Here is a 144,179-nt window from a genome sequence, read left to right as displayed (position 1 = left end):
TAACGAGTAGGCATGTTTACGACCTCAATGCACTCACCACGTGGCATTGCATGATAAACTAAACATACACCCAGCAAGTAGACATGGAATAGAAGCTAGACATGGCAAGAACAACATCATAGCGTGCACGGATCAACAACAACAAGCTTGGCAAAATTGCTTAACATGTTAACAATCTTCCAGGAACATTTTATAGCAAAAGTAGAGCTCGATTGACACAAGCTAGGATGCTCCATAAATGCAAAAAAAGACATGGATGGATAGAGCACCACAATATCTACAAAACATCCTTACTGATCATGCTCAAAATATGCACGGATCACTAGGAAACAACATGAACATATGGCATAAAAATATTGACAGGGCAAAGACGTAGAATATTTCCAAGTCCCTGAAATCAGCAACATTAAGTAAGCTAATTGCATGCTTGTGCTAGTCACCATATAGATCACAAAAATTGTTGGGGAATGTTGTAGAAAACAAAAATTTTCCTACGGTTTCACCAAGATCCATCTATGAGTTCATCTAGCAATGAGTGATTGGATTGCATCTACATACCTTTGCAGATCACGCGCGGAAGCGTTCAAAGAACGGGGATGAGGAATGCGTACTCGACGTGATCCAAATCACCGGAGATCCTAGCGCCGAACGGATGGCACCTTCGCGTTCAACACACGTACGGTCAGCGTAACGTCTCCTTCTTCTTGATCCAGCAAGGGGGAAGGAGAGGTTGAGGAAGATGGCTCCAACAGCAGCACGACGGCGTGGTGGTGGTGGAGCTGCAGTACTCCAGCAGGGCTTCGCCAAGCACTATGGAGGAGGAGGAGGTGTTGGAGAGGGAGAGGGAGGCACCAAAGGCATGGGGTAAGAAGTCCTCCATCTCCCCACTATATATAGGAGGGCCAAGGGGGGGGGGCGGCCCTAGGAGATCCAATCTCCTAGGGGGGTGCGGCCAAGGGGAGGAATCCCTCCTCCCCAAGACACCTAGGAGGTGCCTTCCCCTCCTAGGACTCTTCCTTTAGGGTTTCCCCCACCCTAGGCGCATGGGCCCTAGGGGGAAGTGGCGCCCCAGCCCACTTTGGGCTGGATCCCTTCCCACTTCAGCCCATGGGGCCCTCCGGGATAGGTGGCCCCACCCGGTGGACCCCCGGGACCCTTCCGGTGGTCCCGGTATAATACCGGTGACCCCGAAACTTGTCCCGATGGCCGAAATAGCACTTCCTATACATAATTCTTTACCTCCGGACCATTTCGGAACTCCTCGTGACGTCCAGGATCTCATCCGGGACTCCGAACAACATTCGGGTTACTACATATACATATCCCTACAACCCTAGCGTCACCGAACCTTAAGTGTGTAGACCCTACGGGTTCGGGAGACATGCAGACATGACCGAGATCGCTCTTTGGTCAATAACCAACAACGGGATCTGGATACCCATGTTGGCTCCCACATGCTCCTCGATGATCTCATCGGATGAACCACTATGTCGAGGATTCAAGCAACCCCATATACAATTCCCTTTGTCAATCGGTATGTTACTTGCCCGAGATTCGATCATCGGTATCCCAATACCTAGTTCAATCTCGTTACCGGCAAGTCACTTTACTCGTACCGTAATGCATGATCCCGTGACCAGACACTTGGTCACTTTGAGCTCATTATGATGATGCATTACCGAGTGGGCCCAGTGATACCTCTCCGTTATACGGAGTGACAAATCCCAGTCTTGATCCGTGTCAACCCAACAGACACTTTCGGAGATACCCGTAGTATACCTTTATAGTCACCCAGTTACGTTGTGACGTTTGGTACACCCAAAGCACTCCTACGGTATCCGGGAGTTACACGATCTCATGGTCTAAGGAAAAGATACTTGACATTGGAAAACTCTAGCAAACGAACTATACGATCTTGTGCTATGTTTAGGATTGGGTCTTGTCCATCACATCATTCTCCTAATGATGTGATCTCGTTATCAATGACATCCAATGTCCATAGTCAGGAAACCATGACTATCTGTTGATCAACGAGCTAGTCAACTAGAGGCTTACTAGGGACATGTTGGTGTCTATTATTCACACATGTATTACGATTTCCGGATAACACAATTATAGCATGAATAAAGACAATTATCATGAACAAGGAAATATAATAATAATGCTTTTATTATTGCCTCTAGGGCATATTTCCAACAGTCTCCCACTTGCACTAGAGTCAATAATCTAGTTACATTGTGATGAATCGAACACCCATGGAATTCTGGTGTTGATCATGTTTTGCTCTAGGGAGAGGTTTAGTCAACGGATCTGCTACATTCAGGTCCGTATGTACTTTACAAATATCTATGTCTCCATCTTGAACATTTTCACGAATGGAGTTGAAGCGACGCTTGATGTGCCTTGTCTTCTTGTGAAACCTGGGCTCCTTGGCAAGAGCAATAGCTCCAGTGTTGTCACAGAAGAGCTTGATCGGCCCCGACGCATTGGGTATGACTCCTAGGTCGGTGATGAACTCCTTCACCCAAATTGCTTCATGTGCTGCCTCCGAGGCTGCCATGTACTCCGCTTCACATGTAGATCCCGCCACGACGCTCTGCTTGCAACTGCACCAGCTTACTGCCCCACCATTCAAAATATACACGTATCCGGTTTGTGACTTAGAGTCATCCAGATCTGTGTCGAAGCTAGCGTCGACGTAACCCTTTACGACGAGCTCTTCGTCACCTCCATAAACGAGAAACATTTCCTTAGTCCTTTTCAGGTACTTCAGGATATTCTTGACCGCTGTCCAGTGTTCCTTGCCGGATTACTTTGGTACCTTCCTACCAAACTTACGGCAAGGTTTACATCAGGTCTGGTACACAGCATGGCATACATAATAGAACCTATGGCTGAGGCATAGGGGATGACACTCATCTCTTCTATATCTTCTGCCGTGGTCGGACATTGAGCTGAGCTCAATTTCACACCTTGCAACACAGGCAAGAACCCCTTCTTAGACTGATCCATATTGAACTTCTTCAATATCTTATCAAGGTATGTGCTTTGTGAAAGACCTATGAGGCGTCTTGATCTATCTCTGTAGATCTTGATGCCTAATATATAAGCAGCTTCTCCAAGGTCCTTCATTGAAAAACTCTTATTCAAGTAGGCCTTAATGCTATCCAAGAGTTCTATATCATTTCCCATCAAAGGTATGTCATCTACATATAATATGAGAAATGCTACAGAGCTCCCACTCACTTTCTTGTAAACGCAGGCTTCTCCATAAGTCTGCGTAAACCCAAACTCTTTGATCATCTCATCAAAGCGAATGTTCCAACTCCGAGATGCTTGCACCAGCCCATAAATCAAGCGTTGGAGCTTGCACACCTTGTCAGCATTCTTAGGATCGACAAAACCTTCCGGCTGCATCATATACAATTCTTCCTTAAGGAAACCATTAAGGAATGCCGTTTTGACGTCCATTTGCCATATCTCATAATCATAGAATGCGGCAATTGCTAACATGATTCGGACGGACTTTAGCTTCGCTACCGGTGAGAAAGTCTCATCGTAGTCAACCCCTTGAACTTGTCGATAACCCTTAGCGACAAGCCGAGCTTTATAGATGGTCACATTACCATCCGCGTCTGTCTTCTTCTTAAAGATCCATTTATTTTCTATGGCTCGCCGCTCTACGGGCAAGTCAGTCAAAGTCCATACTTCGTTTTCATACATGGATCCTATCTCGGATTTCATGGCTTCTAGCCATTTGTCGGAATCCGGGCCCGCCATCGCTTCTTCATAGTTCAAAGGTTCACCGTTGTCTAACAACATGATTTCCAAGACAGGGTTGCCGTACCACTCTGGTGCGGAACGTGTCCTTGTGGACCTTCGAATTTCAGTAGGAGCTTGATCAGAAGTATCTTGATCATCATCATTAACTTCCTCTCTTGTCGGTGCAGGCACCTCAGAAACATTTTCTTGAGTTGCGCCATTTTCCGGTTCAAGAGGTAATACTTCATCAAGGTCTACTTTCCTCCCACTTACTTCTTTCGAGAGAAACTCTTTCTCTAGAAAGGACCCATTCTTGGCAACAAAGATCTTGCCTTCGGATCTGAGGTAGAAGGTATACCCAATAGTTTCTTTAGGGTATCCTATGAAGACGCATTTTTCCGATTTGGGTTCGAGCTTTTCAGGTTGAAGTTTCTTGACATAAGCATCGCATCCCCAAACTTTTAGAAACGACAGCTTAGGTTTCTTCCCAAACCATAATTCAAACGGTGTCGTCTCAACGGATTTCGACGGAGCCCTATTTAAAGTGAATGCGGCAGTCTCTAAAGCATAGCCCCAAAAAGATAGCGGTAAATCGGCAAGAGACATCATAGATCGCACCATATCTAATAGAGTGCGATTACGACGTTCGGACACACCATTACGCTGAGGTGTTCCAGGCGGCGTGAGTTGTGAAACTATTCCACATTTTCTTAAGTGTGTGCCAAACTCGTGACTCAAGTATTCTCCTCCACGATCTGATCGTAGGAACTTGATTTTCCTGTCACGTTGATTCTCAACCTCACTCTGAAATTCCTTGAACTTTTCAAAGGTCTCAGACTTGTGTTTCATTAAGTAGACATACCCATATCTACTCAAGTCATCAGTGAGGGTGAGAACATAACGATAGCCACCGCGAGCCTCAACGCTCATTGGACCGCACACATCAGTATGTATGATTTCCAATAAGTTGGTTGCTCGCTCCATTGTTCCTGAGAACGGAGTCTTGGTCATTTTACCCATGAGGCATGGTTCGCACGTGTCAAATGATTCGTAATCAAGAGACTCTAAAAGTCCATCTGCATGGAGCTTCTTCATGCGTTTGACACCTATGTGACCAAGGCGGCAGTGCCACAAGTATGTGGGACTATCATTATCAATCTTACATCTTTTGGTATTCACACTATGAATATGTGTAGCATTACGCTCGAGATTCATTAAGAATAAACCATTCACCATCGGAGCATGACCATAAAACATATCTCTCATATAAATAGAACAACCATTATTCTCGGATTTAAATGAGTAGCCATCTCGTATTAAACGAGATCCTGATACAATGTTCATGCTCAAACTTGGCACTAAATAACAATTATTGAGGTTCAAAACTAATCCCGTAGGTAAATGTAGAGGTAGCGTGCCGACGGCGATCACATCGACCTTGGAACCATTCCCGACGCGCATCGTCACCTCGTCCTTCGCCAGTCTCCGCTTATTCCGCAGCTCCTGCTTTGAGTTACAAATGTGAGCAACTGCACCGGTATCAAATACCCAGGAGCTACTACGAGTACTGGTAAGGTACACATCAATTACATGTATATCACATATACCTTTTGTTTTGCCGGCCTTCTTGTCCGCTAAGTATTTGGGGCAGTTCCGCTTCCAGTGACCACTTTCCTTGCAATAAAAGCACTCAGTCTCGGGCTTGGGTCCATTCTTTGGCTTCTTCCCGGCAGCTTGCTTGCCGGGCGCGGCAACTCCCTTGCCGTCCTTCTTGAAGGCTTTCTTACCCTTGCCCTTCTTGAACTTAGTGGTTTTATTCACCATCAACACTTGATGTTCCTTTTTGACTTCTACCTCTGCTGATTTCAGCATTGCAAATACTTCAGGAATGGTCTTTTCCATCCCCTGCATATTGAAGTTCATCACAAAGCTCTTGTAGCTCGGTGGAAGCGACTGAAGGATTCTGTCAATGACCGCGTCATCCGGGAGATTAACTCCCAGCTGAGTCAAGCGGTTATGCAACCCAGACATAGTGAGTATGTGCTCACTGACAGAACTGTTTTCCTCCATCTTACAGCTGAAGAACTTGTCGGAGACTTGATATCTCTCGACCCGGGCATGAGCTTGGAAAACCATTTTCAGCTCTTCGAACATCTCATATGCTCCGTGTCTCTCAAAACGCTTTTGGAGCCCCGGCTCTAAGCTGTAAAGCATGCCGCACTGAACGAGGGAGTAGTCATCGGTACGTGCCTGCCAAGCGTTCATAACGTCTTGTTCTGCAGGGAGAACAGGTGCGTCACCTAGCGGTGCTTGTAGGACATAATCTTTCTTGGCAGCTATGAGGATGATCCTCAGGTTCCGGACCCAGTCCGTGTAGTTGCTGCCATCGTCTTTCAGCTTGGTTTTCTCTAGGAACGCGTTGAAGTTGAGGACTACGTTGGCCATTTGATCTACAAGACATATTGTAAAATTTTAGACTAAGTTCATGATAATTAAGTTCATCTAATCAAATTATTCAATGAACTCCCACTTAGATAAACATCCCTCCCGTAATCTAAGTATAACATGATCCGAGTTAACTAGGCCGTGTCTGATCATCACGTGAGACGGACTAGTCAACATCGGTGAACATCTTCATGTTGATCGTATCTTCTATACGACTCATGCTCGACCTTTCGGTCTTCTGTGTTCCGAGGCCATGTCTGTACATGCTAGGCTCGTCAAGTCAACCTAAGTGTTTGCATGTGTAAATCTGTCTTACACCCGTTGTATGTGAACGTTAGAATCTATCACAACCGATCATCACGTGGTGCTTCGAAACAACGAACTGTCGCAATGGTGCACAGTTAGGGGGTACACTTTCTTGAAATTATTATGAGGGATCATCTTATTTACTACCGTCGTTCTAAGTAAACAAGATGCAAAAACATGATAAACATCACATGCAATCAAATAATAATAGTGACATGATATGGCCAATATCACATAGCTCCTTTGATCTCCATCTTGGGGCTCCATGATCATCTTGTCACCGGCATGACACCATGATCTCCATCATCATGATCTCCATGAAGTTTCTCGCCAACTATTACTTCTACTACTATGGCTAACGCGTTTAGCAATAAAGTAAAGTAATTTACATGGCGTTTCTCAATGACACGCAGGTCATACAAAAAATAAAGACAACTCCTATGGCTCCTGCCGGTTGTCATACTCATCGACATGCAAGTCGTGATTCCTATTACAATAGCATGAACATCTCATACATCACATATATATCATTCATCATTCATCACAACTTTGGCCATATCATATCACAAAGCACTTGCTGCAAAAACAAGTTAGACGTCCTCTAATTGTTGTTGCATGTTTTACGTGGCTGAAGTAGGGTTCTAGCAAGAACGTTTTCTTACCTACGTGAAAGCCACAACGTGATTTGTCAACTTCTATTTACCCTTCATAAGGACCCTTTTCATCGAATCCGCTCCAACTAAAGTGGGACAGACAGACACCCGCCAGCCACCTTATGCAACTTGTGCATGTTAGTCGGTGGAACCGGTCTCACGTAAGCGTACGTGTAAGGTTGGTCCGGGCCGCTTCATCCCACAATACCGTTGAAGCAAGATAAGACTAGTAGCGGCAAGAAAGTTGACAACATCAACGCCCACAACAAATTGTGTTCTACTCGTGCAAGAGAACTACGCATAGACCTAGCTCATGATACCACTGTTGGGGAACGTTGCAGAAAACAAAAAATTTCCTACGGTTTCACCAAGATCCATCTATGAGTTCATCTAGCAACGAGTGATTGGATTGTATCTACATACCTTTGTAGATCACGCGTAGAAGCGTTCAAAGAACGGGGATGAGGAAGGCGTACTCGACGTGATCCAAATCACCGGAGATCCTAGCGCCGAACGGACGGCACCTCCGCGTTCAACACACGTACGGTCAGCGTAACGTCTCCTTCTTCTTGATGCAGCAAGGGGAAGGAGAGGTTGAGGAAGATGGCTCCAACAGCAGCACGACGGCGTGGTGGTGGTGGAGCTGCAGTACTCCGGCAGGGCTTCGCCAAGCACTATGGAGGAGGAGGAGGTGTTGGAGAGGGAGAGGGAGGCACCAAAGGCATGGGGTAAGAAGTCCTCCATCTCCCCACTATATATAGGAGGGCCAAGGGGGGGGTGCCGGCCCTAGGAGATCCAATCTCCTAGGGGGGTGCGGCCAAGGGGAGGAATCCCTCCTCCCCAAGGCACCTAGGAGGTGCCTTCCCCTCCTAGGACTCTTCCTTTAGGGTTTCCCCCACCCTAGGCGCATGGGCCCTAGGGGGAAGTGGCGCCCCAGCCCACTTTGGGCTGGATCCCTTCCCACTTCAGCCCATGGGGCCCTCCGGGATAGGTGGCCCCACCCGGCGGACCCCCGGGACCCTTCCGGTGGTCCCGGTACAATACCGGTGACCCCGAAACTTGTCCCGATGGCCGAAATCGCACTTCCTATACATAATTATTTACCTCCGGACCATTCCGGAACTCCTCGTGACATCCAGGATCTCATCCGGGACTCAGAACAACATTCGGGTTACTGCATATACATATCCCTACAACCCTAGCGTCACCGAACCTTAAGTGTGTAGACCCTACGGGTTCGGGAGACATGTAGACATGACCGAGATCACTCTCTGGTCAATAACCAACAACGGGATCTGGATACCCATGTTGGCTCCCACATGCTCCTCGATGATCTCATCGAATGAACCACTATGTCGAGGATTCAAGCAACCCCGTATACAATTCCCTTCGTCAATCGGTATGTTACTTGCCCGAGATTCGATCATCGGTATCCCAATACCTAGTTCAATCTCGTTACCGGCAAGTCACTTTACTCGTACCGTAATGCATGATCCCATGACCAGACACTTGGTCACTTTGAGCTCATTATGATGATGCATTATCGAGTGGGCCCAGTGATACCTCTCCGTTATACGGAGTGACAAATCCCAGTCTTGATCCGTGTCAACCCAACAGACACTTTCGGAGATACCCGTAGTATACCTTTATAGTCACCCAGTTACGTTGTGACGTTTGGCACACCCAAAGCACTCCTACGGTATCCGGGAGTTACACGATCTCATGGTCTAAGGAAAAGATACTTGACATTGGAAAACTCTAGCAAACGAACTATACGATCTTGTGCTATGTTTAGGATTGGGTCTTGTCCATCACATCATTCTCCTAATGATGTGATCTCATTATCAATGACATCCAATGTCCATAGTCAGGAAACCATGACTATCCGTTGATCAACGAGCTAGTCAACTAGAGCCTTACTAGGGACATGTTGGTGTCTATTATTCACACATGTATTACGATTTCCGGATAACACAATTATAGCATGAATAAACACAATTATCATGAACAAGGAAATATAATAATAATGCTTTTATTATTGCCTCTAGGGCATATTTCCAACAAAAATACATGGCATACACCCCTGTAAAGATGGCATGGCATACTTCAAAACTCATGTAGAGCTCAGGATCATATCATGCACACATTAATCATGGCAAAAATGACAAAAGTGCAATTGTTGAAACAGATCTGAAACTATCATTACATAGCCCTCTTCCAACAGCATTTCGGGCATCAAGATGAGCTCAAATGAAAATGATGCAATGAGATGAAATGATGTACTCTTCGAGACAAACATTTTTGATATGCTACACGCACGAATCGGAGGTACGATGAGGAAGTTATGATGCGTCAAAGTAGCATAAAATATCTGGGATTAGGGAAGAGGTCAACCGAGATCTAGGGTTCACTGTAGACCGGATCGAGATTTGGCGGTACTGTAGATGTCGGAGACTCGCCGGAATCTTCGAACTCACCGGAGTTTGGGGCCTGCCGGAGCTACAAGGGGATGGACCCGGGCGAGGGAAGGCGAGGGCGAGGCGGCGGTGGCTGGCGCCGGCTCGGGCGGCGCGGGAGTCAAGGGGGCATGCCACGGCGGAGGTCAACGGCAGCGGGGTCGGCGGTCGCCGGCGATGGAGCGGTGGCGGGCGGCGCCGGCGATGAAGACGAGAGGCGCGGGGCGGAGCGGTTCTCCCAGGCGGCGGGCGCGGTCGATGGGCCTCGGGGGCTCGGGGCGGGCTCCGCGGGCAGGCGAGATCCGCGGCGAAGTGGGCCGCACGGCGATGACGTGGCGCATCAGGAGTGGTCGGCGGCGGGGCGGACATGTCCGTCCGGCAGCGGCGGGGTAGAATTGCTAGGGTTTCGCCCAGATTTGGAATGTAGGGATCTTTATATAGGGGTAGAGGGAGCCAGGAAGCTCCAAATGAGGTGCGGTTTTCGGCCACGCGATCGTGATCGAACGATCTAGATGTTGGAGGAGGTTTTGGTGGGTTTTGGGCCACTTTGGAGGGGTGTTGGGCTGCAACACACACGAGGCTTTTTCGGTCCCTCGGTTAACCGTTGGAGTATCAAACGAAGTCCAAATGGCACGAAACTTGACAGGCGGTCTACCGGTAGTAAACCAAGGCCACATGACAAGTCTCGGTCCAATCCGAAAACGTTTAGCACCCGCACACGAAAAGAGATAGAAAGGGACACCGGAGGACATAGGAGCGCCGGAATGCAAAACGGACAACGGGGAAAATGCTCGAATGCATGAGACGAACATGTATGCAAATGCAATGCACATGATGACATGATATGAGATGCATGACAAAGACAAAACATACGGAGAAAAAAACCCGACAACGATGAAATAAAATAACTTAGTGCCGAAAATGGCAAGAGTTGGAATACAGATAAGGCAAGTTACATCCGGGGTGTTACAACACTCCACCACTACGAAAGGATCTCATCCCAAGATCTAGGACTGGAAAAACTCCGGGTACTTAGAACGGAGGTGATCCTCGTGTTACCAGGTGGCTTCACGGTCGGAATGATGTGACCACTTGACTTTCAGGAATTTGATAGACTTGTTGCGAGCCTTGCGCTCAGCTTCTTCAAGAATAGCAACGGGATGCTCATGATAAGACAAGTCTTCTTGGAGATCAATGTCTTTGAAGTTGACGGTGCGGTCAGGAGTCTTGAAGCACTTGCGGAGCTGAGAGACATGAAACACGTCATGCACGTTTGCAAAGTTGGAGGGAAGCTCAAGTTGATAGGCGAGATCGCCTCTCTTATTGACGATCTTGAAAGGACCCACGTATCTAGGGGCAAGCTTCCCTTTGATACCGAAGCGACGAGTACCTTTCATTGGAGAGACTCAGAGGTAGACATGGTCTCCGATCTGGAAAGCCAAGTCACGATGCTTCCTATCATAGTAACTCTTCTGGCGCGATTGCGCGGCTTTGAGATTATCACGAATGACTTTGCACATCTCTTCTGCCTCTGTGATCAAGTCATTGCCAAGAAGTTGGCATTCACCAGTCTCTGACCAGTTAAGAGGAGTACGGCACTTCCTGCCACAGAGAATCTCGAATGGGGCCTTGCCCGAACTTGCTTGGAAGCTGTTGTTGTAGGAGAACTCGGCATATGGAAGACAATATTGCCACTTCATACCGAAGGAGATGACGCAAGCCATGAGCATATCTTCAAGAATCTGATTGACTCGCTCGACTTGGCCACTAGTTTGAGGATGAAAAGCTATGCTGAAACGGATGTTGGTGCCCATGACCTTCTGAAAAGAATCCCAAAACTTCGAGGTGAGATGCTGCCACGATCTGAAGAAATCAACTGTGGAATGCCGTGCAGAGAGACAATCCTGGAGGTATATAGCTCTGCCAACTGAGCTGCTGTGATAGATTCTTTGATAGGAAGGAAATGAGCCACTTTAGTGAGTTTGTCGATGACAACGAAGATAGCATCATTGCCACGCCTGGACTTTGGAAATCCAGTCACGAAGTCCATCTCAATATGATCAAACTTCCATTCTGGAATGGCAAGAGGTTGGAGGAGACCAGCTGGTCGTTGGTGTTCTGCTTTCACTCTTCTGCAGACATCACATTCATTCACGAACTGAGCAATCTCGCGCTTCATTCGAGTCCACCGATACGACTGCTTGAGGTCATGATACATCTTTGTACTTCCAGGGTGGATAGAGAGGAGTGAATTGTGAGCTTTGTTCATAATGACTTTACGAAGGTCACCTTTAGGCACAACAATGCGATCCTCGAAGAATAGAGTATCCTTGTCATCAAGACGATAGCACTTGTACTTAGGTTGACTCTTGGCAGTCCCAATCTTCACCTTCTTCACCATAGCATCAAGAAGTTGAGCCTCGCGAATCTGATCTTCCAAAGTAGGAGAGACTTGGAGATTGGCGAGGAAACCTTGAGGAACAACTTGAAGATTGAGTTTGCGGAAAGCTTCACAAAGCTCGGGTTGGTAAGGCTTGATAATCAAACTGTTGCAGTAAGCCTTCCTGCTCAATGCGTCAGCAATTACATTGGCCTTGCCTGGAGTATATTCGATACTCGGATTATACTCTTGAATCATTTCGACCCAACGAGTCTGCCTGAGGTTGAGATTAGGCTGAGTGAAGATGTACTTGAGACTCTTATGATCAGTGAAGATGTCCACTTTTCTTCCCAATAAGAGATGTCTCCAAGTTAAAAGAGCATGGACAACTGCCGCCAACTCAAGGTCATGAGTGGGGTAGTTCTTTTCATTGGGCTTCAACTGGCGAGAGGTATAAGCCACAACTTTCTTCTCTTGCATCAACACTGCACCAAGACCTTGAAGGGAAGCATCACAGAAGACCTCGAACAGTTTGGATTCATCAGGAGGAGTCAGAACTGGAGCAGTGACTAACTTCTCTTTTAGGGTGTTGAAAGCGATGTCACATTCAAGAGACCAGACGTACTTCACATACTTATGGAGAAGGTTGGAAAGAGGCTTCGCGATCTTAGAGAAGTTCTCAACGAACCTTCAACAATAGCTTGCGAGCCTAAGGAAACTGCGGAGTTGCTTCACATTCTGAGGTGGTTCCCAATTCACAATTGCAGACACCTTCTCAGGATTCACCGCTATGCCCTTGGCAGAGATGATATGCCCAAGGTAGAGAACCTCATCGAGCCAAAACTCGCACTTTGAAAACTTGGCATAGAACTGATGTTCTCTGAGCTTATCCAGCACCAAACGCAAGTGTTTGGCATGATCTTCCTTGTTCTTGGAAAAGACCAAAATGTCATCGAGGTAGACCAAGACGAAGTCATTTGTATATGTGTTGAAGATGAAATTCATCATGCAAGAGAATGTCGGAGGAGCGTTGATGAGGCCGAAAGACATGACAGTGTATTCATATGAACCATAGCTTGTTCTGAATGCTGTCTTGGGGATATCTTCTTCACGAATGTGAATCTGATGATAGGCCATACGAAGATCAAGCTTGGAGAATACTTGAGCACCTTTGAGTTGTTCAAACAGCTCATTGATGTTGGGAAGTGGGTACTTGTTCTTTATGGTCTTCTTGTTCAATGGACGGTAGTCGACACAAAGTCGGTCCGTTCTATCCTTCTTCTTCACAAAAAGAACACCACAACCCCATGGAGAAGAACTTGGTCGGATGACCCATACGCTCTTGAATATCAAGTTGTTTCTTCAGCTCCTTCAACTCTTCAGGTCCAAGCTTGTAAGGATGATTGCAAACAGGTTTCGTGCCAGGCTCAAGATCGATGACGAATTGAACTGGCCGGTGCGGAGGAATTCCTGGAAGCTCTTCTGGAAAGGCGTCTTGATATTCGCAAATGACTGGAATTTGAGAGATGGAATCCAGCTCGCCCTTCTCATTGAGAGAAAACAGTCGAATGGTATCATCCCTTGCGGCAAAGACAATAACATCCTCAGACGAATGAGTCAATTGAATCTGCCTGGCAGCACAATCAAGCTGAGCCTTGTGCTTAGAAAGCCAGTCCATTCCAAGAATAAGATCAATATTCGAGTTACCAAGGACCACTGTAGAGGATAGAAACTTATAGTCGCCCAACGTGATAGTAACATCCGGGACGCAAATGTTACATGTCATTTGCTTGCCCGGGGACACAATCTTCAACGGAAAGGAATCTTTTTGGTCACAAATTCATGCTTGGAAACAAATGGTGTAGAAATAAAAGAAAGCGATGCACCAGTGTCAAAGAGAACTTTTGCAGGAACATCGTTAACAGAAAGGTTACCCAAAATGACATTTGACGAGTCCTCTGCCTGAGCTGCGTTCATCATGTTGACCTTGGCATGCTTGGGATTATGCTTGACCACTGCATTGCTAGCAGATCTCACAGGAGGAGGAGGAGGAAGATGCCTCTGATTGAAGCATTTGTTGGCATAATGACCCTTCTGCTGACACTTGTTGCACGTGACCTCCGAGAGTGGACGGTGATACGGAGCACTTGATCTTGGAGCTTGAGACGAAGTCTTGTTCTGAAATCCTGGGTTGGGTGGGTGGGAAGATCCATTGCCACCTTTGCTCTTCTGCTGATAAGGCTGATGGAACGGAGGAGGAGGCAGCCAATACTTTTGCTGCTTAGCCACTTGAGTTGAGGAAAAAGGAGTTGCATCTCTAACTCGCTTCTTGGAAGCATCGCACTTGAGCTGAGCAGTCTCTTGCTTCATTGCCATATTGTAGAACTCATCGTACTTCTTCGGCTCAAACAGGACGAGAGCTAGTTGGTGATCTTCTTTGAGGCCACCCTTGAACTGATAAATCATGCTCTTCTCGTCAGGGACGTCTTGCTTGGCGAAACGAGCGAGCCTCTGGAACAGAATGTTATACTGGTAAACAAACAAGTTGCCTTGCTTCAGGTTGCGGAATTCCTCACGCTTGCTTTCAACAACACTCTAAGGAATGTGATGAGCTTTGAAGTCTTGAGGGAATTCATCCCAGGTAATCACACGGCCTCCTCTGGAATCTTTGTATTGCTGAAACCATTCTGCAGCTTGGTCTTTGAGTTGGAAGGAGGCAAACTTGACAAAGTCCTCAGGCCTGACGTTACTGCACTCGAAATGCTTGCAGATATCCACGAGCCAATCATCAGCGTCTGAGGCCTCTACACAGTTGCTGAAGGTCTTTGGCTGGTTAGCAAGGAACTGGTTGAGTGTAGCAAACTAATTCTGATTGTAGCCATGGCCATGATTCCCTTAGTCGCGCTCTTGCAAGAGTTGCATGATCAGCTGCGTGTTTGCATTGGTAGCGGCCATCACAGCTTGCCATGCCTCCGGAGGTGGAGGTGGTGGTGGCGGATCAGGATTCGGAGTCGTACGCGTTGGAGGAGCCATCCTGAAGAGGGTAACACCCGTTAGCATATTGACAGACAAATATTCAAGCTGAATCAAATGGATCGAAATTGCAACGTATAGTCTTCACATCCGAACAACATGAACGAATGAATTCCAATTGAAATGATCACATTTCCATAAATTGAGAAGCCACTTAGGTAGAGGTAGAAGAATAAAACAACAAGGTACGGACATGAACGAATACTTGGTGAGGATTACCCAATCACAAACCAAATATTTGCGGAAGAAATACTAGAACTACAGGAATTCCCACCTATGAAACTCCCGAACCTTCCGGGTTATGCAATCAGGTGTTGGGGATACATGGGAAGCATAATATCTCACCCAAAGCTAGCAAATCCTACATCCAGTTGTATCCATCCTTCAACACATAACCAAGAAACCTTCAGAAATCATTTACCTCAACCTTCGAAAAGCATCCGTTATACGAGTTATGGCAATACTCCCGAACTCCCGCCCCAGTACTAGGTGGCGTCGAGGTTATCTCACCAACAACTACATAAAAGAGATTTTCGATGTCGGCGAAACTCGGGTATTCCAGAATTGCAACGATAAAATTGTGACGACAACACCTCGGAGCTCAACTCCCCGGAACACTGCCACAACCCCTAAATGTCAGGAGGCACCAAGAACAATGTTCTCGTCACAAATCGATCAGAACGATTCCAAGATACCCGCGTGATCCTAAATTTTTTTTAGTGAAATTTGAGAAGAGAAGAGTCAAAACTCTACGTTAGGATGCCTCACCAGAGCGACGAAGGGACTGAGGAGTAAAAAGAAGTCCTACTCTCCGATATATATAATCCTAAATGACTCAAAACATTTTTTTAGACTCAACAAAGCCAACGATTCGATCAAGCAGGGGGCTCTTAAGGTCGGGGAAGGCTCTAATTACCAACTTGTAACGCCCCGGACACACCCGCCGGTGGTCGTTACTCCCGGCGGGATCTAGACTGACACCACAGATCAATACTAGTCTTTTCTGTGCACTTTGTCCTCACTCGTGCGCACCCAGGATGCCTCACCAGAGCGACGAAGGGACTGAGGAGTAAAAAGAAGTCCTACTCTCCGATATATATAATCCTAAATGACTCAAAACATTTTTCTAGACTCAACAACGCCAACGATTCGATCAAGCGGGGGGCTCTTAAGGTCGGGGAAGGCTCTAATTACCAACTTGTAACGCCCCGGACACACCCGCCAGTGGTCGTTACTCCCGGCGGGATCTAGACTGACCCCACAGATCAATACTAGTCCTTTCTGCGCACTTTGTCCTCACTCGTGCGCACCCAGGAGCAACTTCCCGGTCGGTCACCCATCCTGACACTACTCCAAGCCGAGCACGCTTAACTTTGGAGTTCTGTCCGAATGGGCTCCCGGAAAAGAAGGAATTCCTTATTGATATGAGTAGTCTACCATCCCTAATAAGCCAAGCTATCACAGGATGCCCCGGAAGGCATCCCCTCTTTCGTCTTCGTTCATCGGTAACTTTACTTGGAGCTATATTTTTATTTACCACATGATATGTGTTTTGCTTGGAGCGTCAATTTATTTTGTTAGGATTTGCTTGCTGTTATTTAGAACAATGTTTTGCATCTTTTATTCCAATAAAAGTGGCATTGATAGCCTTTACTATGCCTATTTTAGAAGTCCACACGTTGCTGTTTGAAAACAGAAAGTTTACCGCTGTTGCAATAATTCCCTAGAAAAGTAAGAATGTGATAAAATGTTGAAACCTTTTGCATATTAAGATTTGATAAATTTACTACAGTGGTAATTTTCTTTCATAATTTTTAGAGCTAGGTAAGTATGGATGTTGCTGCACTCTTTACAGACTGTCCTGTTTAGGCAGATTACTGTTATGTTTGCATTGTTTGCATATGTTTGCTTCTTTAATGATTCTATTTGAGAATAGGACTATTAAATATGCAGAGGCATTTAGTATGCAATGTTGAATAATAATTTTAGTGATTTGCTACAGTAGAGTATGATAAGGTTTTGGCAATGGTTTATACTAACTTATCTCACAAGTCCTTGTTGAGTTTTGTGTGGATGAAGCTTTTGAGATTTAGGGAGACCGTGATATGAGAGGAATTAAGGAGACACAAAAGCTCAAGCTTGGGGATGCCCAAGGCATCCCAAGATAATATTTCAAGAAGTCTCAAGCGTCTAAGCTTGGGGATGCCCAGGTTGGCATCCCACCTTTCTTCTTCAACAACTATCGGTTAGTATCGGTTGATCCTAAGTTTTTGCTTCTTCACATGATGTTTGCTATTCTTAGATGTCATTTTATTTTGCTTTGCTTGCTGTTTGAATAAAATACCAAGATCTTAAATTCTTAAATGTTAGAGAGTCTTCACATAGTTGCATAATTATTCGACTACTCATTGATCTTCACTTATATCTTTCGGAGTAGTTTGTCATTTGCTCTAGTGCTTCACTTATATCTTTTTAGAGCACGGTGGTGGTTTTATTTTATAGATGAACTCTCATACTTCACTTATATTATTTTGAGAGTCTTAAATAGAATGGTAATTTTCTTAAATAATCCTAATATGCTAGGCATCCAAGAATAATAAAAACTTTCTTATGAGTGTGTTGAATACTAAGAGAAGTTTGATGCTTGATGATTGTTTTGAGATATGGAGGTAATAATATCAAAGTCGTGCTAGTTGAGTAGTTGTGAAATTGAGAAATGCTTGTGTTGAAGTTTGCAAGTCCTGTAGCATGCAGGTATGGTAAACGTTATGTAACAAATTTGAAACATGAGGTGTTATTTGATTGTCTTCCTTATGAGTGGTGGTCGGAGACGAGCGATGGTCTTTTCCTACCAATCTATCCCCCTAGGAGCATGCGCGTAGTACCGAGGTTTTTGATGACTTGTAGATTTTTGCAATAAGTATGTGAGTTCTTTATGACTAATGTTGAGTCCATGGATTATACGCACTCTCACCCTTCCATCCTTGCTAGCCTCTTCGGTACCGTGCATTGCCCTTTCTCACATTGAGAGTTGGTGCAAACTTCGCCGGTGCATCCAAACCCCGTGATATGATACGCTCTTTCACACATAAACCTCCTTTTATCTTCCTCAAAACAGTCACCATACCTACCTATTATGGCATTTCCATAGCCATTCCGAGATATATTGCCATGCAACTTTCCACCATTCTTTTTATTATGACATGCATCATCATTGTCATATTGTTTTGCATGATCATGTAGTTGACATCGTATTTGTGGCAAAGCCACCGTTCATAATTCTTTCATACATGTCACTCATGCATCATCGCTAATCCTGGTACACTGCCGGAGGCATCCATATAGAGTCATATCTTGTTCTAGTATCGAGTTGTAATCATTGAGTTGTAAATAAATAGAAGTGTGATGATCATCATTTTCTAGAGCATTGTCCCAAGTGAGGAATTATAAAAAAAGAAAGGCCATAAAAAAGAGAAGGCCCAAAAAAGAGAGAAAAGAGAAGTCCCAAATAAAAAATAAAAAAAATAAAAAAAATGAGAGAAAAAGAGAGAAGAGGCAATGCTACTATCCTTTTACCACACTTGTGCTTCAAAGTAGCACCATGATCTTCATGATAGAGAGTCTCATATGTTGTCACTTTCATATACTAGTGGGAATCTTTCATTATAGAACTTGGCTTGTATATTCCAATGATGGGCTTCCTCAAATTGACCTAGGTCTTCATGAGCAAGCAAGTTGGATGCACACCCACTTAGTTTCTTTTTGAGCTTTCATATACTTATAGCTCTTGTGCATCCGTTGCATGGCAATCCCTACTCACTCACATTGATATCTATTGATGGGCATCTCCATAGCCTGTTGATACGCCTAGTTGATGTGAGACTATCTTCTCTTTTTTGTCTTCTCCACAACCATCATTCTATTCCACCTATAGTGCTATGTCCATGGCTCACGCTCATGTATTGCGTGAAAATTGAAAAAGTTTGAGAACATCAAAAGTATGAAACAATTGCTTGGCTTGTCATCGGGGTTGTGCATGATTTAAATATGATGTGTGGTGAAGATGGAGCATAGCCAGACTATATGATTTTGTAGGGATAACTTTCTTTGGCCATGTTATTTTGAAGAGACATAATTGCTTAGTTAGTATGCTTGAAGTATTATTATTTCTATGTCAATATGAACTTTTGTCTTGAATCTTATGATTTGAATATTCATACCACAATTAAGAAGAATTACATTGCAATTATGCCAAGTAGCACTCCGCATCAAAAATTCTGTTTTTATCATTTACCTACTCGAGGACGAGCAGGAATTAAGCTTGGGGATGCTGATACGTCTCCAACGTATTTTTTGATTGCTCCATGCTATATTATCTACTGTTTTGGATGTTTATGGGCTTTATTATACACTTTTATACCATTTTTGGGACTAACCTATTAACCCAGAGCCCAGTGCCAGTTTCTGTTTTTACCTTGTTTTAGGGTTTCGAAGAAAAGGAAAACCAAACAGAGTCCAATTGACCTGAAACTTCACGGAACCCATTTTTGGAAGGAAAGAATCCCAGAAGACTTGAAGTGCACGTAAGGGAAGCTTCGAGGAGTCCACGAGGTAGGGGGAGCGCCCACCCCCTGGGCGCGCCCTCCACCCTCGTGGGCCCCTCGTGGCCCCCCTGACGTACTTCTTCCGCCTATATATCTCCATATACCCTAAAAACATCCGAGAGCACAATAGATCGGGAGTTCCGCCGCCAGAAGCCTCCATAGCCACCGAAAGCCAATATAGACCCGTTCCGGCACCCTGCCGGAGGGGGCAATCCCTCTCTGGTGGCCATCTTCATCATCATGGTGCTCTCCATGATGAGGAGGGAGTAGTTCTCCCTCGGGGCTGAGGGTATGTACCAGTAGCTATGTGTTTGATCCCTCTCTCTCGTGTTCTTGATTTGGCACGATCTTGATGTATCGCGAGCTTTGCTATTATAGTTGGATCCTATGATGTTTCTCCCCTCTACTCTCTTGTAATGGATTGAGTTTTCCCCTTGAAGTAATCTTATCGGATTGAGTCTTTAAAGATTTGAGAACACTTGATGTATGTCTTGTCGTGTGTATCTGTGGTGATAGGATATCACGTGATTCACTTGATGTATGTTTTAGTGATCAACTTGCGGGTTCCGCCCATGAACCTATGCATAGGGGTTGGCACACGTTTTCGTCGTGATTCTCCGGTAGAAACTTTGGGGCACTCTTTGAGGTTCTATGTGTTGGTTGAATAGATGAATCTGAGATTGTGTGACGCATATCATATAACCATACCCACGGATACTTGAGGTGACATTGGAGTATCTAGGTGACATTAGGGTTTTGGTTGATTTGTGTCTTATGGTGTTATTCTAGTACGAACTCTAGGGCTGTTTGTGACACTTATAGGAATAGCCCAACGGATTGATTGGAAAGAATAACTTTGAGGTGGTTTCGTACCCTATCATAATCTCTTCGTTTGTTCTCCGCTATTAGTGACTTTGGAGTGACTCTTTGTTGCATGTTGAGGGATAGTTATGTGATCCAATTATGTTATTATTGTTGAGAGAACTTGCACTAGTGAAAGTATGAACCCTAGGCCTTGTTTACTATCAATGCAATACCATCTACGCTCACTTTTATCATTAGTTACCTTGCTGTTTTATATTTTCAGATTACAAAAACTATTATCTACTATCCATATACCACTTGTATCACCATCTCTTCGCCGAACTAGTGCATCTATACAATCTACCATTGTATTGGGTGTGTTGGGGACAGAAGAGACTCTTTGTTATATGGTTGCAGGGTTGCTTGAGAGAGACCATCTTCATCCTACGCCTCCTACGGATTGATAAACCTTAGGTCATTCACTTGAGGGAAATTTGCTACTGTCCTATAAACCTCTGCACTTGGAGGCCCAAGAACGTCTACAAGAAAAGGGTTGTGTAGTAGACATCAAGATGGCATACATCGTAGTAGCAGAAGGTGCAGATGTCCCGGTCATCATGTCGTTGAAGAAGTCATTGACATCAGGGAAGAAGTCGTCGTTGGGGAACTCTTCGTCTGTGATGTCGCCATTCGCAGCCACGATGAACAAAAATCTAGCAGACGCGCAAGGACGCTCCCCAAGAACCTGATCGCCCCTCTTCCGTACCGGATCACAAGAGGCGGGGTTTCGGAGGCCTGCTGTCCCACTTCCTGGTGCACGTCGGGAAGAGAGATGGGAAAGAGATAGGCGGTTCAATGCTTTGGAATGAGACGAAGAGTTGTTGTGCTCTTGGAACAACAGAGGAGCGACCTCTTATATACGTGAGAAGAGTTGAAACTAGCCCTTCATTAGTAGAAGAAAAACCGGTGCAATAAACACCATTAAATAGACGCACTAAAAACCATTAAGGATAGAAGAAATGAGTGCACTAAAACTCACATGGAGTGTTCAGTTTCTTCTCCCGTTTATGTGTCAATCGTTTCAACTTTCTTCTCGCGTGATAAAATAGCACATACACGTGGCATGGGTCAATTTTTCACACAACCTTGTCATGCATGAATGGGCCACATGAGCCTTTGTTATTTACTTTGAATTATTGGCAGAAAATATGAATTATTATATGGGCTAGGCCCAATAATTCCAACAACTTTTAGGATAAACTTTTGTTTCTGCTGACAGCTTAGTGGTGGCATCAGCAAGGTATTTGATTCTATTGTAGAGTTCATCAACCTTCTTTTCAAGGTATTTACTCATCATCCAGCAGGCTTCAATACCCTCTCCGATATTATGAACACCAGCTTTAGAAACTTTCTCGGGTTTGCTAATATTTTCCTTAATCTCACATGGAGGTGGCACTTCCTTCTCGCGTTTGCGAGGTGAAGGCCCTAGAGAAGATTTAGGAGGAGATACTTGCAGACTATGGTTGTAGGGGTTCAGACAGTAGCCTTCTTCTTATTCTTTCTTCTTTTCCAGACTTTCTTCCTTGATGCTCATGCGATGGAGTACCTCCCAGCTTTTTGGCTCCACGTCCTCCCAATTGGGAAAAGGTATAATCTTGCTTGATGGAGAGTTTGAGAAAGATCCCTTCCCGCTTGAGATGACGGCAAGAGTGTCTTTCGATGGCATAGAACCAACGCCCTCTTGATCATGTACACAAGTTTGTTCTAGAAAGGAGGCATGGGGCGGAGGCAATGAGTTAGATTGATAATGAACAAGGGGCGTCTTCCATAGGATTATGTGAGGGGTTGGAAACCCTAGGATATGTGAGATCGATCATTAGGGAAAGATGAGGAAGAAATCAAAATAAATTGGAACAAAATTGGGTCTTTCCAAAGGATCAGAATGAAAGAAGGGGTACAGTACACACGCGACTCCTCGTACCACTCCTTGTACTACATGTTACCTGCGAGTCAACGCCATTTTTTAAGGTCAAAGCCAAAATGATCCTGAAGTACAAAAAGAAGACGACCATCGGTACGGGTGTGCCTCCTCGTACCGATTCCGGCCAAAGTGAGCCTCAATGGCGACATGGCAGAAATGTTGATTCTAGCGCCGACAAGTCAGGAGAACGTGCAAGAGAGGGAGAAGGGTAGCAAAGGGAAGGGAGGTGGACCAGTTCCACTGCTAGGGGGTCCCCGACGGCGAAAGGCGGGTCGAGCGCTGTGAGGAGGTCAGGCACAACCCCAAATTTGCTATTTCTAGAGCAAATATTGGGTTAGAGAGTTGGGTTATGTGGAATGAAATGTTAAATTGATTAAAGGTTTGAGGGATGGGCTAGATGGGAGTTTAATTCCCCAAACCATTTTTTTACTAAAAGTGACTTACGGGGGATGGGTTAGATATACTCTAATGTTGCAAAAAAGTGTAGCATAACCAAAGTCAGCCCGATTCATAGCGGAGCTTCTGCCTTTTCATTCCTTCATTTGCGATGACACTGAATTTTCCCCGTTCCCATTCATGGCAGCTACACATCTTCCTGATCCCTATATGGACGCAATTTAGCGATTGGCATGGTTGTGCATGTACCGATTTATTTTGCTCCCAGCAGCGTGCCCCTAGGCTGCTATCTGCCTCTACTAGGCACAAGGTCAGTGGATTTTAGCCTTCGTATTGGAGGTTCCTGATGGCATGCTTCGGTAATTGGATGTCTTCCACTCAGTGCAACGGTTTGGAGTGCTCGATATGGCCCAAGATGGCGTCTAGTAGATCAGGCGAATCGACTTCTCCTTGATGCGTGGTTCCGCCCTCGCCTGAGGTGCCCTATGTGACCAACCTAAATTGGTTGCATGGACGGTCTGGACTCTCGGTGACATGAGATCGATGGAGATGATGAGTGTCCCTACGTTCTGCTCGGCAGCTTGTGTTACACATGCATATTTCTAATTTTGTTACTAGGTCCACCGGGACTATGCGTCTGCACGGCTATGCGATGATGGATCGAATGGTGGTGCCAGCACATGACAACGCTGATTACATGGTGCTTTTTTAGTGGAGGTGCATGAGTTTCACAGGTGAAAACTCTAGGCCCGATCTTTGTTGGTTGAACTTGTCAACGGCGTCGTTCAAGCAATGTTCCCTTGTTGAAGACATTGCATGAAGTTTACTCAGATTCGTCTCTCGGGTAAAAACCCAAGATCCGGGCATAGTGGTTGGGTCCAGCGATAATGAAGCTCGTGCACTGTTACCTTCCTAAGAGCGTCGTTGTTGGAGCACTTATCATGTTACATGGGCTACCATGATTGATTATTTTGTCGGTCGTTTTTTTCCTTCTGTAATAATTTGGATGTCTACATCCTTGATGTGTTGAGTAGCTCTTGAGTCATGTTGATGAAGAGCAATTGATATCTTTTTCATATTCATATATATTTCCTTCATCGGAGAAATAACCAAAATCAGTGTGATAGATCAGGTACATTAATTACTGTTGATGAAGAGTGGGTGTCCGCGTCATCGGTTTGGATGGGGGCGACGCCGGCGCGGGAGGCGGCTTACCTCGAGACGTGGCGTCAGTGACGGCTGGCTGAGGAGCGCCGTCATGGCGAGTACGAGGAGATGCTCGAGCGCGACCTTGAGGAGGAGGAGTGCGAGGCTGAAGAGGAGGCGCGCCAGGCCGCTGCTGCACAGGTGGCCGCACAGCCCCCCGCGCCGGCACTGCCCGCATCGGAACAGCTGCCCTCGGCCTACATCGCCGCCATCTGGAACACGACGTTTCCCTGGGCCGGCCCTGCGCCAACGCTCATCGACCTCACCGACCCTAAGGAGGAGGAGCACGACGACGACGCGTAGGGCTTCGTGTCATCTCGTAGTTTATGTTGTTTTTATTTTTCTTAAATGCTAATGTGGACGCGTGGACTCGCGTCGGCCTTCGTGGCCGGCTGTAATGTTTATTTAAATATGCATGTGTTTTTTCTAGCGCTGTCAAAATGGACTGGGCCAGCATTGGACGCACACGCCGACCCAAACGCGGAAGTGGGTGTCCGTGTCCGCTGGCCGACCCAAACGGACAAAAAATAAACAAAATTGCCGTCCGTTTGGGTCGGGCCATTGGAGTTGAGCAACTCCAATGGGGCGACCCAAACGGACGACGCATTTGTCCGCTTTTTGTCCATTTGGGTCGGCCGCCCGCCCCGCGTCCGCCCAGTTTTGCATTTCGGTCGGCAATGCGCCCAACACGTCGACCCATTTCATGTCCGCATTCAACTTTTGAATTAAAAAAGGCCCGCAGCCGATCATGCCAGCGGCCATGTCTCATGTCGGCACCATGCCAGCACTGGCATACAATGTCGGCTTCAGAAAATACCACAGTTCCTGACTCGCTCGCCAGCCGGCCGGCACACATACCAGCACACAAAAAATGGTGGGACTTGGAGTTCGACCACGCCACCGCGGCTCCCATGGTCATGCCCGCACACCTGTCGGCATAAAAAAAGATGGCCCTCGACGCCATAGATCAGTCGTCCTGGAACTTGAGCATGTCGGCCTGCATCTTCTCGAACCATGGCCTTTTCCTTGGCGACAAGGCGTTGAGATCCACCTTCATGATCTCCACCCCGGTCATCATGCTTGCAAGAGCCACTTCTTTCGCCTTTGTCTTGGCGTTGGTGGCCTCGATCTCTAGCATCTTCGCTTGCTTCTCGGCCTCGAGCTCGAACATCTTGGCTTGCTTCTCGGCGTCAAGGTCAAGCCTCCTCCTTTAGATCTCCATGAAAGCGCTCATTTGCTCTTCTTTGAAACGTCGGCGCTCCTCCTCCCTTGAGTCCTTCTTATTCATCATGTCATCCACGCTTGCGATCAAGGCGTTGGTGGCCGCATTTTGCTTGTCCTCCTTCTTGGAGTTAGTCTTCCCCCGCGGCCGTGCCGGCTCGCCCTCCCCAACATCCTCCATGGCGCCCTTCCCCCCACGTGCCTTGAGCACGGCATATTGTGCCTTGAACTTCTCTTCGTCGTTGATGACACGATAGCAATGGGAGAGGTTGAAGCACTTGCCATTGTTTTGAACCTTGAATGCCTCCAAAGCTTAAAATGCCTACAAAATGTTTCCATGCAAGCATATGGGCAAGTGATAGCAAATGCCGTCCAGGTCGATGCCGACCTGATCATGCATGAAGGCCGCCTGATAGGGATCATAGCCAGTGGCCGGCGTGAACGCCCCGCGGCCGTCCTGGCTTTGCGTCTCCTCGGGATCGTAGCCAGCGCCCGGCGCACCACCCTCGAAGATGAGGTGTTGCATGTAGTCCTCGTCGACGGCGGACGACATTTCCTCGAACAGGTTGCGGGCGTCCGGGAGACCGCCGGTCGGTGTCTGTCGCGCGCGTTTCCTCGCGCCGCCGGACGACGAGCCACCGACCACCAGGGTGGCGTTGAGGTCGATGGGCGCGGGCGCGGGTGTGGAAGGCGCGACCACGCTCACGTCAGGTGAGCACTCCCCGGAGAGGCGGGAGGCCTACGGGTAGACGTGGAAGCCGGGACCGGGTTGCAAGCCGATGCGCGGGGTGAGTCGGGCATCACCATCCGAGGAAATGTTGACGAGCCGGTGCTGGCCGCGGCGACGGCGGCTTGGACGAGGTGGTGCTGGCTAGGGTTTACCCCAAGCATGTAAAGCGCCTCCCTCGTTACAGCGGCGACGCGGGCGTTGGTGAACTCCTGCTGCGCGGCGGCGGCGGTGGCGGCCTGCGCAGCGGCCTCATCCCTCGCGTCCGCGGCGTGCCTCCGGCCCTTTCTCTTGGCTGACTCCCTTGCCCGCTGTTCGGGCGTCAGCGCCTTCTTCGGCTTGGTCGCCGCGGCGGTCTTGCGCGGGGCACGAGGCTTGCCTTTCCTGGAGGGGGCGACGGCGCCGGACGAGGCGAGGGAGGCGAGGCCGGCAGCGGCGTCGAGGTCGAGGTCGATGGCGTCCTCCATCGCTGGTTTGGGGGCGGGGGGCGCACGCTGGCGGGAGCGTTTTTGGAAAAATGGGGGAAATGGTTGTGGCTGGCACCGACAGGCAGGCCCGAGGAGAGGAGTAGGCGTGCGCGCGTTCGTTTCGTGTCCGCGCCGACGCAAATCCGGCTCAAAAATGGGCCTGAAATGGGTCGCCCGCGGACAAAAAACGGACGCGCGTCCGTTTGGGTAGGCGCGTTGGGCCGACTCTTTTGTCCACGCCGAACTAAACGGACTTAGGCGGACAAAATGGGTCGCCCCATCGAAGTTGCTCTAACTGATCTCACGAAAGACACCTCTCGGATTACCAGCAAAAAAGAGGAGAAACATCTCCGATTATCAATCAACTCACAAAAGAGCCGGAATGGAGAGAGAGAGAGTCAAGGCCGGTTCCTGCCATGGGACGAGACACGGCATGTGACCCGTCAACATGGGCTTGCGCCCAGGCACTGCAGAAACAGGGGGACAAACGCAAATGCCTCGGCATTTCATAAAGCGGCCGCGGGGACTGGGAGTACGTGATGTGGAGTGCGTAGCCACCACGTACGCAGGGCGCGATCAGATTAGATTAGAGCCTGTCCATCTTTTTTTTTTTTGCGGGAAGAGCCTGTCCATCTTTTCGGTTCCCGGACAGAGCTCGCAGCTGATCGTCTCCGGTCGAGTGAGTCGTATCTTATCAGCGTCGCCATAGGGAGCAGCCGGCCGGCCATGCAACGTACGTACGTACTACCACCACCACCCTCTTCGACACAGCGTGTGAAAGGTGAGTTAGTAAACCGCCGGCCTGCTTGCTGCATTATTGTTGCTGTTGTTGTTGTTTTGCCTGGCGGCTGACATGTGCTCGACATCTTCGTATACCAGCAAAAGAAAAAGAAAAACTTTGTTGCAAGATCACGTAGAGTAGTATATTCATCGTGGCACAATTCGATGTGGCTTTTGATGCGTGTGGATTTGATTTTTGTGACCGGTCAAGCTATTGGCACGACTCACGCGCTATGCTGGCGCCTGGTCCAGCGTACGTGAGCGCGGGGCCCCCTTTGCAGTTGCAGGTAACGCGTCACTGATGGCGCACTGTTCTCGCATGCAGGCAATCAGCGCCGCCAAGTACAGTGCAAGCTAGACATGCACTGTGTGAAGCATAGATAAGAGCGACACCGAGCTAACCGGCGGTGTTGATCGGTACTACTGCTGGTACCTTTGAGCTTGGCCGAGGAACAGACAAGACACGGACTACCTCCAGCTTCTCAACTACCGTCTCTTTAACTTGATATAGATAATAAGACGTTTTTTGACACCGTCATGAACTGTAAGAATGTTTTATAAGAAGTTACAGAGGGAGTAATTAATTGAGAGCTCTTTTGGTCGGGGGAGATGCAAAACTTCGCGAGAACGCTTAGCACGCTAAAAGCATCTACAGCCGGGCTTCCTATACACGTCTCATATGTCCGGATAAGCCGGCCGGTCATTGACCGGTCACAAAATACCAACCCAACCGAATCTCTCAAACTGGCCTCAAACACTTAGACTGACCGGCACCTCTGTATTCATCCCAAATGTAGGGCAGATATGAGGCAACCGGGCGCGTCCGTCTGACAAACTTGGCCCACCACCGATCCTATGGATATCCCACAAATAACCCCGTCGGGCTCATCGCTCTGAAACCCTAGCTCACTCACTCTCCTCTCTTTCTCCGTCCTCTTCTCTTCCCGCGCCAATTCCAATCGAATCCGGCACAATGTCGAGCTCCACCAGCCGCTCCGACGACGAGCTGGATCCAGAGTATGAGCTAGCCCTCCGCTTTGCCTTGGAGCGGTCCAAGGTGGAGACCGGGGGCAGCTCTGGATCAGCAACCTCGCCGCAGCCACAGTTTTCCCGTCGGCGCAGCTCAGACGCTGGCGCTGGCCCCTCCCAGCCCGGAGGCAGCTCTGACAGGCAGCTTGCGCAATCCGTGCCTCCCCTACGCCGTCCTATGGCCTCGCCGGTTGCCGCTCCCCCTCATGGGCAGCGGCGGGTGCTTGTGCACGCCCCGCTGGTCCGGACGTGCACGCTGGAATCGGAGGCGCGCGTCGCTCGCCACGAGAGGCAGCGGGCAAGGGAGAGGGGCGCTGCAGAGAGTTCTGTCCGCCGCCGCCATGGGTTACCGGCGGAGCCCGATGAGGGGACGAGCTTCTCCTCCCGTGGGTCTACCGCCAATCTCGCTTACGACGGCGGAGACGGATGCTCGGCGACTCCGCCGGAAGAACGCGAAGGCCCTCCGGCTTGCCGTCGAGCAGTCCGAGCGGAAGGCGAAGGAGAAGGCGGCGGAGGCAGCTCGGTTGGCCAAGCTCAGGCACCAGCAGGACCAGGTCGTCCAGCGCCTCAAAGGCCTCTTCATCATCTCCTTCTCCTCCTCGTTCGACGGCGACGACTCCTCGTCCGACAAATCGGATGACCCTCCACCAGCCGCCGACGGCTACAGCTACGCCGGCGCCTAGATGGGGAAAGGCCCGGCCAGGAAGTGTTGAAGTTCAATTTCATTTCAAGTTTTTTTTTAACTGATTCATTTCAAGTTTTAGATGTAGTATAAAGTTGTCCGTCGTTTATGTAAACTTTGGTGATCTTTTGGTGAACTAGTGTGCTGTCCTATATCTGATTCTATGTCCGTTCAGTTGATCTACATAATTTGATCAACGTTGCATAATTTAGTTTGAATATAGAGATTCGGATATGAGATACACGGATGTGAACAACGCGATTTAAGAGGTGCCCAGGGCCGGATTTGACAAATCCGGCTGTAGACGTTCTAAGCTCGATGGTCACAACTGCATTGAGTAGGAATACTGCTGCTGAACACAGCATGCAAATAAGCAATGGCGCTCCGTCGACAGAGCTACCACCGCGATCCGTCCAAACTCCAAAGGCTACGTGCGGGCGTGCGTGCGTGCGGGGGCCCTGGCCTAATCAAGGAGCGGAGCGGAGCCCGGGCCAGCGGTTGGCAGGCAGCTGAGGCTGAGGCTGAGGTCGCCGGAGTGGGGGAGGAGGAACAGAGGACGACAGCTAGCGCTGGCGGGCACAGGGTGCAGGCGCTGCATGTGCACGTCGCCCTCTCCCCGGCCGTGGGCAGAAGCTGGGCCGGCCGCATGCACGTGCGCTCGTGACGTGCTAGCTAGCCCCTCGTGGACGCACAGTGCTGCGTGGCCTGGATCGGTACGTTTCGTCGGCCGTGATTATTGCATGCGCGCATGTCCGATCGCGCATCACCTCAAGGCGTCCGTCCATCCGCCATGCGTGCGTGCATGCCTGGTGGAGTGAATGCTGCATGCAGCCCAACGCTGACTGTGCATGTGTGCATGATTTCCCCGGTAAAACGACTGCTAGTAGTAACTCTTTTTTGCCAAGACAGTGGCACATGTGTACTGTCAGCTATGTACATGCTTGGATGCACGGTAATCATTTTCGCTCTCTCGCAAGGTGACCAGAGGAAAAAAAAAGCACATGCTGGGAGTACGTACGGTACGATGCAGCCATGCATGCATGCAATCACACACACCGACTCCGCCTGCATGTCATGTGCTGCCGATGCGTCGTCGCGTGATGGCGCCCCGGCCGGGCCACTGCCTTCTTGCCTGTCGCGCGCGTCTTGACGTCGCCGGTCGGTCGTGCGTGTCGAGCGCGCAGGGTGAGCAGGGGCACGCCGGTACACCGCACGTGCGGGCGGCCGGGAGAAAACGACGCCCCGCCAGCCTTGCCACCACCTTTCCTGAGCCGGCCGTCGCGTCGTCGGTCCATCGGGCAGACGCGCGCGCCCGCTTGGTTAAACTCCATTCTTTCTTCTAGCAAAAAGAAAAAAGTTGGTTAACTTTTTTTTTGAGACAAAAAAGTTGGTTAACTCAACGCGCCGCGGCAGAATCCGCTCGCTATCTTTCCGTGTCCTGCGTGAGCGGACCCGAGCTGGCTTCCACTCGCCAGGCCTTTTTAGGGTAGGCCCATTAATAGATTTGGCCGAGCTAACGCAAGGACGAGGGAGCTCCTAACCGGCGCCTTCAGCGCCGGCTGGAGTTTCTGGCGCCCACGCTCTTCCTATTATGGGCCGGCCCATGACGTGGCAAAAACCGAAGCGCTCGCTGCTCACGACCAAAACGCTCGAAAAAGAAGCTGATCGAGGAATCGAACGCCGCACGCTGGATTCCTTTCCTCTATGCACCTTGCGAATCACTGGACTATACACATACTCGTGATTTAATTCACCACGAACATTATAAGAATAACAGTAGCCGCGCTATTTGTGCAACGGCGGAGCCGGGGGGGACCAGCAGGGGCCACGGCTCCCCTCAACCTGCAGAAAATGTTTGAAGACCCCTGATTAAACATGCCTACAGCTATGTGACCTACACCATTTTAGCAAATGGAATACATGTATTGTTCACAGAAGATTCCAATCGGTGAAAACTGAGAACCATTTTGACTTTTGCTCTCATTCCCACAGCCACACTCTACAGTTCACAAACACAGACACACCAGGTGTGCTTCTTTCTCACTCGTGTAGTTTCCCTTCTGTCTCAACTACTCTATTTTTCCAAGCCAAAATCTGGGACGTGGCTAAATCCTTTTTGTTTTATTTTGATGAAGACACAAAAATCTTGCTAGTTCTATTCTCTTCAGTTTGTACTTTGGAGCACATCAGGAAGCGGCCACACCGGTACAATATGAAAGATCTTCCATTTTGGTATCCTAATTCACAACATTCATTGGTGGATACAATTTTGTTTCAAAGTATTGGTTGCAACATAAAAAAAAATCTGGAGATTAGTCTCTGTAGGATAAGACTCCATTTCCATTTTCATAATAAAAATGGGGCCGTGTCCTTTGATCCAAAAAAATCTTGCCTATATTATCAACACTTACGGTTATAATAATACATATTTTTGCTATACTCAGTGTCAACTCCTATATATTCCGCCAGTCTTAGTTGCATTTTAGAGCTGTCCTTGATGTTCGGCCCCCGTTATGTTTATTTCCAGGCTCCACCGTTGTATTTGTGTATCAATTCTATTTTTGGAATTAATTGACAAGAATTTGGATAAACGTGATTTTCTTTTAAAAAAAGGAAGGTCAATTTGGATAAACACGATTTCCTTTAAAAAAAAAGGAAAGTTCACAGATTTAAAAAAGAGTTCATGAACAAGCAAAGGAACATTGGTCTATTCAAAAAAAGTTCACGAATTAGAAAAACGTTCACATATTCACAAAGTTCGTTAACATGAAAAAATGTTCACTAATTTGAGAAACAATTTCAAGAATTTGAAAAATGATCGTGAGTTTGAAAACATTCATCGTTTGAAAAATAGTTCATCGAATTTGGAAAAAATCTTCGAATTTGAGAATTGTTCATCGAATTGGAGAAAAGTTCATCGAATTTTAAAAAGTTCATTGACTCTAAAAAAAGTTCATCGAATTTCAAAAAAAAGTTCACAAAACTTGAGAAAAAATTATAGAATTTTAAAAAATGTTAATCGACTTTGAAAAAAGTTCATTGAATCTGAGAAAAGTTCATCAAATTTGAAAAAAATTCGTCAATTTTGAAAAAAGTTCATCGATTCTGAAAAAAGTTCATCGTAATTCAAAAAACGTTCGGCAAATTTTAAAAAATGTTCATCGACTTTCAAAAAAGTTCATCAAATTTGAGAAAAGATCAACAAGTTTGAAAAAATAAGTTCATCGATTTTCAAAAAAATTCATCGAATTTGTGAAAAGTTCATCAAGTTTGAAAAAATAAGTTCATCGATTTTGAAAAAAGCTCATCAAATCCGAAGAAGTTCATCGAATCTGAAAAAAAGTTCATCAAATTTGAAAACAAGTTCATCAAATTTGAAAACAAGTTCATCGACCTTGAAGAAAAGTTTATCAATTTTGAATAAAAATCATGATTTTGAAGAAAATGTTCACGCATTTAGCAGAAAAGAAACAGAAGAAAGTAAAAAGAGTTCACTGATTTGAAAAAAGTACATCAAATGTTGAAAAAGTTCACAAATATCAAAAAAGCTCATGGATTTTGAAAAAAGCTCATCAAATTTGAAAATATGTTCATCAAATTTGAAAAGAAGTTCATGGAATTTGAAAAAAAAAATCAAATTTGAAAAAGTTCATGAATTTGAAACAAAAATTCATGTATTTCCGAAAAATCATTAGCAGAAAAAGTAAAAATGGAAATGATAAAAAAAGAACAAAAACGGTTCCAACAAAAAGGAAAAAGAAAAAAGACAATGGAAGATGAAAAGAAAGAAAAAGCTACATGTAAACATGTCAAGGGCGGGTGGCTTTTTGGTTATAGCAATGAACAGCAAACGAAGCGATCGCGAGTTCGAATCATGATTACGTTCGTGCGTTTTTTCTGCTTCTATAATAAACAGAAAAAAAAGAATATGGGCCGGCCCAGCGCGGAGAAGGGGGTGTGCGCCTTGTACGATTAGCGCTATAACAGGCACTGAGGGCGCCGTTTAGGATATTCCCAAGGACGAGGGAACAATTTAGAAAAAAATTCGGTTGGGGAAGCTAACGCGGGCCAAAAAATAATGTTGATGGTGCTCTCTCGGGGAAGTGTGGCTGCTTCGGCAGCCGTATGCAGCAGGGACAAGGATCGTTTTAGACGGATTGGTTGACGCCCCAAGTCTCGAAGCCCATGTATGCAATGAAGCGCTTTCTCTTGCCAACGATTTGAATATCTCACAAAAAGCTTCGAACTGCATGCAAGTTATATAAGATATCGGTCGGGGCAAATTTTGAAGCTCATGCAATTACTATGGCAAATTCATCGCTCCCGATAGGGCGCCATATGTGGCTAGCAACATTAGTGGCTAGGGATCCTTCCAGATATCACTTGTATTCCTTCTGTTATGACGTTTGGATAAAATCCCTATAGTTCACCTAAAAAAATAGCATAAGCCGATTTCACCGTGCAGTTCCCTCAAGCTTCGAGATCCCCTGAGATGACGTCCGTGTTGTTAGAAAGCATAATATCACCGAGATCAACAAGGGGTGTGTCCCGGGGTGCGACTATATACACAACGACCTCTCACGTCGAGCCAGTGAGATACTGGGCCAGCCCAGTACGCGGGAGGTCGCAGGCCTTAAAGCGGTCCTTAAAGCGCTCGTCCGATTTCATATTTTTGTTTTCTTTTACAATTTTCTTTCTTTTTAACTTTAATCCATGCTTTGAAAAATCTAAATATATATTATAAAAAACACTTTACATGAAATTTAGAAAAAAGGTTAAACATGCATTTGAGAAGTGTTGAATGTGTATAGAAAAATGTTCACGTGTATAAGAAAAATGTATGACTGGTACAAAAAAAGTAGGCATCCAAACATATGTTTGATAAAATGTTAATCATGTATATTAATTTTTTAAACCTGTATTAAAAAAATTAGATGAATACCAAAATGTACAATGTCTATGAAAATAATAGGTACCAAATAATATATTTCTAAGAAAATGTTAACCATATATTTGATAAATGTTAAATGTGTATTATAAAATGTTAAAACGTGTATACAAAAATGTTTCAGGTGTATACGAATAATGTATGATGTGTACTTGTGTGTACAAAAAAAAAGTAGACTTCAAATGTGTATAACAAAAATGCTTTACATGAACAATGCTAAAACGATGAAAAATGCTTTATATAACAAAATGTTTCAGATGTATAAGAATAATATAATCATGTATATGAAAAATGCTAAAATGGTAAAAAAATGCTTTATATGTATTACAAAAATGTACAAAAACAATAGACATCAAAACATATATTTGAAAAAAACATGTATTAAAAAATGCTTTGGACACATATGAAAAATGTAGATATGTGTTGAAAGATAGAAACAAAGAAAACTGAATAGAACAAGAAAAACATCAAGAAAGGTGGAGCAAAAAAGAAAAGGAAACAAAGAGAACTGGAGAAAACCAAGGAAAAAACAAAAAAGCAGAGGAAAACAAAAAAAAGGGAAGAAAAAAAGAATGGAACCAGATAAAAAACAATGAAAACTGGTGAAATACAAAGGAAAACGAAAAAACGAAGGAAAGAGCATAGCAAACTATAGCGATACAAGCGAGTATAGATAATGGGCCGGCCCATATGCACGTACGCTTCAGGCGAGACAGATGTTATACTCGCCATAAGCGAGATATATCATCCCAGCATGATATCACCAAGATCAACGGGGAGTGCGTTCCAGGGCACTCGTTCGACAACATTAAGATTACGAAGTAAGGTGATGTACTAAGGTTGTTTAGAGCATCTCTAACCAGAATATTAGGATTAGAGGCGATGATGAAGAGCTATGGGTACTTGGCTTGCATGGGACGATTAAGAACCCAACTGGCTAAACCAAAGTTTGGTGGCAGCCCTGTTGCCCACCTGTCACATCCCAGAGTTTTCCCGAATCTGAAATGTTTAAAATTTCACAGAAATAAAAAACATCCTAGAAAAAGCCTATGCTTGTTTGCTTTTTAGCTAGAATTGCCTAGGATTGTTGGTTGTTTTTTTTAGAAGAAGGATTGTTGGTTGTTGAGCTGGTGTATTTACTTAGATGGATTAAAGGCCCCACACAAGTAGTTGGGACCCCAAGGTAGAAATGTTGAAACTGAAAGAAAACCCTAACGGGGAAATAAGATAGTAAATTAAAATTACCAAAAGATTTGACAAAAAAAATACTCAACATAAAAAAAATCAAATTTAGCAAAAAAAAAGAGGAGAAATTCAAAAAGAAACTCATTTGGAAAAATGGAAATTATATTCGAGGCATATATGTAAACAAGGTTTAAAAATAGTGGCAGAAGATATTTGACCAAAAGGTCCAAATAAAATGTCCACCATTCTACAAATATTCCAGAAGGAATTTAGAATAAGTTTGGAGTTGAAAGAAAATTCAAAAATAGAAAATAATCTAGAAAGGAAACAGAAAAAAGATTTTAAAAACAAAACCAGACGGCCAACTAGACCAACCCAACCTAGTAGCGTAGCCATCCCAACTAGACCAGCTTGCGGCCCGCGTCTCACTCTGTCTTATCTCTTTGACACTGACAGGTGGGACCCCCATGTCACCTTCTTCTTCGTCACCTGCTTGACACCCAGACGCCCACAACCCCGTGCACGCCCCTGGCCACGACCCCCACGCCCATGCTGGTCGACCATGCCCGAGCTCGCAATCTTGATATGTAAATATCCCTCGACGCCTCGTGTGTTTGCCCCAAATGCCCAACGACATTGCTGTCACGCTGTCTCGCCACAAAGCCTCACTGTCCTCCTCTACTCTAGCCACTGCATGCTTAATTCTGACTATGCAGAGCCCTGCCTGACGAGCCATCGCCACCACTACATCCTTTAGCACGGCACACACCCTAGACATACTTCACGCCTCCAAAGCCCCTTGGAAGGACAACTTCACTGACGACCGAAGTTCGTTGTCGCCCCGCCATTGATTTTGGTGAGGTAAGCTTGCGTCCATGCCATGCATCGTGTCCGTCCTCTTCAGGACGATCATACACCCCGCTGACCCCTTTGTTTGCCTAGGCGAGCCGAAAGCACCACATACCATAAATAGGCACAAACACATAACGAACCATCAGCTCATCCAGGGGCAAGATGGCTAGGCCACCCCTTGCTCCAAACTCCAGCGGCATGAGAGCTGTGCCACCCCTTCCTCTAAGCTGCATTGCTCCAACTATTGGGCACGTAACATGCAATTTCAAAAAAATCCTATGCTCGCACAAGATCTATCTAGCAGATGCATAGCAACAAGAGGGGGAGAGTGTGTCCACGTACCCTCGTAGACCGAAAGCGGAAGCGTTAGGTTAACGCGGTTGATGTAGTCAAACGTCTTCATGATCCAACCGATCCAAGTACCGAATGTACGACACCTCCGTGTTCAGCACACGTTCAGCTCGATGACGTCCCTTGAACTCTTGATCTAGCAGAGGGTCGAAGGAGAGTTCCGTCAGCACGACGGCGTGGTGACGGTGATGGTGATGTGATCCTGAAGGAAATATGCCCTAGAGGCAATAATAAAGTTGTTATTTATATTTCCTTATATCATGATAAATGTTTATTATTCATGCTAGAATTGTATTAACCGAAAACTTAGTACATGTGTGAATACATAGATAAACAGAGTGTCCCTACTATGCCTCTACTAGACTAGCTCGTTAATTAAAGATGGTTAAATTTTCAAGCCATAGACATGTGTTGTCATTTGATGAACGGGATCACATCATTAGAGAATAATGTGATGGACAAGACCCATCCGTTAGCTTAGCACTATGATCGATTAGTTTATTGCTATTGCTTTCTTCATGACTTATACATGTTCCTGTGACTATGAGATTATGCAACTCCCGAATACCGGAGGAACACTTAGTGTGCTATCAAACGTTACAATGTAACTGGGTGATTACAAAGATGCTCTACAGGTGTCTCCGATGGTGTTTGTTGAGTTCACATAGATCGAGATTAGGATTTGTCACTTCGATTGTCGGAGAGGTATCTCTGGGCCCTCTTGGTAATGCACATCACTATAAGCCTTGGATGTGACTAATGAGTTATTTGCGGGATGATGTATTACGGAATGAGTAAAGAGACTTGCCGGTAACGAGATTGAACTAGGTATGATGATACCGACGATCGAATCTCGGGCAAGTAACATACCAATGATAAAGGGAACAACGTATGTTGTTGTGCGGTTTGACCGATAAAGATCTTTGTAGAATATGCAGGAACCAATATGAGCATCCAGGTTCCACTATTGGTTATTGACCGGAGAAGTGTCTCGATCATGTCTACATAGTTCTCGAACCCGTAGGGTCCGCACGCTTAACGTTCAATGACGATTGGTATTATGAGTTTATGTGATTTGATGTACCGAAGGTTTTTCGGAGTCCCGGATGAGATCACGGACATGACAAGGAGTCTCTAAATGGTCGAGACATAAATATTGATATATTGGACAATGTTATTCGGACACCGGAAGTGTTCCGGAGAGTTACGGATAAAACCGGAGTGCCGGAGGGTTACCGGAACCCCACCATGGAAGTTAATGGGTCACAAGAGAGGGCCGGCCAGGAGGTGCCGCGCGCCCCTCCAGTCCGAATTGGACATGGGGTGGGGGCGGCGCCCCCCTCCTTCCTTCCCCTCCTTGTTGGACTAGGAAAGGAGGGAACCTACTCCTAGTAGGAGTAGGATTCCCCCCCACTTGGGCGTGCCCCTTGAGGCCGGCCGGCCCCCTCCTCCCGTCCTTTATATATGTGGGAGGGGGGCACCCCATAGACACACAAGTTGATTTCTTAGCTGTGTGCGGTGCCCCCCTCCATAGTTTTCCACCTCGGTCATATTGTCGTAATGCTTAGGAGAAGCCCTGCGTCGGTAACTTCATCATCACCGTCACCACGCCGTCGTGCTGACGAAACTCTCCCTCGGCCTCAGCTGGATCTAGAGTTCGAGGGATTTCACCGAGCTAAACGTGTGCAGATCACGGAGGTGCCGTGTGTTCGGTACTTGATCGTTTGGATCGCGAAGACGTTCGACTACATCAATCGCGTTACTAAACGCTTTCGCTTTCGGTCTACGAGGGTACGTGGACATACTCTCCCCACTTGTTGCTATGCTTCTCCTAGATAGATCTTGTGTGATCATAGGAATTTTTTGAAATACTACGTTCCCCAACAGTGACATCCGAGCCAGGTCTATGCGTAGATGTTATATGCACGAGTAGAACACAAAGAGTTGTGGGCGATAATAGTCATACTGCTTACCAGCATGTCATACTTTGATTCGGTGGTATTGTTGGATGAAGCGGCCCAGACTGACATTACATGACCGCGTTCATGAGACTGGTTCTACCGTTGTGCTTCGCACACAGGTGGCTAGTGGGTGTCTGTTTCTCCAGCTTTAGTTGAATCAAGTTTGACTACGCCCGGTCCTTGTTGAAGGTTAAAACAGCACACTTGACGAAAAATCATTGTGGTTTTGATGCGTAGGTAAGAATGGTTCTCGCTAGAAGTGTTGAGGAACGCAGTAATTTCAAAAAAATCCTACGCACACACAATATCCATCTAGGTGATGCATAGCAACGAGAGGGGAGAGTGTTGTCCATGTACCCTTGTAGACTATAAGCGGAAGCGTTATGACAATGCGGTTGATGTAGTCGTACGTCTTCACGATCTGACTGATCCTAGCACCAAAGGTACGACACCTCCACGATCTGCACACGTTCAGCTCGGTGACGTCCCACGAACTCTAGATCCAGCTGAGGTCGAGGGAGAGTTTCGTCAGCACGACGGCGTGATGACGGTGATGATGAAGTTACCGACGTAGGGCTTCGCCTAAGCACTACAACGATATGACCGAGGTGGAAATCTATGGAGGGGGGCACCGCACACGGCTAAACAATCAACTTGTGTGTCTATGGGGTGCCCCCTCCCCCGTATATAAAGGAGTGGAGGAGGGGAGGGCCGGCCCTCTCTATGGCGTGCCCAAGGGGGGAGTCCTACTCCCAGGATTCCCCCTTCCCTTATTGGAGTAGGAGAGAAAGGAAGGGGAAGAGAGAGGGAAGGAAGGGGGGCCGGCCCCCACCCAATTCGGATTGGGCTTGGGGGGCGCGCCTTCCACCTTGGACGCCTCCTCTTCTCTCCCACTAAGGCCCAATAAGGCCCATTGACTCCCCGGGGGGTTCCGGTAACCCCCCGGTACTCCGGTAAATGCCCAAACTCATCCGGAACCATTCCGATGTCCAAACTGAAGGAAATATGCCCTAGAGGCAATAATAAAGTTATTGTTTATTTCCTCATATCATGATAAATGTTCATTATTCATGCTAGAGTTGTATTAACCGGAAACTTAGTACATGTGTGAATACATAGACAAATAGAGTGTCACTAGTATGCCTCTACTTGACTAGCTCGTTAATCAAAGATGGTTATGTTTCCTAACCATAGACATGAGTTGTCATTTGATTAACGGGATCACATCATTAGAGAATGATGTGATTGACTTGACCCATCCGTTAGCTTAGCACGATGATCGTTTAGTTTGTTGCTATTGCTTTCTCCATGACTTATACATGTTGCTATGACTATGAGATTATGCAACTCCCGAGTACCGGAGGAACACTTTGTGTGCTACCAAATGTCACAACATAACTGGGTGATTATAAAGGTGCTCTACAGGTGTCTCCGATGGTGCTTGTTGGGTTGGCATAGATCAAGATTAGGATTTGTCACTCCGATTGTCGGAGAGGTATCGCTGGGCCCTCTCGGTAATGCACATCACTATAAGCCTTGCAAGCATTGTGACTAATGAGTTAGTTGCGGGATGATGCATTACAGAACGAGTAAAGAGACATGCCGCTAATGAGATGGAACTAGGTATTGGGATACCGATGATCGAATCTCGGGCAAGTAACATACTGATGACAAAGGGAACAACGTATGTTGTTATGCGGGTTGACCTATAAAGATCGTCGTAGAATATGTGGGATCCAATATGAACATCCAGGTTCCGCTATTGGTTATTGATCGGAGATGTGTCTCAGTCATTTCTACATAGTTCTTGAACCCGTAGGGTCCATACGCTTAAAGTTTGGTGACGATCGGTATTATGAGGTATTGTGTTTTGATGTACCGAAGGTAGTTCGGAGTCCCGGATATGATCACGGACATGACGAGGAGTCTTTAAATGGTCGAGATGTAAAGATCGATATATTGGACGACTATATTCAGACATCGGAAGTGTTCCGGGTGGTTTCGGAGAAAACTAGAGTGCCAGAGGGTTACCGGAACCCCCCGGGAGAAATAGTGGGCCTTATGGGCCTTAGTGGAGAGAGAGAGGGATGGCCTAGGGCAGGCCGCGCGCCCCTCCCCCTCTGGTCCGAATTGGAATAGGATAAGGGGGGCGGCGCCCCCCTTTCCTTCTCTCTCTCCCCCTTCCTTCCCCCTCCTAGTAGGAGTAGGAAAGAGGGGAATCCTACTCCTACTAGGAGGAGGATTCCTCCTCCTGGCGCGCCCTCTAGGGCCGGCCAGCCTCCCCCCTTGCTCCTTTATATACGGAGGTAAGGGGGCACCTCTAGACATAAGAGTTGATCTATTGATCTATTCCAGCCGTGTGCAGTGCCCCCCTCCACCATAATCCACCTCGATCATATCATAGCGGTGCTTAGGTGAAGCCGTGCGTCGGTAGCATCATCATCATTGTCATCACACTATCGTGCTGATGGAACTCTCCCGTGAAGCTCTGCTGGATCAAGGTTCTTGGGACGTCATCGAGCTGAACGTGTGCTGAACTCGGAGGTGTCGTGCGTTCGGTACTTGGATAGGTCGGATCGTGAAGACGTACGACTACATCAACCGCGTTGTGTTAACACTTCCACTTTCGATCTACGAGGGTACGTGGACACACTCTCCCCTCCCGTTGCTATGCATCACCATGATCCTGTGTGTGCGTAGGAATTATTTTGAAATTACTACGTTCCTTAACACAAACATAGCCTTCCAATATATCGATCTTTATGTCTCGACCATTTCGAAACTCCTCGTCATGTCCGTGATCACATCCGGGACTCCGAACTACCTTCGGTACATCAAAACACATAAACTCATAATACCGATCGTCATCAAACGTTAGTCGTGCGGACCCTACAGGTTCGAGAACTATGTAGACATGACCGAGACTCATCTCCGGTCAATAACCAATAGCGGAACCTGGATATTCATATTGGTTCTTACATATTCTACGAAGATCTTTATCGGTCAAACCACATAACAACATATGTTGTTCCCTTTGTCATCGGTATGTTACTTGCCCGAGATTCGATCATCGGTATCTCAATACCTAGTTCAATCTCGTTACCAGCAAGTCTCTTTACTCGTTTCGTAATGCCACATCCTGTAACAAACTCATTAGTCACATTGCTTGCGAGGCTTATAGTGATGTGCATTACTGAGAGGGCCCAGAGATACCTCTCTGATACACTGAGTGAAAAATCCTAATCTCGATCTATGCCAACTCAACAAACACCATCGGAGACACCTGTGGAGCATCTTTATAGTCACCCAGTTACGTTGTGACGTTTGATAGCACACTAAGTGTTCCTCCGGTATTCGGGAGTTGCATAATCTCATAGTCATAGGAACGTGTATAAGTTATGAACAAAGCAATAGCAACAAACTAAACGATCATCGTGCTAAGCTAATGGATGGGTCAAGTCAATCACATCATTCTCTAATGATGTGATCCCGTTAATCAAATGACAACTCATGTCAATGGTTAGGAAACTTAACCATCTTTGATTAACGAGCTAGTCTAGTAGAGGCATACTAGTGACACTTAGTTTGTCTATGTATTCACACATGTACTAAGTTTCTGGTGAATACAATTCTAGCATGAATAATAAACATTCATCATGATATAATGAAATATAAATAACAACTTTATTATTGCCTCTAGGGCATATTTCCTTCAGTCTCCCACTTGCACTAGAGTCAATAATCTAGATTACACAGTAATGATTCTAACACCCATGGAGTCTTGGTGCTGATCATGTCTTGCTCGTGAGAGAGGCTTAGTCAACGGGTCTGCAACATTCAGATCCGTATGTATCTTGCAAATATCTATGTCTCCCTGCTTGACTTGATCGCGGATGGAATTGAAGCGTCTCTTGATGTGCTTGGTTCTCTTGTGAAATCTGGATTCCTTTGCCAACGCAATTGCACCAGTATTGCCACAAAAGATTTTCATTGGACCCGATGCACTAGGTATGACACCTAGATCGGATATGAACTCCTTCGTCCAGACTCCTTCATTTGCTGCTTCTGAAGCAACTATGTACTCTGCTTCACATGTAGATCCCGCCACGACGCTCTACTTGGAACTGCACCAACTGACAGCTCCACCATTCAATAAAAATACGTATCCGGTTTGTGACTTAGAGTCATCCGGATCAATGTCAAAGCTTGCATTGACGTAACCATTTACGACGAGCTCTTTGTCACCTCCATAAACGAGAAACATATCCTTAGTCCTTTTCATGTATTTCAGGATGTTCTTGACCGTTGTCCAGTGATCAACTCCTGGATTACTTTGGTACCTCCCTTCTAAACTAATAGCAAGGCGCACATCAGGTCTGGTACACAGCATTGCATACATGATAGAACCTATGGCTGAAGCATAGGGAATGACTTTCATTTTCTCTCTATCTTCTGCAGTAGTCAGGCATTGAGTCTGACTCTACTTCACACCTTGTAACATAGGCAAGAACCCTTTCTTTGCTTGATCCATTTTGAACTTCTTAAAAACTTTATCAAGGTATGTGCTTTGTGAAAGTCCAATTAAGCGTCTTGATCTATATCTATAGATCTTGATGCCCAATATATAAGCAGCTTCACCGAGGTCTTTCATTGAAAAATTCTTATTCAAGTATCCTTTTATGCTATTCAGAAATTCAGTATCATTTTCGATCAACAATATGTCATCTACAAATAATATCAGAAATGCTACAGAGCTCCCACTAACTTTCTTGTAAATACAGGCTTCTCCAAAAGTCTGTATAAAACCATATGCTTTGATCACACTATCAAAGCATATATTCCAACTCCGAGAGGCTTGCACCAGTCCATAAATGGATCGTTGGAGCTTGCACACTTTGTTAGCACCTTTTGGATCAACAAAACCTTCAAGTTGCATCATATACAACTCTTCTTTAAGATATCCATTAAGGAATGCAGTTTTGACATCCATTTGCCAAATTTCATAATCATAAATTGCGGAAATTGCTAACATGATTAGGACAGACTTAAACATCGCTACGGGTGAGAAGGTCGCATCGTAGTCAACTCCTTGAACTTGTCGAAAACCTTTCGTAACAAGTCAAGCTTTATAGACAGTAATATTACCGTCAGCCTCAGTCTTCTTCTTGAAGATCCATTTATTCTCTATGGCTTACGGATCATCGGGCAAGTCAGTGAAAGTCCACGCTTTGTTCTCGTACATGGATTCCATCTCAGATTTCATGGCCTCAAGCCATTTTGCGGAATCTGGGCACATCATCGCTTCCTCATGGGCTGTAGGTGTTAGCGAACGCAGTAATTTCAAAAAATTCCTACGCACACGCAAGATCCATCTAGGTGATGCATAGCAACGAGAGGGGAGAGTGCTGTCTACGTACCCTTGTAGACCGTAAGCGGAAGTGTTATGACAACGCGGTTGATGTAATCGTAGGTCTTCACGATTCGACCGATCCTAGCACCGAAGGTATGGCACCTCCATGATCTGCACACGTTCAACTCGGTGACATCCCACTAACTCTAGATCCAGCTGAGTTCGAGGGAGAGTTTCGTCAGCATGATGGCGTGATGACGGTGATGATGAAGTTACCAACGCAGGGCTTCGCCTAAGCTCTACAACGATATGAATGAGGTGGAAAACTGTGGAGTGGGGCACCGCACACGGCTAAACAATCAACTTGTGTGTCTATGGGGTGCCCCCATCCCCCGTATATAAAGGAGTGGAGGAGGGGAGGGTCGGCCCTCTCTATGGTGCGCCCAAGGGGGGAGTGCTACTCCCGGTGGGAGTAGGATTCCCCCTTCCCTTGTTGGAGTAGGAGAGAAAGGAAGGGGGAGAGGGAGGGAAGGAAGGGGGGCGGCCGCCCACCCAATTCGGATTGGGCTTGGGGGGGGGGCACGCCCTCCACTTGGACGCCTCCTCTTCTCTCTCACTAAGGCCTAATAAGGCCCATTGACTCCTCGAGGGGTTCCGGTAACCCCCCGGTACTCCGGTAAATGCCTGAACTCATCCGGAACCATTCCGATGTCCAAATATAGCCTTCAAATATATCGATCTTTATGTCTCGACCATTTCGAGAATCCTCGTCATGTCCATGATCACATCCGGGACTCTGAACTACCTTTCGTACATCAAAACACATAAACTCATAATACCGACCGTCATCAAACGTTAAGCGTGCGGACCCTACGGGTTCGAGAACTATGTAGACATGACCGAGACTCATCTCCGGTCAATAACCAATAGTGGAACCTGGATGCTCATATTGGTTCCTACATATTCTAAGAAGATCTTTATCGGTCAAACCGCATAACAACATACATTGTTCCCTTTGTCATCGATATGTTACTTGCCCGAGATTCGATCGTCGGTATCTCAATACCTAGTTCAATCTCGTTACCGGCAGGTCTCTTTACTCGTTCCGTAATGCAACATCCCGTAACTAACTCATTAGTCACATTGCTTGCAAGGCTTATAGTGATGTGCATTACCGAGAGGGCCCAGAGATACCTATCCGATGCACGGAGTGACAAATCCTAATCTCGATCTATGCCAACTCAACAAACACCATCGGAGACACCTGTGGAGCATCTTTATAGTCACCCAGTTACGTTGTGACATTTGATAGCACACTAAGTGTTCCTCCGGTATTCAGGAGTTGCATAATCTCATAGTCATAGGAACATGTATAAGTTATGAACAAAGCAATAGCAACAAACTAAATGATCATCGTGCTAAGCAAACAGATGGGTCAAGTCAATCACATTATTCTCTAATGATGTGATCCTGTTAATCAAATGACAACTCATGTCAATGGTTAGGAAACTTAACCATCTTTGATTAACGAGCTAGTCTAGTAGAGGCATACTAGTGACACTCAGTTTGTCTATGTATTCACACATGTACTAGGTTTCTGGTGAATACAATTCTAGCATGAATAATAAACATTTATCATGATATAAGGAAATATAAATAACAACTTTATTATTGCCTCTAGGGCATATTTCCTTTAGTAGGTTCGTCATGGTCAAGTAACATGACTCCCAGAACAGGATTACCTACCACTCTGGTGTGAATCTTACTTTGGTAGACCTACGAGGTTCGGTAGTAACTTGATATGAAGTTTCATGATCATCATCATTAGCTTCCTTACTTACTGGTGTAGGAATCACTAGAACTGATTTTTGTGATGAACTACTTTCCAATAAGGGAGTAGGGACAATTACCTCGTCAAGTTCTACTTTCCTCCCACTCACTTCTTTCGAGAGAAACTCCGTCTCTAGAAAGGAACCATTCTTAGCAACGAATATCTAGCCTTCGGATCTGTGATAGAAGGTGTACCCAATAGTCTCCTTTGGTTATCCAATGAAGACACATTTCTCTGATTTGGGTTCGAGCTTATCAGGTTGAAGCTTTTTCACATAAGCATCGCAGGCCCAAACTTTAAGAAAGGACGACTTGGGTTTCTTGCGAAACCACAGTTCATAAGGTGTCATCTCAACGGATTTCGATGGTGCCCTATTTAACGTGAATGCAGCCGTCTCTAAAGCATAACCCCAAAATGATAGCGGTAAATCAATAAGAGACATCATAGATCGCACCATATCTAACAAAGTGTGGTTACAACGTTCGGACACACCATTGCGCTGTGGTGTTCCAGGTGGCGTGAGTTGCGAAACTATTCCACATTGTTTCAATTGAAGACCAAACTCGTAACTCAAATATTCTCCTCCACGATCAGATCGTAGAAACTTAATTTTCTTGTTACGATGATTTTCCACTTCACTCTGAAATTCTTTGAACTTTTAAAATGTTTCAGACTTATGTTTCATCAAGTAGATATACCCATATCTGCTCAAATCATCTGTGAAGATCAGAAAATAATGATACCCGCCACGAGCATCAACACTCATCGGACCGCATACATCAGTATGTATAATTTCCAATAAGTTTGTTGCTCGTTCCATTGTTCCGGAGAACGGAGTCTTAGTCATCTTGCCCATGAGGCATGGTTCGCAAGTATAAAGTGATTCATAATCAAGTGATTCCAAAAGTCCATCAGCATGGAGTTTCTTCATGCGCTTTACACCAACATGACCTAAACGGCAGTGCCACAAATAAGTTGCACTATCATTCTTAAACTTATATCTTTTGGCTTCAATACTATGAATATGTGTATCTGTCGGGGGGATGGACCCCGGGCAGGCAACGGAACCCGGATCCTCCTAAAATAACAACGGGGTTGACACTGCCCCTCAATACCAGCACGCGCTTGGCCGGGTCGCTCGACCCGGCCAAGCCCCGCAAGCCGGCCAGACTAGCCAACCCGGCAAGACACGTCGACTCGGCCCCGACAACTAGCGCAAGACAGCCGAACCCGGCATGACCAAAGCCTCCTTGACAAGCCAGCACCACCCGTGGCATGCAATCCATCCACGGGTCAACTCCCGTCCCATCCAGGCCATATGATGGGACGAGACTTCAATCAATGATGACCGAGGTAACAGTGCCCCGCCCATGCCTCTGGTCAGCAGGAATGTGGCAATAGTGCCCCTCCCCTACCCGCTGACCAGGGCTGGCGTGGCTACAGTGCCCCCGTCTTCACCGCTGACGACAGGAAGCGGCAACCTGACGGAGAGCACTGTACACAACTCAACTCGGCCATGCCCTGACGATCGACAAGACGGCACATAGTCCCCCTAGGCATGCGGGGCCCGTGCCTAGGGGAACCCAGCGAACTACAAGCCCTCAGCGGGACCCAGCCCGGGTTTCCGGACACCGACAATACGGACCCACCAACTTGTAACATTACCATTGTACCCCCGGGGGGTTGGACTATAAAACCCCCCGGGAGCCACGATCATGAGACAATAGAACAAGGGAGAAAGTAGAAGACACATACGAGAGAAAAGCAAGCAAGCATAGGACTAGCCACAAAACAGCGACACCGGAGAGAAGGAGCAGCCCAAGCCTTGGCCAACTTCCTTCCTCCTCCATACAGCTCCAGGAGCAACATTGTACTATCGATCATCCAACTACACTCGACAGGACTAGGGGTATTATCTCTCCGGAGAGCCCCGAACCTGGGTATGTCCGGCGTCCCGCGACCGCTCATGCCAACCTCGCCTCTGGAGCCCACCAGCGCCCTCGAGCCTCCTCCTCTCTTTAGCCATCCCTTGGCATCTGCTGTGCGCCCACCATGACAGTTGGCGCCCACCGTGGGGCAGCTCGAGGAGCTGGCCGAGAACATGCTTCAGACGAGGCCCTTCTCCTACACCGACGAGTCCGCCGCGCCGGCGGACGACGTCATCGGTGCGCTTGTCACCTCCTTCGCCGCGCTGCGCATCTCCGATGCGTTCGCGGCCGACGAGTACCCCAGCGAGGTGCTCAGCTACTCCGACTCTCCCTTCTCCCTCGGCGGCGGCATTTCCGCTGGGGCAATGGACGTCCATGTGGAGGTCTTCGTCACCGGCAACAGCGCCTCCTCCTCGTCGAGCAAGACGAGGAAGGCTGCCGAAGCCAGGGGCGCAGCGGATCGGATCGAGCCGTCTGATCCATTGCCCGCTGCATGCAGAGCCTCCGCATCCCCATCGGCACCGACGTCGATGCCACCAACATCGCCGAGGCCCGAACCCAGCTCGAGGAAAGGCGCCAGCAGATGCTGGACCTGTCCGAGATGCTCACCGCCACTCAGCGTCGCCTGGACGCCGCCCAGCTGGAGCGCGATGCCGCCTACGGGTTCACGCCCGCCGCGGCCGACACAAGCCGAGTCGCCGACATGCGTGCCCGGGGAGGAGCGATCGGCCGGGCCCTCAGCGCCGTCCCAACCGTCTATGAGACCCCAGTGAAGAATATGCGCGCTGCCCAGGCAGCCGCAACCGGCCTGGAGCAGCTCACGGGTGAGGAGCTGAAAGAGCGCATCGGGCGGATGCGCGAACTCCTCCATGCCGCCAACACCCAGTAGGACCGCCTCAACCAGCTCGCCAAGCCGGCGGGATCCGGCTTCGCCTGCCTTGGCGGGCCTGGTGAACTTCCGCACACCGCTTCCTCGCCACCCGGCGAGGCGCACTCCGGCCGAGCTCGGACTCGGCGCGACCCGGCCGCTACAGCCGCCAGCGGATTGGGCGACGAGTCCATCCTAGAGATCCAGCATGGACCCTGTCAGCATGGCCGGCGTCCGGCTCCAACCGACCCGGCCCCCTGTGGCCTGGCCGCAAGTCGACTCGGCCCGTGCGCCATTGATGACGCCGACGCTCGCCACCACCTCGATCGGCTTGCTCGCTCCCTGGAGGTGGAGGAGAGCGGCGCTATCGGGCCGGCGTGCTTCGGCTCGCGCATCCAGGAGGAGCCCTTCCCCAAAGGATTCATGCTCCCCCGCGACACCCCAAGTACAACCAAGCTCCGGAACAGTTGCGAGGGCGTCCATGAAGTCCAGGTGATCCAGTACTTCGTCAGCGGGTGCCAAGACGGCACCCTCCTCAAGCACAAGCTCTTACACTCCGAGTCGGCCACCATGGCCGCGCTCATGGTGACGGCAGACAAGTACGCCACCACCGACTCTGCCATGAAGTTCTAGGTGGCGCTGGATGAAGCCGGCAAGACAAAGCCGGTTCCCCCTCCGAAGCCGGCCGGCGAAAGCAGCCGGCAGCAACATCACCAGAACAACAAGTGCAAGGCCGACCAGCCGGCACCGTGTCACGACAACCGGCTCGTTGCGGCCGCCGAGCCCGCGGCGGACCCGGCGACAAAGCGCTGGCAAACCGGCAAGATGTCATGGCAACCCGCCATGAGCTTCGAGCAGATGATCGACGCCCCCTGCAAGCACCACAACGGCGCAAAACCCTCCACACACATGCTTCGGCAGTGCGCCATCACCATGCAAGTTCTCCCGAGTCCTCATCGACGGCGGCAGCAGCATCAACATCCTCTACCACGACACGATGACCAAGCTCGGCCTCAAGGCCGAGGACCTGGAGCCGACCCGAACGATCTTCCACGGCATCGTGCCCGGCCTCTCCTGCTCCCCCATTGGCCGGGTCCGGCTAGCTGTCTTGTTCGGTGACAACGGCCACTTCTGGCGCGAACCGATCTGGTTCGAGGTGGTGGACCTGTCCATCACGTATCACGCGTTGTAGGGTCGGCCCGCGCTCGCCAAGTTCATGGCGGTTCCCCACTACGCGTACCTGAAGATGAAGATGCCGGGTCCCAAGGGCCTCATCACCATCACCGGCGATTATCGCAAGTCCCTGTAGTGCGCCCGAGACAACACCAAGTTGACCGAGTCGCTGGTCATTGCCGAGGAGCGGCGCCAGCTTGACCGGATCGTCGCCCTGGCAGGCGAGGCCTCCGCCGCGTCGATCCCGACCCCGGACCCGGCCGACGAGGCTGCCTTCAAGCCCTCCAAGGAGACCAAGAAAGTGAAGCTCAACCTAGAAGACCCCAGCTGCAGCAAGTACGTTGTCATAGGCGCCCGCCTCGACACCAAATAGGAAGGCGAGCTCGTTGACTTCCTCCGTGAGAATCGGGATATCTTCGCATGGACCCCCAAGGACATGCCGGGTATCCCGAGGAAGTACGCCGAGCACAAACTTCACGTCCACAAGGACGCCAAGCCTGTCCGTCAACCCCTACGATGGTTTTCCGAAGAAAAGAGAAGAACCATGGTGAAGAGGTCGTCAAGCTTTTGGCGGCCGGCGTCATAATGGAAGTGTTTCACCCTGAGTGGCTGGCCAATCCAATCCTCGTCCTGAAGAATAACAAGACCTGGCACATGTGTATCGACTACACCAGCCTCAACAAGGCCTGCCCCAAGGATCCGTTCGCCCTCCCACGGATCGACCAAGTCATCGACTCGACCGCCGGGTGTGAATTCCTGTCCTTCCTGGACGCTTACTCCGGCTACCACCAGATCAAGCTGGACCCGGCCGACGCCCTGAAGACGTCCTTCATCACGCCCTTTGGGGCGTATTGCTACATCACCATGTCGTTCGGCTTGAAGAATGCTGGCGCCACCTTCCAGTGCTGCATGCAGAAATGTCTGCTGGCGCAACTCGGCCACAATATCCACGTGTACATGGACGACATCATGGTGAAGACCAAGAAGCACCTCACGCTCCTCGACAATTTGAAGGAAACGTTCGCCAACCTCCGCAAAAACAAGGTCAAGCTTAACCCGAAAAATGCGTCTTCGACGTCCCGGCCGGAAAGCTACTCAGCTTCCTCGTCTCGGAACGCGGCATTGAGGCGAACCCGGAGAAGATCAAGGCCATCGAGCGCATGCGCAAGCCGGCTCGGCTGCGCGATGTCCAAAAGTTCATCGGATGCTTGGCATCAGTCAGCCGGTTTCTAAACCGGCTAGGCAAGAGGGCGCTACCCCTGCACCAGCTGATGAAGAAGACGAGCCCGTTCGAATGGAACGGCAAGGCATACGAGGCCTTCCAAGACCTCAAGCGCATGCTCTCCACTGCACCAGTCCTGGCCGCGCCGACCGACAAGGAGCCGCTTGTAACGCCCCGAGACCGATGTGCCAGGTGTCTTCCAGTTATTCGCCGTTGTTGCCTTGTCATTGCTTGCGTGTCATGCATTTCATATCATGTCATCATGTGCATTTCATTTGCATACATGCTCGTCTCATGCATCCGAGCATTTTCCCCGTTGTCCGTTTTGCAATCTGGTGCTCCTATGTCACCCGGTGTCCCTTTCTACCTCTTTTCGTGTGCGGGTGTTAAACATTTTCGGATTGGACCGAGACTTGTCATGCGGCCTTGGTTTACTACCGGTAGACCGCCTGTCAAGTTTCGTGCCATTTGGACTTCGTTTGATACTCCAACGGTTAACCGAGGGACCAAAAAGGCCTTGTGTGTGTTGCAGCCCAACACCTCTCCAAAGTGGCCCAAAACCCACCTAAACCCCTTCCATCATATAGGCCGTTCGATCATGATCGCGTTGATGCAAACCGTGCTCAATTTGGAGCCTCCTAGCTCCCTCTACCTATAAAAAGGCCTCTCTCCCCGAAATTTCACGCAAACCCTAGATCAAATTCTCTCCCCGCTGCCGGACAAATCCTCCCCGCCGCCGGACATGTATGTCGCCGCCCTCCAACCAATCCGCTGCCGCCACGTGTCGCCCGCACCTCCTCTCTCTCCTCCCCGCTGCCGCGGCCCGCCGGGCCCGAGGCCGGCCCGCCCGCGCTGTGACCGGACCGGGCACCGAGCCGGCCGGCGCCTCCGCGCCTGACCCCGTGCCGACCCGTCGCCTCGGCTTCCGCCTCCCGCTCGCCGCCACCAACCTCCGCCTCCGCCGGCGACCGGCCCTGCCGCGTGTGCTGCCCCACCTCCCTCGCCGGAGTTGCAGCTCCACGCCGCCGCCTCCGAGCATCGTCGCCCGCCCCGACCCCGGCGGCCATGGATCCGGCCGGGATGGAGCCCGCGCCCCCTGATCCGGCGCCCCCGGACCTCGTCGGCCTCTTCCTCAGCTCCGATCACCTCCTCGCATCCTTCTCCGGCGAAACTCTGGCGAACTTCGATCCACGTACCCCGAAACCCTAGATCTGTTTTTGGGAGGTGATATTTTCGTCCAAGTCCCAGTAATTTTATGCACTTTTCATCGCATCATATCTCCGCATCCGTTGCTCCTATTCGTGCGTATAGCATATTGAAATGTTTGTCTCGACGAGTACATCATTTCATCTCATTGCATCATTTTCATTTGAGCTCATCTTGATGCCTGAAATGCTGTTGGAAGAGGGTTATGTGATGATAGTTTTAGATCTGTTTTAGCAAATGCACTTTTGTCATTTTTTGCCATGATTAATGTGTGCATGCTATGATCCTGAGATCTACATGTGTTTTGATATATGCCATGCCATCTTTACAGGGGTGTATGCCATGTATTTTTTGTGATCTTTGTGGTGACTAGCACAAGCATGCAAAGTAGCTTACTCAATGATGCTGATTTCAGGGACTTAGAAATATTTTAAGTCCTTGTTCTGTCATTATTTTATGCCATATGTTCATGTTGTTTCCTAGAGATCCGTGCATCTTTTGAGCATGATCAGTAAGGATGTTTTGTAGATATTGTTGTGCTCTATCCATCCATGTCTTTGTTTGCAATTATGGAGCACCCTAGCTTGAGTCAATCGAGCTCTACTTTTGCTATAAAATGTTCCTGGCAGATTGTTAACATGTTTAGCGATTTTGCCGAGCTTGTTGTAGTTGATCCGTGCATGCTATGTTGTTGTTCTTGCCATGTCTAGCTTCTATGCCATGTCTACTTGCTGGGTGTATGCTTAGATTATCATGCAATGCCGCGTAGTGAGTGCATCGAGCTCGTAAACATGCCTACTCGTTATCTGTTTTGCCATGCTCCAGTTTTTCACTAAGGCTGAATCTGTTTATGTTTTTGCTATGTTCACATGCTTGCCATTGTATTTTTAGATCCCTTTTGGCTCATGGTCACTAAGGGACTTTTGTTATATGCTTTGAGTAGCTTCATGCCATGCCTTTCTTTGCCATGTTATGTTCTATAGCATGTAGTTATCGTGCTCTAAACATTGCTTCCTGATGATAAATTCCGGACATGCTGTTAATTTCACACAGTCTGAAACCTGTTATCTTTTGCACTTTTGCCATGCTTGTTCGAACCTATTATTGAGTAAATTAGCCGTAGCTCAGTGTTCATCTTTTGTCAAGCATCTTGAGTGGACCCCTTCCATGTATTTCTTTGCCATGTTTGAGTGCAGTAGCTTATTTATCTTGATGCATTTAGAAGGCTACTTGCTGTTAATCGCAGACGGGTGCCATATTTGTTTTGCTTGCCATTTCCAAACCGTGCATCCGATTCCGGTGATCATTATATCGATTTCAACCGAAATCAACTCGTCTTTCCAGTGGCACTTTTGGATTTCCAAGTTGAGGCCAGGTTCAATCATTCCTTTCCAAATCATGCATATGCACCGCATACCGCATCCCGCATATCATGCCATGTTCATGTGTTGGTTGTTTACTATGTTGTGTGCTTTTTTCCGGTGTTGCTTCTTCGGGTTGGTTCCGATAATGTCGCGTTTGTGGGGAACCGTTCGACTACGTCCGTTTGTCTTCTTCATGGACTCGTTCTTCTTCCTTGCGGGATTTCAGGCAAGATGACCATACCCTCGAAATCACTTCTATCTTTGCTTGCTAGTTGCTTGCTCTTTTGCTATGCCTATGCCATGATACCTACCACTTGCTTATCATGCCTCCCACATTGCTAAGCCAAGCCTCTAACCCACCTTGTCCTAGCAAACCGTTGTTTGGCTATGCTACCACTTCGCTCAGCCCCTCTTATAGCGTTGTTAGTTGCAGGTGAAGATTGGAGCTTGTTCCATGTTTGGAACATGGTTATTTTTTTGGGATATCACGGTATCTCTTATTTAATTAATGCATCTATATACTTGGTAAAGGGTGGAAGGCTCGGCCTTATGCCTGGTGTTTTGTTCCACTCTTACCGCCCTAGTTTCCGTCATATCGGTGTTATGTTCCCGAATTTTGCGTTCCTTACACGGTTGGGTTATAATGGGAACCCCTTGACAGTTCACCTTGAATAAAACTCCTCCAGCAAGGCCCAACATTGGTTTTACCATTCGCCACCTAGCCTCTTTTCCCTTGGGTTAGGCCAGCCCAAGGGTCATCTTTATTTTAACCCCCCCGGGTCAGTGCTTGTCTAAGTGTTGGTCCAAACTGAGTGATGTCCGGAGCTTCCAGGGGCGACTCTAGGCTGGCCCACCCGACGTCTGGCTCATCCGGTGTGCCCTGAGAACGAGATATGTGCAGCTCCTATCGGGATGTGTCGGCACATCTGGGTGGCTTTGCTGGTCTTGTTTTACCATTGTCGAAATGTCTTGTAACCGGGATGCCGAGTCTGATCGGATTGTCTTGGGAGAAGGAATATTCTTCGTTGACCGTGAGAGCTTGTGATGGGCTAAGTTGGGACACCCCTGTAGGGATTTGAACTTTTGAAAGCCGTGCCCGCGGTTATGGGCAGATGGGAATTTGTTAATGTCCGGTTGTAGAAAACCTGAAACTTATCTTAGTTAAAATGCATCAACCGCATGTGTAGCCGTGATGGTCTCTTTCCGGCGGAGTCCGGGAAGTGAACACGGTGTTGGAGTTATGCTTGACATAGGTTTTTCTACGATCACTTCTTGATCATAGTTTCTCGAACGTGCTTTGCCTTCTCTTCTCGCTCTCTTTTGCGTATGTTAGCCACCTTATATGCTAGTCGCTTGCTGCAGCTCCACCTCATACCTTTTACCCTTCCCATAAGCTTAAATAGTCTTGATCGCGAGGGTGTGAGATTGCTGAGTCCCCGTGACTCACAGATACTTCCAAAACCAATTTACAGGTGCCGATGAAACCGTGCAGGTGACACAACCAAGCTCAAGGAGGAGCTCGATGAAGTTCATGTTCGTTTTGTTATTCCGTTTCCAGTTGATCAGTAGTGGAGCCCAGTTGGGACGATCGGGGATCTGTGTAGCATTTGGGGTAGTCTTCTTTTATTTTGGTTCCGTAGTCAGACCTTGATTGTATCTGGATGTTGTAATGCTTTATTCATGTATTGTGTGAAGTGGTTATTGTAAGCCAACTATGTATCTCTTTCCCTTATGTATTACATGGGTTATGTGAAGATTACCTCACTTGCGACATTGCTTACAATGCGGTTATGCCTCTAAGTCGTGCTTCGACACGTGGGAGATATAGCCGCATCGTGGGCGTTACAAGTTGATAATCAAAGCCTTCCCCGACTTAGGAGCCCCCTGCTTGATCGAATCGCTGGCGTTGTTGAGTCTAGAAAAATGTTTTGAGTCTTATAGGATTATATTTATCGGAGAGTAGGATTCTTTTTACTCCTCAGTCCATTCGTCGCTCTGGTAAGGCATCGTGACGTAGAGTTTCAACTCTTCTCTTCTCAAATTTCACAAAAAAATATATTTTAGGATCACGCGGGTATCTTGGAATCGTTCCGATGGATTTGTGACGAGAACATTGTTCTTGGTGCCTCCTGACATTTAGGGGTTGTGGCAGTGTCCCGGGGAGTTGAGCTCCAAGGTGTTGTCGTCACAATTTTATCGTTGCAGTTCTGGGATACCTGAGTTTTTTTCGCCGACATCGAAAATCTCTTTTATGCAGTTGTTGGTGAGATAACCTCGACGCCACCCAATACTGGGGCGGGAGTTCGGGAGTATTGCCATAACTCGTATAATGGATGCTTTTTGAAGGTTGAGGTAAACGATTTCCGAAGGTTTCTTGGTTATGTGTTGAAGGATGGATACAACTGGATGTAGGATTTGTTAGTTTGGGTGAGATATTATGCTTCCCCTGTATCCCCAACACGTGATTGCATAACCAGAAAGTTTCGGGAGTTTATAAGTGGGAATTCGAGTAGCTCTTAGGATATCTTTCCGACAGATGTATGATATGAAATTGGGGTTCGACGTCTAGTGGTCCGCCTATCCACGGTTGGTTTTACAGTGGCCTCGTTGTGTCTTAAAGAGTCCTTGGCTATGCTGACTCGGGGACGCTTCGTATGTCATGTGGACTGCCCTGTACATGATGGTGCTGTACGATCGAGCCCGTGTAGGCCCCACCACGAAAACTTCGGATGAAATCTCTATCATATGTTTGTTCCGGCTTATTTTGCAAGCCAATCCTTCGTTTTGCTTTTGTGTTGTGGTATTCGAGTTGCTTCGAAGTCAAATGTTGATTCCATACCTTCTCTAAACGGTGTTCTCATACTCTGATGTGAATGCCCATCCTTCATGATAATCGAGATTGTCATGTTAATTCTTTTCAACCGGCGTGTTTTCTCTTCAAGTGGATCCGAACATTTCAATATCCGCAAGATCAAGTATCAGTTCTTCTCAACGGTGTTTGTTTCATCCGTCTCCAAGTTGCCTTTGTTTTATCCCGCCCACCCACCCCTTTTCTTCAAGGACTAAGATTTCTTAATCTAGTATCATCTTATTGATGAGAAGCCTCTCCATTATTTTTCCGTCAATGTTCTTATCCGGCCATTCTCATGAAGATTCTAATGGAGCTTCAAGTTCGTCATTCTTCATTCTTTTCTTCTCCGGTGGATTCAATTCAAGTTTTGTTGTTGATCATATCCTTTTCCTCGTTTCAAATACCTTCTCATGCCAGTGCACCTCATAATCATTCACTTCTCGCTATTCATTTGTTTGGGAGTGCTGAAGATATCTCAGAAGGCTCGTCTTTTCATTCAAGATCCGTTAAACCTATTTCGAGGATGTTCTCTCATTCAATCCTTTTAATTCAACCGGCACAATCTCTCTTTCAAATCGTTCAACAGTGTATCTTTTTAGTGGGCCCTAACCCACAGGTCTTTTTCCAGGATCTTACCTGACTCTTCTAATTTTTCCTGGAGATATTATCAAATTCTTTTCCAAGTTTGACGTAAGAATGAGTTATCATCAGTCATATGTTTTTCTCCAAGATCTTTCAAAAAAAAATTCGTCGTTGGCTCAACCTTTTCCATTCTTCATTCCGGAGTGCCTCAATAATCCTTGGTGGTGTTTCTCGTCGTCATTCTCAACATTTGAAGACCGAAGAAGAGTTTTACCTCCATATCTTATCTGTTCTCTCATAGATTCGTGGTTCTAGTTCGAGGCCATCCTCTCATAATTGTTTTGATTGTGAGAATTCTTTTCACCCATCCGGAGCTATTCAAGATTCTTTTCAGTTTGATTCTCCGAAGCCCATCATTTCAGAAGACTTATTCATTCTCAACTTTCAGCTATCATTCTCCAAATCTTACCGATGCATCGTTCAAGTGACCTCTAATCAGTTTGTGATCCCTTCGTTCTCATGTATCTAGATTGTCTCAAGTTGTTTCGTTCATTTGCTAATTCTTACCGGTGATTCATCCTTTACTTTGTTCATTTAATTCTTACGGTGGTTCGTTCAAGATGTCTCTTCCTTCGTTATCATGTCAATTCACTCATTCTTTCCAATCCTATCGGTGTTTCATTGAAGACCTTTACAAGTTGACGCTATATCTATCTTAATCCTTTCTACGAGAATAAGTAGTATGCCAAATCCATTGTTTGTCATCAATTTAAATTGGTGAAGGATAAGCATAATGTAATTCTTATTCTTGATTCATCGAGTGAACTCAATTACCTATTTCGGAGGCTCATCAAATTCCTGATTTCAATTGTTTTCATCTTCTCTTTTTCCCGCAGTTCCAAACTTTTTCAATTATTTCACCATGGAGATTCATCTAAATCGGTACAAGGTTTCACCTTGTGATTTCAACTTCTCTTTCCTTTCGTTTGATCATTCCTCATTACCGGAGTTCTTCATGGAGGTTCTACATGATGTTTCATCAAGGATTTAATTCTTTCTCAGAGTGTCATCAAGATTCTTTTCAGAGGAGCTCAAGCATTCTTCATCTTGCTATCCGGAGTGCAATTATTTTTTCTGTATCATTGGAGGTGGTATTATGTCATTCTTGGTAATTTGAATTCATGTGTCATGATTCACATGTTGTTAAGATTGAGGTATTTCAAATCCATCAATCTCTTCTTTGGAGTTATCTTGGGTTATATTTCACCTAAAGCCTTCCCTAAGGATTGTTGCTATCTATGGTGCTTATAAAGGACCCAAGTTCTTCTTTATCCTCCCGGTGAAATAATTTTCTAGGCTCCTTGTTCATATCAATCCAATTCTTTTTCCCGTGAGTGGCAGGTTGTCACCTCATAATTAGATATGTATTCCATAAGACCATATCAAGCTTATTCTTTTCGTTGTTGGTTTTCCAACAACTCCATTCTAGCATTTGTTGTAAGCGTGCTCTCTCAAGATCTTGTTTCCCTTAGTTCATCCCATTCCATTCTTACTTTTGTTCCGGAGGCATTGTGATGCTGCTCTCTTCAACCCATCTTCTTGTTCTGCCAGGATCGTGTTCTTTTCTTGGTTTATCCATTTAACCGGAGTGTCATGTCCCTTTGCTCAAACTCTTTCCTTTTTTCAAGTCTTTCATCTCTTTTCAACCAGACTGCTATCTGAGATTTTTCTTACCCCTTGTTCCATCCATTCAATAGTTACGGAGGCAGTGTATTGTGATTTCATCAAGTATCTTCTCATCTTATCAAGTTCTTATTCAATTCCTTTTCTTTTCAATTGGAGTGCTGCCCGAAGTTGTTCTTCCTTGTTCCTCTTTCCTAACGGAGTGCTTTCAACTTTGTTCATCTCCGTTGTATTCTTTTCTCGAAATGGCTTAAACTTTTCAAGGTTCTTTGGTTTCACTCGTTTGTCAAAGAAGCAACTTAGTTTTACCTCTTCTCTTTCTGTTCCGTTTTCCCTCCGGTGCCATTCTAGATCTCGGGTCGAGATCCTCTCGTAGTGGTGGAGTGTTGTAACGCCCCGAGACCGATGTGCCAGGTGTCTTCCAGTTATTCGCTGTTGTTGCCTTGTCATTGCTTGCATGTCATGCATTTCATATCATGCCATCATGTGCATTTCATTTGCATACATGCTCGTCTCATGCATCCGAGCATTTTCCCGTTGTCCGTTTTGCAATCCGGCGCTCCTATGTCACCCGGTGTCCCTTTCTACCTCTTTTCGTGTGCGGGTGTTAAACGTTTTCGGATTGGACCGAGACTTGTCATGCGGCCTTGGTTTACTACCGGTAGACCGCCTCTCAAGTTTTGTGCCATTTGGACTTCGTTTGATACTCCAACGGTTAACCGAGGGACCGAAAAGGCCTCGTGTGTGTTGCAGCCCAACACCTCTCCAAAGTGGCCCAAAACCCACCTAAACCCCTTCCATCATCTAGGCCGTTTGATCACGATCGCGTGGCCCCAAACTGTGCTCAATTTGGAGCCTCCTAGCTCCCTCTACCTATAAAAAGGCCTCTCTCCCCGAAATTTCGGGCAAACCCTAGATCAAATTCTCTCCCCGCCGCCGAACAAATCCTCCACGCCGCCGGACATGTCCGCCGCCGCCCTCCAACCAATCCACCGCCGCCACGTGTCGCTCGTGCATCCTCTCTCTCCTCCCTGCCGCCGCGGCCCGCCGGGCCCGAGGCTGGCCGGCGCCTCCGTGCCCGACCCCGTGCCGACCCGCCGCCTCGGCTTCCGCCTCCCACTCGCCGCCGCCAACCTCCGCCTCTGCCGGCGATCGGCCCTGCCGCGTGTGCTGCCTCGCCTCCCTCGCCGAAGCTGCAGCTCCGCGCCACCGCCTTCGAGCGTCGTCGCCCGCCCCGACCCCGGCGGCCATCGATCCGGCCGGGATGGAGCCCGCGCCCCCTGATCCGGCGCCCCCGGACCTCGCCGACCTCTTCCTCAGCTCCAACCACCTCCTCGTGTCCTTCTCCGACGAAACTCCGGCGAACTTCGATCCACGTACCCCAAAACCCTAGATCTGTTTTCGGGAGGTGATATTTTCGTCTAAGTCCCAGTAATTTTATGCACTTTTCATCGCATCATATCTCTGCATCCGTTGCTCCGATTCGTGCGTATAGCATATCGAAATGTTCGTCTTGACAAGTACATCATTTCATCTCATGCATCATTTTCATTTGAGCTCATCTTGATGCCCGAAATGCTGTTGGAAGAGGGCTATGTGATGATAGTTTCAGATCTGTTTCAGCAAATGCACTTTTGTCATTTTTGCCATGATTAATGTGTGCATGCTATGATCCTGAGCTCTACATGTGTTTTGATATATGCCATGCCATCTTTACAGGGGTGTATGCCATGTATTTTTTGTGCTCTTTGTGGTGACTAGCACAAGCATGCAAAGTAGCTTACTCAATGATGCTGATTTCAGGGACTTAGAAATATTCTAAGTCCTTGTTCTATCATTATTTTTATGCCATATGTTCATGTTGTTTCCTAGTGATCCATGCATCTTTTGAGCATGATCAGTAAGGATGTTTTGTAGATGTTGTTGTGCTCTATCCATACATGTCTTTGTTTGCAATAATGGAGCACCCTAGCTTGAGTCAATCGAGCTCTACTTTTGCTATAAAATGTTCCTGGCAGATTGTTAACATGTTTAGCGATTTTGCCGAGCTTGTTGTAGTTGATCATTGCATGCTATGTTGTTGTTCTTGCCATGTCTAGCTTCTATGCCATGTCTACTTGCTGGGTGTATGCTTAGATTATCATGCAATGCCTCGTAGTGAGTGCATCGAGCTCGTAAACATGTCTACTCGTTATCTGTTTTACCATGCTCCAGTTTTTCACTAAGTCTGAATCTGTTTATATTTTTGCTATGTTCACATGCTTGCCATTGTATTTTCGGATCCCTTTTGGCTCATGGTCACTAAGGGACTTTTGTTATATGCTTTGACTATCTTCATTTCATGCCTTGCTTTGCCATGTTATTTTCCTGTAGCATATAGTTATCGTGCTTTAAACATTGCTTCCTGATGATAAATTCCTGACATGCTGTTAATTTCACAAAGTCTGAAACCTGTTATCTTTTGCACTTTTGCCATGCTTGTTTGAACCTGTTATTGAGTGAATTAGCCATAGCTCAGTGTTCATCTTCTGTCAAGTATCTTGAGTGGACCCCTGTCATGTATTTTGTTGCCATGTGTGAGTGCAGTAGCTTATTTATCTTGATGCATTTAGAAGGCTACTTGTTGTTAATCGCAGACCGGTGCCATATTTGTTTTGCTTGCCATTTCGAAACCGTGCATCCGATTCCGGTAATCTTTATATCGATTTCAACCGAAATAAACTCCTCTTTCCAGTGGCACTCTTGGATTTCCAAGTTGAGGCCAGGTTTAATCATTCCTTTCCAAATCATGCATATGCACCGCATATCGCATCTCGCATATCATGCCATGTTCACGTGTTGGTTGTTTACTATGTTGTGTGCTTCTTTCCGGTGTTGCTTCCTCGGGTTGGTTCCGATAATGTCGCGTTTGTGGGGAACCGTTCGACTACGTTCGTTTGTCTTCTTCATGGACTCGTTCTTCTTCCTTGCGGGATTTCAGGCAAGATGACCATACCCTCGAAATCACTTCTATCTTTGCTTGCTAGTTGCTCGCTCTTTTGCTATGCATATGCCATGATACCTACCACTTGCTTATCATGCCTCCCACATTGCTAAGACAAGCCTCTAACCCACCTTGTCCTAGCAAACCGTTGTTTGGCTATGTTACTGCTTTGCTCAGCCCCTCTTATAGCGTTGTTAGTTGCAGGTGAAGATTGGAGCTTGTTCCATGTTTGGAACATGGCTATTTTGTTGGGATATCACAATATCTCTTATTTAATTAATGCATCTATATACTTGGTAAAGGGTGGAAGGCTCGGCCTTATGCCTGGTGTTTTGTTCCACTCTTGGCGCCCTAGTTTCTGTCATATCGGTGTTATGTTCCCGGATTTGCGTTCCTTACACGGTTGGGTTATAATGGGAACCCCTTGATAGTTCACCTTGAATAAAACTCCTCCAGAAAGGCCCAACATTGGTTTTACCATTCGCCACCTAGCCTCTTTTTTCCTTGGGTTAGGCCAGCCCAAGGGTCATCTTTATTTTAACCCCCCCGGGCCAGTGCTTGTCTAAGTGTTGGTCCAAACTGAGCGATGTCCGGAGCTACCAGGGGCAACTCTGGGCTGGCCCACCCGATGTGTGGCTCATCCGGTGTGCCTTGAGAACAAGATATGTGCAGCTCCTATCGGGATTTGTCGGCACATCTGGGTGGCTTTGCTGGTCTTGTTTCACCATTGTCGAAATGTCTTGTAACCGGGATGCCGAGTCTGATCGGATTGTCTTGGGAGAAGGAATATCCTTCGTTGACCGTAAGAGCTTGTGATGGGCTAAGTTGGGACACCCCTGCAGGGATTTGAACTTTCAAAAGCCGTGCCTATGGTTATGGGCAGATGGGAATTTGTTAATGTCCGGTTGTAGAAAACCTGAAACTTATCTTAATTAAAATGCATCAACTGCGTGTGTAGCCGTGATGGTCTCTTTCCGGCGGAGTTCGGGAAGTAAACTCAGTGTTGGAGTTATGCTTGACGTAGGTTGTTCTAGGATCACTTCTTGATCATAGTTTCTGGAACGTGCTTTGCCTTCTCTTCTCGCTCTCTTTTGCATATGTTAGCCACCTTATATGCTAGTCGCTTGCTGCAGCTCCACCTCATACCTTTTACCCTTCCCATAAGCTTAAATAGTCTTGATCGCGAGGGTGTGAGATTGCTGAGTCCCCGTGACTCACAGATACTTCCAAAACCAGTTTGCAGGTGCCGATGAAACAGTGCAGGTGATGCAACCAAGCTCAAGGAGGAGCTCGATGAAGTTCGTGTTCGTTTTGTTGTTCCGTTTCTAGTTGATCAGTAGTGGAGCCCAGTTGGGACGATCGGGGATCTGTGTAGCATTTGGGGTAGTCTTCTTTTATTTTGGTTCCGTAGTCGGACCTTGATTGTATCTGGATGTTGTAATGCTTTATTCATGTATTGTGTGAAGTGGCGATTGGAAGCCAACTATGTATCTTGTATTACATGGGTTGTGTGAAGATTACCTCACTTGCGACATTGCTTACAATGTGGTTATGCCTCTAAGTCGTGCTTCGACACGTGGGAGATATAGCCGCATCGTGGGCGTTACACCACTGCTGCTCTACGTAGCCGCGACCTTGCGGGCGGTCGGCACAGTGCTGGTGGTCGAGCGACCAGAGAAGGGAAAGATCCAAGCCGTCCAGCGCCCAGTCTACTACCTGAGCGAGGTGCTCTCCAACTCCAAGTAGAACTACCCGCACTACCAGAAGATGTGTTACGGCGTGTACCTTACCGCCAAGAAGCTGAAGCAGTATTTCCAAGAGCACGTTGTCACCGCGGTCAGCACGGTGCCTATCGGAGAAATCATCGGGTGCCGGGATGCCTCTGGCCGGGTTTCCAAGTGGGCGATCCAGCTAGCCGGCCACACCATTCTCTACGAGCCCCGCACCACGATCAAGTCTCAAGCCTTGGCCGACTTCCTCGTCGACTGGACCGAGACCCAGTACTTGCCGCCGCCTCCCGACTCAACGCATTGGCGCATGCACTTTGATGGGTCCAAGATGCGACTCGGCTTGGGGGCCGGCATCGTACTATCATCCCCGAAGGGCGACCGGCTCCGCTACGCGCTCCAGATCCACTTCGCCGCCTCCAATAACGTCGCCGAGTACGAAGCCCTTGTGCACGGCCTCTGGCTTGCCAAGGAACTCGGCATCCAGCGCATCCTGTGCTACGGCGACTCGGACCTGGTGGTGCAGCAGTGCTCCGGTGAATGGGACGCCCGCGACTCCAACATGACAAGCTACCGCTTCCTCGTCCAGAAGCTGTCCGGATCCTTCGAGGGCTGCGAGTTCCTCCACATCCCGCGTGCGGAGAACGAAGTAGCCGACACGCTCGCCAAGATCGCCTCATCACGACAAGCCATCTCATTCGGCATCTCCCTCGAGCACCTGCGCAAGCCGTCCGTCAAGCCATCACCGGACTCCGAGTCCATCCACGTTCTAGACAACCCGGCCCGGGGACTGCCGAACCCGGCCCGGGGACTGCTAAACCCGGCCCGGGGACTGCTGAACCCGGCCCGAGGGCAGCTCAGCTCGACCCGGTCACCATCATCCTAGACCCGGCCATCGCCATACCCGACCCGGGGGCTGCTCAACCCGGCTCGGGGGCTACCGAATCGGAACCCACCCTGGTGGCCGTCCTCGCCGTGGTTACGGCTCCATCTTGGGCCCTGATGACCCACAAGTATAGGGGATCTATCGTAGTCCTTTCGATAAGTAAGAGTGTAGAACCCAACGAGGAGCAGAAGGAAATGATAAGCGGTTTCCAGCAAGGTATTCTCTGCAAGTACTGAAATAAGTGGTAACAGATAGTTTTGTGATAGGATAATTTGTAACGAGCAATAAGTAATGAAAGTAAATAAAGTGCAGCAAGGTGGCCAAATCCTTTTGTAACAAAGGACAAGCCTGGACAAACTCTTATATGATGTAAAGAGCTCCCGAGGACACATGGGAATATCGTCAAGCTAGTTTTCATCACGTTCATATGATTCGCGTTCGGTACTTTGATAATTTGGTATGTGGGTGGACCGGTGCTTGGGTGCTGTCCTTACTTGGACAAACATCCCACTTATGATTAACCTCTATTGCAAGCATCCGCAAATACAAAAAAGTATTAAGGTAAACCTAACCATAGCATGAAACATATGGATCCAAATCAGCCCCTTACGAAGCAACGCATAAACTAGGGTTTAAGCTTCTGTCACTCTAGCAACCCATCATCTACTTATTACTTCCCAATGCCTTCCTCTAGGCCCAAATAATGGTGAAGTGTCATGTAGTCGACGTTCACATAACACCACTAGAGGAGAGACAACATACATCTCATCAAAATATCGAACGAATACCAAATTCACATGACTACTAATAGCAAGACTTCTCCAATGTCCTCAGGAACAAAAGTAACTACTCACAAAGCATAAACATGTTCATAATCAGAGGGGTATTAATATGCATATAGGATCTGAACATATGATCTTCCACCAATTAAACCAACTAGCATCAACTACAAGGAGTAATTAACACTACTAGCAACCGACTAGCACCAATCCTGGACTTGGAGACAAGAATTGGATACAAGAGATGAACTAGGATTTTGAGATGAGATGGTGCTGATGAACATGTTGATGGAGATTGCCCTCTCCCGATGAGGGGAGCATTGGTGATGACGATGGCGATGATTTCCCCCTCCGGGAGGGAAGTTTCCTCGGCAGAACAGCTCCACCAGAGCCCTAGATTGATTCCGCCAATGTTCCGCCTCGTGGCGGCGGAGTTTCATCCGAGAAGATGGCTTATGATTTTTTTCCATCGAAAGACTCCATATAGCAGAAGATGGCCACCGGAGGGCCACCAGGGGGCCCACGAGGTAGGGGGCGCGCCCTGGGGGGTAGGGCGCGCCCCCACCCTCGTGGTAAGGGTGTGGCCCCCCTGGTGAGGTTCTTGCGCTCAGTATTTTTTATATATTTGGAAAACATCATCCGTGAAGTTTCAAGACTTTTGGAGCTGTGCAGAATAGGTCTCTAATATTTGCTCCTTTTCCAGCCCAGAATCCCAGCTTTCGGCATTCTCCCTCTTTATGTAAACCTTGTAATATAAGAGAGAATATGCATAAGTATTGTGACATAATGTGTTATAACAGCCCATAATGCAATAAATATTGATATAAAAGCATGATGCAAATGGACGTATCAACTCCCCCAAGCTTAGACTTCGCTTGTCCTCAAGTGAAAAGCCGAAATCGAAAAATATGTCCACATGTTTAGAGATAGAGGTGTCGATAAAAATAAAATATGGACATGAGGGCATCATGATCATTCTTAAAACAGCAACTTACATAATTCTTTGTCATATAATATCTGATGCTAGAGTAATAATTCAATCACAATATCAAGTATGAATCATAAACTTTATTGAAAACTAACAAACTACAATCTTGGTCATTGAAGCAATTGCAATTTATCATAACATAGGAAAGAGTCAATGTATAAGAGCTTTTCAGCAAGTCCACATACTCAACTATCATATAATCTTTCACAATTGCTGACACTCACGCAATACTTATGGGTATGGAGTTTTAATCGGACATAGAGAAAGATAGGGGCTTATAGTTTTGCCTCCCAACATTTTACCTCAAGGGTAATGTCAATAGTAATAGTTCATGAAAACTCACATCCAATTAGCCATATATACTAGGATCTTTCCAACATATTGTGCTTGCCAAAGGATAAAATGTAAAAAGGAAGGGTGAAGATCACCATGACTCTTATGCAATGTAGGAGATAAAAGTAAAAGATAGGCCCTTCGCAGAGGGAAGCAGAGGTTGTCATGCACTTTTATGGGTTGGATGCACAAAATCTTAATGCGGAAGAACGTCACTTTATATTGCCACTTGTGATATGGACCTTTATTATGCAGTCTGTCGCTTTTATTACTTCCATATCACACGCTCGTATAAAGCTTATTTCCTCCACACCAATCAATCATACATATTTAGGGAGCAATTTTTATTGCTTGCACCGATGACAACTTACTTGATGGATCTTACTCAATCCATAGGTAGATATGGTGGACTCTTATGGCAAGACTGGTTTAAGGGTGTTTGGAAGCACACGTAGTATCTCTACTTGGTGCAATGAATTTGTATAGCATGAGGGGGAAAGGCAAGCTCATCATGTTGGAAGATCCAAGACAATATATTTTTTCTCAGATGTAAGAAAACATAACCCATTATGTTGTCTTCCTTGTCCAATGTCAACTCTTTAGCATGTCATATTTTAATGAGTGCTCACAATCATAAAAGATGTCCAAGATAGTATATTTATACGTGAAGACCTCTCTTTCTTTATTACTTCCTATTAATTGCAACGATGACCAAAACTATGTTTGTCAACCCTCAATAACTTTTATTCATCATACTCTTTCTATGTGAGCTCATTACTCTCCATAAGACTCATATGATCTCTTTGTTTCTTTTTATTTCTTTCTCTTTTCTTTTATTCCTTTAGGATCATGGCAAAATAATCAAGCCCTTGACTCAACACTAATCTTTATTATATAGCTCACAGACTCGATTACATAGAAGGATAATAAAGCAAAACTCATGACTAGATCATACTAAGAACTTTTATTCTACTAGATTAAGATATTACCAAAAGGATCGAACTAAGAAAACGGTAAAGATAAAGTGATGGTGATATGATACCGGGGCGCTCCCCCAAGATTGGCAGTTGCCAAGTGGAGTGCCCATACCCATGTGATTATGTCTCCTTTGCTGGTGAAGAAGGTGGGGTTGTTGATGATGGATAGTCACACATCGAGCGTAGGAGGTCTTATAACTTGCGGATAATGCCCTTGAGTGCGATGATATGCTCCTTCAACAAAATATTTTCATGTGTGAGATACTTATTTTGTATATGAGCCAACTCAATCATCTTGAAAGCTTCGATTTCTGTTGGGGTAAGAAGATTGTGATCCAGTTGAAGGGTGTCTTCTGTTGCTGGAACTTGGTCCTCCATGGCCTTCTTGATCCCTTCATCCTTGTTGATCTCCATAGGTTCTTCTCTCTTCAGCTCTATCTTCATTAGCCAAGCATCATTGCCCTCATGGTTGGAGGAGGAGGGAGACGACATAGTGCCTGGCCTTTACAACCCTGACAGAAAACAGCTCGAAACAAAGACAGGAGATTTTTGCGTGATACGGGAGTCAAAACCCCCGGGAGATTATATAATGATTTTTTACTGACCAAAATACGTGTCGTGTACGAAAACGGAGTCCGGAGAGCACACGAGGTGCCAACAAGGTAGGGGGCACGCCCAGTAGGGTAGGGCGCGCCCTCCACCCTCGTGGAGCCCTCGTGTCCTTCCCGGACTGCTACTTATTTTTCTATTTTTCTAAATATTCCAAAACGGAGAAATATTGCCTTAAAAATTGTTTTGGAGTCGGTTTACTTCCGTACCACATACCTATTCCTTTTCGGAGTCTGAAACGTTTCGGAAAGTGTCCTTTATGTATTCCTCCGGGGTTACGGTTTCAATAACATTGGTTTCAACATTTATGGGATTACCTGAGATATAGTGTTTGATTCTTTGACCATTCACCACCTTCGGATTGGTGCCTTCGAAGTTGTTGATTTTTATGGCACCGGAACGGTAGACCTGCTCGATAACATAAGGGCCTTCCCATTTAGAGAGGAGTTTTCCTGCAAAAAATCATAAACGAGAGTTGTATAACAATACATGGTCACCTACATTAAACTCACGCTTTTGTATCCTTTTGTCATGCCATCTTTTAACTTTTTCTTTAAACAACTTGGCATTTTCGTAGGCTTGGGTTCTCCATTCATCAAGTGAGCTAATATCAAATAACCTCTTCTCACTGGCAAGTTTAAAATCATAATTAAGTTCTTTAATAGCCCAATAAGCCTTGTGTTCTAGTTCGAGAGGCAAGTGACATGCTTTTCCATAGACCATTTTATATGGAGACATACCCATAGGATTTTTATATGCAGTTCTATAGGCCCATAATGCATCAGCAAGTTTCTTGGACCAATTATTTCTAGACCTATTAACAGTCTTTTGCAAAATTAATTTGAGCTCTCTATTACTCAATTCTACTTGACCACTAGACTGAGGGTGATAAGGAGATGCAATTCTATGATTAACATCATATTTAGCAAGCATTTTATGGAAGGCACCATGAATAAAATGTGAACCACCATCAGTCATTAAATATCTAGGGACTCCAAATCTTGGAAAAATAACTTCTTTAAGCATTTTAATAGAAGTGTTATGATCAGCACTACTAGTTGGAATAGCTTCTACCCACTTAGTAACATAATCAACAACAACTAAAATATATGTATAACCATTAGAGGAAGGAAAAGGTCCCATATAGTCAAAGCCCCAAACATCAAATGGTTCAATAACAAGTGAATAATTCACAGGCATTTCTTGACGTCTACTGATATTGCCAATTCTTTGACATTCATCACAAGATAAGACAAACTTACGGGCATCCTTGAAGAGAGTAGGCCAATAAAAACCAGATTGCAGTACCTTATGTGTAGTTCTATCTCCAGCATGGTGTCCTCCATAAGCTTCGGAGTGACACTTGCGTAGGATTTGTTCCTGTTCATGCTCAGGTACACAACGTCTAATAACACCATCTACTCCTTCTTTATAAAGATGTGGGTCATCCCAAAAGTAATGCCTCAAATCATAGAAGACCTTTTCTTTTGTTGGTATGTGAAACTAGGTGGTATAAACTTAGCAACAATGTAATTAGCATAATCAGCATACCATGGAGCAGTATGAGAAGCATTTATAACATTTAATTGTTCATCAGGAAAACTATCATCAATAGGTAGTGGGTCATCAAGCACATTTTCTAACCTAGACAAGTTGTCTGCAACGGGGTTCTTAGCTCCTTTTCTATCGACAATATGCAAATCAAATTCTTGTAGCAAGAGAACCCATCTAATAAGTCTAGGTTTAGCATCTTTCTTTTCCATGAGATATTTAATAGCAGCATGATCGTGTGAATAGTTACTTTAGAATCAACAATATAAGGTCTAAACTTATCACAAGCAAATACAACTGCTAAGAATTCTTTTTCAATAGTAGCATAGTTTCTTTGAGCATTTTCTAGAGTTTTACTAGCATATTGAATAACATTTAGTTTCTTATCAACTCTTTGTCCTAGAACAACACCTGTAACATAATCACTAGCATCACACATAATTTCAAAGGGTAAATTCCAATCAGGTGACTGAACAATAGGTGCAAAGATCAATGCTTTCTTAAGTATTTTAAATGCTTCTACACAATCATCATCAAAGACAAATGGTATATCTTTTTGTAATAAATTAGTCAGAGGCCGAAAGATTTTTGAGAAGTCCTTAATGAACCTCCTATAAAATCCAGCATGACCAAGGAAACTTCTTATATCTTTGATGTCCTTGGGACATGACATCTTTCCAATAGCATTAACTTTGGCTTTATCAACTTCAATACCTCTTTCAGAAACTTTATGCCCCAAGACAATACCTTCATTAACCATAAAGTGGCACTTTTCCCAATTCAAGACAAGATTAGTTTCTTCACATCTCTGCAAAACTCGATCAAGGTTGCTCAAGCAATCATCAAAAGAAGATCCATAGACGGAAAAGTCGTCCATGAAAACCTCACAAATCTTTTCACAAAAGTCAGAGAATATAGCCATCATGCATCTTTGAAAGGTAGCAGGTGCATTACATAAACCAAAAGGCATACGTCTATAAGCAAAAGTACCAAAAGGGCATGTAAAAGTAGTCTTTGATTGATCTTTGGCTGACACAGGTATTTGAGAGAAACCAGAATAACCATCTAGAAAGCAAAAATGTGTATGTTTAGATAATCTTTCTAGCATTTGATCGATAAAAGGTAAGGGGTAATGATCTTTTTAGTAGCCTTATTTAATTTGCGGAAATCAATTACCATCCTATAACCTGTAATAATTCTTTGAGGAATCAATTCATCTTTATCATTAGGAACAACAGTAATACCTCCCTTCTTAGGGACACAATGGACAGGGCTTACCCACTGACTATCAGCAACGGGATAAATTATACCTGCCTCAAGGAGCTTTAGTATCTCCTTTCTTACCACTTCTTTCATTTTAGGATTCAGCCGGCGTTGATGATCACAAACTGGTTTAGCATCTTCTTCCAAATTAATTTTATGTTGACATAGAGTGGGACTAATGCCCTTAAGATCATCAAGAGTATACCCAATAGCAGCACGGTGCTTCTTCAGAGTTTTCAATAATCTCTCTTCTTCATGCTCTGAAAGGTTAGCACTAATAATAACAGGATATATCTTTTTCTCATCAAGATAAGCATATTTAAGAGTATCAGGTAACGGTTTAAGCTCAAACACGGGATCACCCTTGGGTGGAGGAGGATCCCCTAGGATTTCAACAGGTAAATTATTTTTCAGAATAGGTTCCTGTTTAAAGAATACTTCATCTAATTCCCTTCTTTCATTCATAAACATATCGTTTTCATGGTCTAGCAAATATTGTTCTAAAGGATCACTAGGAGGTACGACAATAGAAGCAAGACCAATAATTTCATCCTTACTAGGTAATTCTTCTTCACGGTGTTGTCTACTAAATTTAGAAAAATTAAATTCATGAGTCATATCATCTAAACCGATAGTAACAACATCTCTTTTGCAATCTATGGTAGCATTAACAGTATTTAAGAAGGGTCTACCAAATATAATGGGACAAAAGCTATCTTGTGGGGAACCAAGAACAAGAAAATCAGCAGGATATTTAGTTTTCCCACACAAGACTTCAACATCTCTAAAAATTCCCATTGGTGAAATAGTATCTCTATTGGCAAGTTTAATTGTGACATCAATATCTTCCATCTCAGCAGGTGCAATATCATGCATAACTTCTTTGTATAAGGAATAAGGTATTGCACTAGCACTAGCACCCATATCACGTAAGCCATGATAACAATGATCTCCTATTTTAACAGAAATAACAGGCATGCCTACTACAGGTCTAGGTTTATCTTTATCACGAGGTTTAGCAATTTTAGCAGTTTCATTATAGAAATAAATAACATGCCCATCAATATTATCAGACAAGAGATCTTTAACAATAGCAATATTAGGTTCAACTTTAACTTGCTCAGGAGGTGTATATGTTTTAATATTGCTTTTACGAACCACAGTTGAAGCCTTAGCATGATCCTTTATCCTAACAGGAAAAGGTGGTTTCTCAACATAAGAAGTAGGAACAATAGGATCATTATAAGTAATAGTCTTTTCTTCAACTTTAATAGGTGCAGCTACTTTTACTTCTATGGGAGGATGATATTTAAACCACTTCTCCTTGGGGAGATCAACATAAGTAGCAAAAGATTCACAGAAAGAAGCTACTATCTCAGAGTCAAGTCCATATTTAGTGCTAAATTTACGAAAAATATCGGTATCCATAAAAGATTTAACACAATCAAAACTAGGTGTCATACCTGACTCCTTATCATTGTCGAGGTCCCAATCTTCAGAGTTGCGTTTAATTCTTTCCAATAAATCCCATTTGAATTCAATAGTCTTCATCATAAAAGAGCCAGCACAAGAAGTATCAAGCATGGTGCGATTGTTGCCAGAAAGCCGAGCATAAATTTTTTGAATAATCATTTCTCTTGAGAGCTCATGACTGGGGCATGGATATAACATTGATTTAAGCCTCCCCAAGCTTGAGCGATGCTTTCTCCTTTGCAAGGCCAAAAATTATATATATATAATTGCGATCACGATGAACAAGATGCATAGGATAAAACTTCTGATGAAATTCCAATTTCAATCGTTTGTAATTCCAAGACCTCATATCATCACATAGCCTATACCATGTCGATGCATCTCCCCTCAAAGATAAGGGGAAGACCTTCTTCTTAACAACATCTCCGGGTACACCTGCAAGCTTAAATAATCCACAAACTTGATCCACATATATCAGATGTTCATCAGGATGTTTTGTTCCATCTCCTAGAAAAGGATTAGCTAGCAGTTTTTCTATCATACCCGAAGGAACTTCAAAGCAAGCATTTTCATTTTCATTTCCATTTTCAGTAGGTTCAGTAGGTTGAGGAGCAACTCTTTGCTCTACTGGTCGGGGTGAAGATACCCCGAACAAGCCCCTCAGAGGATTACCTTCCATGGTAACAAGTGACAGTAAATTTCAGCACACTATATAAATTTTTCCTTACCAAATTCCACCTACCAAAGGCGCTTCACTCCCCGGCAACGGCACCAGAAAAGAGTCTTGATGACCCACAAGTATAGGGGATCTATCGTAGTCCTTTCGATAAGTAAGAGTGTCGAACCCAACGAGGAGCAGAAGGAAATGATAAGCGGTTTCCAGCAAGGTATTCTCTGCAAGTACTGAAATAAGTGGTAACAGATAGTTTTGTGATAGGATAATTTGTAACGAGCAACAAGTAACAAAAGTAAATAAAGTGCAGCAAGGTGGCCCAATCCTTTTGTAGCAAAGGACAAGCCTGGACAAACTCTTATATGATGTAAAGCGCTCCCGAGGACACATGGGAATATCGTCAAGCTAGTTTTCATCACGTTCATATGATTCGCGTTCGGTACTTTGATAATTTGGTATGTGGGTGGACCGGTGCTTGGGTGTTGTCCTTACTTGGACAAGCATCCCACTTATGATTAACCTCTATTGCAAGCATCCGCAAATACAACAAAAGTATTAAGGTAAACCTAACCATAGCATGAAACATATGGATCCAAATCAGCCCCTTACGAAGCAACGCATAAACTAGGGTTTAAGCTTCTGTCACTCTAGCAACCCATCCTCTACTTATTACTTCCCAATGCCTTCCTCTAGGCCCAAATAATGGTGAAGTGTCATGTAGTCGACGTTCACATAACACCACTAGAGGAGAGACAACATACATCTCATCAAAATATCGAACGAATACCAAATTCACATGACTACTAATAGCAAGACTTCTCCCATGTCCTCAGGAACAAAAGTAACTACTCACAAAGCATAAACATGTTCATAATCAAAGGGGTATTAATATGCATATAGGATCTGAACATATGATCTTCCACCAATTAAACCAACTAGCATCAACTACAAGGAGTAATTAACACTACTAGCAACCTACTAGCACCAATCCCGTACTTGGAGACATGAATTGGATACAAGAGATGAACTAGGGTTTTGAGATGAGATGGTGCTGATGAAGATGTTGATGGAGATTGCCCTCTCCCGGTGAGAGGAGCGTTGGTGATGACGATGGCGATGATTTCCCCCTCAAGGAGGGAAGTTTCCTCGGCAGAACAGCTCCGCCAAAGCCTTAGATTTATTCCGCCAAGGTTCCGCCTCGTGGCGGTGGAGTTTCGTCCGAGAAGATGGCTTATGATTTTTTCCCATCGAAAGACTCCATATAGCAGAAGATGGCCACCGGAGGGCCACCAGGGGGCCCACGAGGTAGGGGGCGCGCCCTAGGGGGGTAGGGCGCGCCCCCCACCCTTGTGGGAAGGGTGTGGCCCCCCTGGTGAGGTTCTTGCGCTCAGTATTTTTTATATATTTGGAAAACATCATCCGTGAAGTTTCAGGACTTTTGGAGCTGTGCAGAATAGGTCTCTAATATTTGCTCCTTTTCCAGCCCAGAATCCCAGCTTCCGGCATTCTCCCTCTTTATGTAAACCTTGTAAAATAAGAGAGAATATGCATAAGTATTGTGACATAATGTGTAATAATAGCCCATAATGCAATAAATATTGATATAAAAGCATGATGCAAAATGGACGTATTAGGCCCTCCCAATATTAGAAATTTTGGAGAACGGGGTTCTCCCCATGGACGAGACCGAAGCTCGGCAAGTGCAGCGTCGGACGTCCGCCTACAGCATCATCAACAACGAACTCGTCAAGCGTAGCTCCACCGGCATGTTCTAGCGCTACGTCGAGCAGGAACGGGGCATCGACATCCTCCTCGACATACAGCAGGGCGAGTGCGGGCACCACGCCGCATCACGATCCCTGGTGGCCAAGGCGTTCCGCCACGGTTTCTACTGGCCCACGGCCCTCCAAGATGCCGAGTCGCTCGTCCTCAAGTGTCAGGGATGCCAGCGCTTCAGCAAACACAGCCACCAGCCGGCGTCAGCACTCCACACCATACCGATCGCCTCGCCCTTTGCGGCCTGGGGACTCGACATGGTGGGACCCTTCAAAACCGTTCGAGGCGGCATGACGCACTTACTGGTGGCAGTGGACAAATTCACCAAGTGGATCGAGGCAAGACCAATCAAGAAACTGGACGGGCCAACAGCCGTTCGGTTCATGAAGGACATAGCGGTGCGCTACGGCATGCCAAACAACATCATCACCGACAACGGCACCAACTTCACCAAGGGCGCGCTCGAACAATACTGCTCCATCTCCGGCATCCGCCTCGACCTGGCCTCCGTTGCGCATCCGCAGTCCAACGGGTAGGTCGAGCGGGCCAATGGACTCATCCTGTCCGGTGTCAAGCCACGACTCGTCGAGCCACTCATCCGCTCACCCGGTAGCTGGCTTGACAAGTTGCCAGCCGTTCTCTGGAGTCTACGCACCATGCCAAATCGGTCGACCGGGTTCACCCCGTTCTTCCTTGTCTACTGAGCCGAATCCATCATCCCAACCGACGTAGAGTTCGACTCGCCGCGTGTCGCGATGTACACCGAAGCCGAAGCCAGAGAAGCCCACGAAGATGGCGTCGACCTGCTCGAAGAAGCATGCCTCCTGGCGCTCAGTCGCTCAGCCATCTACCAGTAGGGCCTGAGGCACTACCACAGCAAGAAGATCAAGCCCCTCACGTTCCGTGAGGGCGACCTCGTCCTTCGACTCGTCCAAGAGCAGGCAGGCCAGCACAAGCTGTCCCCTCCATGGGAGGGCCCATTCATCATGAGTAGGGCCTTGCGCGACCGCAACACCTACTACCTCATCGACGCACGCAAGTCAAGGAAGCGCAAGAAGGACACCGCCGGCGAAGAAACGACCCGGCCGTGGAACGTGGAACTCCTCCGCCCATTTTACAGTTAGCCGCACGAGCGTATGTATCGTCGCCTTTTGTAAACGCATGAAACTATGGGGTCCTCGAACAAGACTCGGGGGCTGCCTTTTGTCGACCAATTTATTGTGTCCTATTTTCATACATCACTATACCACTGAACCCGGCCACTGGCCCAACTCGCTCGACCCGGGGGCTCGGGGGCTGGCCGGCTCGGTCGCTACCCCACCGCCTTACTTGGTGATTCCTGATAAAGTTAGGATGCCGCGGTCCCCCACTTTGCCCTAAAGCCACAGATCCAGCTTTGGTTGTCGGTTGGCAAGCACAACGGGCCAAAGCTCCTTTACACTTCATACACTAAGTCAAAGGTTGTCGAGTCGATCAACCCGTCTAACCATTCATCAAATGAACGGCCGCATGACCGACTGCTCGCCAACCGGCTTCGCCGGATTGCCGCCAGCCGGCCCAGTGGGTGTTTCGCTCGCACTCAACATTTGGAGGGACCCAAGTCCTGCACGCTCCTCTCAAAGAACCGAACTCCTTCTCACGGACCGGAGCCTCGACCGTCTGACTCACGGGGGGGGGGGGAGGTTTGAGAAAGGAAAAATGCATGAAATCGGTCCAAAAACGAAAGGCAAAAAGCAAAAGCACACATGACATCTACACAGGTATTTAAGAAAAGGCCCACGGCCCGAGTTCATTACACCCTAAAAACCCCCAGTGGGTGGGTGGACCTGCTATTTAACAAATTTTACACAAAGTGTCTCAGGCATCTCCAGCGCCATGTCGCGACGTCGACGGCTCTCCCCTGGCGGCCTCCGGGTCCAGCGAGGCGCCGGTGTCCTCCTCAGCAACCGCGTCCCGGTAGACGCCCGTCTCCTCCGAGCTCCCCTCCGGATCGTGGAGGAGCAAGCCGTAGTCGTCGCCGTCCACGGCCCTGCCGTCTTCCATCCGCTCCAGATGGAACTCGTCGTGGAAGGTGAACTCGGCGATGTAGCTGGCCCGGGAGGCGATCCGGCCGGCTTGCTCCTGCAAGTGCTGCTCCGAACCGGCCCGCTGGCCCATCAACGCGTCCAGCTGCAGGTCCGGATGCCAGGACCGCGCGAACCAGAGCGCCATCTCAGCACCGGCATGAGCGGCGGAGACGCGCCACTCGCCAAGCCGGTCTGGCCCCATCTCCAACCAACACGCCATGCGCGAGAAGCTGCTCGGTTGGACGGAGTCCGGCCATTGGGCCGCCGTCATCGTGGTGTCGGCCTGGGACAGCTGCCCCAACCGCGTTCCCAGGACCTGCAGGCGGGCCTCAGCGGCGGCGATGATCTCCGGGAAGGTCCAGGCCACCCGCAGATCCGTCCTGGACCCATCGACGTCGGTCGGATCACGCTGATGGCGGACGGCTTCCTCCGCCAGCCACTGCGTCTCCGGGAAGGCCCCTGCCGCAAAGGAAGAAGCAAGTTAGAAGAAGAACAACAAGGAAGAAAGGCCGGATTGCGACCCGACGAAAGACAAGAAAAAGCACTTACTGGAGAAGGACTCTTCCAGGTGCTGCGCTTCAAGCAACATACCACGCCACTCCCGTTCGATGGTGCGATCGCGCTCCTTGAGCGCCTTCTCCAGACCGGCTGCCTTGGCAAGGGCCGACTTCAGCTTGGCGTCCTTGTCTTTGACCGCCTTCTCGGCTGCCTTGCGGCGACGGGCCTCGTCTTGACGGGCCTCCTCAGCCGTGGCGACCTGCTCCCGCAGGCGATCCACCTCGGCCTGCAGCCGACCCTTGTCGTCGGCCAGCTGGCCGCGCTGCTGGTCCGCCTCTACCAGGGCCTGCTGCGCCTCTGCCACCTTGGCGGCTTCCGCCTTAAGGTGCTCCACCTCGGCCTCGAGGCGGCTCTTGTGGCCCGCCAGCTGCTCATGCAGCCGGTTGGCCTCGTCAAGAGACCGCCGAGCTGCGGCCGCCTCCGCCCTCGCCTGCGCCGCCTTGATGCCAAGACAGCCGGTGTCGGCAACGAGCCGGTCATAGTGATGACTGGCCCGGAGCAGATGAGACCGCCAGGACAACACCTCGGCTGCGAAAAAGAAGGACTCGGCGGAAGAAAAAAGCAAGACTTAAGATTTGGCCCAACGGTTACACAGTTGACCTAAATCTCGGGGGCTACACCCAGTGGTTGCGCTAGCGCGCCCCCACTAGAAAAGAGCACAAGAATACCTGCGGCGACACGGAGCTCCTCCTCCTTGGTGGCAAGCTGCTCCTTGAGCTCCCGGTGCTTGCCCAGGAGACGATTGTAGGCGGCGACTCGGAAAGCGTCGAGATGCTGAAGAAAGTAGAAGTCAGAACAAGGCCAACACTCTAAAGATTCGACCCAACTGCTATGTAGTTGGCCCGCCCCTTAGGGGCTACACCCAGTGGTTGCGCTGGCGCGCCCCCACAAAGAAGAAATTACAAGAAAACTTACTAGAACGGCGCGCTCCAGGTCGCGCGTCCGCTCCACCTTGGCCTGGGCGAAGGCCTCGAGCCGTTCCGTCCGGCCTCGCAGGCGGCGACTGACGGCGTCCAGCGCCTCCTCCTCCTGGGTATGAGGCCCGAGGACAACGGCGCTCCCGCTCCGCGCCGGCTGCGGCACGGCAGCTCGGCGCCGGCTGCGGCACGGCAGCTCGGCACCCTCCCTGCCAGGGCACCAAGGCGTACTCCCTGCTGGCCACTCGCGATGCGGCCAGCACCTCCTCCAACGCCCCTCGTGGCGCCGACGATGACCCGGACACCGAGACACCCTGCGTCACCGTCTCCGGCCCAGCTACCGGGGTGGCCTCCGGCACCGTAGCCCGCGATGCCTCCTCCAAAATCGGCAGCGCCTCCGACACCACCACCCGCAGCGTCTCTTCCAAAACGGCACCGCCTCCACCACCATCAGCCCCCTGCCCGACCACGTCGGCCCGCGGCGGGGAGTCATCCGCCACCTCCACGATCGCCTGGTCGAGGTTCACCATCGCAGCCCGGCCTCCACGGCCCCGCTCCCTCACCAGCAACAGCTCAAAGACCGTCGCCGCCACCACCGTGCCTTCCGGCATCTCGTGCCAGGCCGGCTCCGCGTCGCCTCGTGCCCATGCCGCCGCTGCGTCGGTCCAAGCACGGACCGACGCTGCCTTCAGCTCCGCCTCGGCCCGGTTCCTGTCCCGCCAGGCCACGGTTTCGACGTCGTTCGGATCCAGGCCAAGGTCCGAGTCAGCCTGTTCCTCCACCTCGGCCTGGTCGGTGAGGTCGGACTGGCTCCTGCGGAACTCGGCCCCTTCGGCGGCCGCGGCTTCCGCCGCCGCCCTTGCCAGCGCGATTGGCGACCTGAAGAAGAAGACAGAATAAGCAGAAAAGAAACAAGACTAGCTCAAGGAAAAAATCGGAGCACGAACGAGAGATGAAACTTACCCCGCCAAGACCGGGACTGGGGTTGGCCTCCCGTCCCTGCCACCGCGCTTCCTCTTGGCCGGCCTCCCGGCCCCGGGCGGGTCCGCTGTGTGCTTCGAGGCCTGGGGTCGTGGCGCGACGCTGTCTTTCCCGTGCGGGCGGCTCGGCGCCGTCCCATGCGAGGACCCGGCTCCGCCCGCGTCGCCGCCTCCCCCGCCCAACACCACTAGACCAACGACTGCGTCAGCATCGCCCGTTCTGTGCCGCGGTCAGCAATTCAAGACACATGAAGAAAAACACGAGACTTACCTGCGCGACGCCCAGCGCCAGCATCAGACTCAGCCTCCTCCTCCTTGCCATGAGCCGCGGGCTCCTCTGGCGCCACCGGCGTCACCTGCGACGGGGCCCGGGCATAAGGATGGCGAATCGCATTCAGAAGTACCACCCGCCTCGCGTCAAGACGGATGAAAAGGTGTGCGGCAGCAAAGTAAGAAGGCTAGACACTCACCTGCGGCGCCGGGTTCGACTGGTTGTACGGCGCCTTGCCGAACCGCCAGTCCTCCCCAAGGTTGGCCTTGGAGATGCCATTCACGTCGCACGCGATCTGCTCCGCGGACAGCCACGTCGACCCCATGCGGTTGGGGTCTTGAAGGCCTTCCATTCCGCCGATGAGGCAGGAGCGCCCCTAAAGCGGAAGGACCCGGCACCTGACGAACATGGCGAGGAGGTCGGTGCCGTGAGCCCCTCCAGTGTCCTCATCACCATCACCCGCTCGCAGAGATTGACGATCTCCTGCGACGGGCGCCTGGGTGAGTAGCCCCAGTTCATCTTCACCCGCGGCGGCGTGATGGCGAAGGCCGGAAGAATGATGCGATCCGCACCATGGTTGCGGACGTAGAAGAAGGAGTTCTGCCACTTCTTGGAAGAATCCTCCTGCGGGATCTTGGGGAAATCCTCCCCCCACCGCTTCGAGATGACGGCAGCGCCGCAATCGGCGAACTCCCCGGCCGACGGGCCCTGCTGCTTCAAGGAGAAGAAGCGCCCAGAGGTCGATCATAGGCTCGACCCCTAGGTACCCCTCGCAAAGGGTGATGAAGCCGGAGAGCTGGACGATGGCGCCGGCGCCAAGATGATGCGGCTGGAGCCCGAGAACTCCAAGAACGCGCGGAAGAAGGAGCTCGCAGGCAGCCTGAACCCGCGCTCGAAGTGCATGAGGAAGACCACGCGCTCCTGCCCCTCGGGCCGAGGCCTCTGCTCGCCGCGCGGCAGGCGGACGCTGACGTCCGTCTCCCGTGGTAGGCGCCGCGTCACCCGGAGTTGGGTGATGTCCTCTGAGGTGACATTCGAACCCATCCAGGAGCCCGATGGCAGCGACATGATCGAAGGAAGAAGAAGGAAGGTGGAGAGAAGGAGTTCTGCTCGGAGCAGCGGGCGCCGCAGTGCGTCAATTGCAAAGAGCGGAGCGAGACCAAAGGGACAGGAGGGAGCGAGCGAGAATAATGTCCGCCGCCCTTGCCCCCCAATTTATAACCCTCGGTTTGAACATGGGGAAGTGGAATCGTCTGCACACGCCCGTTCCACTACTCCGCAATAAGTGCGCACGTACATGCGCAGTAACTGCTCGGGGAAGAGCAACCGGCCCCCGGAAGCCACAATAAATCCGCGTGCTCGGGTCGAGGGCGCACGGTGGTGGGCCCCAGCTCGTCGCCCGGTCCTGTCACGCGCGTGGCCTGTCAGGCCCCTCCGACTTCCGGGCACCACGTGGCGCCCGCGCGAAGCCCAGGGGATTGCCCCAAGATTCGGCAAACATCTCGGTTCCCGACACGGCCGGGATGCCATGTTCCGGTTTCTGGGAAAGCCGACACATAGTGGGTGTTGCCGGACCCGGCGCTCGCAGGATCCACCTTACTTAAGGGGGAAACTGCGAAGGCCCACTCATCCGAAGACAGCGGACCTTCACAGCTTCGGGGACTACTGTCGGGGGGATGGACCCCGGGCAGGAAACGGAACACGGATCCTCCTAAAAAAAACAATGGGGTTGGCACTACCCCTCAATACCGGCATGCGCTTGGCCGGGTTGCTCGACCCGGCCAAAGCCCCGCAAGCCGGCCAGACTAGCCAACCCGGCAAGACACGTCGACTCGGCCCCGACAACTAGCGCAAGACAGCCGAACCCGGCACGACCAAAGCCTCCTCGACAAGCCAACACCACCCGTGGCATGCTATGCAATCCAGCCGCGGGTCAACTCCCGTCCCATCCAGGCCGTATGATGGGACGAGACTTCAATCAACGATGACCGAGGTAACAGTGCCCCGTCCATGCCTCTGGTCAGCAGGAACGTGGCAACAATGCCCCTCCCCTACCCGCTGACCAGGGCTGGTGTGGCTACAGTGCCCCTGCCTTCACCGCTAACGACAGCAAGCGGCAACCTGACGGAGAGCACTGTACACAACTCGACTCGGTCACGCCCTGACGATCGACAAGATGGCACATAGTCCCCCTAGGAATGCGGGGCCCGCGCCTAGGGGAACCCGGCGAACCACAAGCCCTTAGCGGGACCCAGCCCGGGTTCCCAGACACCGACAATACGGACCCACCAACTTGTAACATTACCATTGTACCCCCGGGGGGTTGGACTATAAAACCCCCCGGGAGCCCGCGATCATGAGACAACAGAACAAGGGAGAAAGCAGAAGACACATACGAAAGAAAAGCAAGCAATCATAGGACTAGCCACAAAACAGCGACACCGGAGAGAAGGAGCAGCCCAAGCCTTGGCCAGCTTCCTTCCTCCTCCATACAGCTCCAGGAGCAACATTGTACTATCGATCATCCAACTACACTCGGCCGGACTAGGGGTATTATCTCTCCGGAGAGCCCCAAACCTGGGTATGTCAGGCGTCCCGCGCCCGCTCATGCCAACCTCGCCTCTGGAGCCCACCAGCGCCCTCGAGCCTCCTCCTCTCTTTAGCCATCCCTTGGCATCTGCCATGCGCCCACCACAACAGTATCACTACTATCGAGATTTAGTAAAAATAGACCACTCATCAAGGGTGCATGACTATAAAAGATATTACTCATATAAATAGAACAACCATTATTCTCTGATTTAAATGAATAACCGTCTCACATCAAACAAGATCTAGACATAATGTTCATGCTTAATGCTGGCACCAAATAACAATTATTCAGGTCTAATACTAATCCCAAAGGTAGATGTAGAGGAAGCGTGCCGACGGCGATCACATCGACTTTGGAACCATTTCCCACGCGCATCGTCACCTCATCCTTAGCCAATCTTTTCTTAATCCGTAGCCCTTGTTTCGAGTTGCAAATATTAGCAACAGAACCAGTATCAAATACCCAGGCGCTACTACTAGCATTAGTAAGGTACACATCAATAACATGCATATCAAATATACCTTTCACTTGCCATCCTTCTTATCCGCCAAATACTTGGGGCAGTTCCACTTTCAGTGACCAGTCGCTTTGCTGTAGAAGCACTCAGTCTCAGGCTTAGGTCCAGACTTGGGCTTCTTCACTTGAGCAGCAACTTGCTTGTCGTTCTTCTTGAAGTTCCCCTTCTTCCCTTTGCCTTTTTTATTGAAAACTAGTGGTATTTTTGACCATCAACACTTGATGCTCCTTATTGATTTCTACCTCCGCAGCCTTTAGCATTGCGAAGAGCTCGGGAATTGTCTTATCCATCCCTTGCATATTATAGTTCATCACGAAGCTCTTGTAGGTTGGTGGCAGTGATTGAAGAACTCTGTCAATGACACTATCATCAGGAATATTAATTCCAAGCTAAGTCAAGTGGTTGTGGTACCCAGACATTCTGAGTATATGTTCACTGACAGAACTATTCTCCTCCATTTTGTAGCTGTAGAACTTATTGGCGACTTCATGTCTCTCAATCCAAGCATTTGCTTGAAATATTAACTTCAACTCCTGGAACATCTCATATCCTCCATGACCTTCAAAACGTCGTTGAAGTCCCGGTTCTAAGACGTAAAGCATGGCACACTAAACTATCGTGTAGTCATCAGCTTTGCTCTGCCAGACGTTCTTAACATTGTCAGCGGCATCTGCAGTAGGCTTGTCACCCAGCTATGCTTCCAAGACGTAATTCTTCTATGCAGCAATGAGGATAATCCTCAAATTACTGACCTAGTCCGTGTAGTTGCTACCATCATCTTTCAACTTAGCTTTCTCTAGGAACGCATTAAAATTCAATGGAACAACAACATGGGCCATCTATCTACAACAACATAGACATGCAAAATACTATCATGTACTAAGTTCATGATAAATTAAAGTTCAATTAATCATATTACTTAAGAACTCCCACTTAGATAGACATCCCTCTAATCATCTAAGTGATCACGTGATCCATATAAACTAAACCATGTCCGATCATCACGTGAGATGGAGTAGTTTTCAATGGTGAACATCACTATGTTGATCATATCTACTATATGATTCATGCTCGACCTTTCGGTCTCAGTGTTCCGAGGCCATATCTGCATATGCTAGGCTCGTCAAGTTTAACCCGAGTATTTTGTGTGTGCAAAACTAGCTTGCACCCATTGTATGTGAACGTAGAGCTTATCACACTCGATCATCACATGGTGTCTCGGCACGACAAGCTGTAGCAATGGTGCATACTCATGGAGAATACTTGTACCTTGAAATTTAGTGAGAGATCATCTTATAATGCTACCGCCGAACTAAGCAAAATAAGATGCATAAAGGATAAACATCGCATGCAATCAAATATAAGTGATATGATATGGCCATCATCATATTGTGCCTTTGATCTTCATCTCCAAAGCACCGTCATGATCACCATCGTCACCGGCCTGACACTTTGATCTCCATCGAAGCATCATTGTCGTCTCGCCAACTATTGCTTTTACGACTATTGCTACCAGTGATAAAGTAAAGCAATTACATGGCGATTGCATTTCATACGATAAAGTGACAACCATATGGCTCCTGCCAGTTGCTGATAACTGTGTTACAAAACATGATCATCTCATACAACAATTTATATAATCACGTCTTGACCATATCACATCACATCATGCCCTGCAAAAACAAGTTAGACGTCCTCCACTTTGTTGTTGCAAGTTTTATGTGGCTGCTACGTGCTTCTAGCAAGAACCGTTCTTACCTACGCATCAAAACCACAACGTAGTATAGTGATTGCTTTTTGATCTTCGGAAAGAACCCTGTTCATTGAAACCGATTCAACTAAAGTTGGAGAAACAGACACCCACTAGCCATCTATGTGCGAAGCACGTCGGTAGAACCAGTCTCACGTAAGCGTACGCGTAATGTCGGTCTGAGCCGCTTCATCCAACAATACCGCTGAATCAAGAATCAACTAGTTTCGGCAAGCAATATGTATATACTCACGCCCACAACTCCTTTGTGTTCCACTCGTGCATATAACATCTACGCATAGACCTGGCTCGGATGCCATTGTTGGGGAACGCAGTAATTTCAAAAAAATTCCTACGCGCACGCAAGATCCATCTAGGTGATGCATAGCAACGAGAGGGGAGAGTGTTGTCTACGTACCCTTGTAGATTGTAAGTGGAAGCGTTATGACAATGCAGTTGATGTAGTCATACGTCTTCACGATCCGATCGATCCTAGCACCGAAGGTATGACACCTCCACGATCTGCACATGTTCAGCTCGGTGACGTCCCATGAACTCTAGATCCAGCTGAGGTCGAGGGAGAGTTTTGTCGGCACGACAGCATGATGACGGTGATGATGAAGTTACCGACACAGGGCTTCGCCTAAGCACTACAACGATATGACCGAGGTGGAAATCTGTGGAGGGGGCACCGCACACGGCTAAACAATCAACTTGTGTGTCTATGGGGTGTCCCCTCCCCCGTATATAAAGGAGTGGAGGAGGGAAGGGTCGTCCCTCTCTATGTCGCGCCCAAGGGGGGAGTCCTACTCCCAGTGGGAGTAGGATTCCCCCTTCCCTTGTTGGAGTAGGAGAGAAAGGAAGGGGAGAGAAAGGGAAGGAAGGGGGCACCCTATTCATATTGGGCTTGGGGGGCATGTCCTCCACCTTGGCCGCCTCCTCTTCTCTCCCACTAAGGCCCAACAAGGCCCATTGACTCCCCGGGGGTTCCGGTACCCCCCGGTACTCCGGTAAATGCCTGAACTCATCCGGAACCATTCCGATGTCCAAACATAGCCTTCCAACATATCAATCTTTATGTCTCAACCATTTTGAGACTCCTCGGCATGTCCATGATCACATCCAGGACTCTGAACTACCTTCGGTACATCAAAACACATAAACTCATAATACCGATCGTCATCGAACATTAAGCGTGCAGACCCTATGGGTTCGAGAACTATGTAGACATGACCGAGACTCTTCTCCGGTCAATAACCCATAGCGGAACCTGGATGCTCATATTGGTTCCTACATATTCTACAAAGATCTTTATCGGTCAAATCGCATAACAACATACGTTGTTCCCTTTGTCATTGGTATGTTACTTGCCCGAGATTCGATCGTCGGTATCTCAATACCTAGTTCAATCTCGTTACCGACAAGTCTCTTTACTCGTTCCATAATGCAACATCCCGTAACTAACTCATTAGTCACATTGCTTGCAAGGCTTATAGTGATGTGCATTACCGAGAGGGCCCAGAGATATCTCTCCGATACACGGAGTGACAAATCCTAATCTCGATCTATGCCAACTCAACAAACACCATCGGAGACACCTGTAGAGCATCTTTATAGTCACCCAGTTACGTTGTGACGTTTGATAGCACACTAATTGTTCCTCCGGTACTCGGGAGTTGCATAATCTCATAGTCATAGGAACATGTATAAGTTATGAGCAGAGCAATAGCAACAAACTAAACGATCATCGTGCTAAGTTAATGGATGGGTCAAGTCAATTATATCATTCTCTAATGATGTGATCCTGTTAATCAAATGACAACTCATGTCAATGGTTAGGAAACTTAACCATCTTTGATTAACGAGCTAGTCTAGTAGAGGCATACTAGTGACACTCAGTTTGTCTATGTATTCACACATGTACTAAGTTTCCGGTTAATATAATTCTAGCATGAATAATAAACATTTATCATGATATAAGGAAATATAAATAATAACTTTATTATTGCCTCTAGGGCATATTTCCTTCAAGAAGCCCGTAGCAGCCACGTAAAACTTGCAACAACAAAGTAGAGGACCTCTAAATTGTTTTTGTAGGGCTTGCTGTGATGTGATATGGTCAAGACGTGATGATATATAAACTATTGTATGAGATGATCATGTTTTGTAACAGTTATCGGCAACTGGCAGGAGCCATATGGTTGTCTCTTTATTGTATGAAATGCAATCGCCATGTAATTGCTTTACTTTATCACTAAGCGGTAGCGATAGTCATAGAAGAAATAGTTGGCAATACGACAATGATGCTTCGATGGAGATCAAGGTGTCAAGCCGGTGATGATGATGATCATGACGGTGCTTTGGAGATGGAGATCAAAGGCACAAGATGATGATGGCCATATCATATCACTTATTTGATTGCATGTGATGTTTATCTTTTTATGCATCTTATTTTGCTTAGTATGGCGGTAGCATTATAAGATGATCTCTCACTAAATTTCAAGGTACAAGTGTTCTCCCTGAGTATGCGCCATTGTGACAGTTCGTCATGCCGAGACACCACCTGATGATCGGGTGTGATAAGCTCTATGTTCACATACAACAGGTGCAAGCCAGTTTTGCACATGCAAAATACTCGGGTTAAACTTGACGAGCCTAGCATATGCAGATATGGCCTCGAAACACGAAGACCGAAAGGTCGAGCGTGAATCATATAGTAGATGTGATCAACATAGTGATGTTCACCATTGAAAACTACTCCATCTCACGTGATGATCGGACATGGTTTAGTTGATATGGATCACGTGAACACTTAGATGATTAGAGGTATATCTATCTAAGTGGGAGTTCTTAAGTAATATGATTAATTGAACTTTAATTTATCATGAACTTAGTACCTGACAGTATTTTGCATGTCTATGTTGTTGTAGATAAATGGCCCGTGTTGTTGTTCCGTTGAATTTTAATGCGTTCCTAGAGAAAGCTAAGTTGAAAGATGATGGTAGCAACTACATGGACTGGGTTCGTAACTTGAGGATTATCCTCATTGCTGCACATAAGAATTATGTCCTGGAAGCACCGCTAGGTGCCAAACCCGCTGTAGGATCAACACTAGATGTTATGAACGTATGGCAGAGCTAAGCTGATGACTACTCGATAGTTTAGTATGCCATGCTTTACGGCTTAGAACCGGGACTTCAACGATGTTTTGAACGTCATGGAGCATATGAGATGTTCCAGGAGCTGAAGTTAATATTTCAAGAAAATGCCCGGATTGAGAGATATGAAGTCTCCAATAAGTTATGCAGCTGCAAAATGGAGGAGAATAGTTCTGTCAGTGAACATATACTCAGAATGTCTGGCTACCACAATCACTTGACTCACCTGGGAGTTAATCTTTCGGTTCATAGTGTCATTGACTGAGTTCTTCAATCATTGCCACCAAGCTACAATTAAAAGCTTCATGATGAACTATAATATGCAAGGTATAAGACAATTCCCGAGCTCTTTGCAATGCTAAAGGCTGTGGAGGTAGAAATCAAGAAGGAGCATCAAGTGTTGATGGTCAACAAGACCACTAGTTTCAAGAAGAAGGGCAAAGGGAGGAAGGGGAACTTCAAGAAGAACGGCAAGCAAGTTGCTGCTCAAGTGAAGAAACCCAAGTCTGGACCTAAGCCTGAGACTGTGTGCTTCTACTGCAAAGGGACTGGTCACTGGAAGCGGAACTGCCCCAAGTATTTGGCGGATAAGAAGGATGGCAAAGTGAAAGGTATATTTGATATACATGTTATTGATGTGTACCTTACTAATGCTCGTAGTAGCGTCTGGGTATTTGATACTGGTTCTGTTGCTCATATTTGCAACTCGAAACAGGGGCTACAAATTAAGCGAAGATTGGCTAAGGACGAGGTGACGATGCACGTGGGAAATGGTTCCAAAGTCGATGTGATCGCCGTCGGCACGCTACCTCTACATCTACCTTTGGGATTAGTTTTAGACCTGAATAATTGTTATTTGGTGCCAGCGTTAAGCATGAACATTATGTTTAGATCTTATTTGATGCGAGACGGTTATTTATTTAAATCAAAGAATAATGGTTGTTCTATTTATATGAGTAATATCTTTTGTTGACATGCACCCTTGATGAGTGGTCTATTTTTATTGAATCTCGATAGTAGTGATACACATATTCATAGTATTGAAGCCAGAAGATATAAGTTTAATAATGATAGTGCAACTTGTTTGTGGCACTGCCGTTTAGGTCATATTGGTGTAAAGCGCATGAAGAAACTCCATGCTGATGGGCTTTTGGAATCACTTGATTATGAATCACTTGATGCTTGCGAACCATGCCTCATGGGCAGGATGACTAAGACTCCATTCTCCCGAACAATGGAGCGAGCAACAGACTTGTTGGAAATAATACATACTAATGTATGCGGTCCGATGAGTATTGATGCTCGCGGCGGGTATCATTATTTTCTAACCTTCACAGATGATTTGAGCATATATGGGTATATCTACTTGATGAAACATAAGTCTGAAACATTTGAAAAGTTCAAAGAATTTCAGAGTGAAGTGGAAAATCATCGTAACAAGAAAATAAAGTTTCTACGATCTGATTGTGGAGGAGAATATTTGAATCACGAGTTTAGTCTTCATTTGAAACAATGCGGAATAGTTTCGCAACTCACGCCACCCGGAACACCACAGCATAATGGTGTGTTCGAACATCGTAATCATACTTTATTAGATATGGTGCAATCTATGATGTCTCTTAGTGATTTACCGCTATCGTTTTGGGGTTATGCTTTAGAGACAGCTGCATTCATGTTAAATAGGGCACCATCTAAATCCGTTGCGATGACACCATATGAACTGTGTGGTTTGGCAAGAAACCCAAGTTGTCGTTTCTTAAAGTTTGGGGCTGCGATGCTTATGTGAAAAAGCTTCAACCTGATAAGCTCGAACCCAAATCGAAGAAATGTGTCTTCATAGTATACCCAAAGGAAACTGTTGGGTACACCTTCTATCACAGATCCGAAGGCAAGATGTTCGTTGCTAAGAATGGATCCTTTCTAGAGAAGGAGTTTCTCTCGAAAGAAGTGAGTAGGAGGAAAGTAGAACTTGATGAGGTAATTGTACTTGCTCCCTTATTGGAAAGTAGTTCATCACAGAAATCAGTTCCAGTGATTCCTACACCAATTAGTGAGGAATCTAATGATGATGATCATGATACTTCTGATCAAGTTACTACCGACCCTCGTAGGTCAACCAGAGTAAGATCTGCACTAGAGTGGTATAGTAATACTGTTCTGGAAGTCATGTTACTTGACCATGATGAACCTACGAACTATGAGGAAGCGATGATGAGCCCAGATTCCGCAAAATGGCTTGAGGCCATGAAATCTGAGATGGGATCCATGTATGAGAACAGAGTGTGGACTTTGGTTGACTTGCCCGATGATCGGCAAGCCATAGAGAATAAATGGATATTCAAGAAGAAGACTGACGCTGACGGTAATGTTAATGTCTACAAAGCTCGACTTGTTGCGAAAGGTTTTCGAAAAGTTCAAGGAGTTGACTATGATGAGACCTTCTCATCCATAGCAATGCTTAAGTCCGTCCGAATCATGTTAGCAATTGTCGCATTTTATGATTATGAAATTTGGCAATTGGATGTCAAAACTGCATTCCTTAATGGATATCTTAAAGAAGAGTTGTATATGATGCAACCATAAGGTTTTGTCGATCCAAAAGGTGCTAACATAGTGTGCAAGCTCCAACGATCCATTTATGGATTGGTGCAAGCATCTAAGAGTCAGAATATACGCTTTGATAGTGTGATCAAAGCATATGGTTTTATACAGACTTTTGGAGAAGCCTGTAATTACAAGAAAGTTAGTGGGAGCTCTATAGCATTTCTGATATTATATGTAGATGACATATTGTTGATCAAAAATGATACTGAATTTCTGAATCGCATAAAAGGATACTTGAATAAGAATTTTTCAATGAAAGACCTCGGTGAAGCTGCTTATATATTGGGCACAAAGATCTATAGAGATAGATGAAGACGCTTAATTGGACTTTCACAAAGCACATACCTTGATAAAGTTTTGAAGAAGTTCAAAATGGATCAGTCAAAGAAGGGGTTCTTGCCTGTGTTACTAGGTGTGAAGTTGAGTCAGACTCAATGCCCGACCACTGCAGAAGATACAGAGAAAATGAAAGTCATTCCCTATGCTTCAACTATAGGTTCTATCATGTATGCAATGTTGTGTACCAGACCTGATGTGTGCCTTGCTATTACTTTAGCAGGGAGGTACCAAAGTAATCTAGCAGTGGATCACTGGACAATGGTCAAGAACATCCTGAAATACCTGTAAAGGACTAAGGATATGTTTCTCGTTTATGGAGGTGACAAAGAGCTCGTCGTAAATGGTTATGTCGATGCAAGCTTTGACACTCATCTGGATGACTCTAAATCACAAACCCGATACATATTTATATTAAATGGAGGAGCTGTAAGTTGGTGCAGTTCCAAGCATTGTGTCGTGGCGGGATCTACGTGTGAAGCGGAGTACATAGCTGCTTCGGAAGCAGCAAGTGAAGGAGTCTGGATGAAGGAGTTCATATCTGATCTAGGTGTCATACCTAGTGTATCGGGTCCAATGAAAATCTTTTGTGACAGTACTGGTGCAATTTCCTTGGCAAAGGTATCCTGATTTCACAAGAGAACCAAATACATCAAGAGACGCTTTAATTCCATCCGCGACCAAGTCAAGGAGGGAGACATAGAGATTTTCAAGATACATACAGATCTGAATGTTGCAGACCCATTGACTAAGCCTCTCTCACGAGCAAAACATGATCAGCACTAAGACTCCATGGGTGTTAGAATCATTACTGTGTAATCTATATTATTAACTCTAGTGCAAGTGGGAGACTGAAGGAAATATGCCCTAGAGGCAATAATAAAGTTGTTATCTATATTTCCTTATATCATGATAAATGTTTATTATTCATGCTAGAATTGTATTAACCGGAAACTTAGTACATGTGTGAATACATACACAAACAGAGTGTCCCTAGTATGCCTCTACTAGACTAGCTCGTTAATCAAAGATGGTTAAGTTTCCTAGCCATAGACATGAACTACTGCAGGATGGTCCAAACGCGAAACTACGATCAAAGACCCTTCAATGAAACTGTTTGCGATGCCATAATCGCACACGGTGGTGTAAAAAACCATCAAAAAGGTGAAAACGTTTGCGATGACAGATGCATCAAACACGGTTTAGATTTTAGTTGCGTGTGCGATGCAGGGCATACGGTTCAGTTCAGTTAACTGTTTGGGATGAGGAGGAACAAAAGAAATGAGCAGCCAAATGCAGGCGTGTGTGATATATAGCATACGGTTCACTAGGATGAACTGTGTGTGATTAGGCAATACGTTGGAAATGGTTCAACTGAACAAGATGTGTGTGATACGCGGCAAACAGGTCCATAATTAGAAATGTGTGCGAAGACCAATAATAACACAGACGATTGCTGCTAATAAGCCGTGTGATTTGCTTTGTCTACAGTAGAATAACATGTATATATAACTGAAATAAACATCCAATTACATAAGTGACTATACAGATCATTCACACACACCTCAATAAACAATCGCGTGCATTCTAAAGTAGGAGAAACGATCGTCTAGTCATCTACTTCTTGTGACGCTCCCGCCACTTCTATGTGGCTCGATCCCTCGTCTGGGTCAGGAAGAAGACAGTTCCTCATGTCAATGATATGCCTTTACATCTCGTAGCTTGTGTACGCGTCGATGGCCGCATACTTGACATGTTGTTCATCGAGTATCTTATGCCACACATTATGCCAGGCGTTCCTGTCCTTATTGCTCTCATTCTTCATCTTCATGTAGTAGGGATCGATGATGGCCGAGGCGAGGTCAACCAGGGAGTTCAGTTTGGTTTTATCGCTACCCCAGGCCTTGTAGTGGCTTTGGATGTTGACAAGATTTGGGCATTTCAAGCACGAAACCTTGAGCGCTTTTAGATCGTTGGTGGTGTCCGCCGCAGCGAAACTGTAGCCGGAGCTGTTGATAAACCTGGAGAAACGCTCGCAAGGCGTTGTGGCCAGATGGTAGTGGTAGATGAGGACGTCATGTTGCACGCACAACTGTGCAACGACAACCTTCTGATCGTGCCCAGCACGACCCATGGTGTACTCGAGGTTGAAGCCGGCCACTTGGAACTTGTCCTCGGCAAGGAACTGCTCCATAGTTTGGATGGAGCTCTCCACCGAGATCAGATTGTTCATGTACACCACCGATAGAGCCTTCCCCCTCACATGGGCGTCCATGATGTGTTGCGTGGTGAACTGCCCGCCGTTGTCGTTGTCGGCCGCTGGGAGCGCCATTGGAGCCACAGGGAGTGCCATTGGAACCGCTGGATGTCCTCTCTATATGTGTCCTCGTGGGTGTGCTTATTGTGTCGTGTGAGACGAGAGATGAAGGTAAATGGCCATAGGAATAAAAGGGGGTCGGGCGGTGTGGATTCTCGGTGCGTCCGCATGGCAGTTTTTGCAGCGAGTAACTGCATCATTGCGCTGCTCCCGGCGCAACCGCATGCACACGAACGTGCGTGATCATGCGCCAGCCCCAAACACTAGCAGCGCGCATGGAGGGACGAGGGCAGAGCATCCGGAGGGACGCGAGAGTAGAGCACGCGTGGTGGGACGCGAGCAGAGCGCGTCGCGGCCGCCTAAACCGCAAGCAACCACACGCATAGAGCAGTTGAACACACAGGAAATGGTCGCCTACAAGCCGGTCAACAGTTGCGTCGCCGCATAGAGAGCGGCGTGTGCTACCACCTCCGCCTAGTCTATAGTCCCCTTTATATTCTATGCCATACTTTGCCCTCAAATTTAACCAACAAAATGTTAATGCATGTTATAAAAATTATATAATTGGAAACTATGTTCAAATACGAATCCAACTATATAATCTTTGGCGACATGCATTCGTATTTTATTAGTTAAATCATACTTATAAACCAGGACAGAGGTATAGTAGGTAATTAAATCGCAAATATTTTTTATTAACTGTATGTGTACGTGGCCTTTTGTCCTCCTCTCGCACGTCTTGTCACCCCACCGCCGCAGACGGCTTACAGCGCAAGCTTGCGCAGAGCGCGGGGGTGTTCTTTTGGCCAAACGGTGGCGCCAATGAATCGTTGGTGAGCCCGTTCCTGCGCAACCTCGCAGGTTCCGGCGCAAGATTCCCACCCGACTCAGTGAAATCTCCTAAAATCCCAATGCTTACCGGCCTGCTATAAAAACTGAGGGAGTCCTGGATTAGGGGGTCTCCGGACAGCCATTGACCGGACTGTTAGACTATGAAGATACAAGATTGAAGACTTCGTCTCGTGTCCGGATGGGACTCTACTTGGCGTGGAAGGCAAGCTAGGCAATACGGATATGGATATCTCCTCCTTTGTAACCGACCTTGTGTAACCCTAACCCTCTCCGGTGTCTATATAAACCGAAGGGTTTTAGTCCGTAGGACAACAACCACAACTTACAATCATACCATAGGCTACCTTCTAGGGTTTAGCCTCTCTGTTCTCGTGGTAGATCTACTCTTGTACTACCCATATCATCAATATCAATCAAGCAGGACGTAGGGTTTTACCTCCATCAAGAGGGCCCAAACCTGGGTAAAACATCGTGTCCCCTGCCTCCTGTTACCATCCGGCCTAGACGCACAGTTCAGGACCCCCTACCCGAGATCTGCCGGTTTTGACACCGACATTGGTGCTTTCATCGAGAGTTCCTCTGTGTCATCGCCGTTAGGCTTGATGGCTCCTACTATCATCGATAGTGATGCGGTCCAGGGTGAGACTTTTCTCCCCGGACAGATCTTCGTATTCGGCGGCTTTGCACTGCAGGCTAATTCGCTTGGCCATCTGGAGCAGATTGAAAGCTACGCCCCTAGCCATCAGGTCAGATTTGGAAGTTTGAACTACATGGCCAACATCCACGGAGACTTGATCTTCGATGGATTCGAGCCACAGTCGGGCGCGCCGCACTATCGCGATGGGTATGACCTAGCTCTATTGCCGAACAGTACCCCAGAGGCTGCGCCCGCATCAGCTCCGACCCTTAGCTCGGAGCCAACTACGCCAGTCGAGGACGAGTGGTTAGACACCGCCTCAGGGGCTGCAGTCTCACCGGCGATCGAGCCAAACACCAGCCTAACCCTCTGCGCAGCCCGTGACTCCAAGGTGCCGGACTCATTTCCAGACTCCGAACCATCCGCGCCCCTGCCAATCGAATCTGATTGGGCGTCGATCATGGAATTCACCGCCACGGATATCTTTCAACACTCGCCCTTCGGTGACATTCTGAATTCACTAAGGTCTCTCTCTTTGTCAAGAGAGCCCTGGCCGAATTATGGCCAACAGGATTGGGATGCGGACAACGAAGAAATTCGACGCCCACCCACCACCCACTTCGTAGCCACTGTCGATGATTTAACCGACATGCTCGACTTCGACTCTGAAGCAACGATGGTATGGACAACGATGTAGGAGATGAACATGAACCACCACCTATAGGGCACTGGAAAGCCACCTCGTCATATGACATATACATGGTGGATACACCCAAAGAAGGCAATGGCGACGGGATAGCGGAGGATGACCCCTCCAAGAAGCAACCCAAACGCTGATGTCAGCGGCACCGCTCTAAGTCCCGCCAAAGCAAAAGTGGTGATACCGGCACAGGAGATAATAACACTATGGATAGTGCCGAAGACAACAACAAACCCCTCCAACAAGATTTAGAGCAGCAGGATGGAGGAGCCAGCTCTCCTGAGAGAGCGACAGACGGAGAGGAGGAGGATGAAAATCACATGCCCCCCTCCGAAGATGAGGCAAGCCTCGGCGAAGATGAATTCGCCGTACCAGAGGATCCCGTCGAACAAGAGCGCTTCAAGCGCTGGCTCATGGCCACGGCAAATAGCCTGAATAAAAAGCAGCAACAGCTTCAAGCTGATCAAGATCTACTAGCTGACAGATGGACTGAAGTCCTCGCGGCCGAGGAATATAAACTCGAGCGCCCCTCCAAGAGTTACCCAAGGCGCATGTTACTACCCCAACTAGAGGAAGAAGCGTATGATACGGCTGATCGGCCACCTCATGGCCGCGATAGAGAGGCATTCCAGCCAAAAGCTCAGCCTCCACCCCAACGCCATTCAAATAAAAAGGCATGGGGAGATACGCCAGACATGCGAGGCATATTGGAGGACAAGGCAAAGCATACAAGATTGATCTACGGATCACAAGGGCGCACCACTCTGCGAGACGACAAACGTCACACCGGATACAGTAAAAGCAAATCCGGCCGGGCCGAACACAGCGGGCAAGACCCATTCGAGCTGCGTCGCGATATAGCCCAATACAGAGGCGCCGCACACCCCTTATGCTTCACAGACAAAGTAATGGAACATCAATTCCCAGAAGGTTTCAAACCTATAAATATTGAATCATATGGCGGCACAACAGATCCCGCAGTATGGATTGAGGATTTCCTCCTCCACATCCACATGGCCCGCGGTGATGACTTACACGCCATCAAATACCTCCCACTAAAGCTCAAAGGACCAGCGCGGCATTGGCTTAACAGCTTGCCAACAGACTCCATTAGCTGTTGGGAAGATCTGGAAGCCGCATTCCTCGACAACTTTCAGGGCACTTATGTGCGACCACCAGACGCCGATGATTTGAGCCACATAATTCAGCAGCCAGAAGAGTCGGCCAGGCAATTCTGGACTTGGTTCCTTACAAAGAAAAATCAAATCATCGACTGTCCGGATGCGGAGGCCTTAACGGCTTTCAAGCACAACATCCGAGACGAGTGGCTAGCCCGGCACCTTGGTCAGGAAAAGCCGAAATCTATGGCAGCTCTCATGACGCTCATGGCCCGCTTTTGTGCGGGAGAAGACAGCTGGCTGGCTCGCAGTAATAACATATCAAAGAACCATGGTACCTCAGATACCAAGGACGGCAATAGCAGGTCATGTCACAACAAGCATAAGCGCCGCATTAACAGCAAAAATACTAAGGATACGGCAGTCAATGCCGGATTCAAAGGCTCTAAACCCGGTCAGAGGAAAAATCCATTCAAACAAAGTACGCCGGGTCCGTCCAGCTTGGACCGTATACTCGATTGCTCGTGTCAAATACACGGCACCCCAGACAAGCCAGCCAATCACACCAACACGGATTGTTGGGTGTTCAAGTAGGCCGGCAAGTTAATTGCCGAAAACAAGGACAAGCGGCCGCATAGCGATGACGAGCAGGAGCCCCGGCAGCCGCACACTGGAGGACAGAAGAGGTTTCCCCCGCAAGTGCGGACGGTGAACATGATATACGCAACCCGCATCCCCAAGAGGGAGCGGAAGCGTGCGCTCAGGGACGTATATGCGTTGGAGCCAGTCGCCCCAAAGTTCAAACCTTGGTCCTCCTGTCCGATCACCTTCGATCGCAGGGACCACCCTACTAGTATCTGTCATGGCGGATTCGCCGCACTGGTCCTAGACCCAATCATCAACGGATTTCACCTCACTCGAGTTCTTATGGACGGCGGCAGCAGCCTGAACCTGCTTTATCAGGACATAGTGCGCAATATGGGTATAGACCCCTCAAGGATCAAACCCACAAAAACGACCTTTAAGGGCGTCATTCCAGGTGTAGAGGCCCATTGCACAGGCTCAATTACACTGGAAGTGGTCTTCGGATCCCCGGATAACTTCCGAAGCGAAGATTTAATCTTCGATATAGTCTCGTTCCGCAGTGGTTATCACGCGCTGCTCGGGCGAACGGCATTTGCTAGATTCAATGTGGTACCGCATTATGCATACCTCAAGCTCAAGATGTCAGGACCTCACGGAGTTATTACAGTCAATGGAAACATAGAGCACTCTCTCCGAACAGAGGAGCACACCGCAGCCCTCGCAGCAGAAACGCAAAGCAGCCTCTCAAGGCAATCAACCAGTTCGGCGCTTCACAGCCCGGACACCTTCAAGCGCGCTCGGGGCAACCGGCAAATAGACCGCCTAGCGCGATCTGAGCTCGCGTAGCAATACGGCGGCCACCCCAATCCCAGCCCAGCAGCGAAACTCGTGCCACGCGTACATAATTACGCATTAAAAATACCATGGGCACAGGTGGGGAGGGGGGCACAACTGCGGCACGCCCTAAGACGCATCCTAAACCGCACTAGGGGCTTATCGTTCGGTTATTTTTCTTTTTCTTTCAGGACCTTAATATCTGGAAACACTGTCCGGCAGCACTACTGCCGAACACATGATGCAGCAACCCAGGAGGCAGACATCTACGTTATACCACGGAATTCCCAAGTTGATTACAGTAACGACTGAAATATTCAATTTAAATATCATTCCTCAGCTTGCCCTTGGAAGGGACATAGTCCTACTCTTTGCTTATCGCACTATCTGTATCACTCTGCTTTAACGCAATTTTTTAATAAACAATGCATGACATTACAACTATTATTGCATTCTTGTTTTATATATGTGTGTGTGTGTGTTCATTAATGACGCCTTGCAACCGTACACTATGGTACGACCAATACACTAGGGGCTTACGTACCCCACAATGCGGTGTGAAAAGTTCGAACACTTTCACAAGTGCCGCACCCCGAACTTATAGCATTATATGCATCAGCTCTGAATCATGTCTTTGGTCAAATGTTGGGTTTGCCCGGCTCCTATGTTTTGGTACCTTACGTTCCACTCTATCGGCTAAGGTAGCGCTAGGAGAACTACTGCGATTGTGCCCCGGTTCTACTGGGTTCAGCACCTCAGTAGAGAAAGCTAAAACCGACTGTCATGATAAGGCAAGAGACTGGTCGCTGTTCGGCGAGGTTTTCAAGTCCCTAAAGACTTATGCCTCTTAGAGCGAGGGGCCGGCCCTGTCCGGCTTAAAGACGTGTATCGCACCCCGAATTCGTCCTTCCGAATACCAGGGGCTTCGCCGAAATTTAAAATTATAGAATTCTATGGCTAAGTGAGAGTGATAAAGCATCATTAGTCCGGTTGCCTTGTTCGATGTGCTGAGCACCTCCCTCGAAGGACCCAAACATGGGAACAAGAGTGCTCAGGTTTATCCTGAACACCCCAGCACTCGTGGCATGGGGGCAGAAGCCGAGGACTAGCCATCTCTCAGATTGGATAAACAGCCAAACAGAAGGTAATATTTTAAATTCCAACAAGTGTTGCATAGCGCATATGAAACAAGTTTTCATACATACAGGATAAAACAAGCAAGTCTCATTCAAATATTACATCTTTTGAACACTCGTCCGCGATGAGACGGGCACCCGGCAGAACACCCTCGTAGTACATCTCGGGGTGGTGGTGCTCCTTTCCCTCTGGCGGCCCCTCCTTGATCAGCTTCACGACGTCTAGCTTGACCCACTGCAATTTCACATGGGCGAAAGCCCGGAGTGCACCTTCAATGCAGACAGATCGCTTGACGATCTCCAGCCGCGGGCAGGCATCCACAAGCCGCCTCACCAGGCCGAAGAAGCTATTCGGAAGGGCGTCGCCAGGCCACAGCCGGACTATAAAGCTCTTCATGGCCTGATCGGCCGCCTTATGTAGCTCGACCATCTGCTTCAGCTGGTCGCTCATTGGCACCGGATGTTCGGCCTTAGCATACTGAGACCAGAACAGCTTCTCCGTCGAGCTTCCGTCCTTGGCCTGGTAAAATTGTGCGGCATCAGTCAATCCACTCTTGGCGGACTGAACCTTTTGGATCACCACACTCATGATAGTGTGGTGCTCCTCGTCGATGGAAGCACTGCGAAGCGCTTCCCGTAGATTGTCCGGCGCCTCTAGATGGATAGAGGTCACCGGCACAGGCGTCTTGCCCCTCTTAGAAGGAGGCCGCCTGCCCGAGCCTGGAACCGCTGGAGGTTCCGGCGTGGTGTTCGGTTGAGGGCCGGACTCGGAGCTCTTAGGGGCCCCGTCCCCTCGGCTCCCGGAGTCCGGAAGGTCGCCTTGAGGCGCCTCCGGGACTGTCTCCCCTCGATCCGGTGCCTCTTGAGACAACACCTCGGCGTCGTCGGCGGGATGAGGGGAGGTGGCGGTCGGGACTGGATTGCTATCCATGTCCGACAAGCCCAAGGAGTCATCCAATGATACATCGATACTGGCTTGTGGCGGCCTGCGTATTGCGTTCAGTATTAGGGAAAGCAGTGCGACAAAGGAATCCTATGAGTTACTCTGGTATCCGAATACTTACGATCTCCCCGGGGGCTTGACCCTGGGCCACCACTCGTCTTCGCCTTCGTCAGCGGCGGTGGAACTGTCTGGAAGGAGAGTCCTTCCCTTCTTGGACCCTCCGGCCTCCCCAGTTGGGGCGGCCTTCCTTTTCTTGTCTCCCCCAGTCAGTGGGGGAGCATCTTCTTCTTCTTCTTCCTCGGGGGAAGAGTGCGCCGCAGAGTCATCAGACGGTGAGTCCGACGACGCCTGGCGTCGGGAACTCTTTCGGGTTCCCTTGGCCTTCTTGGTCTTCTTCGGCACCATATAAGGGGCCGGAGTCAACATCTTCGTCAGAAGAGCGTCTGCGGGGCCTTCGGGCAAAGGAGCTGGATAGTCAATCTGTCCGGCCATCTTCTGCCAGTCCTGTCAAAGGTACGGGAGTTTAGATCCCACATAGAGTCAATCTATAAAAAAATAAGTATCATGTGAAAGGTATAGCAGCTTACCGCACTGGCTTGGCGCTTCGCGCTGAATCCGCGATCCTCAGTAATAGGGGGGGGGGACCTCGGCACTTTCGAACAGCACCCTCCAGGCGTCTTCATGAGTCGTGTCGAAGAGCCTGTTCAGAGTTCAGTACTGCTCCGGATCGAACTCCCACAAGTTGAACTCCCGTTGTTGTCACGGGAGTATCCGGCGGATGAGCATAACTTGGACTATGTTGACAAGCTTGAGCTTCTTGTTCACCATGTTTTTAATACATGTTTGGAGTCCAGTCAGCTCTTTCGAACTACCCCAGGACAGGCCCTTCTCTTTCCAGGAGGTGAGCCATGTGGGGATGCCAGATCGGAACTCAGGGGCCGCTGCCCATACAGGGTCGCGCGGCTCGGTGATGTAGAACCACCCCGATTGCCACCCCTTTATGGTTTCCACAAAGGAGCCCTCGAGCCATGTTATGTTGGGCATGTTGCCCACCATGGTGCCTCCGCACTCCGCCTGGCAGCCGCCCACCACCTTCGGCTTGACATTGAAGGTCTTCAGCCATAAGCCGAAGTGGGGCTTGATGCGGAGGAAGGCCTCACACACGACGATAAACGCCGAGATGTTGAGGATGAAGTTCGGGGCCAAATCATGGGAATCCAGGCCGTAATAAAACATGAGCCCTCGGATGAAGGGATGGAGAGGGAATCCCAGTCCACGGAGGAAATGGGTGAGGAATACTACCCTCTCATGGGGCCTGGGGGTGGGATGAGCTGCCCCTCATGTGGGAGCCGGTGCGCGATGTCGTCGGGCAGGTATCCAACTCTCCTCAGCTTCTTGATGTCTCCCTCCGTGATTGAGGAGACCATCCACCTGCCTCCTGCTCCGGACATGATTGGAGAAGGTTGAGGTGGGAAGTGCAGACTAGGGTGCTAGAGCTCGAGTGTGTGAAAACGAATGAGTAAGGGAGGAAGAAGGCGTGGATAGAAAGGTGAATCCTTATCCCTTTATATGGGCGGACGAAACTAAGCGTCCCCACTTGCCTGGTAAAACTCGCTTATCCCCCAAGCGCCGCAATTGATGGCGCGGTTGGGTTACCCACGCCCGTATTGATGAGAATCCCGTAATAAGGGGACATGATCTCTGCTTTGACAAGACGTGTCGAAAAACTGCCTCGCGTTATGTGCGGGGCTGGTTAAAAGAAACGGTTCGAATAATCACCAGGCCATGACGTAACGTCATGCTGCCAAGACAACCCAGCAAATTAGATCTACGAAAATATTATTCTCTCTAAGGTGGAATGTGGAACTTATTTTGCAGGGTCGGACACTATCCTCGTATTCAAATTCTTCTGTGATGTATTCGGAGAAGGAACCCGCCTTGCAATGCCAAAGACAATACTGTGCGCCGGACTCATCCCAATGCTTACCGGCCTGCTATAAAAACTGAGGGAGTCCTGGATTAGGGGGTCTCCGGACAGCCATTGACCGGACTGTTAGACTATGAAGATACAAGATTGAAGACTTCGTCTCGTGTCCGGATGGGACTCTACTTGGCGTGGAAGGCAAGCTAGGCAATACGGATATGGATATCTCCTCCTTTGTAACCGACCTTGTGTAACCCTAACCCTCTCTAGTGTCTATATAAACCGAAGGGTTTTAGTCCATAGGACAACAACCACAACATACAATCATACCATAGGCTAGCTTCTAGGGTTTAGCCTCTCTGATCTCGTGGTAGATCTACTCTTGTACTACCCATATCATCAATATCAATCAAGCAGGACGTAGGGTTTTACCTCCATTAAGAGGGCCCGAACCTGGGTAAAACATCGTGTCCCCTGCCTCCTGTTACCATCTAGCCTAGACGCACAGTTCGGGACCCCCTACCCGAGATCCGCCGGTTTTGACACCGACAAAAACCCTCATGGCCGGCGAGTCCTGCGTCGCATTTTCCACTCAGCTTATCTCGTCTGCTTCTCCCACAATCGCCAATGGCACCGGTCCGTCGTCGTCGCTTAGCCACTCCTCCGTCATCAGAGGACAGCTCCAGCTAGGAGGCTACACCGCGGCGGCGGCGCAGTCCCTAGCGTAGTGTAGTGCGTGCGGCGTCCCTGTTTGGTGTGCGCGGAACACCCACCACACGCTCCGCCGCAAGTGCCCGTCGGCAGCTGTTGCCGGCCGCCATTGCCGCCACACCACTGTCGAAAGCCAGGGGCCATCACCCGCTCCGCCGTCGCGGCCCGAAGGCAGGAGGTGGCCATTGTGGCCGCCACCCCACTGCCGGCCACCGTGGCCATCACCCGCTCCGCCACCGCTGCCCGAAGGCGGGAGGTGGTGGTCATGGCCGCCACCCCGTCGTCGACCGTCATAGCCGCCAGCCCACCGTTGACCGCCGGGGTCATCACCCGCTCCGCCACCACCGCTCGAAGGCGGGAGGCGGAGGTGGATGCCCACACGTGCATCAGCGACCTTGCGCGCTACACCGAGTTCCTGTGGGAGGAGGAGCGCCTCGTCGAGCACGCAAAGAGCCTTACCGCCACTGCGGCTGCCACACGCCGCCTCAGAGGCGAGGAATCAGGAGATCTATGAGGAGAACCAGCTCTTCGAGAGGGGTCATCTGGAGCGGCAGAGGGCGTTCGAGGTGAGCTTCGTTGAAGCTGCAACAGTGGCAAGCACCGTATTGCGGTTGCCCAGCTCGTCGGTAGGCTCCTCCTCCTCCGCCTCTTACTGAGCGTGCTCGGCAGAGGAAAGGTAGCCGGAAGTAGTGCAAAGCCCCTCCGCAGTAGTAGTAGTATTTAGGGGCTATATTATTCAGTTCATCTGACTATAGATGTGGTGGAAGTGTACAATGTACTTAAAATTAGCTAGTATATATAGTTGAACTAGCTATTTCAGTACGTGGTTGGCAACAATTGGGGAAAAGTTTGGTCGGTTCAGCAGTTGAGTTGAACTGTTTGTATAAATTAAGAACAAATTCTTAACCTATGAATGAAATCTATGCTTAATTACTGAATTTGAGTCGCCAAAATTAGATGTTGCTAGTGATTTTTAGCTTCATATTTTGACAAATCGTAGTGTTACAAGGTTGAAAATGGCAATGTTACTAGATCAACAAATGTCAATCTTTGCAGTTTGACAAATGGTAACATACCCATATGACAGATGCAAATCGCACCGAATTGTTTGTAAGTGGTTGCACACGGGTCACCCAAAAAAACCGTTTGCATTGAAGAGATGCACAAATCCTGCTCTCACTTTGCATCATGTCGTCCCGGGGCCGACGGGCGGGGGGAGGGAGGATGGCAGCTGGCGGTGCTGAGAGGCAGCGTTCGACGGCGACATCCCATGCCGCTGAGAGGGGCACACGCACAGAGAGGAAGGTGGGCGACCATGGAAGTCAAAGGGCTTGCTTCCCCGTCAGCCTGCGCAGCGTATAGCTCGCATGCTTCCCGATGAGCCTACGCATTCAAGGACAGCTTGCACTCCTCTCGGTCAGCCCGTGCACCAGACTGCACTCGCATGCCTCCCTGATAACCCACAAGTATAGGGGGTCGCAACAGTTTTCGAGTGTAGAGCATTCAACCCAAATTTATTGATTCGACACAAGGGGAGCCAAAGAATATTCTCAAGTATTAGCAGTTGAGTTGTCAATTCAACCACACCTGGAAACTTAATATCTGCAGCAAGGTATTTAGTCGCAAAGTAATATGATAATAGTGTTAACGGTGGTAAAAGGTAATGTTAGCAAAAGTAATATTTTTGGTGTTTTATAGTGATTGTAACAGTAGCAGTGGAAAAGTAAATAAGTGAAGAACAATATATGGAAAGCTCGTAGCCAATGGATCGGTGATGGAGAATTATGCCGGATGAGATCGATCATGTAATAGTCATAACCTAGGGTGACACAGAACTAGCTCCAGTTCATCAATGTAATGTAGGCATGTATTCTGAATATAGTCATACGTGCTTATGGAAAAGAACTTGCATGACATCTTTTGTCCTACCCTCCCGTGGCAGCAGGGTCCTATTGGAAACTAAGGGATATTAAGGCCTCCTTTTAATAGAGTACCGGACCAAAGCATTAACACATAGTGAATACATGAACTCCTCAAACTACGGTCATCACCGGGAGTGGTCCCGACTATTGTCACTTCAAGGTTGCCGGATCTTAACACATAGTAGGTGACTATAGACTTGCAAGATAGGATCAAGAACTCTCATATATTGATGAAAACATAATATGTTCAGATTTGAAATCATGGCACTCGGGCCCTAGTGACAAGCATTAAGCATAGCAAAGTCATAGCAACATCAATCTCAGAACATAGTGGATACTAGGGATTAAACCCTAACAAAACTAACTCGATTACATGATAAATCTCATCCAACCCATCACCGTCCAGCAAAGCCTATGATGGAATTACTCACGCACGGCGGTGAGCATCATGAAATTGGTGATGGAGAAAGGTTGATGATGACGATGGCGATGGATTCCCCTCTCCGGAGCCCTGAACGGACTCCAAATCAGCCCTCCTGAGAGAGTTTAGGGCTTGGCAGTGACTCCGTATCGTAAAACACGATGAATCCTTCTCCCTGGTTTTTTCCTCCCCGAAAGTGAATATATGGAGTTAGGGTTGAGGTTGGTGGAGAGTCAGGGGGCCCACGAGTCAGGGGGCACGCCCAGGGGGGTAGGGCGCGCCCCCACCCTCATGGACAGGTGGAGGCCCCCCTAACGTGGATCTTCCTTCCAGTATTTTTTACATATTCCAAAATAATTCTCTGTTGCTTTTCAGGTCATTCCGAGAACTTTTATTTCTCCACAAAAATAACACCATGGCAATTCTGCTGAAAACAGCGTCAGTCCGGGTTAATTCCATTCAAATCATGCAAGAGAGTCCAAAACAAGGGCAAAAGTGTTTGGAAAAGTAGATACGACGGAGACGTATCAACTCCCCCAAGCTTAAACCTTTGCTTGTCCTCAAGCAATTCAGTTGATAAACTGAAAGTGATAAAGAAAAACTTTTACAAACTCTGTTTGCTCTTGTTGTTGTAAATATGTAAAGCCAGCATTCAAGTTTTCAGCAAAGATTATGAACTAACCATATTCACAATAACATTTTGGTCTCACGTTTACTCATATCAATGGCATAATCAACTAGCGAGCAATAATAATAAATCTCGGATGACAACACTTTCTCAAAACAATCATGATATGATATAACAAGATGGTATCTCGCTAGCCCTTTCTGAGACCGCAAAACATAAATGCAGAGCACCTTTAAAGATCAAGGACTGACTAGACATTGTAATTCATGGTAAAAGAGATCCAGTCAAGTCATACTCAATGTAAACTAACAGTAATGGATGCAAATGACAGTGGTGCTCTCCAACTAGTGCATTTTAATAAGAGGATGATGACTCAACATAAAAGTAAATAGATAGGCCCTTTGCAGAGGGAAGCAGGGATTTGTAGAGGTGCGAGAGCTCGGTTTTGAAATAGATATGAATAATATTTTGAGCGGTATACTTTCATTGTCAACATAACAACCGAGATATCTCGATATCTTCCATGCTACGCACATTATAGGCGGTTCCCAAACAGAATGGTAAAGTTTATACTCCCCCTCCACCAACAAGCATCAATCAATGGCTTGCTCGAGACAACGAGTGCCTCCAACTAGCAAGAGTCCCGAGGGAGTTTTGTTTGCAGTTATTTTGATTTGATTTGCATAAAGCATGTGGCTGGGCATCCTGGTGACCAGCCACTTTCTCGTGAGTGAGGAGTGGAATCCACTCCTCTTGAGAATAACCCGCCTAGCATGGAAGATACAGATAGCCCTAGTTGATACATGAGCTGTTCGAGCATACAAAACAGAATGTTTATTTGAAGGTTTAGAGTTTGACACATACAAATTTACTTGGAACGGCAGGTAGATATGGTATATAGGTAGGTATGGTGGACTCATATGGAATAACTTTTGGGTTTATGGAATTTGATGCACAAGCAGTATTCCCGCTTAGTATAGGTGAAGGCTAGAAAAAGACTGGGAAGCGACCAACTAGAGAGCTACAACATTCATGAACATGCATTAAAATTAATCAACACCGAATGCAAGCATGAGTAGGATATAATGCACCATGAACATAAATATCATAGAGGCTATGTTGATTTTGTTTCGACTACATGCATGAACATGTGCCAAGTCAAGCCACTCGAATCATTCAAAAGAGGATACCACCCTATCATACCACATCACAACCATTTTAATAGCATGTTGGCGCGCAAGGTAAACCAGTATAAGCTCCTAGCTGATTAAGCATGGCATAAGCAACTATAATCTCTAATTGTCATTGCAAATATGTTTCTTTCATAATAGGCTGAATCAGGAATGATGGACTAATCATATTTACAAAAAGAAGAGAGGTCGAGTTCATACCAGCTTTTCTCATCTCAATAAGTTCATCATATAATCATCATTATTGCCTTTCACTCGCACGACTGGATAGTGTGGATAATAATAATAGTGCACGTGCATCGGACTAAGCTGGAATCTGCAGGCATTCAATTCAAGAGAGAACACAAGGTAATATGGGCTCTTTTGTCAGATCAACAATAATGCATATAAGAGCCACTCAACATTTTCATTATGGTCTTCTCCTCTCGACCCCAAAAGAAAAGAAACAAAACTATTTACACAGGAAAGCTCCCAACAAGCAAAAGAAGAACAAGAAATCTTTTTGGGTTTTCTATTTAATTATTACTACTACAACATGGAAAGTAAACTAGTTGAAAGCTACAACTAATTTTTTGTTTTTTCTTAAGGTTTATCAAACACACAAGAAGAAAGCATAAAAAGGAAAATAAACTATCATGGATATTACAGTGAAAAAGTATGAGCAGCGACAACTAGCAATGAGTGTGTGAACAGGAATGTAATGTCTGTGAGAAATATGTACTCCCCCAAGCTTAGGCTTTTGGCCTAAGTTGGTCTATGGCCATGGCTGGCCTGGCTGATATCCAAAGTTGTAGTTGGGGTCGTACTAAGATGCAGCGGCTATTGCATCATGGGCTGCAGCATGGAGGCGAGCTGTCTCAGTCCTCTCATACTTGTTCGCCTCTTCCCTGGTTATGACATATCTCCCTTTTGCCCGAAAGTCAAAGAAAGTAGGAGCAGGGAGAGCCACGTGATAGGTGCGTCGTCTGTCAAATATTAGTCGGTACGGGAGAAACCGATCGTTCCTCTCAACAAACTAATGACGAACCATAGCCTCATAATCTAAATAAACAGGAGGAAACTCAATATCATACCCACGTATGGGTATATCAAGAAAATTAGCTAGATGGGTTGCATAAATTCCACCAAAGAAATCTCCATTAAATCTATTATTATGCAACCTACGTGCAACAATGGCTCCCAAATTATAATGTTTAACTCCTAATACAGCACTCCTGAGAACACTGAGGTCAGGGACACACATGTGACATGCTTCATCCTTACCATTTATGCACCCACCTATGAAGAGAGCAAGATAATGTATAGCAGGAAAATGAATGCTCCCTATGGTAGCTTGTGTTATATCTCTAGATTCCCCCATAGTTATACTAGCAAGAAAATCTCTAAACTCAGATTTGCGAGGCTCACTAGTGTTGCCCCATTGTGGAAGTTTGCAAGAAGTATTAAAATCCTCTAAGTCCATAGTATAAGAATTTTCATAAAGATCAAGTAGGACAGTTTGAGAATTGCGTGATGATGAAAATTCAAACCTTCTCACAAAGCAATCAGTGAGATAGTGGTATTGGCGGCACTTATCTACCTCGAAGCTCTCAAGATCGGCATTACGCACATACGCGTTAAATTCTTCCTTGATTCCTTCTCGATCCATAAAGTCCTCTGACGGCCATTCACAAGCCCGCACCTGAGCTTCCCTCGGTGGTTCATCGTCGGCATCGCGTATTGCAAGCCTGGGTCCTTGCTTCCTTAAAGGGCCACCTCGGTACATTTTCCTAAACATATTTCTTCGTCTGAAAAATTTCTGAAATTTTTTAGTAACTTCAAAATAAAAGTGAACCAAACTCAACAAAATTGATAGCAACTACTCCCACAAGTGCCTAGAGGATATATCATGCATTAAAACTACTTTTGACCATATAAATTTGACATGCAAGCTCAAGAACAGGGTCACCTAAGCAGCAAAAATTTGCAATGAATAAAGCACTAGAACAAAAACTAATTGGACTATTGGAGGAGTCACATACCAAGGAACAATCCCCCAGAGCAGCTTTTTGAATGGAGCTTTGAGCAAGGAGATCGAAAATGGCAGCAAGATGAGCTTGGGCTCGGGTTTGAGCTGGGTAGTGATGTTTTTGGGACGAAGAAGGAGTGTGTGGTAGCCGGAATAAGTGGAGGGGAGCCACCATGGGCCCACGAGGCAGGGGGCGCCAGGGGGGGCGCGCCCTGGACCCTCGTGGCCAGGTGCTTGCTCCCCCTGCTGTGTTCTCAGTGCCAGATATTCTCAAATATTCCAGAAAAATCATATTTAAATTTCAGGGCATTTGGAGAACTTTTATTTTCGGGGTATTTTTATTGCATTGATAATTCAGAAAACAAACAGAAAATACTATTTTTGCTTTATTTAATATAAATAACAGAAAGTGAAAAGAGGGTACAAAGAGTTGTGTTTTCTAAATTCATCCATCTCATGCTCATCAAAAGGAATCCACTAACAAGGTTGATCAGGTCTTGTTAAGAAACTCATTCCGAATAACATGGAACCGGAGAATTTTCGAATAACACTAGGTTACCTCAACGGGGATATGCACATCCCCAACAATAAGAATATCATATTTCTTCTTGACAGTAGGAAGAGGAAATTCAAAACCTCCAATAGTAATAGTTGAAATTTTTCCAATAGAATTGATACTATGGACTTGAGGTTGTTTCCTCGGAAAGTGTACCATATGCTCATTACCATTAACATGAAAAGTGACATTGCCTTTGGTGCAATCAATAACAGCCCCTGCAGTATTCAAAGAGGGTCTTCCAAGAATAATAGACATACTATCGTCCTCGGGAATATCAAGAATAACAAAGTCCGTTAAAATAGTAACGTTTGCAACCACAACAGGCACATCCTCACAAATACCGACAGGTATAGCAGTTGATTTATCAGCCATTTGCAAAGATATTTCAGTAGGTGTCAACTTATTCAAATCAAGTCTACGATATAAAGAGAGAGGCATAACACTAACACCGGCTCCAAGATCACATAAAGCAGTTTTAACATAGTTTCTTTTAATGGAGCATGGTATAGTTGGTACTCCTGGATCTCCAAGTTTCTTTGGTATTCCACCCTTAAAAGTATAATTAGCAAGCATGGTGGAAATTTCAGCTTCCGGTATCTTTCTTTATTAGTAAAAATTTCCTTCATATATTTAGCATAAGGACTCATTTTAAGCATATCAGTCAAACGCATACGCAAGAAGATAGGTCTAATCATTTCAGCAAAGCGCTCAGAATCCTCATCATCCTTTTTCTTGGATGGTTTAGGAGGAAAAGGCATGGGTTTCTGAACCCATGGTTTTCTTTCTTTACCGTGCTTCCTAGCAACAAAGTCTCTCTTATCATAACGTTGATTCTTTGATTGTGGGTTATCAAGATCAACAACAGGTTCAATCTCTACTTCATTGTTATTGCTAGGTTGAGCATCAACATGAACATCATTATTAACATTATCACTAGGTTCATGCTCATTACCAGATTGTGTTTCAGCATCAGAAATAGAATTATCATTGGGATTCTCAAGTGTGTCATCAATAGGTTCACTAGAAGCATGCAAAGGCCTATCATTTTTCTTTTTCTTCCTCTTAGAAGGACTAGGTGCATTAATATTATTTCTCTGAGAATCTTGCTCAATTCTCTTAGGATGGCCCTCAGGATAAAAAGGTTCCTGAGTCATTTTACCACCTCTAGTCATAACTCTAACAACATTATCATTTTTCTTACTATTTAATTCATTGAGAAAATCATTTTGAGCTTTAAGTACTTGTTCTACTTGAGTGGTAACCATAGAAGCATGTTTACTAATAAGTTTAAGTTCGCCTTTAACATTAGCCATATAATCACTCAAGTGTTCAATCATGTAAGCATTATGTTTCAGTTGTCTACCAACATAAGCATTGAAGTTCTCTTGTTTAACAATAAAATTATTAAACTCATCTAAGCATTGGCTAGCAGACTTATAACGAAGAATATCACCTTCATCAAATCTATAGAGAGAATTTACCTTTACTATCTGTGTCGGGTTGTCGAGACCATGTGTTTCTTCAACATGCGGCAAATTAAGACCATGTATTTCTTCAATAGGAGGTAAATTCTTAACATCTCCAGCTTTAATACCTTTTTATTTCATAGATTTCTTTGCCTCTTGCATATCTTCAAGTCTGAGAAATAGAATACCCCTTTTCTTCAGAGTTGGCCCAGAAGTTGGTTCAGGAATTGGATCAGGGATTGGATCAGGAAGTGTCCAGTTATTTTCATTAGTCAACATATTATTCAATAGAATTTCAGCTTCCTCAATAGTTCTTTCCCTGAAAACACAACCAGCACAACTATCCAGGTGGTCTCTGGAAGCATCGGTTAGTCCATTATAAAAGATATCAAGTATTTCATTTTTCTTGAGAGGATGATCAGGCAAAGCATTAAGTAATTGGATAAGCCTCCCCCAAGCTTGTGGGAGACTCTATTCTTCAATTTGCACAAAATTATATATTTCCCTTAAAGCAGCTTGTTTCTTATGAGCGGAGAAATATTTAGCAGAGAAGTAATAAATCATATCCTGGGGACTACGCACACAACCAGGATCAAGAGAATTAAACCATATCTTAGCATCACCCTTTAATGAGAACAGAAATAATTTAAGGATATAATAATAGCGAGTTTTCTCATCATTAGTGAACAGGGTGGCTATATCATTTAATTTAGTAAAATGTGCCACAACAATTTCAGATTCATAACCATAGAAAGGATCAGATTCAACTAAAGTAATTATCTTAGAATCAATAGAGAAATCATAATCCTTATCAGTAACAAAGATATGTGAAGTAGCATAAGCGGGATCATATTTCATTCTAGCATTCAAAGTTTTTTGTTTCAGCTTAGCTAATAGTTTCTTAAGATCACTCCTATCATTGCAAGCAAGAAAGTCTCTAGCAGTTTCTTCATCCATAACATAACCCTCAGGAACAAAAGGTAATTCATATCTAGGGGGAGAATCTTCACCATCACTTTCATCAATATTATCAGTTTCAATAATTTCATTCTCTCTAGCCCTAGCAAGTTGTTCATCAAGAAATTCACCAAGTGGCACAGTAGTATCAAGCATAGAAGTTGTTTCATCATAAGTATCATGCATAGCAGAAGTGGCATCATCAATAACATGCGACATATCAGAATTAATAGCAGAAGCAGGTCTAGGTGTCGCAAGTTTACTCAAAACAGAAGGTGAATCAAGTGCAGAGCTAGATGGCAGTTCCTTACCTCCCCTCGTAGTTGAAGGATAAATCTTGGTTCTTGGATCTTTCAAGTTCTTCATAATGATAAGCAGATATAAATCCCAAGTGACTTAAAGAATAGAGCTATGCTCCCTGGCAACGGTGCCAAAAAATAGTCTTGATAACCCACAAGTATAGGGGATCGCAACAGTTTTCGAGGGTAGAGTATTCAACCCAAATTTATTGATTCGACACAAGGGGAGCCAAAGAATATTCTCAAGTATTAGCAGCTGAGTTGTCAATTCAACCACACCTGGAAACTTAATATCTGCAGCAAGGTATTTAGTAGCAAAATAATATGATAATAGTGGTAAGGTGGTAAAAGGTAATGGTAGCAAAAGTAATATTTTTGGTGTTTTATAGTTATTGTAACAGTAGCAGCGGAAAAGTAAATAAGAGAAGAACAATATATGGAAAGCTCATAGGCAATGGATCGGTGATGGAGAATTATGCCGGATGCGATCGATCATGTAATAGTCATAACCTAGGGTGACACAGAACTAGCTCCAGTTCACCAATGCATTGTAGGCATGTATTCCGAATATAGTCATACGTGCTTATGGAAAAGAACTTGCATGGCATCTTTTGTCCTACCCTCCCGTGGCAGCGGGGTCCTATTGGAAACTAAGGGATATTATGGCCTCCTTTTAATAGAGTACCGGACCAAAGCATTAACACATAGTGAATACATGAACTCCTCAAACTACGGTCATCACCGGGAGTGGTCCCAACTATTGTCACTTTGGGTTTGCCGGATCATAACACATAGTAGGTGACTATAGACTTGCAAGATAGGATCAAGAACTCTCATATATTGATGAAAACATAATAGGTTCAGACCTGAAATCATGGCACTCGGGCCCTAGTGACAAGCATTAAGCATAGCAAAGTCATAGCAACATCAATCTTAGAGCATAGTGGATACTAGGGGATCAAACCCTAACAAAACTAACTCGATTACATGATAAATCTCATCCAACCAATCACCGTCCAGCAAGCCTAGGATGGAATTACTCATGCACGGCGATGAGCATCACGAAATGGGTGATGGGGGAAGGTTGATGATGACGATGGTGACGGATTCCCCTCTCCGGAGCCCTGAACGGACTCCGTATCAGCCCTCCCGAGAGAGTTTAGGGCTTGGCGGCTGCTCCGTATTGTAAAATGCGATGAATCCTTCTCCCTGGTTTTTTCCTCCCCGAAAGTGAATATATGGAGTCAGGGTTGAGGCCGGTGGAGCATCAGGGGGGCCACGAGGTAGGGGGCACGCCCAGGGGGGTAGGGCGTGCCCCCCACCCTCGTGGACAGATGGAGGCCCCCTAACATGGATCTTCCTTCCAGTATTTTTTATATATTCCAAAATAATTCTCCGTGGATTTTCAGGTCATTCCGAGAACTTTTATTTCTGCACAAAAATAACACCATGGCAATTCTGCTGTAAACAGCGTCAGTCCGGGTTAGTTCCATTCAAATCATGCAAGTTAGAGTCCAAAACAAGGGCAAAAGTGTTTGGAAAAGTAGATACGACAGAGACGTATGACTCCCGTTCAGTCAAGGTCAAGCAGTTGTCCGCACGGCACCTCCTACAGCCATTAAAACCAAGACACGTGGCGTCACGTGATTGGTTAACAGAACGCACACGATTTGTATTATACAAATGTTTGAGATATTAAAGTGGCAGCTATTTTGTCAAAATGCCTTTGTTGGGTCTCATTATTCGAGTGCGCCTTCTCTCGAAATGGACACAAAAAATACCACATCATGTCGGGTGCCATTCCATGATAGCATGCCAAGTTTCATGAATTTCAGACGAGTTTTCGATTTACTAGAATTTAAAAACAGCCATCTCATTGTTTTGCCGGCAATCAACGGTGCCCTAGTGTTTGAAATTCATTCCAATTTCTTGCATGGGACCTAAGCATGCACCCAAGGGCACATATTTGATTTTTCAACCAATTTATATGCATTGAAGCATGTGCATGTAGTTCAAATTTGAATTATGAACATAAGTGCATTAAAAACTCAGTTAATGCATAAAAATGTCCAAACGAGCCCCAAAAAATCACAAAAAATGACACAACACTCCCGTTGTTCTATGTTGACACGAGAATTTTTTTGGAAGCAATAAGAGGCAATGGATATCATTTCGTCCCCAAAGGTGGGATGTTCCCTACCGAAATCATCATGCTAGTTGTGAGAAGCTCTGGTTTGTGAGAAGCATATTCCCAAACCTGCCCCAAATGGGACAAAAAATTTACCACAGCATGTTGATGCCACTCCACATGCCAAGTTTCATGAATTTCAGACAAGTTTTGGATTTACTAGAATTTAAAAACCAGTTGATAACCCACAAGTATAGGGGATCGCAACAACTTCCGAGGGTAGAGTATTCAACCCAAATTTATTGATTCGACACAAGGGGAGCCAAAGAATATTCTCAAGTATTAGCAGCTGAGTTGTCAATTCAACCACACCTGGAAACTTAGTATCTGCAGCAAAGTGTTTAGTAGCAAAGTAATATGATAGTGGTGGTAACGGCAACAAAAGTAAAGACAGCAAAAGTAATGTTTTTGGTATTTTGTAGTGATTGTAACAGTGACAGCGGGAAAGTAAATAAGCGTAAATCAATATATGGAAAACTCGTAGGCACCGGATCAGTGATGGATAATTTTGTCGGATGTGGTTCATCATGTAACACTCATAACATAGGGTGACACAGAACTAGCTCCAATTCATCAATGTAATGTAGGCATGTATTCCGTATATAGTCATACATGCTTATGGAAAAGAACTTGCATGACATCTTTTGTCCTACCCTCCCGTGGCAGCGGGGTCCTATTGGAAACTAAGGGATATTAAGGCCTCCTTTTAATAGAGAACTGGAACAAAGCATTAGCACATAGTGAATACATGAACTCCTCAAACTATGGTCATCACCGGGAGTGGTCCCGATTATTGTCACTTCGGGGTTGCCGGATCATAACACATAGTAGGTGACTATAGACTTGCAAGATAGGATCAAGAACTCACATATATTCATGAAAACATAATAGGTTCAGATCTGAAATCATGGCACTCGGGCCCTAGTGACAAGCATTAAGCATAGCAAAGTCATAGCAACATCAATCTCAGAACATAATGGATACTAGGGATCAAACCCTAACAAAACTAACTCGATTACATGATAAATCTCATCCAACCCATCACCGTCCAGCAAGCCTACGATGCAATTACTCACGCACGGCGGTGAGCATCATGAAATTGGTGATGGAGGATGGTTGATGATGACGACGGCGACGAATCCCCCTCTCCGGAGCCCCGAACGGACTCCAGATCAGCCCTCCCGAGAGGTTTTAGGGCTTGGCGGCGGCTCCGTATCGTAAAACGTGATGATTTCTTCTCTCTGATTTTTTCCTCATCGAAACTCAATATATGGAGGTGGAGTTGGAGTCGGAGACGCAACAGGGGGCCCACGAGGTAGGGGGCGCGCCCTAGGGGGGGGGCGCCCCCACCCTCGTGAGAAGGGTGTGGGGCCCTGGTCTTCCTCTTTGGCGAGGATTTTTTTTATTGTTTTTTCTAAGATGTTTCGTGGAGTTTCAGGTCATTCCGAGAATATTTGTTTTCTGCACATAAAACAACACCATGGTAATTCTGCTGAAAACAGCGTCAGTCCGGGTTAGTTCCATTCAAATCATACAAGTTAGAGTCCAAAACAAGGGCAAAAGTGTTTGGAAAAGTAGATACGACGGAGACGTATCAACTCCCCCAAGCTTAAACCCTTGTTTGTCCTCAAGCAATTCAGTTGACAAACTGAAAGAAAGAAAGAAAAACTTTTAAAAACTCTGTTTGCTCTTGTTGTTGTAACTATGTCAAGCCAGCATTCAAGTTTTCAGCATAGATCATAACTAACCACATTTGCAATAATTCTCAGGTCTCATAATTACTCATATCAATAGCATAATCAACTAGCAAGTCATAATAATAAATCTCGGATGACAACACTTTCTCAAAACAATCATAATATGATATAACAAGATGGTATCTCGCTAGCCCTTTCTGAGACCGCAAAACATAAATGCAGAGCACCTTTAAAGATCAAGGACTGACTAGACATTGTAATTCATGGTAAAAGAGATCCAATCATAGTCATACCCAATATAAATTAACAGTGATGAATGCAAATGACGGCTGTGCTCTCCAGCTAGTGCTTTTTAATAAGAGGGTGATGACTCAACATAAAAGTAAATGGATAGGCCCTTCGCAGAGGGAAGCAGGGATTTGTAGAGGTGCCAGAGCTCGGTTTTGAAATAGAGATAAATTGTATTTTGAGCGGTATACTTTCATTGTCAACGTAACAACTAAGAGATGGCGATATCTTCCATGCTAAACACATTATAGGCGGTTCCCAAACAGAATGGTAAAGTTTATACTCCCCCTCCACCAACAAGCATCAATCCATGGCTTGCTCGAAACAACGAGTGCCTCCAACATACATCAGGTCCCAGGGGGAGTTTTGTTTGCAATTAATTTTGATTTAGTTTGCATAAAGCATGGGACTGGGCATCCCGGTGACCAGCCATTTTCTCGTGAGTGAGGAGCGGAGTCCACTCCTCTTGAGAATAACCCGCCTAACACGGAAGATAAGGACAGCCTTTGTTGATACATGAGCTATTCGAGCATACAAAACAGAATGTTTATTTGAAGGTTTAGAGTTTGGCACATACAAATTTACTTGGAACGGCAGGTAGATACCGCATATAGGAAGGTATAGTGGACTCATCTGGAATAACTTTGGGGTTTAAGGGATTGGATGCACAAGCAGTATTCCCGCTTAGTACAAGTGAAGGCTAGCAAAAGACTGGGAAGCGACCAACTAGAGAGCGACAACAGCCATGTACATGCATTAAAATTAATAAACATTGGATGCAAGCATGAGTAGGATATAATCCACCATGAACATAAATATCGTGAAGGCTATGTTGATTTTGTTTCAACTACATGCGTGAACATGTGCCAAGTCAAGTCACTTAAATCATTCAAAAGAGGATACCACCCCATCATACCACATCATAATCATCTCAATAGCATGTTGGCATACAAGGTAAATCATTATAACTCATAGCTAATCAAGCATGGCACAAGCAACTATGATCTCTAATTGTCATTGCAAACATGTTTATTCATAATAAGCTGAATCAAGAACGACGGGCTCATCATATTTACAAAAACAAAAGAGGTCGAGTTCATACCAGCTTTTCTCATCTCAGTCAGTCCATCATATATCATCATAATTGCCTTTCACTTGCACGACCGAACGGTGTGAATAATAATAAGAGTGCACGTGCATTGGACTAAGCTGGAATCTGCGAGCATTCAATAAACAGGAGAAGACAAGGCAATATGGGCTCTTGGTTAAATCAACAATAATGCATATAAGAGCCACTTCAACAATTTAATTATGGTCTTCTCCTACTGACCCCCAAAGAAAAGAAAAGAAATAAAACTATTTACACGGGAAAGCTCCCAACAAGCAAAAGAAGAACGGGAAATATTTTTGGGTTTTCTTTTTAATTATTACTACTACAGCAGAAAAATAAACTACTACTAATTTTTTTGGTTTTTCTTAAGGTTTAACAAACACACAAGAAGAAAGCAGGAAAAAGAAAATAAACTAGCATGGATATTACAGTGAAAAAGTATGAGCACCGACATCTAGCAATGAGTGTGTGTGAACATAAATGTAATGTCGGTGAGAAATACGTACTCCCCCAAGCTTAGGCTTTTGGCCTAAGTTGGTCTATGGCCACGGTGGCCTGGCGGATATCCATAATAATAGTTGTTGGGGTCGTACTGTGATGAGGAAGGATAGTTGGGATCATACTGTGATGAAGAAGAAGACTCTGACTGCCACTGGCTGACAGTCATCTCTGGATCCCAAGAATAAACAGATTGTCGTGGAGGCTCATCTTGTGGTTCCTGTTCTGGCTCCTCGACTGGTGCAGGGTTCCGGTAGGCGTGAATAGCCGTCAACGGAACAAGGTACGTGCCTGCAGTCAAATCAAACAAAGAAGGAGCAGGCAAGGTAATAGTCTCAGGATGATGTTTATTAAAGAACAATTGATATTTAAGCTCCCCTGCCCTATTTTTAACAATAAAATCATGTGCCACCATACTTTTATGATCTAGATAAACACGGGGCAGCACCTTTTCTTCCTTCTCAGCATGCCTAATAGGTATGTTAAAATGTGCGGCTAGGCGTGTGGCATAGATGCCTCCAAAGATGGGGCCCTTAGTACGGTTCATATTTAACCGTCTAGCAATAATACCGCCCAAACTAAAAGTGTTATCACTGTATAAACCTTGGAGCAGAATAATTAAATCAGGGATACTAAGGTTTCCAGAATTTCCGCGTCCAATTAAACAACGACTAGCAAATAATGCAAAGTAACGCAAAACAGGAAAATGTATGCTAGTGATTCGTGCGTCGGAAACCTTCCTGGTTTCTCCTACAGTGATATTATCAATAAACCCAGCCACATCATCATGATGTGGTTCTTCTGTCTTGCCCTCAAAAGGGACTAAACAAATCCGACAGAAATCATAAAGTGACATCTCCTTATGCTCATCATATAAATGAAACTCCACCGTAGGTGGTGAGTTCCTAGAATGAAAATGAAAGTTTTGCACAAAGGTATTTGTGAGTAAGAGATACTGATCGCATTGGTCGTGGAGGAAAGCGGTGAGGCCTGCATTGTGAGCCAATTCATGAAAATCTTCATAGATACCGGCTGCTCTCAAGAAATCATCAGAAGGCCATTCACACGCCCGAATCTCCGCGGTGCGTGGCAAATTATACTTAGGCTTCGGTGCCTTTTCCTTCGAGCTTTGGCTCGATGAGACCCTCAATAATCTCCTCATCATTTTCTGAAAAATTCTGAAATTTTTAGTAACTTCAAAATAAAAGTGAACCAACTTCAATAATGTTGATAGTAACTACTCCTACAAGTGCCTAGAGCCTATATCAAGCATTAGAACTACTTGGAACCATATAAATTTGACATGCAAGCTCAAGAACATGGTCACCTATGCAGCACAAATTTGCAAAGAATAAAGCACTAGAACAAAAACTAATTGGACCAATGGAGGAGTCACATACCAAGGAACAATCTCCCCAAGCAGTTTTGCGAGAGGTGCTTTGAGCAAGGAGATCGAAAATCACAGCAAAAGTGGCTGGAACTCGTGCTTGAGTTGGTTTTTCGGGTTTGTGTGAGATAGAGGAAGAAGATGGGTGCTGGGATAAGTGGAGGAGGGCCACCGTGGGCCCACGAGGCAGGGGGCGCCCTATAGGGGGGCGCCCACCACCCTCGTGGCCAGGTGGCAGCTCCTCCCGCGGTAATTTTTGCACAGTAAATCCTCAAATATTCCCGAAAAAATCATATTAAATTGGCATGGCATTCTGAGGACTTTTATTTTCGGGATATTTTTATATTGCACGGATAAGTCAGGAAACAGACAGAAAAATACTATTTTTACTTTATTTAATATAAATAACAGAAAGTAAAAGTGGGGTACAGAAGTTTGTGCTTCTAGTTTCATCCATCTCATGCTCATCAAAAAGAATCCACTAACAAGGTTGATCAAGTCTTGTTAACAAACTCATTCCGATAATCATGAAACCGGAGAAATTTCGAATAACACTAAGTTACCTCAACGGGGATATGCACATCCCCAATAATAAGAATATCATATTTCTTCTTGACAGTAGGAAGAGGAAATTCAAAACCTCCAAATATAATCGATGGAATTTTTCCAATAGAGTTGATACTATGAACTTGAGGTTGTTTCCTCGGAAAGTGTACCGTATGCTCATTACCATTAACATGAAAAGTGACATTGCCTTTGTTGCAATCAATAACAGCCCCTGCAGTATTAAGAAAAGGTCTTCCAAGAATAATAGACATACTATCATCCTCGGGAATATCAAGAATAACAAAGTCCGTTAAAATAGTAACGTTTGCAACCACAACAGGCACATCCTCACAAATACCGACAGGTATAGCAGTTGATTTATCAGCCATTTGCAAAGATATTTCAGTAGGTGTCAACTTATTCAAGTCAAGTCTACGATATAAAGAGAGAGGCATAACACTAACACCGGCTCCAAGATCACATAAAGCAGTTTTAATATAATTTCTTTTAATGGAGCAAGGTATAGTAGGTACTCCGGGGTCTCCAAGTTTCTTTGGTATTCCACCCTTAAAAGTATAATTAGCAAGCATGGTGGAAATTTCAGCTTCCGGTATCTTTCTTTTATTAGTAATGATATCCTTCATATATTTAGCATAAGGATTTGTTTTGAGCACATCAGTTAATCTCATACGCAAAAAGATAGGCCTAATCATTTCAGCAAAGCGCTCAAAATCCTCATCATCCTTTTTCTTGGATGGTTTCGGAGGAAAAGGCATGGGTTTCTGAACCCAAGGTTCCCTTTCTTTACCATGTTTCCTAGCAACAAAGTCTCTTTTATCATAACGTTGATTCTTTGATTGTGGGTTATCAAGATCAACAGCAGGTTCAATTTCTACATCATTATCATTACTAGGTTGAGCATCATCATGAACATCATCATTAATATTTTTACTAGGTTCATGTTCATTACCAGATTGTGTTTCAGCATCAGACATAGATATATCATTTGGATTATCAGGTGGTTCAGCAATAGGTTCACTAGAAGTTTGCACAGTTCTATCATTTTTCTTCTTCTTCTTTTTAGAAGAACTAGGAACATCAATATTATTTCTTTGAGAATCTTGCTCGATTCTCTTAGGGTGGCCTTCAGGATACAAAGGTTCCTGAGTCATTCTACCAGTTCTAGTAGCCACTCTAACAGCATAATCATTTTTCTTACTATTCATTTCATCAAGCACTTCTTTTTGAGCCTTAAGTACTTGTTCTACTTGAGTGGTAACCATAGAAGCATGTTTGCTAACAAGTTTAAGTTCACCTTTAATATCAGCCATATAATCACCCAAGCGTCTAATCATATAAGCATTTTCTTTTAATTGTCTACCAAAATAAGCATTGAAGTCGTCTTGCTTATACATAAAGTTATCAAACTCATCCAAGCACTGACTAGCAATTTTAGTAGGAGGGACTTCAGCTTTATCATATCTATAGAGAGAATTTACCTTTACTACCTGTGTCGGGATATCGGGATCAGGAGGTTCTTCAGTAAATAAATAATTAAGATCATATGTTTCTTCAACAGGCGGTATATTAAGACCATGTATTTCTTCAATAGGAGGTAAATTCTTAACGTCTTCAGCTTTAATACCTTTTTCTTTCATAGATTTCTTTGCCTCTTGCATATCTTCGGGACTGAGAAATAAAACACCTCTCTTCTTCGGAGTTGGTTTAGGAATAGGCTCAGTAATTGGAGCAGGAGATAGCTCAGGAGCTGGCTCAGGAGGTGCCCAATTATTTTCATTTGTCAACATATTATTCAATAGAATTTCAGCTTCATCCGGTGTTCTTTCCCTGAAAAGAGAACCAGCACAACTATCCAGGTAATCTCTGGAAGCATCGGTTAGTCCATTATAAAAGATATCAAGTATTTCAGGTTTCTTAAGAGGATGATCAGGCAAAGCATTAAGTAACTTGAGAAGCCTCCCCCAAGCTTGTGGGAGACTCTCTTCTTTAATTTGCACAAAGTTGTATATTTCCCTCAAAGCAGCTTGTTTCTTATGAGCAGGGAAATATTTAGCAGAGAAGTAATAAATCATATCCTGGGGACTACGCACACAACCAGGATCAAGAGAATTAAACCATATCTTAGCATCACCCTTTAATGAGAACGGAAATATTTTGAGTATATAGAAGTAACGCGATCTCTCATCATTAGTGAACAGGGCAGCTATATCATTTAACTTAGTAAGATGTGCCACAACAGTTTCAGATTCATAGCCATAAAACGGATCAGATTCAACCAAAGTAATTATATCAGGATCAACAGAGAATTCATAATCCTTATCAGGAACACATATAGGTGAAGTAGCAAAAGCAGGGTCAGGTTTCATTTTATCTCTAAGTGATTCTTTGTTCCATTTAATTAATAACCTCTTAAGCTCATATCTATCTTTGCAAGCAAAATAGCGGCAGAAGATTCCATATCAAAAAGATAACCCTCAGGAATAACAGGCATATTTTCATCATCACTATCATCATCGTATTCAGATTCAATAATTTCTTTTTCTCTAGCCCTAGCAATTTGTTCATCAAGAAATTCACTAAGGGGCACAGTAGTATCAGGCATAGAAGCAGTTTCATCATAAGTATCATGCATAGCAGAAGTGGCATCATCAATAACATGCGACATATCAGAACGAATAGCAGAAGCAGATGTAGGTGTCGCAAACTTACTCATAACAGAAGGTGAATCAAGTGCAGAGCTAGATGGCAGTTCCTTACCTCCCCTCGTAGTTGAGGGATAGATCTTGGTTTTTGGATCTCTCAAGTTCTTCATAGTGTCCAGCAGATATAAATCCCAAGTGACTCAAAGAATAGAGCTATGCTCCCCGGCAACGGCGCCAGAAATTAGTCTTGATAACCCACAAGTATAGGGGATCGCAACAGCTTTCGAGGGTAGAGTATTCAACCCAAATTTATTGATTCGACACAAGGGGAGCCAAAGAATATTCTCAAGTATTAGCAGCTGAGTTGTCAATTCAACCACACCTGGAAACTTAGTATCTGCAGCAAAGTGTTTAGTAGCAAAGTAATATGATAGTGGTGGTAGCGGCAACAAAAGTAAAGACAGCAAAAGTAATGTTTTTGGTATTTTGTAGTGATTGTAACAGTAGCAGCGGGAAAGTAAATAAGCGTAAACCAGTATATGGAAAACTCGTAGGCACCGGATCAGTGATGGATAATTATGCCGGATGCGGTTCATCATGTAACAGTCATAACATAGGGTGACACAGAACTAGCTCCAATTCATCAATGTAATGTAGGCATGTATTCCGTATATAGTCATACGTGCTTATGGAAAAGAACTTGCATGACATCTTTTGTCCTACCCTCCCGTGGCAGCGGGGTCCTATTGGAAACTAAGGGATATTAAGGCCTCCTTTTAATAGAGAACCGGAACAAAGCATTAGCACATAGTGAATACATGAACTCCTCAAACTATGGTCATCACCGGGAGTGGTCCCGATTATTGTCACTTCGGGGTTGCCGGATCATAACACATAGTAGGTGACTATAGACTTGCAAGATAGGATCAAGAACTCACATATATTCATGAAAACATAATAGGTTCAGATCTGAAATCATGGCACTCGGGCCCTAGTGACAAGCATTAACCATAGAAAAGTCATAGCAACATCAATCTCAGAACATAATGGACACTAGGGATCAAACCCTAACAAAACTAACTCGATTACATGATAAATCTCATCCAACCCATCACCGACCAGCAAGCCTACGATGCAATTACTCACGCACGGTGGTGAGCATCATGAAATTGGTGATGGAGGATGGTTGATGATGACGACGGTGACGAATCCCCCTCTCCGAAGCCCTGAACGGACTCCAGATCAGCCCTCCCGAGAGGTTTTAGGGCTTGGCGGTGGCTCCGTATCGTAAAATGCGATGATTTCTTCTCTCTGATTTTTTTCTCATCGAAACTCAATATATGGAGGTGGAGTTGGAGTCGAAGATGCAACAGGGGGCCCACGAGGTAGGGGGGCGCGCCCTAGGGGGGGCGCCCCCCACCCTTGTGAGAAGGGTGTGGGCCCCCTGGTCTTCATCTTTGGCGAGGAATTTTTATTGTTTTTTCTAAGATGTTCCGTGGAGTTTCAGGTCATTCCGGGAATATTTGTTTTCTGCACATAAAACAACACCATGGTAATTCTGCTGAAAACAGCGTCAGTCCGGGTTAGTTCCATTCAAATCATACAAGTTAGAGCCCCAAACAAGGGCAAAAGTGTTTGGAAAAGTAGATACGACGGAGACGTATCACCAGGCATCTCAATGTTTTGTCGGCAATCAACAATGCCCTGGTGTTTGAAATTCATTCTCATTTCTTGCATGGGACCTAAGCAGGCAACCAAGGACACAAATTTGATTTTTCAACCAAATTATATGCACTGGAGCATGTGCATGTAGTTCAAATTTGAATTATGCACATAAATGCATTGAAAACTCGATTAATGCATAAAAATGTCCAAATGAACCCCAAAAATCACAAAAATGACAGAAAACTCCTGTTGTTATATGTTGACATGAGAAATTTTTTGGAAGCAATAAGAGGCAATAGATATTGTTTCGTTCCCAAAGGTGGGACGTTCCCTACCGAAACCATCATGCTTGTTGTGAGAAGCTCTGGTTTGTGAAAATCATATACCCAAACCTGCCCCAAATGGGACAAAAAATTTACCACGACATGTTGATGCCACTCCATGATAGCATGCCAAGTTTTATGAATTTCAGACGAGTTTTGGATTTACTAGAATTTAAAAACCAGGCATCTCAATGTTTTGCTGGCAATCAACGGTGCCCTGGTGTTTGAAATTCATTCCCATTTCTTGCATGGGACCTAAGCAGGCAACCAAGGACACATATTTGAATTTTCAACTAATTTAGATGCATTAGAGCATGTGCGTGTAGTTCAAATTTCAATTATGCACATGAATGCACATAAAACTCAGTTAATGTATAACAATATCCAAGCGAACCCCGAAAAATCACAAAAAATGACACAACACTCCTGTTGTTCTATGTTGACACTAGGAAAAAAATTGAAATCGAGAAGAGGCAACGGATATCGTTTTGTCCAGAAAGGTGAAATGTTCCCTACCGAAACCATCACACTTGTTGTGTGACAAACTCTGGTTTATGAGAAGCTTATACACAAACCTGCCCCAAATGGAACCAAATTTTTACCACGGCATGTTGATGCCGCTCCATGATAGCATGCCAAGTTTCATGAATTTCGGACGAATTTTGGATTTACTAGAATTACAAAAGCAAGTGCGTCGACGTTTGCCGGAGAGCCACGATGTTGTGGTGTTCGAATTTCATCCCCATTTCTTGCATGGGAGATAAGCATAAACCCATGGACACGTATATGATTTTACAACCCATGTTGGTGCACCGGAGCATGTGCATGTAATTAATTTTTGAATTGTGCACCTGAAATGGCTAGAAAACCAATTTAATGTATAAAATATTCAAAAGAACCCTGAATAATCCAATTCTTTTACGACACACATATAGTTGCATGTTCACTGCAGATAAAAGGTCTAGCAATTCAAACAGTGTCCATTGCTGCTATGACCCCATTTTGTAATTCAAATCAAGTAGATCCCACACAGTTTATTATCACCAACCGTGTGAGATGTAGTACAAAATATCTTGGAGCACTGTCGGTGTATAGTACACCTATGGCTTACGCGAGAAGGTGCGTCGGCTACAGTCCACAGCCGGCATCTCAATCCCACTAGCTCGCTCCCCAAATATCATTTCACCGTTCAATCATCGCTGGTGAAAGATGGGCACGTGGACCCGCGTCGTCAGTGCAACTTCGGTGGCCCACTCCGGCAAGAGCGCGGCCACAACCGCCATGCGCGTGCTAACAAGGTGCATGAGTGCGGCCGCAATCTGCAACCGAGCGGCCATGGCAGCCCAAACGGCCGCCGTTGCTTCTCAGGTGGCGGCAGCAACATCTGGCTTGGGGATAACAACTGGCGAGAGCGGCACAGTTGTTGTCTGTTCCGCAGCGACGGCCTTAGCCCTGATGGAGGCCGCCCACGACCATGTCGAGGCCGCCCATGCCCAGCTCCTGGCGGTCACCGCACAAATCGAACGAAGCCTCTCCGACAATGGTCGGCAACCCACGGCCGAAGAGCTGGCAATAACCGAGAGCGCTTGAGCAGCCGTCCGTTTCTCCGCCGCATACCTTGCAACGACGGAGCCCGTCCAAGCCCAGATCGCGTCCGCCCACGCCTAGCTCGTGGCGGCCTTTTCCAAAGAGATGGCGGACGCGGATGGCGAGATGCTTGCCGAGTATGGTGCGATGAATGCCATGGAGCCCCTTCCCCAGGAGACCGTCGGGCGCGAGCTGGACATGGAGGCGGCGATGGAGATCGACGAGCACCAGCCGTAGTAGTACTCTTTGTGTTGTTTAATTAAGAGCGCCGATCTTTTATTTGTTAGAGTAATATTTAGGTCAGCTAGCTCTGTTTAATTGTTGAACTTGCTTGATTAAGAAGTTAGTCTCCTTTGTGTATCCAAATTATGCAATGACGTGGATGACCATTGTAACCATGGAAATTCGAACCAAAATTTTTGACATTCAAACTCATCACACATGGGTTAAGCTATCTGAATCGTTTGTGACGTTCACATATCGTACACAGTTCTGAATAAGGGACCGTGTCTGATGACACTTTGCGCACCAGTTTTTTCGCTGAAGCGATTCCAAACTTTCGGCTTCCGCGGGAATAACTACCTCCCCGCTGATGTCTACTACACAACCTTCTTCTTGTAGACGTTGTTGGGCCTCCAAGTGCAGAGGTTTGTATGACAGTAGCAAATTTCCCTCAAGTGGATGACCTAAGGTTTATCAATCCGTAGGAGGTGTAGGATGAAGATGGTCTCTCTCAAGCAACACTGCAACCAAATAACAAAGAGTCTCTTGTGTCCCCAACACACCCAATACAATGGTAAATTGTATAGGTGCACTAGTTCGGCGAAGAGATGGTGATACAAGTGGTATATGGATAGTAGATAAAGGTTTTTGTAATCTGAAAATATAAAAACATCAAGGTAACTAATGATAAAAGTGAGCACAAACGGTATTGAAATGCGTTCAAACAAGGCCTAGGGTTCATACTTTCGCTAGTGTAAGTTCCCTCAACAATAATAACATAATTGGATCACATAACTATCCCTCAACATGCAACAAAGAGTCACTCCAAATTCACTAATAGCGGAGAATGAACGAAGAGATTATGGTAAGGTACGAAACCACCTCAAAGATATTCTTTCCAATCAATTTGTTGGGCTATTCCTATAAGTGTCACAAACAGCCCTAGAGTTTGTACTAGAATAACACCTTGAGACACAAATCAACCAAAACCCTAATGTCAACTAGATACTCCAATGTCACCTCAAGTATCCGTGGGTATGATTATACGATATGCATCACACAATCTCAGATTCATCTATTCAACCAACACATAGAACCTCAAAGAGTGCCCCAAAGTTTCTACCAGAGAATCACGACGAAAACGTGTGCCAACCCCTATGCATAGGTTCATGGGCGGAACCCGCAAGTTGATCACCAAAACATACATCAAGTGAATCACGTGGTATCCCATTGTCACCACAAATACGCACGGTAAGACATACATCAAGTGTTCTCAAATCTTTAAAGACTCAATCCGATAAGATAACTTCAAAGGGGAAACTCAATCCATTACAAGAGAGTAGAGGGGGAGAAACATCATAAGATCCAACTATAATAGCAAAGCTCGCGATACATCAAGATCGTGCCACCTCAAGAACACGAGAGAGAGAGAGAGATCAAACACATAGCTACTGGTACATACCCTCAGCCCCGAGGGAGAACTACTCCCTCCTCGTCATGGAGAGCACCGGGATGATGAAGATGGCCACTGGAGAGGGATTGCCCCCTCCGGCAGGGTGCCGGAACGGGTCTAGATTGGCTTTTGGTGGCTACGGAGGCTTCTGGCGGCGGAACTCCCGATCTATTGTGCTCCCGGATGTTTTTAGGGTATATGGAGATATATAGGTGGAAGAAGTACGTCAGGGGGGCACTAGGGGCCCACGAGGCTGGAGGGCGCGCCCAGGGGGTGGGCGCGCCCCTTGCCTCGTGGCCTCCTTGTAGACCCTCTGACGTGCACTCCAAGTCTTCTGGGCTTCTTCTGATCCAAAAATAAGTTCCGTGAAGTTTCAGGTCAATTGGACTCTGTTTGGTTTTCCTTTTCTGCGATACTCTAAAACAAGGAAAAAACAGAAACTGACACTGGGCTCTAGGTTAATAGGTTAGTCCCAAAAATCATATAAAATAGCATATAAATGCATATAAAACATCCAAGGTTGATAATATAATAGCATGGAATAATCAAAAATTATAGATACGTTGGTGACGTATCAGCATCCCCAAGCTTAATTCCTGCTCGTCCTCGAGTAGGTAAATGATAAAAATAGAGTTTTTGATGTGGAATGCTACCCAACATATTCATCATGTATTTCTCCTTATTGTAGCAAGAATATTCAGATACATAAGATTCAAGACAAAAGTTTAATATTGACATGAAAATAACAATACTTCAAGCATACTAACTAAGCAGTTATGTCTTCTCAAAATAACATGGCCAAAGAAAGCTATCCCTACAAAATCATATAGTCTGGCTATGCTCTATCTTCACCACACAAAATATTTAAATCATGCACAACCCCGATGACTAGCCAAGCAATTGTTTCATACTTTTGACATTCTCAAACTTTTTCAATCTTTACACAATACATGAGCGTGAGCCATGGATATAGCACTATAGGTGGAATAGAATGGTGGTTGTGGAAAAGACAAAAAGGAGAAGATAGTCTCACATCAACTAGGCGTATCAACGGGCTATGGAGATGCCCATCAATAGATATCAATGTGAGTGAGTAGGGATTGCATGCAACGGATGCACTAGAGCTATAAGTATATGAAAGCTCAACAAAAGAAACTAAGTGGGTGTGGATCCAACTTGCTTGCTCATGAAGACCTAGGGCATTTTGAGGAAGCCCATCATTGGAATATACAAGCCAAGTTCTATAATGAAAGATTCCAACTAGTATATGAAAGTGACAACATAGGAGACTCTCGATCATGAAGATCATGGTGCTACTTTGAAGCACAAGTGTGGTAAAAGGATAGTAGCATTGCCCCTTCTCTCTTTTTTCTCATTTTTTTTATTTGGGCCTTCTCTTTTTTTATGGCCTCTTTTTTTATTTGGGCTTCCTTGGCCTCTTTTTTTTATTTATTTATTTTCGTCCGGAGTCTCATCCCGACTTGTGGGGGAATCATAGTCTCCATCATCCTTTCCTCACTGGGACAATGCTCTAATAATGATGATCATCACACTTTTATTTTCTTACAACTCAAGAATTACAACTTGATACTTAGGACAAGATATGAATCTATATGAATGTTTGTGGCAAAGCCACCGTTCATAATTCCTTCATACATGTCACTCATGCATCATTGCACATCCCGGTACACCGCCGGAGGCACAATGTCAACTACATGATCATGCAAAGCAGTATGACAATGATGGAGCGTGTCATAATAAGCGGAACGGTGGAAAGTTGCATGGCAATATATCTCAGAATGGCTATGGAAATGCCATAATAGGTAGGTATGGTGGCTGTTTTGAGGAAGGTATATGGTGGGTTTATGGTACCGGCGAAAGTTGTGCGGTACTAGTGAGGCTAGCAATGGTGGAAGGGTGAGAGTGCGTATAATCCATGGACTCAACATTAGTCATAAAGAACTCACATACTTATTGCAAAAATCTATTAGTTATAGAAACAAAGTACTATGTGCATGCTCCTAGGGGGATAGATTGGTAGGAAAACACCATTGCTCGTCCCCAACCGCCACTCATAAGGAAGACAATCAATAAATAAATCATGCTCCGACTTCATCACATAACGGTTCACCATACGTGCATGCTACGAGAATCACAAACTTCAACACAAGTATTTCTCAAATTCACAACTACTCAACTAGCATGACTCTAATATCACCATCTCCATATCTCAAAACAATCATCAAGTATCAAACTTCTCTTAGTATTCAATGCACTTATATGAAAGTTTTTATTATACCCATCTTGGATGCCCATCATATTAGGACTAGATTCATAACCAAAGCAAACTACCATGCTGTTCTAAAGACTCTCAAAATAATATAAGTGAAGCACGAGAGTTCATCTATTTTTTCAAAATAAAACTACCACCATGCTCTAAAAGATATAAGTGAAGTACTAGAGCAAACAACAAACTACTCCGAAAGATATAAGTGAAGATCAATGAGTAGTTGAACAATTATGCAACTATATGAAAACTCTCTAACATTTAATAATTTCAGATATTGGTACTTCATTCAAACAGCAATCAAAGCTAAAAAAAAATTGACGCTCCAAGCAAAACACATATCATGTGGCAAATAAAAATATAGCTCCAAGTAAAGTTACCGATGAACGAAGACGAAGGAGGGGATGCCTTCCGGGGCATCCCCAAGCTTTGGCTTTTAGGTGTCCTTAGATTATCTTGGGGGTGCCATGGTAATCCCCAAGCTTAGGCTCTTGCCACTCCTTGTTCCATAATCCATCAAATCTTTACCCAAAACTTGAAAACTTCACAACACAAAACTTAAAGTAGAAAATCTCGTGAGCTCCGTTAGCGAAAGAAAATAAAAGACCACTTCAAGGTACTGTAATTAACTCATTATTTGTTTATATTGCTGTTATAACTAATTTATTCCAACTTCTCTATGGTCTATAAACTATTTTACTAGCCATAGATTCATCAAAATAAGCAAACAACACACGAAAAATAGAATCTGTCAAAAACAGAACAGTTTGTAGTAATCTGGATCAAACGTATACTTATGGAACTCATAAAATTATAAATTAAGTTTATGGACGTGAGTAATTTCTCTATTAATCATATGCAAAAGTAATTAACTAAATATCACTCTTCAATAAAAAATGGCAGCAATTCTCGTGAGCGCTAAAGTTTCTGTTTTTTACAGCATGATCGCAAAGACTTTCCCCAAGTCTTCCCAAAGGTTCTACTTGGCACAAACACTAATTAAACACATAAAACCACATATAAACAGAAGCTAGATGAATTATTTATTACTAAACAGGAAAAAAAAGCAAGGAACAAAAATAAAATTGGGTTGCCTCCCAACAAGCGCTATCGTTTAACGCCCCTAGCTAGGCATGATGATTTCAATGATGCTCGCATAAAAGATGAGAATTGTAACATAAAGAGAGCATCATGAAGAATATGACTAGCACATTTAAGTCTAACCCACTTCCTATGCATAGGGATTTTGTGAGCAAACAACTTATGGGAACAATAATCAACTAGCATAGGAAGGTAAAACAAGCATAACTTTAAAACTTTAAGCACATAGAGAGGAAACTTGATATTATTGCAATTCCTACAAGCATATATTCCTCCCTCATAATAATTTTTAGTAGCATCATGAATGAATTCAACAATATAACCATCACCTAAAGCATGCTTTTCATTATCTACAAGCATAGAAAATTTACTATTCTCCACATAAGCAAGATTCCTCTCATTCGGAATAGTGGGAGTATCATAAGAGATTCGAATACTATAAATTGTTTCCACAATAAAAGAGTAATGTTCAGAAAAGGGGTAATCATAATCATGACAAGTTTTATAAATATAGTCACTACTTTTTATAGAATAAGTATCATCACAATAATCATCATAAGTAGGAGGCATGCTATCATCATTATAAATTTGCATATCAAAACTTGGGAAACTAAAAATATTGTCATTAAACATAGCTTCCCCAAGCTTGGGACAAACATTAATTGCAGCAAATATATTCTCAAAAACATCATCTTCATCAAACATAGCATCCCCAAGCTTGGGCCTTTTCATATCATAAGCATAATCACTCTCATCATTAATAGTATGGATAGCACCAATAGTATAGCAATTATCATATTCTTCCAAGAAAGTGCCAAAAAGATTTTCAAGATCATAAGAAGTATCATTATTCTCCGCAATTATATTTTCATGAGGCATAATAGTAATAGGAGCAGCATTATTTGGGGGAGATATCTTTTTACCTCTCTTCCTTTTTCTTTTCTTCTTCTTCACCACATCATGTGTGGGTTCAATCCTCTTTTTGGAGCTCCTTATTAATGAGATTGGTTGAATAGGAGGCTCCTCCTCGTTACCTGATTCATCATAAGAAAAAATAGGAGTATATTGGGAAGTCTCTTCCCTTTCATTAGTATTCTCTTCATCATCTATTTGTTTTCTTTTCTTTATGTAATTGGCAATATAAGGATTTTCAATGCAATTCACCGCACAATACACATAAATTTCCTCTAGATCAAAATGAAGAACTCTATCAAGGGCAAATTTTGGAATATCCTTAGTTATACGTTTCATTTCTTCATAACCCAAGAGCAAACTAAGTTCATTATGATGTGCAAGGGAAATCAACTCATCACAATTTTTGGACACGATTAGATCATGAAACAATTTGATCGGATGGTTAAATGACCACGTTCATTGCAAAGCTCACAAGTATGGCCAAGAAAATTTAAATTTTCAGCACAATCATCTAGCCTTTCTTGCAACAATTTAGTTTCTAAGTACTTATGCCTCTTGCAATATCTATCTTCCCTATTTGGTGTGTATTTACAAACCCAATGCACTCCAATAAAATTGACATGTTTATAGGAGACATTTTCATCATAACTAGTGCAATCATCATTAGTACCATGGATATTCAAGGAGTTCATACTAACAACATTGCAATCATGCTCATCATTCAAAGATTTAGTGCCAAACATTTTAATGCATTCTTCTTCTAACACTTTGGCACAATTTTCCCTTCCATCATACTCACGAAAGATATTAAAAAGATGAAGCGTATGAGGCAAACTTAATTCCATTTTTTTGTAATTTTATTTTATAAACTAAACTAGTGATAAAACAAGAAACTAAAAGACTCGATTGCAAGATCTAAAGATATACCTTCAAGCGCTAACCTCCCCAGCAACGGTGCCAGGAAAGAGCTTGATGTCTACTACACAACCTTCTTCTTGTAGACGTTGTTGGGCCTCCAAGTGCAGAGGTTTGTAGGACAGTAGAAAATTTCCCTTAAGTGGATGACCTAAGGTTTATCAATCTGTAGGAGACGTAGGATGAAGATGGTCTCTATCAAGCAACCCTGCAACCAAATAACAAAGAGTCTCTTGTGTCCCCAACACACCCAATACAATGGTAAATTGTATAGGTGCACTAGTTCGGCGAAGAGATGGTGATACAAGTGGTATATGGATAGTAGATAAAGGTTTTTGTAATCTGAAAATATAAAAACAGCAAGGTAACTAATGATAAAAGTGAGCACAAACGGTATTGAAATGCGTTGAAACAAGGCCTGGGGTTCATACTTTCGCTAGTGTAAGTTCCCTCAACAATAATAACACAATTGGATCACATAAATATCCCTCAACATGCAACAAAGAGTCACTCCAAAGTCACTAATAGCGGAGAACTAATGAAGAGATTATGGTAGGGTACGAAACCACCTCAAAGTTACTCTTTCCAATCAATTCGTTGGGCTGTTCCTATAAGTGTCACAAACAGCCCTAGAGTTCATACTAGAATAACACCTTAAGACACAAATCAACCAAAACCCTAATGTCACCTAGATACTCCAATGTCACTCAAGTATCCGTGGGTATGATTATACAATATGCATCACACAATCTCAGATTCATCTATTCAACCAACACATAGGACCTCAAAGAGTGCCCCAAAGTTTCTACCGGGGAATCACGACGAAAACGTGTGCCAACCCCTATGCATAGGTTCATGGGTGGAACCCGCAAGTTGATCACCAAAACATACATCAAGTGAATCACGTGGTATCCCATTGTCACCACAGATACGCACGTCAAGACATACATCAAGTGTTCTCAAATCTTTAAAGACTCAATCCGATAAGATAACTTCAAAGGGGAAACTCAATCCATTACAAGAGAGTAGAGGGGGAGAAACATCATAAGATCCAACTATAATAGCAAAGCTCGCGATACATCAAGATCGTACCACCTCAAGAACACGAGAGAGAGACAGAGAGATCAAACACATAGCTACTGGTACATACCCTTAGCCCCGAGGGAGAACTACTCCCTCCTCGTCATGGAGAGCACCGGGATGATGAAGATGGCCACCGGAGAGGGATTGCCCCGTCCGGCAGGGTGCCGGAACGGGTCTAGATTGGCTTTCGGTGGCTACGGAGGCTTCTAGCGGCGGAACTCCCGATCTATTGTGATCCCGGATGTTTTTATGGTATATGGAGATATATAGGCGGAAGAAGTACGTCAGGGGGGCCACGAGGGGCCCACGAGGGTGGAGGGCGCCCCCCCCTGCCTCGTGGCCTCGTCGTAGATCCCCTGACGTGCACTCCAAGTCTTCTGGGCTTCTTCTGATCCAAAAATAAGTTCCATGAAGTTTCAGGTCAATTGGACTTCGTTTGGTTTTCCTTTTCTGCGATACTCTAAAACAAGGGGAAAACAGAAACTGGCATTGGGCTCTAGGTTAATAGGTTAGTCCCAAAAATCATATAAAATAGCATATAAATGCATATAAAACATCCAAGGTTGATGATATAATAGCATGGAACAATCAAAAATTATAGATACATTGGAGACATATCACCCGCGCCCTTCCCCTTACCAAAACCCACATTTCCCCCGTTTCTGCCTTCCTTTCCAAGTTGAAACCTTCACTCCTTGCTTGCAGCGCCGGCTCTTCGTCGGCGACCCTCCTTCACGCTGCTCGGCCTTGTCTATCCAGGCAGGTAATCCACACCCGACCCCCATCTTCTTCCTCCTTCCACATCCCACGTGCCCCGACCACCGGCCCGAGCGCGACACCTTCCACCCAAATCACCGACCCCTCCACCAAATAAGCGCGGCCCTAAGCCATGGTGCACGTAGTATAGCCAGGATCTCAAGGAGCATTTGGCAGCGGAGAAGCAACTCATGATAGCATGCGCGAATGAGGTCACGATGGCTGCCATTCGTGCCGACCCCAGATCTTGGAGGAGCACCTTGCCATTTGCTAGCTACACCAGTTAAGCATGCTCGGTTTACCCGTTGCGTGTGCTGCTCTTGCATTTCCTTCACAAATTCTAGTGAATCTGTTGCTCTGGCGTATATGTTCTATATGTCATGCAGTGTGGTGCTCACTTATTAACTGTTTTTTAATTAGTTGTCGTCTTCAGTTAACTATTTGGTTCAATTCTGCAAATGTGATGTTCAATTCTTCAGGCTGCAATTTTGTATTGTCTTCCATGTGAGAAATAAATCGAATTTATCTTTACAAAATACATGAGAAACAGATACAATTGCTATATTTCCAAGTTGTCAAGCATGCTTGGTTTGGTTATACATTGTGCAATGTGGTGCTCAGTTAACGTTTGGTCCATTTGTGTTGTGGTGTTTAGTTAACTGTTTGGTTCAATTCTGCAATGCGTTGTTCAATAGTTGTGGGTGCATTCTGTTATTGTATACCATGTGAGGAATAAATTGAATTTGGCTATAGTAAATACTTAACCTGATGACTAACTACCTCATATGTGTTGCAGGGAAACAATGGGAAGCACTGAGGTTTACAATCGAGGTTAGCACGTGCATGGTCTGTTGTCTAATAGCACATTATTGTGCAATTGCAGGAACCATTCTAATACTTTGGTTTTTAACAATTTGGTCTTGCACATGTAGGTCCTATTGTCAGAGGTTTTTGACCCACTATTCGACCCTTTTTGCATATGGGGAAATGAGTTGTCCATGAATATTAATCAAATGAAGAAACTCAGAAAAATTGTTAGGATAAATAAATTAGCGACAAAAAACAATAAGATCTTTGTCTGCACAATGAAGAAGACATCAGTTCACTACAAGATGGTACTAACTATTATACCTTGCCTTTTTTTATTCATTTGCCCCATTTCCAATATAGAGAAGATATTTATGCAAATCCTTGTTTTCAGGCCTTTCCAAAGCAATTCACTGATGATTACCTCTCAACCCACCTCTATGGTCATGAGGCGAGGAAGGTTTTCATACAACACCCACGGTTCAATATTGAAGTGTTCCTGAAGAGGACGGAAGACGGACGGTCAATCATCCACATGCACTGGCCTAAAGTTGCAAAGACCTTCAACATGAATGAAGGCTCAATATTCGCCTTCCGCTTCAGCAGTTTTCCAGATGAGATGCATCTGTCTATATACCGTCTATGATGCTAATTTCAAAAGGTTCTACATGTTGCATGTGAAACTTGGTGCTGGTGCAGTTATGTAATGGGGTAGCCGAGTGCTGAAGTTATATCATGTTGTACTCTGATGTATTTCAATTATGAAATTTTGCTTCCTTAATATGGAAATGAAATATATTATGTGCTTAATATGAATGTCAATTATATTAATAAATGAATTATTAATAATAGGGCAATTAGCATGCTAATTGGGTTTTGCTATTGCAAATGTTTGTTGAAAAAATACTGTGGGCGATGACCTCAGGCAACGCACACAGTTTCTAGGAATAAACCATGTTGGGTCAATGAACAATCACACATGACTTTCTCTTGAAAACTGTTTGCGTTAGGTCACCTTGCGCAAACGTTTACCACATAAAAACCGTGTGTGATGGACAACCTTTGCCACACAGTTTCTTCTATGGACCATGTGTCATACATTCAATAACGCAAACGGTTTAACGGGAAAAATTGTGTGTCATGTACCTATGAACATAAACATTTTCCTTGGAGCGACTGTGTGGGATGTACATACGAATGGAAACGTTTAGCGGGGACTGACTATGTGGGATGTACTTGCGACCGGAAATAATTTCGCCGTATAATTGTTTTTTAGCTCTACTGTACGTATTCGAGCGCTCGTCGGTCGCACACGGCCTCATTTTCCCGAGCGTGTGTGCCAGGAGGGCATATCCCCAACGGTTTCTGGGTCATGTGGGAAGGACCCCCCCTATCGCCCACACTCACTTGGCGACGGTTCCAAATGCCGTTGCGAAAAGGGGTTAAAAACTGTTTGTTTAGGACCGACACGTACCAGTGATGTGTTGTCATTTGATGAACGGGATCACATCATTAGAGAATGATATGATGGACAAGACCCATCCATTAGCTTAGCACTATGATCGATTAGTTTATTGCTATTGCTTTCTTCATGACTTATACATGTTCCTATGACTATGAGATTATGCAACTCTTGAATACCGGAGGAACACTTAGTGTGCTATCAAATGTCACAGCGTAACTAGGTGATTATAAAGATGCTCTACAGGTGTCTCCGGTGGTGTTTGCTGAGTTGGCATAGATCGAGATTAGGATTTGTCACTCCGATTGTCGGAGAGGTATCTCTGGGCCCTCTCGGTAATACACATCACTATAAGCCATGCAAGCAATGTGACTAATGAGTTAGTTGCAGGATGATGTATTACGGAACAAGTAAAGAGACTTGCCGGTAACGAGATTGAACTAGGTATGATGATACCGACGATCGAATCTCGGGCAAGTAACATACCGATGACAAAGGGAACAACGTATGTTGTTGTGCTGTTTGACCGATAAAGATCTTCGTAGAATATGTAGGAACCAATATGATCCAGGTTCCGCTATTGGTTATTGACCGGAGAAGTGTCTCGGTCATGTCTACATAGTTCTCGAACCCATAGGGTCCGCACGCTTAACATTCAATGACGATTGGTGTTATGGGTTTATGTGATTTGATGTACCAAAGGTTGTTCAGAGTCTCGGATGAGATCATAGACATGACGAGGAGTCTCAAAGTGGTCGAGACATAAAGATTGATATATTGGACCATGTTATTCGGACACCGGAAGTGTTTCGGATAAAACCAGAGTGTCGGAGGGTTACCGGACCCCCCCCCCCCTCGGAAGTTAATGGGCCACCATGGGCCTTAGAGGAGAGAGGGTCGGCCAGGAGGTGGTGCCCCCTAGTCCTAATTGGACAAGGTGTGGGGGCGGTGCCCCCCTCCTTCCTTCTCTCCCATTCCTCCTTCCTTCCCCTCCTTGTTGGACTAGGAAAGGGGGGAACCTACTCCTAGTATTAGTAGGCACTACAAAAAAAATACACTTCCGTGATGATACATGTTTGTCACAGTAGGTCGCTTTTTTGTCATGCATGTACATCTATGACAAATTTATGATAGAATCAAGATAGTCATACCTGTGCTGTCGTAGAAGTGTTCCATGACATTATGATGACCAACAAGTATAGGGGATCGCAACAGCTTTCGAGGGTAGAGTATTCAACCCAAATTTATTGATTCGACACAAGGGGAGCCAAAGAATATTCTCAAGTATTAGCAGCTGAGTTGTCAATTCAAGCACACCTGGAAACTTAGTATCTGCAGCAAAGTAATATGATAGTGGTAGTAGCGGCAACAAAAGTAAAGACAGCAAAAGTAATGTTTTTGGTATTTTGTAGTGATTGTAACAGTAGCAGCGGGAAAGTAAATAAGCGTAAACCAGTATATGGAAAACTCGTAGGCACCGAATCCGTGATGGATAATTATTCCGGATGCGGTTCATCATGTAATAGTCATAACATAGGGTGACACGGAACTAGCTCCAATTCATCAATGTAATGTAGGCATGTATTCCGTATATAGTCATACGTGCTTATGGAAAAGAACTTGCATGACATCTTTTGTCCTACCCTCCCGTGGCAGCGGGGTCCTATGGGAAACTAAGGGATATTAAGGCCTCCTTTTAATAGAGAACCGGAACAAAGCATTAGCACATAGTGAATACATGAACTCCTCAAACTATGGTCATCACCGGGAGTGGTCCCGATTATTGTCACTTCGGGGTTGCCGGATCATAACGCATAGTAGGTGACTATAGACTTGCAAGATGGGATCAAGAACTCACATATATTCATGAAAACATAATAGGTTCAGATCTGAAATCATGGCACTCGGGCCCTAGTGACAAGCATTAAGCATAGCGAAGTCATAGCAACATCAATCTCAGAACATAATGGATACTAGGGATCAAACCCTAACAAAACTAACTCGATTACATGATAAATCTCATCCAACCCATCACCGTCCAGCAAGCCTATGATGGAATTACTCACGCACGGCGGTGAGCATCATGAAATTGGTGATGGAGGATGGTTGATGATGATGACGGCGACGAATCCCCCTCTCCGAAGCCCCGAACGGACTCCGGATCAGCCCTCCCGAGAGGTTTTAGGGCTTGGCGGCGGCTCCATATCGTAAAACGCGATGATTTCTTCTCTCTGATTTTTTTTCTCTCTAAAAGCAAATATATAGAGTTGGAGTTGGCGTCGGAGGGCATCCAGGGGGCCCACGAGGTAGGGGGCGCGCCCCCCACCCTCGTGAGAAGGGTGTGGGCCCCCTGGTCTTCATCTTTGGCGAGGATTTTTTATTATTTTTTCTAAGATGTTCCGTGGAGTTTCAGGTCATTCCGAGAATATTTGTTTTCTGCACATAAAACAACATCATGGCAATTCTACTGAAAACGGCGTCAGTCCGGGTTAGTTCCATTCAAATCATACAAGTTAGAGTCCAAAACAAGGGAAAAGGTGTTTGGAAAAGTAGATACGATGGAGATGTATCAACTCCCCCAAGCTTAAACCCTTGCTTGTCCTCAAGCAATTCAGTTGACAAACTAAAAGAAAGAAAGAAAAACTTTTACAAACTCTGTTGGCTCCTGTTGTTGTAACTATGTCAAGCCAGCATTCAAGTTTTCAGCATAGATCATAACTAACCACATTTGCAATAATTCTCAGGTCTCATAATTACTCATATCAATAGCATAATCAACTAGCAAGTCATAATAATAAATCTCGGATGACAACACTTTCTCAAAACAATCATAATATGATATAACAAGATGGTATCTCGCTAGCCCTTTCTGAGACCACAAAACATAAATGCAGAGCACCTTTAAAGATCAAGGATTGACTAGACATTGTAATTCATGGTAAAAGAGATCCAATCATAGTCATACCCAACATAAATTAACAGTGATGAATGCAAATGACAGATGTGCTCTCCAGCCAGTGCTTTTTAATAAGAGGGTGATGACTCAACATAAAAGTAAATGGATAGGCCCTTCGTAGAGGGAAGCAGGGATTTGTAGAGGTGCCAGAGCTCGGTTTTGAAATAGAGATAAATTGTATTTTGAGCGGTATACTTTCATTGTCAACGTAACAACTAAGAGATGGCGATATCTTCCATGCTAAACACATTATAGGCGGTTCTCAAATAGAATGGTAAAGTTTATACTCCCCCTCCACCAACAAGCATCAATCCATGGCTTGCTCGAAACAACGGGTGCCTCCAACATACATCAAGTCCCAGGGGGAGTTTTGTTTGCAATTAATTTTGATTTAGTTTGCATAAAGCATGGGACTGGGCATCTCGGTGACCAGACATTTTCTCGTGAGTGAGGAGCGGAGTCCACTCCTCTTGAGAATAACCCGCCTAACACGGAAGATAAGGACATCCTTGGTTGATACATGAGCTATTCGAGCATACAAAACAGAATGATTATTTGAAGGTTTAGAGTTTGGCACATACAAATTTACTTGGAACGGCAGGTAGATACCGCATATAGGAAGGTATAGTGGACTCACCTGGAATAACTTTGGGGTTTAAGGGATTGGATGCACAAGCAGTATTCCCGCTTAGTACAAGTGAAGGCTAGCAAAAGACTGGGAAGCGACTAACTAGAGAGCGACAACAGCCATGTACATGCATTAAAATTAATAAACATTGGATGCAAGTATGAGTAGTATATAATCCACCATGAACATAAATATCGTGAAGGCTATGTTGATTTAATTCAACTACATGCGTGAACATGTGCCAAGTCAAGTCACTTAAATCATTCAAAGGAGGATACCACCCCATCATACCACATCATAACCATCTCAATAGCATGTTGGCACACAAGGTGAATCATTATAACTCATAGCTAATCAAGCATGGCACAAGCAACTATGATCTCTAATTGTCATTGCAAACATGTTTATTCATAATAAGCTGAATCAAGAACGAGGGACTCATCATATTTACAAAAACAAAAGAGGTCGAGTTCATACCAGCTTTTCTCATCTCAGTCAGCCCATCATATATCATCATAATTGCCTTTCACTTGCACGACCGAACGGTGTGAATAATAATAAGAGTGTACATGCATTGGACTAAACTGGAATCCGTGAGCATTCAATAGACAGGAGAAGACAAGGCAATATGGGCTCTTGGTTAAATCAACAATAATGCATATAAGAGCCACTTTAACAATTTAATTATGGTCTTCTCCTACTGACCCCCAAAGAAAAGAAAAGGAATAAAACTATTTACACGGGAAAGCTCCCAACAAGCAAAAGAAGAACGGGAAATATTTTTGGGTTTTCTTTTTAACTATTATTACTATAGCAGAAAAATAAACTACTACTAATTTTTTTTGGTTTTTCTTAAGGTTTAACAAACACATAAGAAGAAAGCAGGAAAAAGAAAATAAACTAGCATGCATATTACAGTGAAAGAGTATGAGCACCGACATCTAGCAATGAGTGTGTGTGAACATAAATGTAATGTCGGTGAGAAATACATACTCCCCCAAGCTTAGGCTTTTGGCCTAAGTTTGTCTATGGCCACGGCTTGCCTGGCGGATATTGATACGTCCATTTTGCATCATGCTTTTATATCGATATTTATCGCATTATGGACTGTTATTTCACTTTATATCACAATACTTATGGCTATTCTCTCTTATTTTACAAGGTTTACATAAGGAGGGAGAATGCCGGCAGCTGGAATTCTGGGCTGGAAAAGGAGCAAATATTAGAGACCTATTATGCGCAACTCCAAAAGTCCTGAAACTCCACAGAACGTCTTAAAAGAAATAAAGAAAAATCCACGCCAAAGATGAAGGCCAGGGGGCCCACACCCTTCTCACGAGGGTGGGGGCGCCCCCCCCCCCTAGGGCGTGCCCCCTACCTCATGGGCCCCCTGGTGGCTCTCCGATGCCCATCTTCTCCTATATGAGGTCTTTCGATGAGAAAAAAATAAAAAGGAACTTTTTGGGACGAGACTCCGTCGCCACGAGGCGGAACCTTGGCGGATCAAATCTAGAGCTCCGGCAGAGCTGTTCTACCGGGGAAACTTCCCTCCCGGAGGGGGAAATCATCACCATCGTCATCACCAACGCTCCTCTCATCGGGAGAGGGCAATCTCCATCAACATCTTCACCATCACCATCTCATCTCCAAACCCTAGTTCATCTCTTGTATCCAATTCTTGTCTCAAAGTCTGGGATTGGTGCTAGTAGGTTGCTAGTAGTGTTGATTACTCCTTGTAGTTGATGCTAGTTGGTTTAATTGGTGGACGATCATATGTTCAGATCCTATATGCATATTATTACCCCTATGATTATGAACATGAATATGCTTTGTGAGTAATTACGTTCGTTCCTGAGGACAAGGGAGAAGTCTTGCTATGAGTAGTCATGTGAATTTGGTATTCGTTTGATATTTCGATAAGATGTATGTTGTCTAGCCTCTAGTGGTGTTATGTGAACGTCGGCTACATAACACTTCACCATTATTTGGGCCTAGAGGAAGGCATTGGGAAGTAATAAGTAGATGATGGGTTGCTAGAGTGACAGAAGCTTAAACCCTAGTTTATGCGTTGCTTCGTAAGGGGCTGATTTGGATCCATATGTTTCATGCTATGATTAGGTTTACCTTAATACTTTTGTTGTAGCTGCGCATGCTTGCAATAGAGGTTAATCATAAGTGGGATGCTTGTTCAAGTAAGAACAGCACCCAAGCACCGGTCCACCCACATATCAAATTATCAAAGTATCGAACGCGAATCATATGAACGTGATGAAAACTAGCTTGACGATATTCCCATGTGTCCTCGGGAGCGCTTTTCCTATTACAAGAGTTTGTTCCGGCTTGTCCTTTGCTACAAAAGGATTGGGCCACCTTGCTGCACTTTATATACTTTTGTTACTTGTTGCTCGTTACAATTTATCCTATCACAAAACTATCTGTTACCACTTATTTCAGTACTTGCAGAGAATACCTTGCTGAAAACCGCTTATCATTTCCTTATGCTCCTCATTGGGTTCGACACTCTTACTTATCGAAAGGACTACGATAGATCCGCTATACTTGTGGGTCATCAAGACTCTTTTCTGGCATCGTTGCCGGGGAGTGTAGCGCCTTTGGTAGGTGGAATTTGGTAAGGAAAAATTTATATAGTGTGCTGAAATTTACTATCACTTGTTACTATGGAAAGTAATTCTCTGAGGGGCTTGTTCGGGGTATCTTCACCCCATCCAGTAGAGCAAAGATTTGCTCCTCAACCTACTAAACCTATTGAAAATGAAACTCCTTTTGAATTTCCTTCGGGTATGATGGAAAACTGCTAGCTAACTCTTTTACATGAGATGGAACAAAGCATCCTAATGAGCACTTAATATATGTGGATGAAGTTTGTGGATTATTTAAGCTTGCAGGTATACCCGATGATGTTGCTATGAAGAAGGTCTTCCCTTTTTCTTTAAAGGGAGACGCATTGGTATGGTATAGGCAATGTGATGATATGAGATCATGGGACTATAAAAGATTGAAGTTGGAATTTCATCAAAAGTATTACCCTATGCATCTTGTTCATCGTGATCGCAATTATATATATAATTTCTGGCCTCGCGAAGGAGAAAGCATCGCTCAAGCTTGGGGGAGGCTTAAATCAATGTTATATTCATGCCCCAATCATGATCTCCAGAGAGAAATAATTATGCAAAGTTTTTATGCTCGGCTTTCTGAAAACAATCGCAACATGCTCGATACTTCTTGTGTTGGCTCTTTTATGATGAAGACTATTGAATTCAGATGGAATTTATTGGATAGAATTAAATGCAACTCTAAAGATTGGGACCTGACGAAGGTAAGGAGTCAGGTATGACACCTAAGTTTGATTGTGTTAAATCTTTTATGGATACCGATATTTTCCGTAAGTTTAGCACTAAATATGGACTTGACTCTGAGATAGTAGCTTCTTTCTGTGAATCTTTTGCTACTTATGTTGATCTCCCTAAGGAGAAGTGGTTTAAATATCATCCTCCCATAGAAGTAAAAGTAGCTGCACCTATTAAAGTTGAAGAAAATACTGTCACTTATAATGATCCTATTGTTCCTACTTCTTATATTGAGAAACCACCTTTCCCTGTTAGAATAAAGGATCATGCTAAAGCTTCAACTATTGTTCGTAAAAGCAATATTAGAACTTATACACCTCCTGAGCAAGTTAAAGTAGAACCTAATATTGCTATTGTTAAAGATCTCTTGTCTGATAATATTGATGGGCATGTTATTCAGTTCGAAGGTGAAACTGCTAGAATTGCTAAGCCTTGTGCTAAAGATAAACATAGACCTGTGGTAGGCGTGCCTATTATTTATGTTAAAATAGGAGATCATTGTTATCATGGCTTATGTGATATGGGTGCTAGTGCTAGTGTTATACCGCATACTTTATATGAAGAAATTAAGAATGAAATTGCACCTGCTGAGTTAGAAGATATTGATGTCACAATTAAACTTACCAATAGAGATACTATTTCAGCAATGGGAATTGTTAGAGATGTTGAAGTCTTTTGTGGGAAAACTAAATATCCTACTGATTTTCTTGTTCTTGGTTCCCCACAAGATAGCTTTTGTCCCATTATATTTGGTAGACCCTTCTTAAATACTGTCAATGCTACCATAGATTACACAAAGAATGTTGTTACTGTTGGCTTGGATGATATGGTTCATGAGTTTAATTTCTCTAAATTTAGTAAACAACATCGTGAGGAATAATTACCTAGTAAGGATGAGATTATTGGTCTTGCTTCTATTTCTGTACCTCCTAGTGATCCTTTAGAACACTATTTGCTAGACCATGAAAATGATATGTTCATGAATGAAAGAAGGGAAATAGATGAAGTATT

The sequence above is a fragment of the Triticum aestivum genome, chromosome 5A (genome assembly GCF_018294505.1).
Source record: "Triticum aestivum cultivar Chinese Spring chromosome 5A, IWGSC CS RefSeq v2.1, whole genome shotgun sequence".
Lineage (NCBI taxonomy): Eukaryota > Viridiplantae > Streptophyta > Magnoliopsida > Poales > Poaceae > Triticum > Triticum aestivum.
The sequence above is the reverse complement of the archived record's forward strand: the minus strand, read 5'-3'. Positions refer to the sequence as shown.